At 48.2% G+C, this 140,023-nt stretch overlaps 10 protein-coding genes and 1 pseudogene across 17 annotated transcripts in view; 6 read left to right on the plus strand and 5 right to left on the minus strand.

Annotated features, from left to right (window-relative positions):
* The window catches only part of furinb (furin (paired basic amino acid cleaving enzyme) b), a 94,043-nt gene extending 92,243 nt beyond the window's left edge, over nt 1-1,800 (plus strand). Inside the window, exon 16 of the mRNA XM_056598770.1 lies at nt 1-1,800. This exon is cut by the window's left edge and continues 134 nt beyond it. Within this exon, the coding sequence (XP_056454745.1) occupies nt 1-672 (672 nt within the window). The 3' untranslated portion in view covers nt 673-1,800.
* Nucleotides 1,801-5,666: 3,866 nt separating this feature from the next.
* Nucleotides 5,667-40,735, minus strand: man2a2 (mannosidase, alpha, class 2A, member 2). Of its 7 annotated transcripts, none has more exons than XM_056599484.1 (23): nt 40,529-40,735; nt 35,749-35,929; nt 34,776-35,033; nt 34,179-34,323; nt 32,956-33,127; nt 31,388-31,515; nt 30,975-31,148; nt 29,199-29,385; nt 25,545-25,722; nt 24,359-24,561; nt 23,397-23,579; nt 21,666-21,780; nt 20,795-20,865; nt 19,158-19,323; nt 17,969-18,205; nt 16,414-16,536; nt 15,549-15,663; nt 14,534-14,667; nt 13,630-13,771; nt 12,551-12,684; nt 8,357-8,551; nt 6,668-6,781; nt 5,667-5,835 (listed from the first exon to the last, which is right to left on the minus strand). In XM_056599484.1, the coding sequence occupies exons 2-23, from the start codon at nt 35,878-35,880 to the stop codon at nt 5,683-5,685; spliced, it is 3,459 nt and encodes a 1,152-aa protein (XP_056455459.1). In that variant the 5' UTR covers nt 35,881-35,929; nt 40,529-40,735; the 3' UTR covers nt 5,667-5,682. The 7 variants fall into 7 exon arrangements, with proteins under 7 accessions (XP_056455459.1, XP_056455457.1, XP_056455458.1 ...); XM_056599482.1 differs by having other exon boundaries at nt 40,477-40,735; XM_056599483.1 differs by having other exon boundaries at nt 35,749-35,932; nt 40,477-40,735.
* Nucleotides 40,736-42,571: 1,836 nt separating this feature from the next.
* On the plus strand, nt 42,572-53,389 carry unc45a (unc-45 myosin chaperone A). Its single transcript, XM_056599273.1, has 19 exons — nt 42,572-42,734; nt 42,943-43,135; nt 43,862-44,037; nt 44,145-44,234; nt 44,494-44,661; nt 45,135-45,303; nt 45,683-45,853; nt 46,467-46,638; nt 47,116-47,416; nt 47,679-47,773; nt 48,484-48,625; nt 49,278-49,418; nt 49,926-50,053; nt 50,597-50,663; nt 50,758-50,871; nt 50,958-51,073; nt 51,469-51,586; nt 51,898-52,053; nt 52,425-53,389. Exons 1-19 carry the CDS (start codon nt 42,711-42,713, stop codon nt 52,713-52,715), a joined length of 2,832 nt encoding a protein of 943 aa, XP_056455248.1. The 5' UTR covers nt 42,572-42,710; the 3' UTR covers nt 52,716-53,389.
* A 26-nt stretch (nt 53,390-53,415) lies between these two features.
* LOC130389472 (RCC1 domain-containing protein 1-like) lies at nt 53,416-58,694 on the plus strand. The gene is made up of 8 exons (XM_056599276.1): nt 53,416-53,701; nt 54,116-54,316; nt 54,814-54,979; nt 55,537-55,658; nt 55,988-56,089; nt 56,580-56,750; nt 57,276-57,305; nt 57,417-58,694. The coding sequence occupies exons 1-8, from the start codon at nt 53,482-53,484 to the stop codon at nt 57,572-57,574; spliced, it is 1,170 nt and encodes a 389-aa protein (XP_056455251.1). The 5' UTR covers nt 53,416-53,481; the 3' UTR covers nt 57,575-58,694.
* On the minus strand, nt 57,305-60,385 carry LOC130389476 (calcium and integrin-binding protein 1-like). Its single transcript, XM_056599279.1, has 7 exons — nt 60,209-60,385; nt 59,933-59,967; nt 59,660-59,759; nt 59,009-59,159; nt 58,576-58,694; nt 58,088-58,176; nt 57,305-57,986 (listed from the first exon to the last, which is right to left on the minus strand). The coding sequence occupies exons 1-7, from the start codon at nt 60,257-60,259 to the stop codon at nt 57,965-57,967; spliced, it is 567 nt and encodes a 188-aa protein (XP_056455254.1). The 5' UTR covers nt 60,260-60,385; the 3' UTR covers nt 57,305-57,964.
* A 656-nt stretch (nt 60,386-61,041) lies between these two features.
* On the plus strand, nt 61,042-88,595 carry si:dkeyp-19e1.3 (USP6 N-terminal-like protein). 2 transcript variants are annotated; one of them, XM_056599274.1, is made up of 15 exons: nt 61,044-61,147; nt 61,325-61,585; nt 73,210-73,283; nt 73,577-73,656; nt 74,732-74,771; nt 74,874-74,954; nt 75,625-75,732; nt 76,073-76,182; nt 78,759-78,807; nt 80,708-80,828; nt 81,259-81,353; nt 81,793-81,858; nt 82,242-82,341; nt 83,424-83,576; nt 84,422-88,595. In XM_056599274.1, exons 3-15 carry the CDS (start codon nt 73,218-73,220, stop codon nt 85,852-85,854), a joined length of 2,502 nt encoding a protein of 833 aa, XP_056455249.1. In that variant the 5' UTR covers nt 61,044-61,147; nt 61,325-61,585; nt 73,210-73,217; the 3' UTR covers nt 85,855-88,595. The 2 variants fall into 2 exon arrangements, with proteins under 2 accessions (XP_056455250.1, XP_056455249.1); XM_056599275.1 differs by lacking the exon at nt 61,325-61,585 and having other exon boundaries at nt 61,042-61,147.
* On the minus strand, nt 87,496-90,543 carry LOC130389477 (ubiquitin-conjugating enzyme E2 variant 3-like). Its single transcript, XM_056599280.1, has 4 exons — nt 90,530-90,543; nt 89,653-89,749; nt 88,651-88,774; nt 87,496-88,471 (listed from the first exon to the last, which is right to left on the minus strand). Exons 2-4 carry the CDS (start codon nt 89,739-89,741, stop codon nt 88,307-88,309), a joined length of 378 nt encoding a protein of 125 aa, XP_056455255.1. The 5' UTR covers nt 89,742-89,749; nt 90,530-90,543; the 3' UTR covers nt 87,496-88,306.
* Nucleotides 90,544-90,638: 95 nt separating this feature from the next.
* On the minus strand, nt 90,639-94,409 carry LOC130389473 (ubiquitin-conjugating enzyme E2 variant 3-like). The gene is made up of 9 exons (XM_056599277.1): nt 94,228-94,409; nt 93,445-93,529; nt 93,288-93,353; nt 92,888-93,051; nt 91,998-92,133; nt 91,420-91,514; nt 91,202-91,307; nt 90,873-91,043; nt 90,639-90,690 (listed from the first exon to the last, which is right to left on the minus strand). The coding sequence occupies exons 1-9, from the start codon at nt 94,267-94,269 to the stop codon at nt 90,665-90,667; spliced, it is 891 nt and encodes a 296-aa protein (XP_056455252.1). The 5' UTR covers nt 94,270-94,409; the 3' UTR covers nt 90,639-90,664.
* A 95-nt stretch (nt 94,410-94,504) lies between these two features.
* spty2d1 (SPT2 chromatin protein domain containing 1) lies at nt 94,505-99,895 on the minus strand. Its single transcript, XM_056598771.1, has 6 exons — nt 99,521-99,895; nt 98,823-98,940; nt 96,990-98,717; nt 96,149-96,308; nt 95,967-96,044; nt 94,505-95,718 (listed from the first exon to the last, which is right to left on the minus strand). The coding sequence occupies exons 1-6, from the start codon at nt 99,578-99,580 to the stop codon at nt 95,631-95,633; spliced, it is 2,232 nt and encodes a 743-aa protein (XP_056454746.1). The 5' UTR covers nt 99,581-99,895; the 3' UTR covers nt 94,505-95,630.
* Nucleotides 99,896-101,026: 1,131 nt separating this feature from the next.
* Nucleotides 101,027-109,696, plus strand: tmem86a (transmembrane protein 86A). The gene is made up of 3 exons (XM_056599278.1): nt 101,027-101,146; nt 107,440-107,704; nt 108,419-109,696. The coding sequence occupies exons 1-3, from the start codon at nt 101,126-101,128 to the stop codon at nt 108,871-108,873; spliced, it is 741 nt and encodes a 246-aa protein (XP_056455253.1). The 5' UTR covers nt 101,027-101,125; the 3' UTR covers nt 108,874-109,696.
* Nucleotides 109,697-130,111: 20,415 nt separating this feature from the next.
* LOC130389056 (E3 ubiquitin-protein ligase TRIM39-like) lies at nt 130,112-133,153 on the plus strand (annotated as a pseudogene).
* The last annotated feature ends 6,870 nt before the right edge of the window (nt 133,154-140,023 follow it).

A 140,023-nucleotide genomic window follows, 5' to 3' on the forward strand; every position in this document is an offset into this window, starting at 1 on the left:
CCCTGCCACGCCGCCTGCCTCACCTGCTCCGGCCCGGGCCTGTCCGCCTGCCTGTCCTGCCCGGCCCGCAGCCACCTGCTGTTCACCTCCTGCCTGCGCCAGAGCCTGGTGCAGCGCAAGTCCCCGCCCCCGCCCGTCGACACTGCCGCCGCCGCCACCGCCGCCGCCGCCGCCGGTCTCCGCGGCAACGACGGAGCCTGGCAGGAAGTGGAGAGCTCGGCGGGCAGGGAGGAAGATGCCGGCGGGGGCGATGGAGGCCGAGGAGGGGAACAGCCGTCGTTGGGACGTCCCGGGTCGGGGTCGACATCGACGACAATGTCGACGACGACGACGACTACAACGGCAACGTCCTCCCGGCTGGTGGTCCTGTCGGCCGTGCTGGGCACTGCCTTGCTCGTGTTGGGCTGCCTGGGACTCGTCCTGCTGCTGCTGCAGACGCGGGCGGCGGGGGGGCCCAACGGCGGCGGTCTGCGGACGGCGGAGGCTCCGGGCGGCGGCCGGCTTGGGCTGAGGCTCGGCTGCGACAGGAAGACCAGGGTCTGCTACCGGGGGATCCCCACCGTGTGGGGGGACAAGGACGGCGGCATCGCGGGCCCCTGGGAGGGGGAGTCGGACGGGGAGGAGGACCATAGCGAGAGGACGGCGTTCATCCGGACGCAGAGCTCCGTCTAGGGCTGGTGGGAGACCATTGCTGATGGAAGAGCTTGAAGCAAGGAGGGGATTCGCCCCGGTTGGTCACTGATAGTGGATCCTCAAATCACACGGCCGGATGTGCGCCGCACGAAAGGGACAGTATGCGAAGAGTTAACCGAAGTTTAGCTCAAACGCGCGGACGCGAGCTGGACAGAGAGCCGTCCCGGCAGCCGCGGATGCGTACGAATCAAAGTCAGAGGCGCTCACGGCGTTCCTAGCAGGACTAGTGCCCTCCCTGCGCGCTACGAGCTACGAGCTAGCTCGAACCCACAGAGCCGAACCTTCCTGTTCCTTTAGTCGCATTATTCATCATGATTTTTTTTTTTTTCAGAGATTACCCTTAACTGTGTGTTGGTTATTTTGCAAAAAAAAACTGCATAGATTTGAAAATGTCAGCGAAAAAAAACGTTGTGTTCTCAGTGTTTTTGTACTTCGACTTCTGCATTTGCATCCGATATGCGGCTCCCATCCCGGGGGTTATCGCGGCGTCGCCTGCGGAGGCCCTTCTGCCCGCTGAATGTACCAAATCAATCCCTCAAAACAACATCCAGCGCACCGCAGAGATGAATTGGCAATCGCACCTCGGTAAGAGCCACTTAACCAGCTGCGAGATACAAGGCACCGTTGATTGGTTTATTGCGGAAAAGTGCTGCAAGTGCTAAGCGTGTTTAGTGAGCCTCTTCTCTGTTGCTCCGACGGAGAACGTTTTTCACTCTTTTTTGTAAGGACGGGAAGACTGATCCCGCCGCCCAACCCCGAGACGTGACCTTCTCTGACATTTTTCTCTATCGCTGGGAAAAGGAACTTCTGCTCTCTCCCTCCTCCACGCCATAAAGGCTGTGGTATCGATTGGTTTCTGGGTCTTCTCCAAGAGCATCGCTTCATCAGGGAAAATAAGCAAGCTTGTCCGCGCGTTTCAAATAACCCGGCCCGGCCTGCTGCTGTTCCCGGAGAGTCGTAGTGGGCAGTCTGCTGCCACTGGAGGACTGGATTCACGCCTTGGTGAATCAGTGTGAACCACTTGGATTAACGACGTTTCCTATTGTGGTTTATTTTCTACACGTTTTTTTATTTATTTATTTATTTGACTTGGTAACGGTTTATATTGTGCAGGAAATAAAAGCTGTGGAAAAAAAAAAGTGACGGTACGTGTTTGAGTGCAAGCAGGCGCGAGTGTGTGTGGGGGGGGGGAGAGAGGCAGAGAGTGAAAATGCGAGAGAGAGAGAGAGAGAGAGAGAGAGAGACTGGGAGGGAGACAGAGAGAGTGATAGAGTGGGATTGAGAGAGTGACAGTGAGAGTGAGAGGGAGAGACTTCCTCACTCGGTAAGTCTGCATAATTGCAAGTCTGCTAGTATTCCCCCCAGGATGTGAAGCGTACTGCATTCCACCGCTCCGTCTCCTCCCCTCTGTCTGTAACTCCTCCCCTGTCTGTAACTCCTCCCTTCTGTGTGTAACTCCTCCCTTCTGTCTGTAACTACGGGGCAGAGATCCTCCCCTCTGTCTGTAACTGCAGAGCACTCTCCTCCCGTCAATCTGTAACTCCTCCCCTCTGTCTGTAACTCCTCCCCTGTCTATAGCTCCTCCCTTCTGTCTGTAACTTCAGGCAGATTGCTGCCGAGCAAGGATGGATTAACATGAACATGGGCCCTGGACCCAAACCAGCCATGGACCCCTACCAACATGCAAATACATGCACTAGCACATCGAATTTGGTTGCATATTATAACTAATGCAACACACATAATAATGCAGCGCGCAGCCAGGAGAGAGAGAGAGAAAGAGAGAGAGAGCGCCGAGACCATTCACGTGCGTTTCCCCCGGCCTTTAAACGGCACTATGATATGACGCCGCCATAATTTATAGGTACAATTAATCTAAAACGGGGAAAGGGGTTGTATTCAATGCCTGCAGTGAAACAACTCTCTCTGTGTGTGTGTGTGTGTGTGTGTGTGTGTGTGTGTGTGTGTGTGTGTGTGTGTGTGTGTGTGTGTGTGTGTGTGTGTGTGTGTGTGTGTGTGTGTGTGTGTGTGTATGTATGTGTGTGTGTGTGTGTAAGTATCGAGTTGGTGAGTCATAATTAGTTCTGGCAGAAAGATTTTCCACTTAATCTGGTGGCCATGAAATGCTTCACACCGTGCATAGTAAACAGGTAGAGCTTGCGTGTGTGTGTGTGCGTCAGTTTATTCTATGAGGTGGTCCAATGCACCCTAATGTGGACGAAACACACCCAAATTAAGGTTACTGTATCAATTATTAATATGTTAAGGGTCCTCATCACAGGCCAGTCCCAGACAATGCTTTATGTAACTAAATATATATATTAATAAATAATAAATATAAATTCATGATGAGATGACGCAGGCAAAGGTCGTACGCTGTGGTCCTGATGCGACCCGAGTACATGTGACGTCACAAGCCAGCGAGCCTGCTTTTTATGTGTTTTCCACGAGGTGGCCACGCCCTCCGCTTCACCCCGCCATTCTCTGCACTGTATCCGGGTTGTAACCCACACAAGAGGCTTGTGTTGCCTTTTGCCATCTGCTCGCCCGCTCCATCACTGGCCACCCCCCGGAGTGGTGGTCAACCTCAACATGTATTTTCCTGTTTGAAGGGAACCTTGGTTCTGTGTTGGTTAGAAACCATTTTACAGTGTGTTGAACTGGAAGGCCGCTCAAGTGTGTGTGGTGTAGCAAGAACTCTTCGTCAGGCGGTTTAACTCCTCATATCGGTGTGTTATGAAGATCAGCCGCCCTCCACGGAGCTGAAGGAGTCCGGACCATGGACATGGACCGGACGCGCAAGTTCATCGCACAGAAAACACAACGTCCTCGCCATCCCTTTGTCCCGCTCACACTGACTCAATGGCGCCCCCTACAGTCCGCTCCGAGTTCACATCAGCCTGGGATGGATCTTATGTTCGCATACGCTTTAAAAATGTCAAACGGGATCAAAGTAAATGAAATAGAAAACAGGGAGTGGAGACACAAGTATTGTTCAGTAGATCTTTTATTCATATCCCAATCCCTTATGTTCAATTATTCCTTTATTTCCACTGATAGTCAAGAGAGAAAATAAATATCAAGGAGTTCAGTCTTTCACAGTCCAACCCAACTAACAGCGCTACACCGAAGATTTCACATAAAAACAAGATGTACACACTCCCGTCCCGACACACACATACACACACGGACATCAGAAACAGGGGAATCCAGCAAAAAGTCAAATTTCACAAAATGTTTGCAATATCGACACTGCGGTTGATGAGAGGCCAGGCGATAAAGTGCTAAGCGTGGAATGGTGTGGGTGAAAGAACGATTTGGCTGATGCATAGCACGGATCTGGAATGAGAGAGTGAATGAGTGAGTGAAGTACTGTTGTGGGTGTGTTAACCCAACGTTCCTCCCATTAGGTGTGTGGGCAGCTCTGCCACAGTGACGCGGTGCTAGACAGACGCACTGGGACTTGGGGAGGTGTGTGTGTGTGTGTGCCTGTATGTGTGTGTGAGTCTATGTGTCTGTGTGTCTTCAGTAAACTGTTGCTAAGGCCTTAGAGGCTAATGCTGCTGTGAAGGCTACAAATGGACTGTAAAGAGGAGCGGCCGCTTAGCAACGACCGCCATGAGAACTGTACTACCGTGGACCGTAAAAACACACGTTAAAACATTAATACCACCTGGCGGCTTGCTCCATGGGGGCCGACCGTGGCGTGGAATAGACTCAGGGTCCGGCTAGCTTTAGCAGGACTGCTGCTACGTCTGACTAAAACCAATGGCACATGTTTGGGTCTGGTCCAGTGAAGGGACAGCCTAACTGAGAGTGATCGGTTCCTAATACATACCCTACTCCCCTCCCGGTGTGGAGAAACAGACTCCCTCCCTCCGCTACACACATGCACACGGACGTACATGGAAACACTGGAGAGAAACAAAGACACACGGTCCCGGGAGCGGTCGTCGTCTCTTCCTTGGTTGTTATACTGCGGTACGGTACGTTGGGCCGGCTCTCGTTTGCACAAACACACAGATGGCCTCAGAGAAAATTAAAATTACAGCTCGTAAAAAACAAAACAAAGGACAGTGATTCATCGCAAGACTCCTGAGACCAGGGGGGGGGGGGGGGGGAATCAAATGAAAACCAGAGGACAGAAACAAGAAACAGAGAGAGCGGGGATAAACCACGGAGCTTTGGACCCAGGGGCTCGAAGAGTGAACACACATTCACACAGTCATACATTCATACAATCATTTGTTTGTTTTGGAAAGAAAAAAAGAGAAAACGATTCACAGATTTTAGAACCGGACGCCGTGTGTGCCCGTGACTTCCTCGTCACGGAACGTGAATTGGTCGGGGGACGAGAGATGATGAAGAAAGAAGGAGAGGGAGCGATGTGATTGCACTCTGCAGTGGAGTCTCCCGAAGCTGTATGTACATTCAGTAGTTAAGTCTGGGGATTAACAAGTCAACGCGTCGGTTCAAGTCCTGCCCACGAAGGTCTGAAGGGCACCCCCTCCCCTGCTGGGAACCATCGCAGTGAAACAATAACCCACAATTATCCAAGAAGATGTCAACACTTCCGCCCGCTTTAGTCTTTTACTCCTCCACAATTGGCTGCATATTCCAAACGGGTTTGGCCGCTTCGCAAGGGAGGGCGGAGCAAACAGTGATCCACTTCCTGTCGCCCGGCCTCTAATTGGTCCAGGGGGGGGGTCCAGTAAGAACTAGCTCCACTCCAGGGGCTTTAGTTCTAGGGAAGTTCTGCTCGTGCTCCTAAACAGAGGACCCCGAAACATCACCACCACCGTCGCCGCCACCTCCACCACAACCCCTAGACCCCCAGCATCTTAAAATATGTCCACCAGGGGGGGCCCCCCCGAGGCCAGGAGCCTGCGTGTGCAGTCTGGGCGGCGGGGGCTGTTATTGCGTGCCGTGGAGGACGGAGGAGGGCGGCGGCGGTGAGGGGAGGGGGGGGGGAGGGGCCGGGGGCGGTCCTTAGCGCAGCTTGAGCTTGAAGGCGGAGAGCTCCATGGGGTTCAGGCTGACGCTGGAGTCGTTGGCCAGGGGGGGGGCGCTGTGCATCAGGGTCAGGGACACGGGCTGCAGCAGCTGGAGGTCCAGGCCCCGCAGCAGGCCCGACACGCCCAGCTGGAGGGGGGAGGGGAGAGGGCCGATCGCCGATTAGTATGACAAGGCTGAGGCTTTACTGTAATGGGATGCTTATTCACTGTATATACTTACACAGTATGCATACACAGGGAGACAACAGAGTGACACACACAGAGAGTGACACACAGAGAGAGAGAGAGAGACAGAGACAGAGACAGAGACAGAGGAGTGACAGAGACAACAGAGTGACAGAGAGTGAGAGCAAGAGCGTGAGCGAGAGAGACACAGAGTGACAGAGAGAGAGACAGAGACAGAGACAGAGAGAGAGAGGAGTGACAGAGACAACAGAGTGACAGAGAGTGAGAGCAAGAGCGTGAGCGAGAGAGACACAGAGTGACAGAGAGAGAGAGAGAGAGAGCGAGAGCGAGAGAGAGAGACAGAGTCTCAGAGAGAGAGACAAAAGCACAGAGAGAGACAGAGATACATAAGGACATGGAGAGAAACAGAAAGAGAGACAGCGAAACACAGAGATAGAGAGAGAAACTCAAGAGAGAGACAGAGAGAGAAACAGAGAAACACATAGAGAGAGACAGAAAAAACACATGACCGAGAGTCGGAGAGAGACCGAGAGAGGGAAAGAGACAGAGTGAGATTTACATTCCAGAGGTATTTTATTCACTTCCCTCGTCTAGAGAGGGGGAGAGAAAAGAGAGAAAAGAGAGAAAAGAGCGAAACGAGAGAAAAGAGAGAAACGAGTTCCCATGAAATCAGCAGCTCAGGGTGGAAGCAAGCAAGCATGGTGAACACATTTGCTCCCAGTCGGCAGTGGGGGAATAAATCCAAGTGTTCTCCGAGGACTGTGTGTACGGACCTGTCCCTGCGTGGTGGAGCAGTTGAAGCCCAGAGACGGACTCTCCAGGCTGCAGTCCATCCCTTTACGGTGCAGGATCATGGCTGTGTAGGGAGACGGGGAGTTGGGGTCCTCCTGCACACACACACACACACACACACACACACACACACACACACACACACACACACACACACACACACACACACACACACACACACACACACACACACACACACACACACACACACACACACACACACACGATATGAGAGTGAAACTATTGCTTCCTCAGCGTAGCGGTCAACCACCTGCGTTTGGCTGGTGACCCCCGTGTGTGGGGCTCAGAGACCTCTGGGCCCCCCCACCAGCGCCCCGGTGAAGCTACGACACGCACGGCGGCACGATAACGAAATTATTCTTAGTGTGCCGGTGTGGCTGCGAGTCATTAGGCCCACTGTTGATGTACAAAGGGGCCAATTTAGATAGTTTATCAAAAGAACGTTTCAAAGAACGTTTCAGAGAATAGCGATGCCTCAGAAGTAATCTCCCGTGACGGATTGTGCTTATCGGGGGCCCCCACATGTGGTTCCCCCTCCCAGGTCAGGCGCCGCCGCCGCTGCCCAGTGATCCTCAAAGGGTGGGGTGGGGGGGGGGGGGGGGGGGGGGGGGGGGGGGGGGGGGGGGGGGGGGGGGGGGAGGGGGGAGGCATGAGCTAATGCGATGGGGGCAGATGAATTAAAAAGGGACCGAAGAAAGGGAGTTGCAGGGTATGTTTCCTGAGGAGGAACAGTAAACAGAGTGCTGCTGAGTGCCATACAGGCCGCTCCGAGAGGCCGTGACACGTGGAGGAGATCACCACTTCAGACAGGAGAGGGCGGGGAGCGGGGAATTCATTTTAACGACCTGATGAATAAAGATGGTAGGTCCTTTTGCCGCATTTCTTCAACAATCGTGTTAATCACGTTCAGACCGTAGTCGTTCCTCCTCATCAGAGACACAGCGTTCTCACATCCTCACATGAAAGGCTGTGTGTGCGATTGATTTTTAAACAGGGGAGTGGGGGGGGGGCTCCAGGAAAAGAGGGTCAATGAATCAAAGTGTTGGTTAGCGCGGTGCATGACAGACAGGTGTGGGTGTTCTGCTTCGGCACCGCAGTGATGGAACGAGCACCCGGCCAATGGACCGCAGAGACGCTCACCAGCTTTACGCAAAAGACCCTCACAGTCCCCCCCGCCACCCCCTACACCCCTCTTACGCACGTATTGCATGTTGTACGACCTTGCACTTAAAAATACTACTTAGCATTGTGTAGCGTCTTATCCTAGCTACCTTTGTTATATACAGGGAATGGGTTAACCTAGTGATTATAATTAGTGCTTGGTACTTGGTTCTATGAACATCCGTACTTCTCGGACAGCGATATATTGTTGTTCCTCTTTCTTCGGACAAATGTAGTTATTGTAAGTCGCTTTGGATAAAAGCGTCTGCTGAACGTAAATGTAGATGTAGATGTACATGTAATGGACTGTGGTCTGATCTAAGGTCTGGTCTATGGTCTGGTCTAAGGTCAGTTCTCGTCTATGGTCTGGTCTAAGGTCAGGACTATGGTCTATGATCTGGTCTAAGGTCTGATCCAAGTTGCTCTGGATGAAAGCGTCCTAAAAAGTAAATGTAAAGGTAAAGGTAAAGGCGTGAGGGCAGTCCTACCTGGCTGACGACGCTGCGCAGGTTGACCAGGTGGAAGTCGCAGGGCAGCGGCTCCCTGAGCGGGCAGAAGGTCTGCAACTGCGGCACGCCACGCTTCTTGGGCAGCACGGGCAGCGCCAGCACCTCGTGGTTCAGGACCGCGCCCGTCAGGTGGCCCAGCAGCGACGGGAAGGCCGGCGCGCCGCTGTCCGTCATCTGGCGGCCGGGCAGGAAGGGGAGGGGTTTAGTTCAGGAGCGAAAACCAGTGCTAATGAGCATTAATGAGCGTTAACGAGCGTTAACGAGCATCAACAAGCATTAACTAGGGTCAACCAGCATTTACTAGCGTCAACGAGCGTCAAAAAACGTTAACCAGTACGTTAACCAGCAAAGGACCGTTCTACATCTGTAAACGAGCGCTAACGGATGCTTACGAGCGCTACATAGCGTTAACTATCTCTAACGAGCGTTCTACGTCAGTAAATAAGTCAGTTTAAGAGTTAAACAAGCCCATACACACATCAAGCCATCTGAAACTTTTACAGCTATGAGTGTAGCTACAACCCTGGCCACTAGAGGGTGCTAATGGGAAGACTTAACCAGTGCGGCTTTAACCAGCATCAGTTGGGAGCTTCCAGTCCATAGTGTTTTGCACATATCTTTTTATCCGAATTTGCACAACTCCTCTTACTGTGTGCACAGATACACTGCATAGACGTTTTTTTGCATATCCCTTGTTTTATCCTTTTTTTATCCCTTTCTTTATGACAGCACCAGACCGCGGTACTTTCTGCTGTGCTGTGACGCTCGGAATATCCCGGCTGGCATTAATAAAGTTCTACTTTATCTGTTGAATCCCGACTTAAGTACTTCATTCGCTTTGACTTTAACTTCTAAACAAGGTGTATGAGCTGCTCCAGAACGCATTGGAAACACCGTAAAGCTGGGGAGGCTTCGGGCTTCGATTACCTCTAGTGGGGGGAGACTGGGGGAGAATGGGGGAGGCTGGGGGTGGCGATGAGGCCGAGCTACTAGGGGGGGGGGGGGACACACTTACTTAGGAACGGGGTGCCGTGATGGAGCGTGTTGTCACGGTACAGTAGAGCACTTTCAATAACACTACATCATCCCTTAATGAACAAAGCAGTGCGAGGCGGCCGTATATCAGCAGCGTCCCCAGTACATAGAGGAGGCAGACGTACGGCGAGGAGGTGTTTCCGTCGACCTGACAAACGACGCCGTTTGTCATCGCACCGTGAGGTGGGACTATTAAAAAGGGGGGGGGGGGGGGGGGGGGTACTAGGATGTCTGGCTGGAGGGCTGAGGGGGGGAGAGGCCTGGAGACTGGGTGGGAGAAGGGGAGGATAGCACCAACGCTACTAGCGAGCTAGTGGCCTACTAGTGGCATCTTCTCGGTTGCCGCGACAACGTTACCTCTGAAGCCCCGCCCCTCCTCAAGGCCAGAGGGAGGAGCGAGCGAAACATGGCGACCAGTTTGGCGAGCAGACGGCTCTGGGGTCAATGGCGCAGAGGAGAAAAACAGAGAAAGAAAAAGAGAGAGAGAGAGAAAGAGAAAGAGAAAGAGAAAGAGAAAGAGAGAGAGAGAGAGAGAGAGAGAAAAAAAGGACAAAAAAAGGAGGGTAGAGAGTAGAGAGTAGAGAGAGAGAGAGAGAGTAGAGAGAGGGGGGAGAAGGGAGAGACAGATGGCGAAGTCGGTGAGGAGAACAGAGAACAGCCACAAACGGGTCATTGAGGAAAGGCGGGCTCCGTGGAGAGAGAGAGAAACCGGGAGCTTTCTCCCCCTGTTAAGCAGGTCCGTTATCGTCTGGTGGTGAGGGGTGGGGGCGGCACCGGGGGCTAAGGGTGCGTCAGCAGGTTGTCTCGGAAACCCACTGACTCATCACAGTCTGCGGTCGGATCGACCGGTCAACCCACCTCGGAGTCTGATCTCTTGCGTACGAAAGGTTAACTCGTAAAACTGTGACGATAATTCTTTAGCCTATGACGATTTTATATAGTGCCCTGGCGTGTGTTGTGTTGTGCGCTGATTTACCACACAGGCCACCACGGCCCAATTGGATTGTGAAACGATTTAATTCAGTCTTGATTGGCATTTTAGTGCGATACAATACGTGTATCTTCCCTGCGACGCAGTGATTGAGCGCATTGCAACAATAAGGGCATTGTGCCGGTAAATCTCCTGTCAGAGGTCACGAAAACACAAACGCTATTTAATATCGGTGAACAAATATGAGGCGACAGCCAGCTCTACGGTTCCTCTGTCAGTCATGCAGGGCTGCTCTGAATACATGAATACAGCCGCTGCCTGATGGATAATCGGCCCCCGAGCAGCAGCCGATACGCTGGCTTTGTTCAGAGCTCAGGAGCCCGCGGTTTAGAGCCTCTGCTGACGTCAGCGCAGCGGCACAAAGCACGTTGGAAATGACACGACGTGTGAGCTACGTGGGCGCCACGTCACGGGTGGTGAGCTGAGTCACACACACACATAGAACCACTACATGTAAACCAGGTCACATGACCCTAGGGTCGGTGTGTAGGGAAACACAAGCAAAGAAAGAAAATCAGACAAAAACACACAGACCAACGTCACATGACACAGTTTTTCTGTGACAACGCTGCACCCGATGCAGTGTTGTCTCCTAAGGCTGATATCACTAATTCTGTCCACCACTTTAACACACATTGCTACATCGCTTTGGATGAGATAGATCCTAGTACGAATTGCTCCCCCCTTCAATTTGGCCCTTGGTTTAATGAAAAAATTCCTTATGTCCGGGGTAAATGTCGGTGGCAGAGTGACTGTGTAACTCCATCACACTCCATGTTCACCGCCTCCACCACACAGAGCTTATAACTGAGTCTAACAACACAGTGCAGGTCACCAGGGCTTCTTACTCAGCTAACCTAATTACCTCCGGCAAACGCAACACCAAAGTCCTGTTTGCACACCAATAACCAGTCTGTCGCTCCTTCACCTCCTGACATGCCAGCCTTTTGAAATAAGCATCGCGGTCACTCTCTCTCTCTTTCTCTGTGGAAAGGTTTTGAGATGGCATGGCAGAAGAATCATTAACTATGTTCCCTTCTCTGCTTATCCATCTGTTTTGGGCAGTTTCTCTCCCATCTCCCTGCACCTCCTCGTTGATGTGTGCGTCAGGAACCGTTCCGAATGCCCTGCTGGGAAGGGTTACTGACTTTCCTGCTTTAAAAACGTTTGTGGGCGTATTGCTCAAATCCTGGTCTCCATTTTTAATAGCTCCATGCAATGCAGCTGTGTCCCGTATTATTTTAAACATGCCAGTTACTCAGCTCACTTTGAAGCAAACCAACCATGATCATCACTTCCGAAACACTAGAAGGCCTATTTTCTAAGTTGCCTTCAATCTTACAAAGATTTAAGAAAACGGTTGTGCGACAGCCCACTGACAGTCGACTGCACACAACATTGTAGATCAATTCCAATCTGGTTTCCGTCAGAAGCGTTCCACGGAAACAGTGCTGCTCTGAGCCTCCCATGACATAATGATGTCTACTGATGTGCTGAAGGCTCTGCTTTTGGTGCTGCTGGAACTCAGCGCATCTTCTGACACTGCAGATCCCCAGCAGCAGAACCCTGACTGAAGGTCTGGTGGGTTGATGGATCGGGGCGTGGCCCTAGACAGGTTCTTTCTGGATCGCTTGATCCCTACGTGTCTGGAAGTGCTGCTTTCTCCTGTGGTGTGCCTCAGGGTTCCGTTTTAGGTCCTCTTTCATTTGCTTAGTTTGTTCTCTCCGTAGGTCGTTTTGTTGATACATAAAAAAGGTATCTTGTATCACGGTTATCAGTGGTGGATCCTGAACCCTTCTGCAAGGCTGGGTCCAGCATGACAACTCGCATCACAACCATCTTAGCCTCATTACATTTTGTAAAGTGCAGGGGGTGTTTTGTGAGTGTAGGGATGTGTGTGTGTGTGTAGGGGTGTGTGTGTGTGTGTGTGTGTGTGTGTGTGTGTGTGTGTGTGTGTGTGTGTGTGTGTGTGTGTGTGTGTGTGTGTGTGTGTGTGTGTGTGTGTGTGTGTGTGTGTGAGCATAGGTGGGTGAGTGAGAGGGTAGGGTTGTGTGTGGGTGCATGAGTCTGTGACTGTAAGGCTGTGTGTGTGTGTGTGACTGTGAGGTTGTGTGTATATGTGAGTGTAGATGTGTTTGCGTTCTCACAGCGTTGCCGGTGTCTCTGCGCTCCAGCAGCAGGCGGAAGCGGTTGACGGTCTTCTTGTTGTCCTTCAGGCCCTGGCCCAGACCACGGTTATCGTCCTGCATCAGCCGGCGGTCCAGGATCACCTCCAGCTGGCCTGGGGCGCACATACAGACGCACGTATGTTAATACAAATGTAAAAATACACATACACACACAGAAATTATCTATATCTATCTATCTATCTATCTATCCATCTATCTATATGCTAAAACACAAAGATATTCAAAAACACACACATAAATAAGCACACACACATCCGTAGCCTAAGCATAATGAAACAAGACCCTGCTTTCTGCATGCATTCAAACCAAATGGAGCCATTATGCCTTTGAATTTAAATATATAAATCTCACAGCCATCAGCCTCCTGGAGGGTATGTTTAGGGACACACACTTCTACCTCAGGAATAAGGCTATTCAATTAAATAGACAAAATACATGACTCAATAAACAGCAAATGATTCACTTGGTCTTGAAGCGCTGCTGGTTCTATTGTCAACAAATGAGGTATTGTTGAAACGTCCTTGGTCAGGCTAGACAGGGAGATAACTGCTCCTAGCGTCTTGTTTATGACCGCTTAAGTGTATGTGTGGCCGCGTTATTCTACATGTCAATGTGTGTGTGTGTGTCTGTCTGTCTGTTTTGTGTGTGAGTGCACATTATGCTACATTTCCTTGCGTGTGCGTTTGTACATGTGCGTTTGTGTGGTGTGGTGTGGTGTGGTGTGTGTGCAATGTGCATGGTCCTACATTTCCTTGCGTGTGTGTGTGTGTGTGTGTCCCCGTGTGTGTGTGTGTGTCCCCGTGTGTGTGTCCCCGTGTGTGTGTGTGTGTGTGTGTGTGTGTGTGTGTGTGTGTGTGTGTGTGTGTGTGTGTGTGTGTGTGTGTGTGTGTGTGTGTGTGTGTGTGTGTGTGAGAGCCTGTGTGCTAAGTGCAGAAGCAGACATGCTGTCAGCACATCCTGCGGCCCATACATTAACCCCATGGGGTCAGCCCCCCCGTTCCCCATCACTAAACCCCTGTGGAGGCGGGGCCACTGACCACTCTCCAGGCTGGCCACGCCCAGGGCCTGGGCCGAGTGCAGGCTGAGGCGGTGCTGGCTGTCCTGGATCAGGGCCTGGCTCGGCATGGGGTAGAAGTTAGCCTGCAGCGGCAGCTTCAGGAACTGCCGGCGCGCCTGCATCTACGGACCAGGAACGACGTAACAAAGTCAGTGGGGCGCACAACGCAAACACAGGGTGGATGGGAGAGTCAGGGGCACCACACAACACAAAGTCAGGGGAACGACTCAACGCAAAGTCAGGGGTACGCACAACACAAAATAGGGTGGATGGGAAAGTCAGGGATCGCACACAACAGAAAGTCGGGGAAACAACAACACAAACACAGGATGGATGGGAAGGTCAGAAGGAACAACACAACACAGGGTGGGTGTGAGGGTCAGGGGAACAACACAACACTGGGTGGATGGGAAGGTCAGAAGAACGCGCACAGCACAAAGTCAGGGCCATAACACAACACAGGGAGGATGGGGAAGTCAGGAAGACGTTAAGATTGCGTTGTTTAGATTGAGCAGGCGCTTTAACCCACAGCGACCTACATGAGGGCTAATTACTAATTCATCCTGATCCTGATCCCGATACGATTACACCCTCGCAGACTATCTTCCAGCGGGCGATTATGAGGGTTAGGGCGAATGTATGTCACGACGTCAGATCAGCCGTTCATATCCTGCGTTGAGTGACACGGTAAACAGCTTGCCATTTACGTTGAGTCATTTACCTTCGGCACGCTTTCGTCCCCGGTGATTTACAAACGAGGCCGTGAACCCTCTGAGCGTACAATCCAAAACGGCGCAGCTACACAAAAGTGCGAAGCGCCGCGGCACTGCGTTTAAAAAACAGCCGATCGGAAGGGCGAACCGGGATGTTCGTGAGCGACTGACCTGGAAGCCGTTGAGGTCGGTGTGGAAGACGTCTCCGCTCTGGATGTCCGTCACCAGGCGCATGGCCAGCTCCTTGTTGGTCTGGTCCCGGATGTCCACCGCCGTGCTGAGCTCCACGGAGAGCCCGTCCACGCCTGGAGGGACCAAGGCAAACCCACGTTTAATACGTGGGTAAATGTACTGCATCCAATGGGGACGACACTAAACCCGAAAACCTCGCTGCCCGCGGTAGAAGAGGATACGGGACGAGGTGCCTGGGGCCAGTGGGGCGTGCTCACTTCTCATGTTAAAACCCAGGTTTCACATCTTTTTGTCATCCGTTATAGGTGATATGTGGAAGCAAAACTCTTGAGTTTAATTTCTGTGTTTCGAGAGCCCCTCATGGCGTTCAGCAGGCGAAAAGAAGGCGGTGTACAGCAGGCGGTGTTAAGCAGGCGGTGTTAAGCAGGCGGTGTAAAGCAGGCGGCTTAAAGCAGGCGGTGTAAAGCAGGCGGTGTTAAGCAGGCGGTGTAAAGCAGGCGGTGTAAAGCAGGCGGTGTTGGTGGATACTTTGAGGAGCAGGTCACGACGCACGGAGTGCACAATCAGGGTTTCACTTGGAAAAAGCGACGGAAATGTTTGGGAGAGAGCAGCACAGATAGACGTGATGGAAAGACATAATCAAATATTTGATTGGAGAGTTTCAGAGGGTTAAATAATTAATTCATGCAATCAAACTACCCACTGCTCCATCTGCTGCCCGTGACCGCGCCAAGTTCGGCCTCACGGAGGCTGCGTGCGTGTGTGCGTGTGCATGTGTGCTTGTGTGTGTGTGTCTCTGTGAGTGAGTGAGTGAGTGCGAGCAAGAGCAAGCAAGTGTGTCTGTGTGTCTGTGTGTGTGTGTGTGTGTGTGTGTGTGTGTGTGAGTGAGTGAGTGGGTAAGTAAGCGAGAGCGAGTGAGTGTGCGAGCGTGCGAGTCTGTCTGTGCGTGCATGCGCTTGCGTGTCTGCGTTGGCGTTGCTGTGCGTGGTCTTACCGGGCACGTTGTGGATACGGACTGTCTGCTGGAAGTGCTGGAAGTGGGACACCACCTCGGAGAAGAGGGGTCCCTCTTCCACCCGGACCACCGGAGGCTCCTTCTGGACGTAGGGCTGGGGGCGGAGAGGAGAGGAGAGAGAGAAGTCTTACTGTTCATAAAGAAGCTCCTGGTTCACCTGTAAGACGTCACCTGAATAATGTAGGCCAGGCACAGCTTTATCTCTCTTCTGTTTACCAGATGTCGGCTTCCAGCCGCTCTCAATGTCATGGTGATCAAGCTCTTTTGAATATGAGAAAGAGAGAAAAGAGAGAAAGAGAGAAAGACCGAAAGAGAAAGAGAGACAGAGAGAGGGAGGCAAGAGATTGAGTGAGAGAGCAAGAGAGAAATATAGAGTGAGACAGAACTCAGAGAGAGAAAGAGATATGTAGACAGAGACAGAGACAGAGACAGAGACAAAGTTGAGACAGCAAGATATAGAAAGAGACAGGCAGCACAGAGAGAAAGAGAGAGGACGATCAATAGAGACAGAGTGAGACACATGGAGAACAGAGAAACGAGAGAGAGAGGGGTCAAGAGCACAGAAGTGAGCGCTATATGGCGGGGGCGCTCGGAACACAGACACCCCGTCAATACCGGGCCACTGCAATCCACTCCTGCCGCTGCCGCTGCTGAGCCCAGGCACACTCTATTGCGTCTTCCTTTCATTACCTTCTTTCTTTCATTCAATCAATGAGATTAAACAACAGACAGCTCTCTCTCCCCGGGGGGCCCTCCCAACAGTGCAAACTGCTGTTAACCAAGGCTGCAGTGAGCATCGATAGCAAACTAACGAGATGGGACGAGACACCAAACATAAGCACACCTTTGCTGTGCCGTCGGGCAGGAAGAGGTAGGCCCCGCTCTTGTCCTTGGAGGGCCGTGTGCCGTACACCAGGAAGTGCATCTGGACCTTCACTTCCTGTGGGTCGTCCTTCAGGCGGATGCTCTGCGTGGGTAAAACACACGGGGAAGGAGGATGGAGAGAGATACTGAGTCAATGGTTAACATACATTTATACAGCACTTTTCTAACCAGTGGCCACTCAAAGTTCTTTACAATATTGCAACAGTCACCCATTCATACACACATTCACACACATTCACACACCGATGGCGGAGTCAGCCATGCAAGGCGACAGCCAGCCAACTTTTTGGTCTACTTTACAAATGAAAATACAAACTACGTGAAATGTATTTGCACATTTTCAGTAAAATTAAAAAGATGTAGCCAGTAGTGAAAAAAAGAATGTTCATAACCTTTTGCTTTAGGACAATGCATTCTTAAACTTTTATACGGATTGGCAGAGTATTACAATATTCATATCAAGCCACGACACTACGGCATACGAAAGGCAATCAGTCGAAGCCATCAGCAGAGACAGCCGACAGGAGGTCATTAGCCAAATCAAGTGATACAACATCGACACAAGGCCACTGTGGGACTATCAGCCTTAGCTCGTCATAAATGGAAGATCATTCATTTGGGTCTGTCACCGTTTCCATTTAGCGTGCTACTCAACAACCCTCTCACGTTATCAACCGTATCGGCCCCAAAAGATTGACTTGTGGTTCGTTATTCCCCTCACACAATCTGGGTCGATCCAGCCCTCGGGTGATCGGCAGGAAATTACGCAACAAGATGAAACCTGGAGAGCTCAGAGCAGCCAACTCAATGTCTGCGAATAATTTCGTTAGTTTTGATTTAGTTTTTTGACAGAAAGTTTTTGGAGTGTGCCAGAATGAGACAGACCCCTAAAAGGTGAGGCAGCAGGCGGGAAGAGAGGGATGAAACAGGCTTGCGGTAGCAACAGAAGCAGCAGGCACTGCCATGTCATCTCTGATCAAACAGCCCAGAAGGGCCTTCTGGGAAATCAAGCTGCGGTGGTTTCACTTCTTAAAGAAGACTTCAAGCAGAGATCAAAGTGGAGCTTACAAGCTTCCTATGCAATATGGATCCACAGAGAAGAGCGCGCAGCCGACGTCCGTTTGCATTGTTTTCATCTATTAGTCGATCTTAACTATTTATATCGTTCTATTTACTGTAAGGCAACTTCAGGTGCCTCCTGAACAGTGGCAAACAAATACTGTTTTTTAATTATTGATGCAGCAGATGAAGCTAATGTAACTAATGTAGCTAATGTATCTAATTTAACTAATACAGCTAATGTAACTTTTATTTCTAACGCAACTAATATCGCTCATACAGCCAATATAGCTAATGGAACTTATACAGCTTATCTAGCTATTGCAGCTAATGTAATGAATACAGCTTATGTAGCTAATGCAGCGTATGTAACTAATGCAGTTAATGTAGCTAATGTAGCATATACAGCTAATGTAGCTGATAAAGCTGTAGCTAACAGAGCTAGCGGGTCATACCTCCAGGAGGCCGGTGGTCCCAGAGAAGCCCAGCGTGAGGGACTGGGTGGTGATGAAGAAGGGCTGGGGGTCGGCCTGCTGGGAGCGGACGGGCAGCGGGTCCACGGCCCGGGCGCTGACCCCGGCCCCCGGCAGGCGGAGCAGGGTGTCGGAGCGCAGCGTCATGGGCGAGTCCGCCATGTTGTACAGGTGGAACACGGCCAGGCCCAGGGCGGGAAGACGGGCCATGAAGGTGGCCTGCGGACCACAGAGCAGGGCTTACATTGGATTCATCATCATCATCATCTTTGTATTGTTATTTTATTCTTTTTTTAAAGTAACAAAATGCTTCATGGGCATAACAACTGCATAAGTAAGAGGTAATACATACGTATAAAAAACTATAACTAAAATAATTGTCTTAGCCTTAAGAGATTTGAAAAGTTTGTTTGTTCCGAAATGGCTGTATGGGTTTAAGAGTTGTTCCATTATAGACTGTGCCAGTTCATATTGTCAAATTCATAATAGGCTATTGCAGCTTCGTCTCCCCCTCACAAAATGAAAAACACAGCCCAAAATATATATATAAAGCCCCTTGGTTATGTCAATATTGTGTATGGAGCCGCAGAATCGATCGCTGGCCAAGAAAAGTAGAGAGCATAATAACACTGGAATCTGTTTACACTTCTCACTATTTGGCACCTATTGCCCTCATACCCATCCCCTGGAATAGGCTGCTTCGCTGCTCCTTCTCAAAGTTTGTTCCCGTGAAATTCAGGAGAGTTTCCCTTGCCCTTCAGCAGGTCTATAACCTGGTCTGTGAGACCCTGTGTGACTGTAACTGGGATTAAGGAATATACTATAAGGACTATAATGGCGGCATATGGCTCAGGAGGTAGAGAGGGTTAGCTGCTAACCGGAAGGTTGCAAGTACAATCCCCAGGTCCTCAACGGTGGTGTGTGAATGTGTGAATGAATGTGTAAATGAATGGGTGAATGTGAGGCAGTATTGTAAAGCGCTTTGAGTGGCCACTGGCTAGAAAACCGCTCTATAGATGCCTTCCATTTACTAACACACCTGACTCGACTAGAATACGGTACGAAAAATACGATTTTTGAAACTCTCAATCATTCAAACATAACTCGTACAGCCCCCTTCACACACGCCACCCCAGCCCTGCGCTGGACGGCCCGCCCGCCCCAGTCTCACCTTGAAGACCTCGGAGCTCATCTGGATGGGCGACGCCCACTGGGCGCTGACCTGCACGGGGAGTGTCTGCCCGTCCTCCGTGAGCACGCGCACGTGGGCGGTGTTCACCAGCACGCTGACGGCACACAGCCGCTCCTGCTCCACGGGGTTGTACAACACCAGGTACCTGTGGTGGGGGGGGGGGGGGGGGGGGGGTGACGGGTTAACTCTTCAGCCCCGGTCTTCTGGAGACATCTCGCCAGCTCGTGGCGAGGTCTGGCTCCCCTCCCGTACAACATGATATCTGCCCGGTTACTACATAAACTGACCAATCACAACCGTCTATCTGATACGAGTAGGGATGAATACGATGACGTTGCAGGGGAGTGCTTCATTTATAAAAAATAAATATATATACACACACACACACACACACACACATATATACATATATATATATATATACATATACACATATATATATATATATACATATACATATACATACATATACATATACATACATATATACACATACATACACATATATATATATATACACATATATACACATATATACATATATATACACATATATACATACATACACATATATACACATATATACATACATACACACACCCACACACACACACACACACACACACACACACACACACACACACACACACACACACACACACACACACACACACACACACACACACACACACACACATACACATACATACATACATACATACATACATACATACATACATATATATATATATATATATATAATAATTATTTTCATTTTCTTGCCCCTTTTAATTGATACTGTTTGTACGGTTTGCCCTGTTAGTTCTATTTGTCCTGACTATAACATTTACTTTTTACATTTATTTTATCTTTCCTCAGCATTACTTCACACTAGTTTATATTGTATTGTATTGTATTATAGCTTGTATCTCTTCCTTCACTGCTGCTGTGCTATAACACAAGAAATCCCCCTCTGGGGATTAATAAAGTATTATCTATCTATCCATCTATTTTTTCAACAACAACAACAAAGTTGTCTGCTGCTGCTGTAGAACGATCTGTTTATTTTGCTATGTCTGCTTATCTGTTTAAAAAAAATGTGTTGCCCAGTGCTGCATCACCCATTATGTTGCTGATTGGTTGCAGGTCTATCGTATTTTGTCCAGAGGTATTTTGGTCTGCGCCCGTTGGAAATCGAAAATGAACAGAGAGGTTCAATACTGAATGCAGCTTACATTTCGTCTGGCAATGCCAGGCTAAGTAATAAGTCTCATATGATCTTCAACCTAGTCATCTACGCCATATTGTGTCCATATTCTAATAACACATATTGTGTTATTAGAATACGACAAACATTAAGAGAAGACAAGTGTAAGAAGGTTAAAGTCTCTGGAGTTGGTGGTCGTTTTAGCAGCAGTCCTTGTTTGTAGCAGTATTGGCATTCATAGAAGCATTAGAAATACGTAGCTATTGTTGTCTTTCTATGTAGTCACGTTAGTGCTATCTTGTAGTAGTCCTTATGGTAGTCGTAATAGTTATTCAGAAACTAAGTTAAAACTGTACACAATAGTTTCCAAGCACCGAGTACCACCAGCGGTGGGTGGAGCTGTGGGTACCTGGGTCCAGTGGAGTCCAGCTCGATGAGGGTCTTCTGGGGGAGAGAGTCCTGGGTGGCGCGCCGGTCGTCCTGCAGACAGACGCAGTGTTAAACACAATACGACTTTCAATGTGTCAAACACAATACGACTTTCAATGTGTTAAACACAATACGACTTTCAATGTGTTAAACACAATACGACTTTCAATGTGTTAAACACAATACGACTTTCAATGTGTTAAACACAATACGACTTTCAATGTGTTAAACACAATACGACTTTCAATGTGTTAAACACAATACGACTTTCAATCTGTCAAACACAATAGGACTCTCAATGTGTCAAACACAATACGACACGTCTTTCAATGTGACCCCTGCCTTAAACCCCTCACTAACAGCGCTGGACACGGTGGGCAGGAGCAGCGAAGCGGTCGGGTAACAAGGGCCCAGGCATCAAGGACCCAGGCATCAAGGGCCCAGGCATCAAGGGACCGGGCACCATGGGCCCAGTGATCAAGGGCAAGGGAACCAAGGGCCCGGGGATCAAGGACCCAGGCATCAAGGGCCCTGGCCTCAAGGGGGCCAAGGGCAGCAATGTGCCAGGAGGGAGAGCTAACCCAACATGTATGTCATGTGGCTTGAGAGGTAACCGGGCCAACACGTAAATAAACCCAGGTGAAACCGGGCAGAGCATCCTCACTCAAAGGGCACAAGCTGGGTGTGCAAGCACCCAGGCCCAGCCTGCCTTGCAGCACGACCGCCCTGGTTTTTCTCGTACAAAATAAGAAAATAAAACTCATCCGAGATAGCCGGTAGTGCTAGAACCTGAGTGCAGCGACCATCTCTCACACACTTTCCTGTTTCCCTGAGTAGGTAGCGGGCCTCACCGTCTCCAGGAAGGGCTCCGTCTGGTAGAAGCGATAAAACTCCTTGTTCTTCATCACCAGGAAGTGCGCGGCATTGATAATCACGTGCTTCAGACCGATGAGAGATCGCAGGAGCCTGCAGGGGGAGGAAAAGAGAAAGAGAGAGAGAGAGAGAGAGAGAGAGAGAGAGAGAGAGAGAGAGAGAGAGAGAGAGAGAGAGAGAGAGAGAGAGAGAGAGAGAGAGAGAGAGAGAGAGAGAGAGAGAGAGAGAGAGAGAGAGAGAGAGAGAGAGAGGGGGGGGGGGGGGGGGGGGGAGGGACAGTGAGAGCGAGAGTAATGTTAAACCGCTCATTACCTCCTGGACATTTGCACATCGCTGATTGGAAAGGCACAGCTGGACTTTTTGTTTTTCTGGGATTGTTTTTTTTTGGAAGCACTGTTCACTTTAGATTATTCCGTGTAATGGCATGATATTCATCATTCAGAATTTCAATTTTGTCCACAGACATCACAAGGTCAACATATGTATACGTCTTTTACCGTCTGTGATTTTTACCAAGATGGTTACCTTATCCTGGCCATCATCTGATTGTAGCCTTATTCTTTCCCTGTATTCACATTTACATATGTATGTTATATATAATATGATTATTATATGTATATAAATGTAGCCATACGAGTGACTCACTGAGAGAGAGAGAGAGAGAGAGAGAGAGAGAGAGAGAGAGAGAGAGAGAGAGAGAGAGAGAGAGAGAGAGAGAGAGAGAGAGAGAGAGAGAGAGAGAGAGAGAGAGAGAGAGAGAGAGAGAGAGAGAGAGTCAGGAGCAGCACCCAGCTCCTCTTCTCTTTCACACTTTATCCCTTGCCCATGGGCACTAACATCAATCCGTCTCCCCAACCAGAACAAACCAGCCCCCGTCCTCTCCCGCCTCGCCCTCCCCACACCAGCCCCTTCTCTTCCCAGCCTCGCTTTCTTCCCCTCCAGCCCCTGTATAGCTATGCATGCATTTCATATATATGCATAGTACCTCATCGATATACATGCTGCATAGCGACTGTACATGTCATGTACTGTCCTAAAAATGTGCACATCACTTCATACATGTGCATATTTATCCATGACTCTTTTTTTTTTTGGTGGAGATGCATTGAAATGTATCTCTGACCTGGAGCTGAGGCAATGTGAGGTTAGAGCAGTCGAAACAGCAACTATCCTGACCATGCTAAGGGGATCAAGACAAGAACCTACTACTTACTACCCTGAGGTACTTGGCATCGTGCAGCGTCTCATCCTAGCTGTCTTTGTTGTATACAGGGAATGGTTTAACCCAACGATTGTTGGTGCTTGGCACTCTTTTCTATGAACAACCTTACTGCACCCACAGCGATATATTGTTTTTTCTATTTCTTTGGCAAACGTACTTATTGTAAGTCGCTTTGGAGAAATGCCTCTTCTAAAGGGGCGGCATGTGGCTCAGGAGGTAGAGCGGGTTGGCTGGTAACTAGAAGGTTGCTAGTTCAATCCCCGGCTTCTCCTAGCGAGAGAGTCAAGGTGTCCCTTAGCGAGACACCTCGCCCATTCTGCTCCCGTCGCCTTGCGTGGCTGACACCGCCGTCGGTGTGTGAATGTGTGGTGCATGAATGGGTGAATGTGAGGCAGTATTGCAAAGCGCTCTGAGTGGCCACTGGTTAAGAACAGCGCAGCCTGATTGCAGTCCATGCAACGCCCTGAATGTAAACATAGAGCGTCACCTGGCGCCGTAGTCCACCACCACGTTCTCCTTGGCCGTGCCGGTGATGGCGTCGTGGTGCTGGAACAGGGCCACGGTGCGCCGGGCGTCCACCAGCAGGGCGTAGTCCGCCACCGGGTAGCGGCCCTCCATGGCCGCGTGGCGGGCGTGGCCCAGCGCCAGGCTGTACAGGATCTCCGCACCCCTGGATGTAAGAGGTCAGAGGTCAGAGACAACGTTCAGGCCCCGGGTCACGTGAAGGTGACCCCCCCCCCCCCTTTGGTGCCCAGTTTTCTCCTGTTTAGGGTAAGCATCGGGTATTGCGCCGACCTAGGCTACACTTTTCCCTGCACTCCCCCCCCCCCCCCCCACCTCCCTCCCCCCAAACACACCGCTGCCAGTCGGTCCTGTCAACAGCACCGACATTACGGGAACGTGATAATGGCTCATCTCGCTGCGACTCGTGTCATTAAACAGGCCGGCCTGCTAATCACAGGGCCGATATAGTGTCTGGTCGCTGTGTTGGACAGGAGCCCGGCTGGCCCTGCAAACACGTCTGCAAACATGTCAATTCCTATTAAGTCTGAGCCTTCCCCGCTCTGCTGCGGAGGGGATGCGGTGCCATTAAATGCTCTTTCCATCACTGCACCACCTCGGGCTGCAATTAATTATTATTTGTGGATTAAACTGTGATGGGTATTTGTTTTGTTATACTCGAACGTCATACATAATGGCATACAGTTATTAAAGTTATTAAGCCTCAAGGGATGTTGAACTTTTGTCTGTTTGGCATCCAAAGAAAATTGCGCTCTATTAAAATGATAATAACGACAAGAGGCGGAACATCTCCAACCGGAGTCACTGATTGGCCCACCACCGGGCGGTCATCAGCATCATTGGCTGGAAAGAACAGCTTGTACAACGCCATTGGCCACAACCGTGCTAGCACCGAAAGACAAGGCGGTGTGCCGCCGTGGTCCCAACCTGAGGTGAGACTCCAGCACGCGGTCCAGGCTCTTGTAGAAGGGCCTGGAGGTGAAGTAGCCCGTCCAGTAGTGGTCCTCACGGTCGGCGTAGGCGAAGAAGTCTCCGCTGAGCACCGGGAAGTCTGCGGGCCGCGCCCCCTGGGCCACTCCCCCGGCCTTGTACACTGCTGAGAAGTACTCCGACAGGGTCCCGAACTGGGCCTGGTGGGAGGGGGAGACCCAGAATATATGAGGGAAGGAGTGAGTGGGTGGGTGAGTGAGTGAGTGAGTGAGTGAGTGAGTGAGTGAGTGAGTGAGTGAGTGAGTGAGTGAGTGAGTGAGTGAGTGAGTGAGTGAGTGAGTGAGTGAGTGAGTGAGTGAGTGAGTGAGTGAGTGAGTGAGTGAGACCAAAAAAGACAGAGAGAAAGAGAGACACAGACAGACAGAGAGAGAGAGAGGGAGCGAGAGAGAGAGAGAGGTTAGAGTAAGAAGGAGTGAAGAAAGAGGGAAAAGCGAGACAAACAAAGAGTATGATTGTTTAACCTTTCCCATCAGAAGACGTTGTGCCTCCCTCTTTACTCAAGATGGAGATTCATTGAAATAAAAGAGGTTGTGACGCCATTAAGCTAACACGACAGGTGGGCTTGACTTATGGCCCTGATACAGTACAGAGAGTGCATTACACAGTGTTTGTTTAGAAGCACAGAGCATTTAACCTTCTCCTTTCTCCTCCACATTCCCTGATCTGCTTGAGTGATATCTCACATAAGCCAACAAAAGCATATTCACTCCTACGCGAAGAGGACACGCCATCTTACTCGATCAAATAAAGAGGGTCCTTTATTAATCCTAGACAGTGAGACTCGTGGGAACTGAAACGAGTCCATCATGATGCGGCTGCACCCCATCCAGAGCCCTAGAAGCGCTCAGCGTGGACAACGAGAAGGGAGGGAACTTGAATGGTAGTCAACTATCCAAAGACGAGAAAGTGAAAAACTCATTTTGGACCCCGAATAAAGACAGAAATCCAGCAATTTACCTTTACAGTCATTTTGTATTCATAGTTAAGACACATATTGTGATGCATCGAGGATTGTATACAAACACATTGCTTTTCGCCGAATCGCTGTATCACGATATTATCGCAATGGTGGGCCATGTATCGTATCATGAGGTACCCTGTGATTCCCAGTCCTATTCATTACCTTGACGTGCATCTGGGGGTGGGCGTTCATGTGGTCGAAGAGGCGCTGGTAGTTGGAGAACTGCTGGTCCCATTCCAGAGCCATGTCGTAGCGGAAATCATCGCCCAGGGGAACCAGGAGCACTTTGCTGCGGAACAGCTTGGACTTCTTGCGGTACTGGTCCAGCAGTAGGTTTGCTCTGTGTGGGTTGGACAGGAGGGGGGGGAAGAAAGAGAGAAAGAAAGAGAGAGAGAGGGAGAAAGAGAAAGAGAAAGAGAAAGAGAAAGAGAAAGAGAAAGAGAAAGAGAAAGAGAAAGAGAGAAGTTACCAGGCGGCAGTGCTTTTAGCTCAAAGGCTTACATTTACATTTAGGGAATTCAGCAGACGCTTTCATCCAAAGCGACTTACAACTTACAAAAGTACATTTGTCAGAAGAAAGAGAAACCATACATCGCTGTCGCTACCGTAAGGGCGTTCATAGAAACAAGTGCCAAGCACAAACAATCGCTAGGTTAATTAAGTGCCAGGACGCATCACGTACATTTAGTGCGAGGAAGTGCGTACATTAAGTGCCAGGCCGTACCACATACAATAAGTGCGTAAATTATGTGCGAGGACGTACCACATAAAAAAGGTGCGCACATTAAGTGCCAGGACGTACCACATACAATAAGTGGGTACATTAAGTGCCAGGACGTACCACATACAATAAGTGGGTACGTTAAGTGCCAGGACGTACCACACACAAAAAGTGGGTACATTAAGTGCCAGTACGTACCACATACAAAAAGTGGGTACATTAAGTGCCAGTACGTACCAGATACAAAAAGTGGGTACATTAAGTGCCAGGACGTACCACATACAATAAGTGGGTACATTAAGTGCCTGCCACGCCATGGAGGGTGACCTCCGATGGGAGACGGACTCAAATGAACCGTGGGGAGAGAAGGAAATTCGCGCACTCCGTACTCGTTATGTGGTTATCTGAATCAACTTAGAACATGACAACTGGGTCACCGTGGGAATGTGCAAGCCCCCCCTCAGAGGGAAAGTGAGTAATAGCAGAACAAACACTGCATCTCCTCTAGGGCCATCTGGGTACATGGCAAGCACGCAGGCAGGCACAGACACAGGCAGATACACACACACACACACATTTCTCATCCAGCAGTCCTACTAAGTTTTAGCAGAACTTCTGATCCAGCAGTCCTATTGTGTTACAGCTGAACTTCTAATCCAGCAGTCCATCTATGTTACAGCAGAACCTCTGATCCAGCTGCAGTCCCACTATGTTACAGCAGAACCTCTGATCCAGCTGCAGTCCCACTATGTAACAGCAGAACCTCTGATCCAGCTGCAGTCCCACTATGTTACAGCAGAACCTCTGATCCAGCTGCAGTCCCTCTATGTTACAGCAGAACCTCTGATCCAGCTGCAGTCCCACTATGTTACAGCAGAACCTCTGATCCAGCAGTCCTACTGTGTTACAGCAGAACCTCTGATCCAGCTGCAGTCCCACTATGTTACAGCAGAACCTCTGATCCAGCTGCAGTCCCACTATGTTACAGCAGAACCTCTGATCCAGCTGCAGTCCCACTATGTTACAGCAGAACCTCTGATCCAGCTGCAGTCCCACTATGTTACAGCAGAACCTCTGATCCAGCTGCAGTCCCACTATGTTACAGCAGAACCTCTGATCCAGCTGCAGTCCCACTATGTTACAGCAGAACCTCTGATCCAGCTGCAGTCCCACTATGTTACAGCAGAACCTCTGATCCAGCAGTCCTACTGTGTTACAGCAGAACTCTTGATCAAGCAGTCCTGCTATGTAACAGCAGAACTACTGATCTGATACTGATGTTAGAAGCACTTCATGGGGGAGACAGCAGAGTCTGGGCTTCCTCCAAAATAAAAATAAAACCTGCACATCAATAAACCCTGCAGAAAAAGCAACAGTCACCTTAATAAAACATGGTCAACATTCACCACCTAACACTCTCATAGTGAATACAATTTGGACTCAAATCTCCAATAGTTTGGCAGCTTCCTGCTCCTCCACAGCAGATGCAATAGCTCATTGCTGTACCTAACAACAGTCTGTGAATCTTTTCAGGTCAAGATTGACTTTAAATACTTTCGTACCGAGAGGATTCCTGGCAGCTCGCACATGTTTTTGTATCAGCCCATCTGGTAGGAAGCGGGCCTCGAGCGAAAACACATTCAGCAGAAAGTGAGGAAAGTTTTGCTTCCTGGTATCTGGGGGGCCCCGATGTGTTCATTTTGTTTTGGTCCCCTGCTGTTCCTCTAACTGTAACAGCATGATGTGTGCACTGGCAGACCCCTCCGACTCAAGAGTATCCACACGCTTCAAACCATTCGTCCAACACAACACGTTGGACGAGAAGAACTTCAGTCATTCATCGGTCGGAACAACTCCAGCTAAGTGTTGATCCTTTGTCCTTGATGAAGTACTCGGGGACTTGAGACTCCCCTTCGCCACATTCAACCGTTCTTTTGGTGTTTAGCTCTCCCGCATTAATATTGTATTACTTTTGCAGAGGAAAATACTTTTCATTCAAGGGATTCATCCATTGTGTTAAAAGGTCAAGTTTGCCACTGCAGGCAATCAGACGAAACGACGGGCGGGAGACAGCTAGGTAAAATGCATTAGTAATGGTTTCGCAATATTGTGAAGTTTCCGCGAATAGTACTTCAACCGAAGCATGCGTAAGTGCTATGTGTGTATGTGTGTATGTGTGTATGTGTGTGTGTGTGTGTGTGTGTGTGTGTGTGTGTGTGTGTGTGTGTGTGTGTGTGTGTGTGTGTGTGTGTGTGTGTGTGTGTGTGCGTGTGCGTGTGTAGCCACAGACAATATTTAGCATAAATACGTAAATAAATACAAACACACACTAGGTCCACCTAGTGCATTGACAACATTACACATCTAACATGTCTTACATGAAGGAAATGCTGCAAGATCACTACAAATATTTGCCTACTCCTGATATATCTTTTAACCACGGGGGCTCACTCAGTCAGACTTCTTCAATATTGTGGGTTCACATTAAGTTTCACTCTGCCGTTGTTTCTTCATACCCGTTGAAAGACAACAATCTTAACTAGGGGGAGGAACTCTCTCTCTATGATGAACAAGAAGCACTGTGCTGCCATTTGGATTTACATTTAGCAGACGCTTTTATCCAAAACAACTTACAATAAGTCTTCTTTGTCAGAAGAAAGAGAAACAATATATCGCTGTCGGTGCAGTAGGGATGTTCATAGAACCAAGTGCCAAGCACTAACCACTTCCCTGTAGACAACAAGATAGCAAGGATAAAGTTCTACACAATGCCAAGTACTATCTAACTTTCACACACACACACACACACACACACACACACACACACACACACACACACACACACACACACACACACACACACACACACACACACACACACACACACACACACACACACACACACACACACACACCCCCTGTCAATAGAAATTTAGTTTTTTCGACAATGTGAATTCCGCGCCCATATTTGGAAGTCAATGACTGCCCAGCCGAGGCCAGGCTGATATTTATTACGCAACACAAGTATGGACGTCGTCAGGACGGTCTCCCAACAAGGCTACGGCGCAAACGGCCCCAACAGAAGCCCTGCTCACCTCTCCTCTACGTTGGCCTCCACCACGGCCTTGGGGGGCACCTTCCAGGGGCAGTTGACCCGGCCCCCCGGTAGCCTCTTGAAGTCGAATTGGCAGCACACCTTCGGGTCGGGCCCACAGGTATGGGGCACGTCGTAGCTGTAGAAGGGCATCATGTGGCAGAAGATGTCAGAGTCCGACGATTTGTCTGCGGGGTGGGAGAGAAGAAGAAAGTGGAAAAATAAATAGATGAATGTACAAGTGAAAGGTTTTTGTGGCTTCGGAGAATCAGCTCGACTTGAAATTCGTCGTTACGGGGTAATCGGGGAGATAAGAAGCGGGAAGAAAAATTCAAGCCATGTAGTTGGAAACTTAAGTACGCAATGGATAGTCAACAGAATGCATTGGTACTCCCATGCCTTAGGGGGCGCTCTACGGCACCTGTTAAGTGTAACTTATACAATTTTCCTGTAATAAATCAGAGTTAAAATGAATATCAATGTCTCAACCTTCTTGTGTCACGCCGTTGCTAAGTTATCCTTGCTAAGTTATCCTATCCGTCTGAAGCGCTGCATGTCCTTCGACATGTCCGTTCTTTCTAGAAGGACTCTAAGGGGCTAGGCTGGTTCTGCGTCGGCCAAAACGCACCGCGTTGCAGAAGGGAATGACTCACCATTAGGAAGGTGGAGAGCAATCGACACCCAATACCTTGACCAGTAAACAATTAACCCCAGCAAGCGGCATAATGAGTCGTTTTAACACCCCCCCCCCCTTAAGATTTATTCCATGTTTGTACAACTGAGTTTTGCAATTTGGCTCTCACACAGTTAGGTCGGGACACCTGGATTTAAGAGAAACAAAGTAAGAAAAATGTAACTTATTTTCAAATTACTTATTAACTTTTTAACTTGAGGTCAATGTTTGTGTATCATGTTTGTTATACTATTCTGTTATGCAATTTGGCTCTCACACAGTTCAGTCAGAGACCATGGATTTAAACAGACAAAATATGATGCACGAAAATGTGACTTATTTTAGAATTACTTATTACGTTTTTAACTCAAGGTCAAAAGCAAGAACCGATTCTCCGTTTCCATACAATTGTGGGTGAAGCAACACGACAGCTCACTTGCTCCCGTCACCCTGATGCTCAGGGAGAAGGGGACCGATGAAACACTGATATCTCCCTGGTAAAAAGGCCATCCGTGATGATGACACGGAGTGACACCGGCTTTCAGAGGTAAAGTAGTTCTAATGACAGCGATGAGGAAGTAGATGTCGGAGTGGGGTTTGAACAGCAGTTTATGACCGGGGTAATCGTGGCAGCTGAGGAGTGATATGGCTTCAGCGCTCCCTGGAGCAGTCTGAGTGTAGGAGCCCCCGCATTTAATTAAAAGGGGGGCTGTGACAGGAGGCAGAACAGGATGAACAGACAGGATCTGCGCCGGGCATCCGTCACTATTTAGTGTGTCACCGGGTTTATCATTTTACAACGGCACTATGAATATTAGCACACTAAATCTCCCACTTGGTGCTTCGTATTCGGTGCGACAAAGCAAGTGTTACTGAACTGGGACTGGGAAAAGTGTTCCCAGGGAGGTTGGCATGAATGCCCTCAACAATACATGCTTGGAGATGAGCGAACGCCTCTCACCCCCTATCCACGGCCCTTCTTGTCAACTTATCGTTGCTGGGCTGCAGCGTTTAACCTTCGGGCTAGGCTTAGGGCCAGGGCTGTGTTGTGTGGGGTAAGGGTTAGGGTTAGGGTTGGGGAGCCAGCCTCAGGGAGCCACTCACCCCAGGACTGCCTCCACATGAACTCCAGGCTACGCGTTGAAGCAAAGTGTTTCTTGATGGAGTAATGGACCCTCTGGATCAGCATGCTGGTCAGGTTGGCCTTCTTCAGCAGGTAGGCCATGGTAGCGCTGTGGCCGAAGGGGTCGATGGCCCACCCTGACTGGGGTTTCACACCTAGGTCGCAATGTAAGGTAAAACGTACACAAACTGAGAACATGCATTTCCTTACAGCTGCTACTCAAGGCGCATGACTCAGGAAGGGATACATTCAGATCACAACGAAACACAATCATAATATTACACGGAAAAGCTGAATTGCACAGCACAGGCTGATGAATGTATAGCTACAGGGAGTGGCGTGGGAAAATGATTGCGCCGCAGCGATATAGAAAAGCCGTACGCGAGGGCCATACCCAGATTGGTCTCCAGCCACTGGTGTCCTTCGATGAGCTGGTCTAGCATGGCAAAGTAATGCGCGTTTGCCTCGTCTGTCATCACCCATCCGCCAGTAACGATCTCCAGCTGGCCCGACTTCACCAGTCTGTCGGAGGAACATTTGGACAACAAGGTGGCAACTCAATTTTCAAGTCATTATGTTTGATTAGCCCTTAATCAGTTATAATCACAGTCTCAAATGGCTGCACGGGCCGCATTTCAGGACGCCCCGGCCCTCAGTATGTCAAGAGAATATAATCCCCTAATTAACTGGAAAAGGGTGTGGTGGCCATTGAGGCCCGTGTTAAGGAGATGACCTATTCTAGGAACATCCCTGGGTTCTTAAGTCCATCTACAGATACTTAAGGCAGAAAGAAAAGCAGCTTACTTGCCACTACTACGCGTTGTCTGCACTAATTCAGGATAACGTCACAAAGCTTCGGAAAATACAACAACAAATGTGAAGCATTTTTAAAAAACTTCTACAAATTTATGTTCACTTCCATCATTCCCTAGCAGCTTTGGAAACAAAGCACTTTCCCTCGCAACTATAGGAAAATCATATCATTATTAACACAAATAATAATGATAAATACAAATAAGATGGCAACAACACAGACACTAATTTGTGTGGAGAGACGAAAGAGGAAGACACCGAATCGGTTTGTATGGTTTATCTGTGGGCCATTTGGATATGGAAAGCAGAGGAGTGTAAGAGAATCATGGTAGTGGGAGGAATAGAGATGTTCTGTTAAAATTTTTTTCCTTCCCGATACTGATTCCTATTCCGGAACTTGAATGTCGGCCGATACCGAGTATATACCGATACAGCATCTAGCATTGTAACTGTTAATAGCACTTTTCGGTTTTCATACGATGCCGCCAATGTAGTCGGTTCACGGTGACACGGTGTCCAAAAAACAATAATAATCTGAACTAGATAATTTACATTTCAGAATATATAATTAGAATAATACATTTGAATTCTTCTAGTTAAGAGTGAGCATCCATGTTTTTCCAACTTGGCTCTAACGCACGTAGGGAGGATACCGTTTTCCATTCCGCCTTTCCACCTCCGACTGTCAGCGAACGCAGCATAATGCCTCATGCCCACTGCACCGTCAGTCAAAGGACTCAGAAGGCGTGGCTGACGGATGGGGGAGGTTTCCAGGGTCGTCAGAGCCCGAGTAGTGTCACAGTGCCTACATTTGCATACGTGATCTGATTGGATGACGGATCCGTCGCTGCCGAAAAAGTTGCAATTTTTTCAACTTTTTGACGGAGCCTTCAGCGCACGGATCCACAATGCATTGCGCGTCCGTCCCCATTCAAAGTCAACACAGGCGATGTTCCCTGCCTGTGTAGAAAATGAGCTAGTCACGTGATGGTATCGGATCGGCGCATAGACTTGCGTACTCGCTGATTCCCTGATACTGCATTTTAGGCAGTATCATAGGAATTTCCGACTGGTATCGGTATCGGTATCAATAGCAGTATCGGAAACCACTCAGAAACAAGACTAGCGTTGGACGCTGCTGGGACCTACTTGTGTGTGGCCTCCCTCTTCTGCTTGTCCGCGCCCTCCCACCACTTGGAGAAGTAGGAGATCTCCGACCAGATGAACCTCCGGCGGGGGTCTTCGCCAAGTTTCAGCACCATGTTGTTCAGGATGTGCTGCGTCTGCTCCAGGAAGTACTTGTCAAACGTCTTGATCCATCCTGTCACATGGACACAAAAGGGTGGGCTTTGATTGGCTGTTGATGGTGCGCACCGTTTCTTTTGCACTTTACTACCGACTGCGTATAACTAAATGTACTGTAGATTGACACGTGTCAATCTACAAAAAATAAATGCATAACGTAGAGGACAGACACACATTTTGTCTCGCTTATGTGAGACTGGATTTTACAAACAGGAGCAGAAGTCAAAGTCAACATGATACACTTCAATAAAAGTTATTACAATGGAATAGAAAAAGAGAATGTTACAACACCATCCTGTGTGTGTGCCTACAGCTGACATACGGACTTTCATTTCAGAGTCTAAGGCAGTTCAATAGACCCTAGGAAGACACTGATGCAAACCAGAATGAACCCATCGGGAGCGTCTTCGGCACCAGAGGAGATGTCTCCTACTCTTCTCTGGTCATTTCCTTAACTCAACTTTGCAAGGACTGGTATGACCTATCGCCGTGGGTTATTTTTTGGTTACTATTTCAGGGAATCCCTAGTATGTCCTATCATTTTGGTTGGTTTCCCTGTCCTTTGTTAATATAAGGGTTCATTAGTTCATTAGTAAATTGGATATGGGTTGTATGTTGTTTATATCCTGGGATGGGGGCAGCTAGAATATCCAGGGCTGTTGTCTCAGCAATGTTGGTTTATATTGTGCCATAACCCCTTAGAGTGTCATTACAGGACAAAAAAGAGGTCATACGCCTTCCTCAACTCTGATGTTTTGAAATATCATGTAACTAAACTTAAATGTGCAATAGGACAGCTGTCCAATAATCCCTGTTATTATGGACTCAAGTGATAATTCCATGGCATCGATCAATTGCATCATCCACTTCGACATTAAGTTTTCACATCTGTTTGTAACTCCTGGAGGGAAACAACACGCAGGGATTGATGGAAATGTACGGCTAGAATACGAAAAGAAAAATCAGCCGTACTACGTATGTTTTGCATGCTTGTGACCCATATCAGAGCCTTCCAGTTGAACCTGGAGCCCTCCCCGTGGTGGGTACGAGCGACCGGGAGAACTCACCGGGGTCGTTATGCGAGTGGGGGACGACAAACACCTGCAGAGGCTCCTTGTCCCACTCTTCCGGTTCGTACGTGATGTCGAAGCCCTGCTTCCACACGCCGCCGTCGGGGTTGTCGAACTTCAGCAGGGAGTACACATCCAGCATCTGAAAGGGAAACACACGTCATTCACGGTGCAGAGCACACCTTGCACAACTGGTTGCACATGCATGACTCTGTATGTGACTTGGGAGGCCTGGAGTTGAACTTCTCCCCATAAGTGTGTGGTCGGGGTTGTATTTAAAGAAAACAGCCGTTCAACATGAAGAAACAAAATACAATTACATACCAACACTATTTATCATTAGAAAGAGAAACAATATATATCGCTGTTTGTACAGTAAGGATGTTCATAGAAACAAGTAGAAAGCACTAACAATCGCTATGATAACCCTTCCCCGTACACAACAAAGACAGCTTGGATAAGAGTTTGACAGGAGGGTGATACGCCCTCCATGTGTGCACCTGACCTTTGATACTGCTCTTGAAAAGAGTCTGCAGATAGCCCTGACCGCAACCCCGATTTTGTTCCATTTCGGACACGCGGACACTCACTCACCTGGAGGTCACTCTGTCCGTGGTTGTCCACGGCGACCTGGCAGTCCTGGGACTTGACGGCGACGAAGGAGGGCCGTCCGTCGAAGGGCAGCACCCAGGAGCCGTTGGCACTGCGGAAGGGCAGGTGGCCGCTGGGCGACACGGCGCCCGTATCCGTGAGCTCCATCACAGAGTCTTTTATGTGGCTGATGATCTGGTGGTTCTCCTCCAGCAGCTGCTCCAGCTGTTCAATCCGGTTCTGCAGCACAGAGATCTGACTCTGGAGTAGCAAAAAATACACCCCCATGTTATATATATAGACATTGTGTTACACATTTAGAGACGTAGGCGATGAATACAGATCCACGTTTCCCTACTGCGGTGCGTTTAAGTAGCGTGATGTATTTAATAATAAAAGCCTTTAAAACCCATGAAATTATCAAGACTATAATGCGTGCTTTCACTGATGAAAAAATGCAACTCTTGCAGAGTCACGAAAGTCTTAATATTTCAGCACAGTCTAATGGAAAAACTGAACTAAATAACACTGCAGTGTCTACTCAGTTAATTTCCATAATGATGGCTTACTAAAGCAGTACAATGCCTCAGAGGCTACAGTGGGAAATAAGTGGGCGCTATTTAAGGAAACATGATTTATTCAAAAATATGAAATCAACAACTAAGGCCAGGAGTGTTTTGCTTTGATGCAAACCGAAGGAAATCGTTCACGTCCTCCTACTTGTGGTGTAGTTTGTGTAACCACTGGAAGGTTCACGGTTGTGCCTTATTGGATGCATCTACTTGTATACCCTTCCACTGTCCAGGTATTAAAATAACCTTATTGTTCACAGCTCAAGATCGGCCGTTATAGTCTCTACCACACACAACCCGAGAAGTAAAAAAAAAAAGAAGGTAAAACCAAAAAAGTGCTTTAAAAATAGCATCCCATTAGGTATCGATGACATTACAGAGACAGCAGCACCAGATGCACTTACTCTGGGGAAGTTTCCTCCATTTTGTCGCCTCGCGGGGTCATGTTGGACCCTGTCCAGCATGAGGTAGAGCGAGAAGACCGCCACGCAGAATATGGCGCCGCCGCACACGGTCACCTGTTTCCTCAGCTTCATCTTGTACCCCCAGACGACGTCACGACGCGTATGACCTGGTCCACAGCCGCTGCTTACAGGACACCACGCGGGGAAGGAAACACAAGCAGAATTCAGCACAGGGAGGCAGAAAAACCCAGAACGTCTCTCTCCTTCTCTCTCTCTCTCTGAACACATGAACCACTGTTACCAACAGTTTGGTGGCTCATCCGTATTGCCCCCGGCTTTCTCCCCCGAGATCTGAGGGAACGGCACAGCAGACTTGTAGCGGTAGTGGCAGCAAGACGGGATGGATGGCATTAGGAAATTAGGCGTTTGGTTGAAAGAGGTTCCACCTTTTAGAGTGCAGGATGGGGGGCAGGGAGGGTGGGGCTTAAACAGGGAGCCTACTGTCTGATTAGAATGGTGGGCATGGTTGTGAGTCCATCTGAGCTCCTCTACTCTGCTTTGAATCCCAGAAGAGCGTCTTATCTTCTAGTGCAGCTGTAACCGACTCTTGCTCACTTCCAGGCAGTGTGGAGAGAGGGAGAGCCGGCGTGTTTCTTTCGCTCCCTATAAAAGTTGCCTCAAGGCCACCCAGTTGTCTGGATGAAAAGGCCTTTTTGTGTCAGTAGAGACATGCAAAGAATCAGCAGTTGGAAGTTTCTCTTTGCCTTGGCTTTGATTGCAAAAGATAAAGATAGTGGGCAAGTAGGTAAATGTAATTACTGCCCACTGTTGTATGGAATTATTAGGGGTCCGAGCAGCGAAGCTGCTTGGTCCCCTATTGTTTCTGTAACGTTTTCTTTTTTTTCAAATTCTGTAAAAGTCATACTGCAGCCTATACCGTAAGTCGAAAACTCTTGAATTTTTCAGGTATGGTTACCAATAACCCCCACTACCAATGAACCCAAATTGTGGTACTGCACCCAAATGTGGCACTATTGTAAAATATCATGAATTAGGCTTATTTCTCCTCACCAGATTGAACTGGACTCAAAATTCTTTCCGAATATTAATCTTTAGAATCAGATGCATTTATAAAACCCTGTAAACCCATGCCGTAAAATTTTTTACTTTTCCCACAATTCCATATTAAAGCTAAACATGATAAAAAGATTCACAGGCTACAAAAATAATCAAAAATTTACCAAAATCGCCACATAAAATCTTTAGACCAAGCCCCACAAAAATCCTTGAACAGAATTTGTTTTATTTAGTTCCATTTGAGAAATATTGGCCATTAAAGTTAGCCCATTTTCCTTATATGACCATTTTGTTATTGTATAAAAAAAAAAACATAAAACTATTATTAGGTGGATACCAATACCCCCCACTACCCATAAACCCAAATTGTGGTACTGCACCCAAAGGTTGCGCTATTTAAAAAAATATGAACTAGCCTTCCTCCTTACTAGATTGACCTGGACTCAAAATTCTTTCATCATATTAATCTCTAAAATCAGATGAATCTTTTTTACCATGGTCTTCTGCTCTAAAATGTTTTACTTTTCCCAAAATTTCATAGAAAAGCCAAATGTCCGTCCACAGTCTCAACCCATTTGGCCTATTTGACAATATTGTTATTGTATAACTACCATACGGCTATCATTAGGTGGATACCATTAACAGTGCAAATTATCAGATCTCTACTCTTTTAAGAAAGCCCTTAATTCTCTTGTGAAATGTGTGCTTGGAGATTTCTTGATGTTGTGTGCTTATCAATCGACATTTTCATGATGTGAATGAGGCTTCATGCAGTTCAGGAACGGTACTGGTGATCATTAGGTTGAGAGTTGGAATCCTGATTAGAGCATTATGAACAAGCTGAACACGACATTCTTGTCATTGCCACTCATTTAAGAAACACAACATTGAACAGCACCTGAAAATCATCAGGCAATCAACATTCCGGCTCATTAGTTTCCAAGAATCGGACTGCCAAGACACAGTATGGCATTAAGGGGAACTTCTTCATGAACCATTTTTCCTTCATAATTAGGGTTAACCCTAACCCTATTTATATTTCTTCCGTTAAGTGTTCTTGACTACAAATGTTTAATTTTCCAAGAATTTCAAAGATTTTTCAGGTATATGCTTTGAAGAAAGCCCTTAATTCAATTGAGAAATGTGTGCTTTGAGTTTTCTGGATGTTGTGTGCTTATCAATAGACATTTTGACCATGTGAATGAGGCTGCAGTTCAGGTTTAAGTGGAACATCTTTCCTTAAATATGACAATTATATGTTATATTTATACATCTTCCATAAGTGTTTATTGCTTTTAATTTTGCTCGGACCCCGTTAATCACCTCTTGTGGTTATATTTTAACATTGTTTGCATGCCGTGGTGTAATGTAACAATATGACCTTATAATACAGGCATTGATGTACTAATACTAATAAACAATATATCTATTAAATATTGCACATTAATAATAAATAATACACACTATATGTGATATACCTTATATATATAATATACAGTGCATATTATAAGCAAGTACTTTTAATAGCAAGCATTGTCTGTACTCATAATTCACTGAACAAGTGAGGGTCGTTTCAGGCCAGGGGTCATTGCCAGGAGCGACGGTAGAGTGAATGAACGCTTGCCATGTACTTCTTTATTCGACGTGTCCTAAACAGACACACACGACCCCGCCCACAACACCCTACCCAGGGACTGCTGCTACTTCACTCTGTAACAACCAGACTGCGCCCTTTGGGACCGGATTCTCCCACATCTCTGGAACAGGTGTTTCCCCTTCTCTCACTCCCTCTCTCCAAGTAAAGCCTGCATAATCTTAATCTGATCCATGTTCTGCAGGCGGCCGTGTAAGCTTCACAAAGTAAAATCGCTTCAGTTGAAACCACACATGGATAACAACAATGTGCAAGGTGTCCAAAAAAACAGTCATCAACCACTTTCAACTGCTTTTCAACATCCAGAAAACAGGAACTGAGTTGTTATGGACAGTGGATAGGTAAATATGAAAACATGCATGTCAGCTCATCTGACAAACCCCGGACGAGCAACTGTGTCTGGATCGTTTGCATCCAAAGCAACACAAAGTACGGTAGACTATTCAACTATTGAGTAACGCTTTCCCAACGAGTTACACATCATTGCACCCTCACCCTAAAGAGGGTAAACTAGTGGAGACCATAGGATAAGAAACATGCAACCCAACACGTATCCGTGATTGTGACAGCTGCTTGGATCCTCCAACACAAATCACAGTATCACCCGACTTGGACACAGACCTCGGACCCAGACTCTCAGATGCAGACCTCGGGACCCAGACTCTCAGACACAGACCTCGGAGGAAAGACCTAGGAGGACAGACCTAGGAGGACAGACCTAGGAGACAGTCCTGTCAGCTGTGGACCAGACCCAGCTACGTGGAGCTACCTCCCCTCCCACCCATCACAACTTAGTGGTCCTGCTACCGGGATCAACACGTCCACCCCTCCCAGGAGCTGGTCCACACACATACGATCCTGCTCAAGTCCTCCACCCTTGAACACACTATCCGGCAGACTGACGTGACGGACAGCCGCGTAAAACATGTTCAAGAACGCAACCAATGTCAACATTAGCATTCTGGTAGCAGCCACCACAACTTTAGCTACGTGGCTAGCTGCCCCGTACACCTTACCTTAGCACACTTTCATCTGGGATCGCTCGTTTTGTCCTGTGGTTATCCGATTGTGTGCATCGGGATCAGGGTGTGTTGGTCCCAGGTAGGAGGGGAGATACACGGGTAAAGCTACGCCATTTCAGCCCAATGGCAGATCAGCAAATGAATTAAAGATAGAGAGAGAGCCGAGGCGCTAGCTAGGGCTGAGGAGGAGGACTGAACAGCAAAGCCTTGTGGGAGCGGACGAGTCGGTGTGTGATTAGACTTAGGCTTCGAGAGGAACGGGCCATTTGGTGTTATACCGGTCTACTGCCACGCAACGTCCGGTCTTTTACTTCCTGGGAGCTGGGTACGCCAGTTGAAAGTCCAGGGAGTAAGTAAGTAAGAGAAATTAGAATATTACAAGAATTAGCAGAAGAAAAACATCAAGGAAAATAAATAGAGAATATTTGAAGTATTAAAACATATAAAATATAACATATAAATACTGGACGAAGCAATATCCAAAACCTGTCACGGAAATGGTTATCAGACTACCGGAAGTTGGTCACTGTCGCCTCTCACCGCTAAACCCGCGTAATTTAAAGTCCCGCCCATAACGCTCATTTAAAGCATCCCGTCCCACGCATTCTACTGTGGCATATAACGCTTGTGAACGAGGTTAGATTACAACAGAGAGAACCAAACCAAACACTGTAGTCCACTTGATTATTAACAAGAAGTCTACAGTGTACTGCAAGTATGTGACCACCACATACTGTAAGTCATTGAATTTCCAGAGTTTAGAAATTCCTTTAGATTCGATTAGGTTTGCATTGTCTTTGCCTGATAAACCACAAAGAAACTTAGTTCTGCATAATTCATCCATTTAGCAGCATGAAATAAGAATAAATGTCCAATATAATGAATAGTCCTCTCCAATTAACCAATTAACCAGACAGTTATGTCACTTGCACTAGCAACAGTTATATATTATAGATTGGGCTATCAACTGCTTGCCTTTGCTGTGTGCCTCGGTGGAGCAACAGAACCAGACTGAACAACAGTGCACCTGGATGCTCTCGGTGGTGAAGCGGTAGAAGCTGATCAGCTGTTATTAAGGGGAGCCTGTTGCGCCTCAGGGTCCTCAGATAAGAGAGGCGGCTGCCGGCTGTGCTTGACCAGGCGGGAGGTGTTCAAGCCCCAGGTCAAGTCCTCAGATGTATCGGACTCCCAGGAAGTTGAATCTGGTAACCCGCTGAACCTCCTCCTCCTCCCCATGGATCCAAAGTCCAGTGCAGTGGGTTTATTTGTTGTTTTCCCTGAAGTCGATAAGGATTTCTTTATTTTTTTGTTTGGGTTAAAGTCCAAGTCGTGTTTCCTGCGCCATGCAGACAGCGACTGAACCTCTGATCGCTCTAGGCTGTTAGGTTATTATTCAATATCAGACCCGCTATGCTCATGTTGTCTGCAGATTCGTGTTGGAGCTGCGGGGGGGGGAGTGCAGTCGTTAGGGTAAAAGGGAGTAGAGGAGGGGACTGAGGACACTGCCTTGTGGGATGCCAGTGCGGAGGTCTCCTGACGTAGGTTTTAGGCATCTCTAGGTAGGGGAGAGCGGTGGAGCTCTGACGTGATGGTGTCGTATATAGTTCTGTTGGCCTTGAAGGCAAACTAGTGTTGGTCGTGGTCCGAGGTGATGCAGGCCAACACCCGTCTCTTAAAGAATTATATTTCATAGCCAGGCTTATTCCTTTATAAGTCTTTCTTTGCCTGCATGGCTGTATGGCTTTGGTGATTCTGTGTCCTAATATTCTGCTGATTGGGTCTACCTGTCATTTATGGATTATGTAAGAGTTATGCGGATGCCATTGTCTTGGTTTATTGAAAAAGCAAAAGCGTATAATAATTATGTAATGTGAAATGGGCTACATAAATTAAATTTAAATATATATATATTCATTTATTTACATATATCGTCTGTTATAATTATTTTTATAATTATTACTACCACCTTTTTCTCATTATTATATGATATATATAATTATACAATTCACAATATTGGAGTTATTATTGAGGTTATCAAACAATACCACTAATTGGTGACAATAAGAGGTAATAGGACTGCACTTCACTCTTCTGAGTGAGGTCTCAGCTGCCATGCAGGACTGACAGAGGGGAACAGGATGGTCCGGACTCCTGGTCCCTCAGGGGCTTGGTAACCCAGACACTAAACAAACGTGAACAATGGCCACCTGAAACCAGACGTCAACGAATCCACATTCCTTCAAGAAATGCGATCCCTTTTACTGTGTAGTACTTTCCCAAAGAGTCATTTCTTTGACTCAGGAGAGCCGTTGGTGTGTGTGTGTGCGTGTGTGTGTGTGTGCAGGGCCGGCGATCGGCATAGGCGAGCTAGGCGACCGCCTAGGGCGACAAATGCGTTGGGGGCGCCCTCTGGTGGCGCCCTTAATTAAAAAATATATCAATTAAAATATACGACGCGAACGGAGAAGCGAGGGGGCGCGGGAGCAATTGTCAGGGCGGCCCGAAACCGTCAGCGTAGCACCCCCCCCCCCCCCCCCCCCCGCTCGCAAGACCTGTCCAGGGCGCAAGTTGATTCCGAGTCGCCTAGGGCTCCGAAACGGCCAGCGCCGGCCCTGTGTGTGTGTGTGTGTGTGTGTGTGTGTGTGTGTGTGTGTGTGTGTGTGTGTGTGTGTGTGTGTGTGTGTGTGTGTGTGTGAGTGTGTGTGTTTTCACTCTGTCCTTGGATTCAACTGAACAAGAAATATTTAGCCATCCGTCTATCCAAACATATTAATAAAGAATGTTGAAAAAACCATTATTATGTTGCATACTTATTGAACTGCAAGAATACATGTTGCATTTTACACAGAGACACGTGAAAAGGTGTGTGTGTGTGTGTGTGTGTGTGTGTGTGTGTGTGTGTGTGTGTGTGTGTGTGTGTGTGTGTGTGTTTGCCTGTGTGCGTGTGTGTTCATACGTGCGTGTGTGCGTGTTTGTGTGTGTGTGTGTGTGCGCGCACCACCTATAGCGTGTGCGCATCGTTCAAGCCTTTTACGGTAATGATGAGGGAGGATGTGGGCGTGGTTGCCTTCAAACGTCATCACCGTGCTCCAAGCAACCAGGAACTGGTGTTGTGATAAGAAGTTTTTCCCTCACGTAATCTTTAAATAACACTAAAAACGCACTGTTGCTTCTTTAGCCCGTTTTATATTTCGTTGATCGAATTAAAAATGAGCAACAAAGAGAAGGAGAAGGTAAGGAGAACACACAAAAGCATGCTATGTGAGGCAAGCCACTGCATACCATAGATGGAGTGGATCTATGGGTTTAGACCAGCGATCAGATCTCCTTAAATATACAAGATGCTGCTAATGAATAAATGGGATTCAGCACGATTGACGATGATTTCCTTTAAATTATCAAATCTCCGCATGGACATCTTTCCCTGTTAACGTTACCCAGGACCCTGCGACCCTGAAGGATGAGGGGAACACCCTTTTCAAGGCTGGGGACATGAAGGGTGCTGCCTGTTGTTACAGCAAGGCGATAAAGCTCAGCGATTGCAAGGCTGAAAGGGCTGTTCTGTATCGCAACCGCTCTGCATGCTACCTCAAACTCAAGGAGTACACCAAGGCAGAGGCTGATGCTTCTAAAGGTTGGTCTGACAAAAAAGTAACACTTTCCTAAAAAATTTGGATCTTATTAATAATTTTTAAAAAAAATTGGTAAAATTATCTTCAGAATCAGAGCATTCAACCAACTCTCTCATAGCAGGAGTACCCACACACCTGTCTTTTTAAGTCCACACATACAAGACCAAATGTACATCCACATCAATGCATATGGGTTGATGCTGATTCATAAGCTATAGATACCTGAATTCATGAAAAGATATTGTGTATATACAAACAAATATTAGTTTGCACAGTGATATATCTGGCAAAATCTATTTTGGTTAAAACACAAAATTGTTAAATGTTTAGATGACCAGAATGGTCCAACCTAAGTATTGGGACCGTATGGGAGAGCAGCCTTGCTTTACTGTGTCATCTCATTTCCATTACCGTTACATTCAGGGCATTTTGCAGACACTTTCATCCAAAGCGACTTACAATAAGTACATTTTTCAGAAGAAAGAGAAACAACAATATATCGTTTTCAGAACAGTAAGGATGTTTATAGAACCAAGTGCCAGGCAAGCACTAACAATCGCTAGGTTAACCCCTAAGTACTATTTGTATGTGCAAGGACGTACCAAATACAATAAGTGCGTAAGAGGGCTGGGAGGGTGGACGCGATGGGTAAGGGGGGAGGCTATGCAGAGTCTAGGTGATCTCTGAACAAGTCAGTCATGAGTCTTCCTCCTCCTCCTCCTCCTCAGCCCTGGACACAGACCCTGGTGACGTCAAGGCCCGGTTCCGGAGGGCCCAGGCCTGCCAGAAGCTGGGTCAGCTGAACCAAGCCTTCGAGGACTCCCAGAAGTGTGCCCAACTGGAGCCCAAGAACAGAGCTTTCCAAGACCTGCTGCGAGAGCTGGGTGCGCAGATCCAGCAGAAGGTGCGGAGGTGTTTCTCAGAGCAGTGAGCGGTGAAGGAGGAGGAGGAGGAGGAGATCTTGCAGGAGCTAACACTCGTTGTGGGGGGGGGGTCCTCATCTCTGTGTAGGCCAAGCAGATGAACTCCACGGACGCACGCGTGCAGCAGATGTTCTCCCTCCTCTTGGATGCGTCGGCGACCGACTCGGACCGACAGAAAGTAAGAGTTTAGTGTTTAGCATTTCCCTTCCCGACCATTAACCAACGTAGTTTAACCCCGTATTGTTGTGAGGTTCTTTGCCTATGTAGTAAATGAGCTAGTCTGGTGATGGTTTCGGTTTGGCGCATAGAGTTATACCACTCCCAATATTGGAGGAATTTCCGATACTTGAATCGGTATCGGAACACCTCTAGTTGAGGAAGCTATTTCACGGCCATTAATGACTCGAACAAAACCAATGACCCTGGGAACCGTCTAGGCGGCCCAGAACCTGGTGGTGCTGTCGCGGGAGGACGCCGGCGCCGAGCAGATCTTCCGTAACGACGGCGTGAAGCTGATCCAGAGGCTGCTGGAGTCCAAGCTGGAGGACATCCTGCTGTCGGCGCTCCGCACGCTGGTGGGCCTGTGCACGGGACACCAGTCCAGGGTGAGTCGTCTGCGTGTGTGCGGGTCGTTGCGTGGCGCCACAGTGTCTTCGACGAAAGGTCTGGGAAGACTGGGATGGAAATGGTAGAGGAGTGGGCGGAAGGTCACTCGGGTGGTTAGAGCGTGTTGGCTGGAAACCGGAAGGTTGCTAGTTCGATCTAGCATTCATACAGCGCTTTCCTAACCAGTGACCACTCAAAGCGCTTTAGAGTGTTGCCTAACATTCACCAATTCGTGCACACGTTCACACACCGACGGACGGTGACAACCATGCAAGGCAAAGCCAGCTCGTCGGGAGCAGTTAAGGTTAGGGGTCTTGCTCAGGGACACCTCGACATTAAGCTAGGAGAAGCCAGGGATCGACCTATCAACCTTCCGGTTACCAGCAAACCCGCTCTACCTCCTGAGCTACTTGCCGCCCAGATACAGTACAGAGCATCAACGAAAGGTCTCGCTGTCCCTCGCTCCTCCCAGACCATGGCCATCGTGAACGAGCTGGGCATGCAGCAGCTCTGTGGCGTCATGGGAACGGGGGCGTCTGCCGTCTCGCTGGCCGCCTGCCACCTGCTGCAGGTGATGTTCGAGGCTCTGACCCAGGACATGAGGAAGGACTTCAGAGGCAAGGACGAGGCCATGCTAGCTGGTGAGACCGGAGTCACATTAAATTGTCACATTCTCGTTCACATTCATTCAGTCTTTCTGAATATCTGATTAACATGGTGGTTCTCAATTTAGAACTTTTTATCGAAAACATACAACAATTATGTAAATCAATTAATATAATATATAGGAGCTGCATACATTTACATTAAGGGCTTTTAGCAGACGCTTTTATCCAAAACGACTTACAATAGGTGCATAAGTACATGGTTTTTGCATGTGAGAACTAAGAGATTGTTACACGTACGTTGGGTAGGGAAGGTTCCATAGTCCAACTCAAAGCCCTCCCCGCCCGTCCAGATGGGGGAGGAGCTGAAGGGTTCTATGGCTGCTGATTGATGGATGAGTGTTGGTGTTCTCAGAGCCGTCCAGAGAACTGCGTTCCATGCTACGCCACCTGCTGGATATGCTGCCCGCCACCGCCGTGTCCGGACCGGGCCGGGACAGCGCCATCAACCTCCTGGTGAAACAAGTACCGCGCAAATGCCAGAAGAACCCCGATAACTCGGTCACACTGTGGGTGATCGACCAGGGTACGACCCCCCCCCCCTTGCATACCTCCTGGAGGAAACACCAGACGCAGGCTTTAACTCAATGTCTTGTTGTTGTTTCTTTATATGAGTGTACAAAGTGACATTGCACATTGTTGATTGTTGATATTGAGTTGTGACAAATAAGTGTTGTGACTTCTACTCGCATTAGAGCACGAGTAGAAGTCATTAAGGGCCATCAAATGGCCTCCTCAACCAATATATAAGTGCAAAAAATACATACAGATACAATATTATATACACAGACAAAGTCTTGAGTCTCAAGTCCCAAGTGGCACGCACGTTAGGATTAGGGTTAAACAACGTTAGGAACTTCCTTTGCATGTTCCGAGGATTACGGTACATAAAGACATGTGACCCGGCATACAATTTAGAGACAACAGACGAGTAATAGACAACAGAGAGACGATAAGACAAATGATAATAGACATGCCAAGTCTGAAATATCCAGTACAATGGTCCGCTGAAAGTTGTCTGACTTTAAAGATGCATTCACGGCTGCATTCGTTTCAACCTATCCAAGGGATTCCTTCTTTAGCGGAATCACTAGTCTCCTTCTCACCGAGGGGTCTCGGGTGCTGGTCTGTCTCTGCAGGGCTGAAACAGATCCTGGAGGTGGCGGGGACGGTACCCGAGCTCGACCACGGCCCTGCGCTCACGGAGAACACCAACATGAGCTGCTCGGTGCTGCTGAGCAAGCTGTACGACGACCTGAAGAGCGACAAGGAGCGGGAGAACTTCAGCAAGCTCTGCGAGGATTACGTCCAGTGAGTTGGGAGACTGATGAATAGGGGTGGGACAAAATATCGATCCGGCGATATATCGTCACCCTTCGTCGTGCGATATGAGAATCGATACACTAGCGCCAACTATGGATATTTTTAGTATTTATTTTAAATGTCCTATATTTTTATTTTACCCTAACTGCTCCCTACGAGCTGGCTGTCGCCTTACATGTTTGGCCCCGCCGTCTGTGTGTGAATGTGTGAGTCGCTTTGGATAGAGGCTAAATGCCGTAAATGTAAATCTTTTGGAAAATTATATTTGTATAGCCCTTATTCGCAGGTACAGTCTCAAAGGGCTTAACAGGCCATATGTTGATGAAACCCCCCTGACCCTAGCCCCCATGAGGGCAAGAGAAAACAACTACTATTAATTAGCAAGGAAGAAATCTTGAGGAGGTACGTAGAGTGGGGGACCCCTGCGCTAGGGATGTGCAATGATTTTTTTTCCTTTCCGATCAGGCAGCACTTCAACCGGCCGGACTTGGAGAGCAAGCTGCGGGCGATCCAGAGTGCCTCCACCCTGCTGCAGGGGCCCAGCGACACGGGGAACCAGGCCCTGGAGGTCCCGGGCATGATGGACGCCGTCATCGCCCTGTGCGCCTCCAAGGACGTGAGCCACCAGCAGGTGGCGGTGGAGGCGCTCATCCACGCTTCGGGGAAGGCCAAGAGGGCGTCGTTCATCACGCCCAACGGGGTGGCGCTGCTCAAGGACCTCTACAAGAACAGCGAGAACGACCGCATACGCGTCAGGGCGCTGGTGGTACGTACGGAAACAACAGCAGTGTTAAGGTTAAGTCTGTGATCAAGCCCCGCCCATTTTTTTATCTGAGTTTTAACAGTTTATTTATCTTTATATTTATTCACATTAAGCAGACACGTTTTAGCTAATTTGCTATAGGTGAAGGGGTTGCAATGCACTGAGTCGAATCGATAAATTTAATCTTTACTTATTTACTTTAATAATTATAATGAGGAATCATTTATATGATTCATCATGACTTATTTAAATGGTTTCCATGCAGGGTCTGTGCAAGCTGGGCTCTGCTGGAGGGACAGACTTCAGCATGAAGCAGTTTGCAGAGGGGTCCACGGTCAAGCTCGCCAAGCAGTGCAGGAAGTAGGTCATCATGACCCAGTTTGGGTCTTTATTTGTATTCCCTACGCATCCACATTTGTACTCCTCCTATTGTGTGTGTGTGTGTGTGTATTGTGACTACGATGATGCAGCAAATACTGTCAATAATGTCTAGAGAGAAGGATAGAGATATTTAATTTCCAATTCAGGAATAAGATTGACTAACTCACTCCTATACCGACCATAACATCATTATATAATATATTTTTCATCCACATTTCTATTCTTTCCGTGCGTATCAACATATTTTCAATTAACTAAATCAATAAAGTACTCCCTTATCTTATTATATCATGTATATTAAAAAGACGCGAGTCCAGGGATTTTAAGGGTACCATCCCTCTCTCTCTCCCTGGTGGTTGTGTAACAACTCCCTTCTCTCTCTCCCAGGTGGTTGTGTAACAACTCCCTTCTGACTGTCTCTCTCTCCGGGGAGGTTGTGTAACGACTCCCTTCTCTCTCTCTCAGGTGGTTGTGTAACGACTCCCTTCTCTCTCTCAGGTGGTTGTGTAACGACTCCCTTCTCTCTCTCTCAGGTGGTTGTGTAACGACTCCCTTCTCTCTCTCAGGTGGTTGTGTAACGACTCCCTTCTGACTGTCTCTCTCCCAGGTGGTTTTGTAACGACTCCCTTCTGACTGTCTCTCTCCCAGGTGGTTGTGTAACGACTCCCTTCTGACTGTCTCTCTCCCAGGTGGTTGTGTAACGACGCCCTCCCGGCGACGTCCCGCCGCTGGTCCGTGGAAGGCCTGGCGTACCTCACCTTCGACGCAGACGTGAAGGAGGACCTCGTTGGAGACCGGAACGCTCTGCGGGCCATGTTCGAACTCGCTAAGGTCAGACACCGTTTCGTACTTTAATGCACCTTTTTATTCATTCACATTTTTATTCATTCTATTCACATTCAATTTAGGGAATTATTGCAGGCGGCATTTTGCACTTTGGTTAAATTGCAAGAGCTTGTTAACAGTATTTGATTGAGTTGAGTGGTACTTGAGTGACATGCGTTCGCAACGTTTATTTGGAGAACAAATCTGGTTTCAATATGGAGCGTAGGAAAGAATTTATTGAAGAATCTAATTTGTTTTTCATTCATTCATTCATTCATTCATTCATTCATTCATTCATTCATTCATAAACAGTCACTGTCTATGAACACTTTGGCTTTATTGTCTGAAGTTTAACCTTACCATCTGCTAGTAATGCAGTATTGTAAATTGTCATAATACTGTACTAATGTACTTTTATACTGTACGTTATACTGTGCCTACTTTCCATTTCACTGTAAACTTGTATGATTCTGACAAATACAACTCTTGAATCTTGAATTTAATAATAAGGCTTTGTTTGATTCATATTTTGCATTGATGTATTATATATTTAATGAAAACATATATTCCTTTTCCTCCTGTGGGATGCATAATACATCACCATATGATCCACCGTCGTGTCTGATAACTCTCCCCCCTCCCGCTCCTGCTCCTGCAGTCTGAGGACAAGACGGTGCTGTTCGCCGTGGGCTCCACACTGGTGAACTGCACCAACAGCTACGACGTGGAGAAGCCCGACCCGCAGATGTTGGAGCTGGCAAAATATGCAAAGCAGCACGTGCCCGAAGAGCACCCCAAGGTGCTCATTTAAAAACTATCCCGACCCCTCCTGCTTATAGATAGCATAGTCTTTGTCTTATATTCAGAGTTCATCCCTAGACCCTGCATAGCCTTAAACCCTTACCCCTTACCCTTACCCTAACCCTTACCCCACACCCCTATTCTGCACTTATTGTATGTTGTACGTCCTGGCACTTAATGTTCTCACTTATCGTATGTTGTACATCCTTGCACTTAAAAAAAGTACCAAGCATACCTAGCATCCTATCCTAGCTATCTTTGTTGTATACGGGGAATGAGTTAACCCAGCAATTGTTACAGCTTGAAACTTGGTTCTATCTTCTATGAACATCTTTACTGTAGCGATATTGTTGTTTCACCTTCTTCTGACAAATGTACTTATTGTAAGTCTCTGGATAAAGCTAAATTCCCTAGATGTAGTCTTCGTTTCCTGAAGTTCCACTAAAACACAGTCTCCTTGACTCTAACGTACTGCTGTTATGATGCTCCGTGTCGCCCGTGTCAGGACGAAGCCTCGTACGTAGAGAAGAGGCTGGGGAAGCTTCTAGAGGCCGGCGTGGTGTCTGCCCTGGTGTGCATGGTGAGGCACGAGAGCCCCGCACTCACCGAGTCCTGCCGGGAGTGCGTCGCGAGGTAGGCCCCACCTCTCTCCCCCTCCGAGAACAGGGCCATAACCAACAATGGGTTCAGTGTTGCTTCGCTCGCTTATCTTCTCATTGAGCTTCAGGGTCGTTTATTAAAGAAGATGTAATAAATAACGCCAAAATAATACCTCACTGTCAAAGCCTGGAAATGGATGGCTGTGTCTGTGCCAAGCAAAATAAACCCAGTGTGATAGAGTATTTCCTCTGGATCAAACACAACATTTTCCTGAAGCTGCAAACAAAACAGAATTTGGTGTTTTTTCCTGATAACGACTAAAGCAAACATCACAGTGATCCATCGATCACTGCTTGGTCTGTCAAGCGAGGAACTGACTCATCGTTTCAGCACAACTTGAGTGTTCTTTCTCTATGCAACCGAGTTCCACAGAACATCTTGTCTCAGAACATTCCTTCTCAGGAGAACTGTTCTCAGAACATCTTGTCTCAGAGCAACCCTTCTCGGGGTCATCTGTTCTCAGAACATCTTGTCTCGTCTAGGGACCACTCTCCTAACCGTCCCTTCTCACTTCAGGGCCTTCCTTGCGTTGGTGGATCGTCAGCAGGACCGAGGGGCTGTGGTGGCCCAGGGCGGAGGAAAGGTAGGGCTGACCCCGGGGCTGCATTGTACTGCCCGGGTGATAACCCTGAGACCGAACCGTAACGTATCGTCTCTGACCCCTCGCTGCTCCGCAGGCCCTGATACCGCTGGCGTCTGACAACACGGTGGTAGGAAAGGTCAAATCGGCACAAGCTCTGGCCAAGATCACCATCACATCCAACCCTGAGATCGCCTTCCCCGGAGAACGGGTAAGGACAAGACCTAATTGATCTCTCTCGCTCTCTCTCTCTCTCAATATTACAGTATAATACAACGATGTCTGTCTCTTCTTTAGATCTACGAGGTGGTCCGGCCCCTCATCAGCCTGCTGAGTTTGGAGTGCACCCTGCTGCAGAACTTTGAAGCTCTCATGGCGCTCACCAACCTGGCTGGCATCAGCGAGCGTCTCAGGTCAGCCACTAGGGGGAGCTCTTCGCTTACAGGACGGCAAGATGCCTGCATGTACCCGCAGCTGCAAGCGTGCGGTAGTATGTGAAAGGAGGAACAAAAATTGTGTCCTTTTTCACTTCCTCTTGATTTTTTTTAAGACATCTGCGTCGATTGAGCATTTTTGGTTTGCTTTAAATACTCCCACATCAACATTTACATCAACATTTACAGGGTGCTAAAATGTCCGATACCCTTTGCAGGTCAATAATAAAATGTTTTCATAATGAATTACTCATAATTACATTTATATTGTGAAATATAAGTGACCTTGCATACCAATTTTATTCTCCAGGACCACAGCAATAGAGGCGGCCATGCCATTACCATAAATAATAGAATAGTGTTGTGTTTTCCAGACAGAAAATGATCCAGGAGAAGGCTGTGCCCAAAATGGAGGGCTACATGTTTGAGGAGCATGAGCTGGTCCGTGCAGCCGCCACCGAGTGCATGTGTAACATGGTCCTCAGCACAGAGGTAAACACAACCTGTGTGTGTGTGTGTGTGTGTGTGTGTGTGTGTGTGTGTGTGTGTGTGTGTGTGTGTGTGTGTGTGTGTGTGTGTGTGTGTGTGTGTGTGTGTGTGTGTGTGTGTGTGTGTGTGTGGTGTGTGTGCCAAAGGTTGGCATCACAGCTCATGTCTCCTAAATGATCTGTTTGTGTTTCCTCACTTGCTGTGGATCTCACCCACCCTGTGTGTGTGTGTGTGTGTGTGTGTGTGTGTGTGTGTGTGTGTGTGTGTGTGTGTGTGTGTGTGTGTGTGTGTGTGTGTGTGTGTGTGCTCCTCAGGTGCAGCAGCTCTACCTGGCGACGGGGAACGACCGGCTGAAGCTGCTGGTGCTCTACAGTGGCGAGGAGGACGAGAGGCTGAGGCGTGCCGCCGCCGGGACCCTCGCCATGCTCACTGCCGAGCAGCCGGAGCTCTGCGCCCGCGTCCCCGCCACGGTGAGCGCATCACCTCCCGGTCCGACAGGAAGTGACCACTAGCCCCGCCCCCAATGTGGCCTGAGAGGCAGGGGCTTAGGGAGATTATGGAAATTAGAAAAATGCATTGGAAGGAAGTCGAGCCCGTTTTATTGGTGAAGCCCTCGGAAGGCCGTCGCAGTGATTAAAGGGCTTCATAATTCAACACACTTGACTTGCGTCCGGTGCCACACTGTTTGCACAACCCTTCACTCTGGCAAAGAAACAGTCTACTTTTTTAATTATCAATGATAATTGTTAAGCGCATTGTGTGGCCACTGTTTAGAAAAGCGCTGTATAAATGCAGTCCATTTAACATTTACCTTTCCGCCGTCTTGCCCCCCCCCCCTCAGACCACCCACTGGCTGGAGATCCTGCAGGCGCTGCTCCTCAGCGAGGTGGGCGACCTCCGCCACCGCGGCGTGGTCATCGCCCGCAACCTGATGACGGCCGAGCGGAGCCTGGCCGAGACGCTGATGGAGAGCGAGGCCCTGGAGATCCTCTCCGTGCTGGCCAAGGGGGGCGGCGACGGCACACCGGACCCCATCGCCAAGACGGCGCAGAGCTGCCTGGACAAGGCCATAGAGTACGGCATCATCCAGAGCAGCGGGGAGGCCGGGGCGGCCCGCATCGTAGAGGAGTGAGGGGTGTGTGTGTGTGTGTGTGTGTGTGTGTGTGTGTGTGTGTGTGTGTGTGTGTGTGTGTGTGTGTGTGTGTGTGTGTGTGTGTGTGTGTGTGTGTGTGTGTGTGTGTGTGTGTGTGTGTGTGTGTGTGTGTGTGTGTGGCAAAGATATGCTTTGTACCACATATTCTAACACGTGTGTGTCATCATTTAGAAATTGGCTTTTATTAGAAGCAGCCTGATGTGTCTTACACTACCTGCGATGTACTCTTACATTGTCGTCACCAAGAATGTTGGGATGGAAAAGTATACAAGTCTGGATGTTTTTATAATTATGTTCGCTATTTCATTCCAGAGAAAAAAATGTTGCTGGTTATTTCATTCCGTTGTACTTTAATCGATGTGCAACCAATTTTCACACACTTTCCTTTTTCAATGAACTCCTTCATCGGTTGCATTTATTTTTTGTATTGGAGCGCACAACCATTTCACTGCAGGTGTGTTTCTAACACAATATGACTGAAGATGTTTTTTCTATCTCTGCTGGGACATTCCTTTTATGTTGTAGTAGTCACCTTTTTTTATCAACTTTTAAAGTGCACATATATATAATGTATGATATTTAATTTCTATGATACCATACCAAAATTGATAATAAAATGACGTCCATGTCACATGACACTGTTCCTTCAATTTCAACGCATGCGCAGTGTGCAGCTATCGCCAGCGTTAGCAATGAGGTTCAACTTTCAAACACTCATGAGTATCCCAGTTGGCGCATTGTTTCAATGAACTGGTTCGGATTCGGCTTTAATGCTTTCGGGCAAATATCGGACCGCGGGAAACCATCACAAGGCGACGATGATGAACAAAGTTACACGTGTTTGACGCCGATACGTCTGAACCACCTGGGTGGCCGCGAGGAGGGAGCTGAGTGTCAACAGGGGCGCGTGGGGACAGATCAGCTGAGCGCGTGCTGGAGCCGCACGGCCTCGCTATGTTTACAAGGTGAGACTATGACGTCACATGACAGTTCACATGACTACATCTTCATGTATTTTCATAATCTATCAAATTACTACATGTGTTGTCATGTTATATAACATGATCCATTCATCTATATATGTTGTCATGTTATGTCACTTGACTACATCTACATATGTTGTCATGTTATGTCACATGACACACATCTACATGTGTTGTCATGTTATGTCACTTGACGACTACATCTTAATTTGCTGTCATGTTTTATCACCCGACAATGACGTGTGGTCACATGAAAAATACATGTACATGTGTCCTAATAATAGCACGTAGTTTGAATCTTTAGTTTGCATGCCCATTCTAGGAATCATACGGTTATACTTTTAATATTCTAAAGATATCCGAGTACTGACTTGGCTATTTCCCTCTCCATCGTAGACCAGGGTCGTGTGTTCTTATCGGGCTTCGGAGCCGACGAGAATGGAAGTCACATGAGTGCAAGCCTGGGCTGCCAGGACGCTTTGCTCGGGGAGCGATACCTCACCCTGGGGTTTAGAGACAGAGTGGAGTGCTGGGACGTCCAGCGCCGCGACCCGGCCCCGGCATGGAGCATGGAATCCCCGCCCGAGGAGGAAGCTGGTAATACTGTGTGTGGTTGTGGATGTGGATGTGGAGGATAGATGGTTGTAGCAGCCTCACCTGGCCCGAGTCAGACTGCATGGTTGTGACTCTGGGGCTGGATGAGGCTCCACACCTGTTGTGCATTGAGTAATCAGTATGCCCAGGTGAAACAAGCCATCACTACACACACACTCAGGGAGATCTCCTGCATCATCAGGCCATGGATCATTATCAGCAAACCTTAAAATAAACCGGCTTCAACACCACCACCCAGTGTGCTTTGTCTGGAGGAGCCCAGCAAAATCCACCTAGGTGGTTTTGCTCCATGCTGCCATACAGGAGATCTTCTTGACTGTGTGTAGTGGTGGCTGGTCCAACCTGTGTCCACTGATTCACTTAAACCAGCCACCATCAACACACAACCACAGCATCACTCATCCCATTTCAAACAAGACCAACGCCAATATTTCCTCGGAATCCTTGTGGATCTTTACCTTGTTTGTCACGTATTTCAGGGGCCTCCCGCCGGCTGCCGCTAGTCCCGGGGGGCTATATAGCCTCCAAACCGCCATTCTACCGGCCCCTGTCGCCCCAGTTGAAGGCTGTGAGCTTGGCCCTTGGGGCGGAGCATGCCATCCTTCTCAGCGGCTGTGGAACCGTGTATACCTGGGGAATAGGAAGGTATAGACACCTGTATCACAGCATAAAATGTCCTCCTTTTCCTTGAAATACAAGCTGTGTGTTGTATTGTTACACAGGTGTTTACGATTCAAAACGAAATGCACTGGAATGAATGTAGTTAAAGGGGGGGCCTTATGCCACAAGGTGTGTGTGTGATTTGCCGTGAGAGTCTGTTTGAACATCGTCTTTTCCTGTGTTTTGTGACATCGCTAGTGGGCGTGTCCAGCTAGATGTACGCTGGATAGATCCGTCTACCAGCCTACCAAGTAGACTGCAAATGTTGCTCATCTATCCATCATACGTCTAGGAACACACATACACAGGAAACGGCCTTTAATGGCTGATCACACTCAAAACTGTTTGCATAGTATCACCCCTTAAAAAATCACTTAACATATTTAATGTTTAATGAATATGTCTATTGTCTAGTTAAGTTGTATGTTATTATGAGTTATGTGTTGCTACCATGAGCTGATCTCCCAGAGGCCTGGCTGTGCGGTCATTACACCTCTGGATCAGACGTTATATTCCAAGTTTGTGTGACTGTTTATCACCAGCCACGGTCAGTTGGGCCACTCTGGATTGACCCCTGAGAAGGAGCCCAGGCCGGTGGAGGCCCTTTGGGGGGTCCCCATCGACTCTGTGTCTACAGGAGGCTGGCACTCTGCCTGTGTTAGTGGTGAGTCCTTAAAGGGTTAAGGTTTGTGGATACTCTGCACTCTGACCGTGGGCGTGTTAAAGGGGGGATGTTTTGCCAGGTGTGAGTGTGATTATTCATTACAAGCGGATTGCTTTCAGCCTAACTTGTGGGTGACTTTTGATAAAACAGTCATTTACATAAATGTAAATAAAAGCTTTACTGTTGACCGATTTACTACAATAAATATAAATACATACTAATAAAGAAATCCCAGGATGAGGTCTGTCATTTGCCTCTACACCGTTTGGCCACGGAATCTGTATTAGTATCGTTTTCTAAGCTAAGTTTTCTTATCGCTTACTTCACAGCTGGGGGCGACCTGTATGTCTGGGGCTGGAATGAGTCCGGCCAGCTCGGACTTCCTTCTCTAGCTATGCGAACAAGCCAAGAGCAGAAGAGGTTTAAAGGAAGTAAGTATTTCTTGGCAACTCATTCACCTTGACAGATATATTACTGTTACACCACCGCTGTGCTTGTGTACAAATGTCAGGTGGGGAATGGCGTTCTTTCATATGACAAATTTGCTGTCATATTATCGAAGTAAATGGTAAATGGACTGCATTTATGTAGCGCTTTTCTAACCAGTGGCCACTCAAAGCGCTTTACAATATTGCCCAACATTCACACACCGCTAGTTACACAGCAGTCAGGGTGAGGTGACTTGCTCAGGGACACCTCGACACTAAGAGGAGCCAGGAATCGAACCAGCAACCTTCTAGTTACCAGAACAACCCACTCTACCTCCTGAGCCACAGGCACCCCGAAGTCTGTTGCAATCTTTTTGCATGCAAGATTATTATTGGTTGATAGATGAGATGTCAGCGTGGCATGGATGATTTCAAACACGCGCTCAAATGAGTTTTCAGGGTGAAAGGATAATTTTCCCTCTTTATCCACCAGCTGCATCGTGCCAAGAGGCCGGCCCAGTGACCAGAGGAGAGGAGCAGAAGGAAGGGGAAAGCCAGGACGTGTTTATATCCATTCAGGCCTTCCCGGCCTTGCTGGACATCACTGAGTCATGTGACGTCGCCAAGGTCAGCTGTGGCTCGCGACACACCGCTGCGGTGACAAGTAAGACTTCTCTCTCTGTTCACAAACAGATTAACCCATGTTTTTAGTCATTGCACAATGTATAGTCTGCCTGTATCGGCACATTATGCGATCCTCTGCCAAATCCTAACCATCCCTGGTAGGAGATATGCTTCTTTGTGCATTCATTTACATTCCGGGCACTTAGCAGACGCTTTATCAAAAGCGACCTGAAGTAAGTACATTTGTCAGAAGACAGAGAAACAACAATCTATCGCTGTCAGTACAGTAAGGATGTTCATAGAAATAAGTGCCAAGCACTAACAATTGTTAGGTTAACCCATTCCCTGTTTACAACAAAGATAGCTAGGATTATAGTCTTTCTCGCGGTTTGTTCCCTGATATGAAGGGAGTTTTTGACCATGTCCCGTAATGGGACGTGGTACAATGTGGCCTGTAAAGTCATTTGATAGCAACTCTGATTCAGGGCTACACAAAAGAAATTGACTTGACGATACAAATACAATAGCCTTGATGTTGACGTCACATTTCCATTCAACATTTCAGCGACTGGTGATCTCTACACTTGGGGATGGGGTAAGAGTAAAACAATTCTCAAAATAGACGACATTTTTTAAATGGATGTAGGCTGAGTTTTACATTGTACTATGTTTTTTGTTTTTTTTCTGTTTCTCCGTCTGTTTTCAGGCGAGTACGGCCAGCTAGGTCACGGGACAGCATCGAGCTCAGACGAGCCTCATTGCGTGGACTTCTTCAGGCAGGAGGGCTTCAGGGTGGTTGATGTTGTCTGCGGGCCTTGGAACACTTTTGCCATGGCAACCAAGGAGGAAGTGGCGCATTGTTAAAATCACACACCTGTGGATTCTCCTTGGTGATAACAGACAATGGACCTCGAACTTTGGACCTCCAAGAATTGCATCAGCTGAAAATATCCTGTTTGTCAATTAAATACAAGGTTTACTTTTATAATTCAGTCGGCTTTCTCATGTAAAACTAGACGCATCCACATTGTTTAGGGAACTTTAATACACAAGTTTATTATTAGTTTGATAAGTAACGGTTAAAAATAGTACGATAAAAAAGATCTTTGCATTGCACAACATTGTACAGTAAAAAAATCACAGAAAAATAAATTAAGTATTTGCATGTTTAAAAACTGCCTAACATTATCGAAAAGGAACAAGTATAGAATTAGAATCACACAGTAGATCTGTTTCCAAAGCTCTTTCACATCTTCACAGCACAATCTTGAAAGAACTGTGGATACAAAAACGGATTATGAATCAGCATCAGGGGCAGCTAAGGAGGAACGGTATTGATGAGTAATATAAAGCATTGGGATGATAATGACATTTCACCTGACAAAATCTGGCGATCTGGAAATAACATGCTGGAACTCGGAGAGGTTCACCGTGCCGTCCTTGTCGATGTCAGACTCCTCCAGGATCTATGAAGTACGCAAAACCTCTAAACCACGGCTGCAGCAACACAATCGACCACCACACGAGTTGCTTGAATTATTCAGAGCACTTAGCAGAAGCTTTTATCCAAAGTAACTAACATTAAGTATATTTTTCAGAAGAAATAAAAAAAACAAATCGCTGTCGGTACAGTAAGGATGTTCATAGAACCCACTGCCAAGCACTAACAATCGCTAGGTTAACCCATTCCCTATACGCAACAAAGATAGCTTGGGTGAGATGCTACATAATGATGTGTGTGATTTTTATGTGCCGGGACGTACAACAAACAATAAGTAGGTACATTAAGTGCCAGGACGTAAAGAAGTGTGTAAAACGGATCACCTGGTTAATGAGCTTGGTAGTTTGAGCCTCAATTAACTCACATTGCTAATGAGCTGCTTCATCTCGTCCGGGGTGAGCCGGGTTTCGTCTGTCTCCCCGGTGAGGCAGTTCACCAGCTTCTCCAGGTCGTTTTCGTCCAGAGTGCCGTCATCGTCAAAATCTGACCAACAAACAAACCCACACAAATCATAGTTGTGAGTCATTCCGATACCGATACCAGTATCGGAAATTCCTCTGATTCTGCCTAAAATATATTATATAATAAAATGATTTATACAGTAAGTGAACAGACTATACATTGCTGTCTTCGAAAGAGAACCCTTCAATATAACAAGTGCTATTAGTAGTTACAATGCCAGATGCTGCATCTATATACTTGGTATCGGACGATACTCAAGAATCCGAATCAGTATCGGGAATGAAAGAATGGTATGGGAACATCTCTAACTTTCATAGCACCGATGAGATATTTACCAAAGATCCGGAAGGCGTAGTGGGACTTGATCTCCAGGGTGGCCGAGTCGCTGAAGGCACTCAGAAGGTCCAGGAAGTCCTCAAAGGTCAGACCGTCCCTTGACTCCGACGTCGAGAACACACGGACTATCCTCTCTCGGAAAGGGTTGGACTACGGTAGTGGATTGGAAACAAGTCCAAGGGTCAGTGGGACTCTACGAGAAACGCCAGAGAACTTCCTCTACGGTGACCGGAGTAGAACACCAACCTGGTTCATTAGTGTCAACTACCAGACATTTAACAAGCTAAGGGTCTGTTTGTGGAAGCATCTGAACACTATCTCTCATTAGTGATAATAACATGAAGTACAGTGTTTAGTTGGGCATTAGAATTAATAACATGAAGTACTTGGTCCACAGTGTTTTTAGTTAGGTTGCCGTATTTGGAAGCATCTGAACATTATCTCTCATTAGGGAATTTAACGTGAAGTATAGTGTTTAGTTGTGTCTTAGTATTAATAACATGAAATATTTGGTCCACTGTGTGTTTAGTTGGTTCTGTTGTGGAAGCATCTGAGCATTATCTCTCATTAGCATTAATAAAGTACAGTGTTTAGTTGTGTATGAGCATGAATAACATGAAGTACAGTGTAGCGTGTTGAGTTGGGTTTACCTTGAGTTCGGGCAGCGTGAGGATGGCCTCTGTCGGAGCCCTGGGGTCTGGAAGGTTTTTATCCTCTCTGGACAGCAGTTCAGTGAACCGCTTATGGGCACTAAATAAAAACAATAATTAGATGTCTTTAGTATAACGTTTATTCTCATGTCTTATTGACGCTATGTTTATCCATTCCTTACAACAATCGCATTGTAAGTGTGTATCAGGTGACAGGTCATTTAAGTGTGTGGCTGATATGAAAGTTGAGAGGACAGTCAGCGGGTCACTCACAGAAGAATCTCCTGCTTGGTCAGAAACGTCAACTCCTAGAAACGGAGAGAAACATTTCCATGAGGGACAACCCCTTGTTTTACAGCGCATTGGCTTCAATCAACCTACGAATGATCGAAACAACTTCACAACCACGCCGTAATATCAGTCGCAATGACGATAGACCACAACTCAAACCCAGACTATCGATGGGTTTCCTTAACTTTTAACAACTCATCCAGGGAACCATCGCCCCGAGAACCTTACGCCAGGGAGCGGCTCTTGAACGTTACTCACTTGGTACTCCGACAGCAGATCCTTCCCGAGGTGGCTGGCTGTGGCTCCCATGTTGGTGGATGTGATCGCAGAAGGCGATCTGTCTGTAATCAACTTGTAGCACCGACAGCTGGATCACCTTCTCTGAGTAATGCTGGCCGCTGACCCTCTCCTCTCTCTCTCTCTCTCTCTCTCTCCACTTCCTGGATCCGCGGCCCAGCATTTGCATGGCAGCGCCTCCAGTCCCCACCCACAGGTGACAACAACCCCCAACAGTTTTGCGCAATGGGATAAAGTTGCTAATGGATATTAGTTTTAATAGTAATACATTCAAGAAACTTTTTGGACTATTTGTGTGAAGTTGCATTCATATTTTTGGTTCTCCAGCAGTGTTTCTGTGGTCCTCATGCATAGTGGTTGGAGTGTGTTGTATGCCATCACCCGACATTTAGCGTCATTTAGTGTTTCTCACCGTTAAGTGCAAACGGTGAGAAATAGTGGATGGTGGATGCAGTGGCTGGTCGAAGAGTGTATCGCCCCTTTTATAAGGTTATGTGGGCATGTAGGCCATGGCCGCGGGGAGACAGAAATGCTGCTTATCCTGCAGTGTCTAATAAACGAATTTACAGAAATGAACAAAAAACATCACTGAAAATAGAATGCATCCGCGGCCCAGCAGGGGCATTCTATGCATTCTATGAAAAATGTCAAACTGACATTTTTCATTTCCATTTAATATTATATACAAACATCGAATGTTCCTCTTATTTAGTCCTTCTCTGTGTTTCGAGGCTACCGACAGGGGGCGCACAAACCTCGCATTTCTGTCCCCAAATTACATTACAAGTTCCTGTCGGGTGAGGTGACACTGACAACACCATCTAATTGCACGTAAGGAAGTGTTTCCTTCTACGGTTTGATGGGATTAGAAAACTTGGGCTCTTCCAGGAGCACCACTAGGTGAGAGACAGACGTGTATGTTCAATTCCGATAAGAGTTCCGTTTTTCATAATGTAATTGATTGTAACCTTTGTATTGGGTTAGTCCAGAGCTCCGTCAGACCCCAACACGTGTTTAACTTTCTGTTTGTGTCCTCCATTCTGTTTTGCGCCACACTTTTACGCATCCAATACAAAGTCAAAGGTGCCGCGTCGCGCTGCGGAATAAAACGCATCCGGTGGTGCCGCGCGCGTCACTACGCGGCGGCGCGCTGTACTGCAGACAGCTGCTGCCGTCCGGGGATCGTCTCACTCAAACCCATCTCGGAAGCGAGAGAGGAAGCTTAGGACGCTAGGTGGTCCGGTCTTCAAGTACTAGAGAAGCCGTCGAAGAAATGATGAGAGGATAGTGGATTTGGATTCTGCTCCTACAGCGCAGAGGAAAAGTGGACCCTGAAAGGTACCGTACATATCTTGTCTCTGCCTGCAGACCCGCAGCGTGTCAGCGCTGTGATGCCGTTCAGAGCGTATATTTGTTATCCCAGCCGCGTCCTCGTTTGTGTTCTTCACTTAAGCCGCACTGTAACTCAACCAAGGACTTTCTCTTAGTGATGAGCGCCGGTGTCTAGTTGTATAGTCGCTGTGATAAGCATGAAGAACATTCCCAGTGTTTTGAAGAGCCAACCTTGTGACAGGACGTTTCTCAGAAAACCATGTACGAGTGAAAACGGTGTACTCATGATCGATGGAGATAGTCTTTCCATGTCGTGCAGTGTGTTATTGATTTCCTGGGGTTATTTTCATTTTGTGTTTGTAGCCTGTGTCGGGGAGTGTGTTTCCTAAATGGGACGTTTTGCATATATGCATTTAATTCAGATGAGTAAGTAGAAATTAAAAAGCCAGTGGTCTCTCACACACACACACACACACACACACACACACACACACACACACACACACACACACACACACACACACTGTATATCCACTGTACAGATATTCAAATGTAGGCCAGCACCAGCAACTGGTCAGCAAATAATTTCATGCCATGCTGGTCTCCCTGCTTGGTGCTAATTGGCCGTCTTCCATTGGCTCTCTTGTTATCCCTGCAGGGGGAGGGGGGCGTGGGGGTCTCCGGTTGTGTCTGGCTCCACAGACTGAGGGAAAACAGTGATTTCTGACAGGATCCAGCTTTAATCAGCCTCTGGTCGTGGTCCATTGTTCTACAGCTGTGCTTGCTTTTCCTCAAAATGAACATCAATTGTATTTGTGTGTCCCTCTATTCAAGCGGCCGTCTCAAAGGGCTGAGCAGGACACATTATACGTTTGCATTTACATTTAGGGGATTTTGCCGAAGCTTTTATCCAAAGCGACTTACAACCATTCATGCACAAATTCACACGCCAACGGCAGAGTCAACCACGCAGGGTGACAGCCAGCTCGTCGGGAGCAGTTGAGGTGTCTTTCTCAGGGACACCTCGACACTCCTTTTAAGTCAACCTGCCGCTAGACCCATGAAGAGAAGGGAAAAACGTGTGTGTTTGTATGGGAGAAAGTCTACCACCAGCCAGGTAGTCGTTGCATGCTCTTACAGCTTAACCAGAGCCGGTGCTAAAATTAGAACTGCATGCGCCCCATCTCGTACCAGTGAAATGAAATGGGGTATCAGTATCGGAGAAGCTCTCTGATACAGAATCTGATATGGTTAGGTCAAACATGCCGTATTTTTGCCAAAGAAGCATAGTAAAGGTCTTCTAAAGGGGAGCATGGTAAAGGTCTTCTAAAGGAGAGTATAGGAGCAGGGTAAAGGTCTTCTTAAGGGGAGTGTAGGTCAGGAGCATGGTATCACCCGTGTGTTAACACTAACTCAGTATGACTCAAACCCACCAGTGGCCGTCTACACTGTGAAGGTGTTTGCTTGGATCTGTAAATATGGAGCCCAGCCAGAGGCCTCAGAACCAGGCTGTGAGGAGCTGGTGCTTGGCATTTGTAACGGTGCATGTATGAACATGGAGAAACGAAGTGCCCCTCGTCGTTACAATTAGCTAGAATCTCTAGTCTGAGGTATGAGTTCTACGTTTTGGTAATCGCTTTATCACTTCCTTAAAAAGCTCTTGTAGGAAGTGATAAAGACGTGGGACAGAGTTGTGTGTTCATTCATGCGACAGCCTGTGACCGGTCACACCTGTAGTCTAGCATTTCCTTCTTCATTTACTTAATTTACACTTATCCCGCCAAAAATGTATTCACTTTGCCTCCCAAAATATTCATAGCAAGTGGGCTTCGAAGGCCTGTACAAGTTAGCTTTGTCTTCATCCAACTTCTGCAAAAGATATTTTTTTGTAACTTCATGCCCACAAAAAGTACAGAATATAGCGTCTGTCTGGAAAGACGTGCCTTGAGTAAAGATTGATTAGGCACATGCATGTCAGCGTTAAGATTTAAAAAAGCCAACCAAAATGCCGCCTCGGTTTGGCTTAGTTTTAGTTGCATTCAATGTTTTTTGAAAAGCATAAATGGTCTTTTGTCCGCCTGAAAGACTTCCCTGCGATGGGTGTCACAAAGCAGCAGATAGTGAGGCCATGCAAAACTGAAAGACGGCAAAGTCTTTGACTTATTGTGCAGCCATCACACATATTTATAGCATTCACTTAAAGAGGTACAACCAAAACAAACCGAATTGTAAAACTGTTAATGGAAAGATTTAGAGCTTGCCGTTATCATTATCAATTGATAATGTCTCCAAGGGCAGGCAGTCGGAACAAGAGCACATGTGCTATTGTTTTGACACACACACACACACACACACACACACACACACACACACACACACACACACACACACACACACACACACACACACACACACACACACACACACACACACACACACACACATACCGTAATTGGCGGATCATGTTTTTGTGGTAAAGGTAGCAGTTTCTGCGTACATGGAAAACTCGCCTTTCCTCTTTTGGAACGGAATGCTTCCATTCACACCACACTGGCGTTGCCATTATAGTCATCCTTTTGTTATTTCCATTTTGCTACAAGCTTCCATTCACAAATCACCACTATGCGTTACATTCCCCTATGCTGTTACTACATGTGTGACCGGGGCTCTGGATGCTTGGCTTGGGGTGCCTTGGTTGAAATCCCAACCGAAGTGCAGCTCAGTGGGACTGCTGCTGCAGCTGCAGGATATCTGTTTGTTTTGTTTTGTTTTCTTAGCAAAAGGGCAGTCGGGCATTAAACTTCCTTGTGGATCAGCCCGGTCTGTTCCCCACGATCTGTCAGTGGAACAGTGAGCCGTAGCTCACTGGTGTAATGGACTAATGGCATGTTTGTGGTTTCTAGTTTTTCTGCATTAGGCTGGATGTTAGCGGCTTGTTAGTGGATCTTACCCCGAACAACATTGCCAAGTGTGTCAAAGTCGAATGAGTCACAGCGAATCATTTTACCCCCCTCTCCCTCCATCTTGTCTGCACACTGTGTTTTGTAGCAAACAGGATTTGAGCGTTTTGGTTTTGGACAGACAAACGACTATTTCAACAATCCCTAGAATACCTTTGAAGTGTTACAGAACATGGTTGTTGTCCCTTCTCTTTTGAAAGATCCCAGGCTATAGTGGAGTGCGAGGGGGGGGGGGGCTTCCTATTTTGTATCCCAATATTAAAGCTTATTTAAGGCAAATGTTGAGACCCCAGCCAGAGTAAGGTCAATTTCTTTAGTATCCAACTGATAAAATCCCACCCCTCTCTTCAGGCTAACCACCAAAGCATGTGACTAGTTCACTAGCTTCAACTTTCTGTTTTTGTCCTAAACGCATTCCGTTTTGCGCCACACTTTTACGTAAACAATACAAAGTCAATGGTGACGCGTCGCGCTGCGGAAAAAAACGCATCCGGTGGTGCCGCAAACGTTGCCTGAGTTGCCTAAACTATAGTGTTAAACTATAGAATGTAGAATATACCTTATTCTGCATTCTATGCCCTTTCTCTCACTGTCCCAAAAGCTGGGACACACACACACACACACACACACACACACACACACACACACACACACACACACACACACACACACACACACACACACACACACACAGAGAGAGAGTGGCTGCAGTCGCCAGTGTCTGCAGCATTGTGTTTTCTTTGTTATGTTTAGACATGTTTTTCCTTCTTTAAAGGTGGCGAGGCGGGCAGTGGGAACGTGGATGTTGGGTTCTCAGGCTGGGTCAGATGGGAGGAAGAGGGCCGGTGGGAGGGGGTCTCCCAGAAGGCATGACCTCCTCTACTTGTCTCCATCTTGTTATTTCCTATTTTTAAAGTCGGTGGAGAGGAGTCGATGGGACGCTGAACACAGTGGCACAGTCGCCAGCACTGGAAAATGATACGGGAGCGTGGACGCCCTTAGGGACAGAGCTATTCTCAGTCCCTCTGTTTTCCATGTGTTCTGCTTTAGCGTGGCTCCTCTCCCGTGTGGCCGTTTCCCACTACTCAACACAGACTTTTACATTAAGGGCATTTAGCAGACGCTTTTATGCCAAGCGACTCACAATAAGTACATTTGTCAGCAGAAGGAGAAACAACAATATACCGCTGTCGGTACAGTAAGGATGCTCAAAGAACAAAGTGCCAAGCACTAACAATCACTAGGTTAACCCATTCTCCTTATAAAACAAAGATAGCTTGGGTTAGACGCTACACAATGCTAAGTACTATTTTTAAGTGTAAGGACGTACAACATACAATTAGTGTGTAGGAGGGGTGGGGGTAAGGGCGGAGGCTATGCAGCGTCTAGGTGAACATACTACACTACAGATAAGAGGAATACAAGGAAAGGCAGGACCAGGACCGAAATCGGACTCATGAGAATTCTTCACAACACTTTATAAACCCTGTCAAAGCCGACGGGTCATTATTGTTGTTGGATTGAGGACGTCACGTTGGGCTCTGGTTCCTTCTGTTGGCAGAAGGAATTGAACAATTAATCTGGATATCAATAGCTGCATTAATGGACTGTGAAATAATGGTTTCTGGCAGATGCGCTTGCTTGCTTCCTGGGCCCAGTCCCAAAGTGGGCCCTGAGGACTAATGACTAAGGACTCAAGGACTTAATTGATCTCAGATGCTAAGTGAGTAAGTGTGTGAGAGCACATGGCCTCAGATAGGTATATATTGTGACAGCATTTCACAAGAGCACATGTTACCTTGACAACTTTTAATGACAAAGATGTTGCTGGCAATATCCGGTTTGGGAATTCTCATTTTGACGCTTTTTTGTTTATTTGTAAATGGAATGAAAACGATCGGCTATAGCAATTTAATGATAATTAGAAAATATTTTTTTTACTTTTGAATACTTCAGTATAAAGGATGTGTTGCAAAATGTAGGTGATTATTGGCCTACATATACTAATCATAATTCAGAACGGGCTACATTTGGCTGAATTATTATAAAAGGTATAAGTAGTAATATGAAGAGCCGTTTGGGAGCCAAAAGAGCAGGCTCTTGTTGGTGAGCTGATCCAAATGATCCGCCTCACTAAAAAAAGGCCAAAATTCCCATCTGGTGGTCGCGCATTGACTGTAGCGTCGTTTTGTTGTTTACCTTCCTAATTTTGCGAGAAAGCGCATCAAAGTCTGTGAGTCCGGACACTGGGATTGGGCCCTGGTGTCGTGATCTTAAAGGACCCCTGACCTTTCAAACATCTTGGCTGAGAAGAACCCAGTGTCCTGGTAGACCTACTGATGCCTGATCGACATGTCGAGGGCCAGATTATAGATCGGCATTCTCTATGCCAGAACAATAAATGGCTGGTTTGTTTTGAAGGCCATATATAGAAATGTGAATTCCAGTCTACATTTGAGCCCGTACTTAACCAGTGGGGCAACCCGTCTCTTCCTATACGGCCCCATCCTGGTTCCATGCTTTTCTGTTTGAAGAATGGGATGACTGTCGCACATCTCCGACCGGCCTTCCTGGATTTCCTGCCCCCTTGATTTGTTTCCCCCAACCATGCCTTTGTTTCACTTCACAGGATGGTACATGAGGATAGGAATAAAGTTTGGTCCGACGTAGAACTGAACTGAGGTCTGCAGGGTTTGTATCTGTTCTGAATGTGGAACTGAGCCGTAGACAGAAGCTGCTCTACACTCCACATACGTGTGGCTGTGTTATCTGTGGTCCTTTTTAGATCGCTGGTGATGAACTCCAGATCTCGTTTTGACAGCCCTAACCTGCTCTCATATCGGACTATTGCCTACACAATATCGGAAGTCAACCTCCCTTCCATGGCCATGTCTGACAGCTTTATTTGAATTTTTCAAATTTGTCTTCTTCTGTCCTCTTTATCTCTGTCTGTAACCCTCTGTCTCATTCTCTTCTATTTGTAGTTCCATTTGACTTTTCCACTGTTTCAAGACATTTGAACAACCGAGGGCCGGCTGCTATTTCCGTCCTTCTCTATTATTTGCATGATTTTGATTGGATGGTCTTTCCCCCTCAGTACATCCTTGCTCTTAACAGTCAAACCTTCTAAAGATATCAAATCATTCTAGAGACTCCATTCAAAGGAATTCAGATCAGATTAAGATGCATAGGAATGCGATGTATGTCTTGGGATGGAATGTGGTGGATGCAGACTGCAGACTGCAGAGCTGATCATCACACTTCACATGCCGATGTGTTAGGGAGACCAATGGGTGTTTTCACACTTCGTTTCAAGCTTATGAAGCTGGTTTGCAGTAAGCATATTCTTTGCAGCATTTCTATATTAAGGTTGAAACTGAAACATGATCTTCAATCAGCTGATTATTGGTGGAATAAAGAAAGGTTTTATATTTGTGTCTTAAATGCGTGGCCATGGGTAACCAGTTCATCCTATGATCTTGACTTAAATCCTTAAGTCAAGATCATACCATAACCTTCAGTTTATCTGTTGCCTCTTCCTGCCCACTTTCATTATCAATCTACCCAAATCCCGTGTTTAAATCAGCTTCTTGGATTAGGATTAACTAAAGTCTGAAGGAGTGGAAATCAGGGCACATGGGTGGGAAAGTCAAAAGTCTGATATTCTTCACGCATTACAGTGAACTAAGGCATAGCTGCAGATTTGTCTTTTTTAATACAATTACTGGATAATAGTTCTTAATTGAAGGTTGTTAATGTGTTGCCTGCAGCCATGGTTGTACTTTTCATTATTGGTTAAGGTTGGCTTGAGAATAGGAAATTATGTGTTGCGTCCTGCAAGCAGCTGAACTGAGAGAAGCTGTGAATCAAAGCGGCTTCAAATTGTCGTACTTCACTCACATCTCTACCAAAGGGATGGCTTCATCTGCTTAATGGCGTTTGGAACATCTTGATATGGGAGGGATTTCCAAACATGTTTTTGTGCACAGGGATACAGATGTGACTCTTTGCTCCTGCTCTCTCCTCGAGAGGTGTGAATGTATGTTAATGAACTCCTACATACTAGGTTCGAATTTTACAACACAACTTTAAAATCAAAGAATAACGTCATCATTCCTATCTGTGGATATTACATTAATCTCAGTTAAAATGAATAAGTTTTGACTGACTTCTTGGAAGCGGCATCTAATCCCAACGTCTACGTTTCGTAACCACAACACAGCGCCATGTGCTCGTCCCTCTCTGTATGGCTCAGTCGTCGTCTGGATCAGCGCTTTTACAGCGTTGGACACCGACCAGTTTCCACTCGCCTTGTTCTCTCAGGTGGGATGTATTTTAGGAGATGTGTGCCTCTGCCCACTCGGCCCGGGACGTTAATACAGTTGTCTTCCTCCTCCTCCTCTTCCTCCACCCTGTTTTTGCAGCTTTAACCACGTGCCTCACTGTCTGCGTGGACCCCACATTAAACACATTAAACCAGCCATCCAAGGCTTCTCTGAATAGACATGGCGGGGGAACCTCCGTGAAGGCAGGGGACTGGTTCTGCTGCTGACTCGCGTACAATGGGCGGCATGTGGCTCAGGAGGAGGGGGGTTGGCTGGTAACCGGAAGGTTGAAGTGCGATCCCCGGCTCCTACGAGCCGAGTCTCGAGGTGTCCCTGAACAAGACCCCCCACCCTGACTGCTCCCAACGAGCTGGCTGTCGCCGTGCGTGGGTGACTCCGCCGTCGGGGTGTGAATGTGTGCATGAATGGATGTATGTTAGGCAATATCATAAAGTGCTTTGAGTGGCAACTGGTTAGAAAAGCGCTGTCTAAATGCAGTCTATTAACCACAAGACGGTTGTAAAGAGCGCTGTGTTCATGAGCCAACTGCTATGTTTTCCCTACTTCACTGAACATGCTTAGTCTGAGGCCGCTCAGCCTTTGACACCAGCGCTCTGACTCATTGTTTGGGAGGAAGTGGGGAGCTCCTGAGACCAACCGAGCTTCCCGCTCAGGATGGGGCTACCCGTAGTTTGACCTGGCGGACCGGGGAGTCCAAACGAGCTCCCCCGTCGCAGCGCGCCACCATGTTTATAAAGAGTTTATTTTATTTGTCTTTGCACAAGTACAAGATACACAAAATTTGATCTTGGCACTTAACCATCACTAGCCGCACTAGAGCTTTTAACCATCGCTAGCAGCACTGGGAGCAGTGGGCAGCCACAGTGCAGTGCCTGGGGACCAACTCCAGGGCTACTGCCTAGGTCAAGGGCAACGGCAGGAGTATTTACCTAACACTGATTTATTTTGGTGTAGGAGGAAACTGCAGCACCCGGAGGAAACTGGGGTGAAGTTGAACACTGGGAGAACATACAAGCTCCACACAAAACCACTTGTTTTGCTGTACTAAAACATTGCCGATCATGATGTCAAATATTATGTGCATTTTCTGCTGTAGGATCAGTAGCTAGGTGGCACTAGGTGACTGGTGCCACTCGGTTCACCACAGGAAGCGGTGGACTGGGTTCTTCCGAGCGAGGCCGTGTCGACCTTTTCAGCCTCAGCACGCAGCACAGTGATTAAAAATGTCTCTCAGCCCCTAATCCTGAAGCTAAATGAGGCAAAGTGTCTCACTCATACAAAGAAAGTCCTTGAAGTCAGGCCCGCTTGTCTGGACGGATCCCTCTGAGACCGTCGACGGCTCTGAGTCTGGGGTTGGGCAAAGTCATCTAGATTCTAGATTAATAATTCTATAAATCTTGATCACAGCTGGATCCTAGAAATATTTATAGAATCATTCATCTAGCATCTAGAATATGGATGAATGATTCTATCAATCATGATCTAGCTAGATTCTCTAAAGATTAATATCATCATTTGTCTAAAATCTAGATGAATGATTCTATAAATCCTGATCCTATCTAGATTCTAGAAAGATGTATACAATAATTCAGCTAGAAACTAGATGAAAGATTCTAGAAAGACTTATCAATCAATCATCTAGAATTTAGATGAATGATCCCAGGAATCTTGATCTGACCTAGATTCTAAAAAGAGTACTGACATGTTTTTTCTAGATAGTTTCCTTTATTCAAACTTTTTTCCCATCCTTGAAGGCCATTTCATCTGAAAACCCCCCAAAAAACACATCATGTGTACGCCACAGGCAACGCAGCTCCGTGGTGAAAGACACAGGCATTCAGATCATTCTGCTGAGGCGGCCGACTGTTACCCAAAATAGTGTGAGCAGAAAACAACAGAGAAAGGGGAAGTCGAGGGGAGTCAAAGGGCAGAGGAAAACAGCCGAGTGGACGCGCTTGTTCCCAGTCGGTCTCAGAGACCACCTGTCAGAGAGGAGACGCTCCAGCTGCTCTTTGGAGTGAACAGACACAACTGCTCCCTGGGAATGATGACTTTACTTTACTTTGTTAAAGAAGGGCCGTGTGCGTTTCTCCCCAATGCTCGGTTATCTTCACCGGGCAAATGTTGAAGTCGACAGTGCAGTTTGTATCGTCGTACCCTGTATGTGCTTGTAGGTCAGGATACACAGAGAAGGGGTTTTATTTTATATATCATTGTTACACTTTCTACCCATGCAGATAAAAGGCTTAAAATAACCAGCTGAACCTCTGAAAGTGTGTCGGCTTGCGGTTACTACCGGGTCAGGACAGACCATTCCAGGCCGGTATCGCCACACACCTGTTGGTCAGGAATGGCAGCAATGCCTGGGCGGTGCATTTGGGGCATGGACGGCCACACGTGTGGACAAATGTTAATGAAAGCACCCTTTGTTGTGGTCCTATGTGAGGTCACCCCCACCCCCCCCCTCCCCATAGTACTGCTACATCAGTGGGGCACTCACTCACTCACAGAGGACCCAGTCTAGGAGACCATTGGCCTAATTACCTCCAACTGTAAGACCCTGGTTTGAATCTTTAACAGGTCAGAACTTTCCCCCGTACTATGTTTGGGATCATGATTGGTGTGTGTTATAACAAAGACCGTGTGTGTGTGTGTGTGTGTGTGTGTGTGTGTGTGTGTGTGTGTGTGTGTGTGTGTGTGTGTGTGTGTGTGTTAGGGCTTCTTTCTCAGGGGGACTGTGGACACTGGGCTTGGAACCCAGAACCTGTCAGCTGACAGTCAAACACCCCAACCACTAGATACATATCAGTTATGCTGTAATTTCACACGCAAGTAGTGGGCATGCCACAAGTCGATTGGTTGAGGGCCAGACATAGCATACTGTTTGACATTGATATTTACCATATCAGACCATAGGCTAGAGTCTAGCATCATTGTTTTGAAAACCGTTAAGAAGCCTTAGGTTTCAAGTCATGGGTGAGGACATTGCCTGAGATCTTTGGCGACAAGCAGTGGAAACTATCCATATTTGGTACAATAAGACCTTCTTAAAATATGTAACTTGCAGACGCACTAGCCACTGAGATCCTAAGTGAACAAAGAAAACTGTATTTTCGTTGATAAGGAACGGTAGACTGGTCTTTTTGCATCCTACCACAGTGCGCCACCTATAGGCCATGAGTTGACCTACACGTTAATCACTTGGCCAGAGCTTCTCAAACAGGCGGTCATGGCTGCCGCTTGAGCAGAAGAGTGTTTTGAGATGCTTATCTGACAATTAGGGAGGAGGGGGTGGGCAATGAGGCATGGCAAGCTCTCTGCTCTGAAACTTCTGCTGTGGCAATAGGTTGAGTGAGCATGTTCTCTGTGGCTGACTAGACCGCCGGACTGGAGGGGTGTGGGTGTGTGACGGGGCCTTCTGAAGAGGAAGGAGGGGGCGGGGGGAGGGTCGCCGATGACTGCCTTTTCCTGTGGGATTTTTTTCTGGTTATGATGTCATGCTAGGCGACACACACGCAAGAAGCAGCTGCGTATGTAAACAGTTGCTGAGAGACTCATGTACACACGTATCCACATCTGATTGACTGATTAAGTGAGTGTCCCGAGTGTGAACTGTGCACATCAGCACTTTGACTTGAAGTATGTTTGTATCTACACACTCCCCTCACGCTGAAAACCTGGTGTACAGTTTATTACCAAGAGTGGGTTGTGTTAGTTTGGCTCTTTCGTGTAATTTCGCTCTCGCTTTCCTGTCTGAGGATGTGAAGGACAGTTTGCTAGAGTAAAGAAACATTTACATTACCCAAACTCAAACTAAACAATCTTGTGGCTGCCATCGACCTATCTACCTTCATTTCGTGGAACTCATGACTTCTGCATCAAGGAATTATTCCAAAGCCAATCTAGCTTTTATCTGCCATTGAGTCCTACCACAAAGATTGACATAGTAGGAGGTTTGACCAGTCTTGATGAGGGTTAAATGTAGCTTTTTATAGTATTGTGAGTCAGTTGGTTTTCCTTTTTCTTTTGCTTAATAATTATGAGTGTAACTTTTGAGAGCGGCATGTGGCTCAGGATTTAGAGCGGGTTGGTTGGTATCCGGGAGGATGCAAGTTAGATCCCCAACTTCTCCTGGCTGTGTGTCCAGGTGTCCCTGAGCGAGGCGCCTCACCCTAACTGCTCTTGACGAGTTGGCTGTCGCATTGCGTGGCAGACACCGCCGTCGGTGTGTGAATGTGTGCATGACTGGGTGATTATGAAGTCATCACAATACGTCGTCTTGATCTGATGGTGTGATTGATCCGTGTCATTCCTTTTCCACCAGCGTCTGACATGAAGAAGGACATTGAGACGTTGATAGCAGAGGAACGTGCTGAGATCATCACCAAATATGACAAGGTTTGTTCCTGGAAGGACACCTCATCACCCAGGGTTAGAATATGCTATCTGTTGTCGCAGAAAAAGACGCCTCCAAAGATGTGTTGAATTGATTTGTGGGGTAAAGTCCCTTTTGGGGAGATGGAAGTCTTTGTTTTCACAATGTTTTATACAAGTTCATGGCAGTATAATTATCTGGTCCTGGCGCCTAGGCCTAGCGGCAGAAAAGCCTATCCTAATCACCAATATTTCCATTTTCTTTATTTTTTATAGTGAAATATATATATAAATAGGATGTTTGTTATTGTGTTCAGGGCAGGGAGGAGGGCGTGGACCCCTGGGAGGATGCAGACTACAAGGTCTACAAAGTCACCGACCGCTTCGGCTTCATGCAGTAAGTCTGACCTGAGCTCCAGCACTAAGACTCTGAGCAGAGTCTGACCTGAGCTCCAGCACCAAGACTCTGAGCAGAGTCTGACCTGAGCTCCAGCTCTAAGACTCTGAGCAGAGTCTGACCTGAGCTCCAGCACCAAGACTCTGAGCAGAGTCTGACCTGAGCTCCAGCACTAAGACTCTGAGCAGAGTCTGACCTGAGCTCCAGCACCAAGACTCTGAGCAGAGTCTGACCTGAGCTCCAGCCCTAAGACTCTGAGCAGTGTCTGACCTGAGCTCCAGCCCTAAGACTCAGAGCAGTGTCTGACCTGAGCTCCAGCACTAAGACTCACAGCAGAGTCTGACCTGAGCTCCAGCACTAAGACTCTGAGCAGAGTCTGACCTGAGCTCCAGCCCTAAGACTCAGAGCAGTGTCTGACCTGAGCTCCAGCCCTAAGACTCTGAGCAGAGTCTGACCTGAGCTCCAGCCCTAAGACTCAGAGCAGTGTCAGACCTGAGCTCCAGCACCAACACTCCCAGGAGACTCTGAGCAGACCCAGAGTGGCAGCTGTCAACGTTCCAGATGGTCTTTTTGCATGGCCATCAACATGTTATTTGGTTTTTATAACCTTTATTGGCATTTACCATAATACAGGGCAGAAAACTGAGAAACCTATCAGAAAACTAAAACAAACAAAGTCAAAACACAGGACAAATAAGAAAGTGGGCATAGTGAAAGAAAATAATGAATTACAACCTATTTTGGATGTTGTTGCTGGTCAGGCTCAGCCATGCGTTGAGTTGCATCCCTTGTTATGATCGTTTGTGTTTGTTTTGTGCTAATCTACTGCCCTTTTGACCTGCCCATCCATGGGCACAATAAATGGTTTATCTAAATGTATTTCCACCTGGATATAGAAGGATGAATAAAATTAATTCATGAACAATCCTGAAGCGATAGTACATCATGTATTCATTCAGAGGGATTTTATTACGTTCAGTGGGCGATACCTTAAACATAACATAGTATTTCATATGAATCAAACCTGGATCTAATTCTAATGCTGTGAATGTGGTTATTCGGCTCTCCTTCCCAGTGAGGAGGAACTGCCCAGACCCAGTGCCATGGAGGAGAAGGTACCCACGCTAATTTAATTTCTTTCACTCTATCTGTATCTCACCTCAGTTACAAATCTGTTTATTTGAAGAATAACTTTTGAATCCTTATCTAAATTCTAGCAAAACCAACTGGAGGCGGAGCGTGCAGAGAAGTGGGTGAAGATGGGGAAGAAGTGGGACAAGTACAGACACAGCGATAAGGTGTGTGTGATGAATGAACCCTGATGAGAACACGCTGACTCTTACTCCCACACGCTGCAAAACAAACCCTCTGTTTTAGACACTACGGGCTACGCCTGGTCCATTCCGTCTATGATAATAATAAACGATATGCATTTCGAGACACAGAACCTGAGAATTAATATACAGTTAAAGGAAATCCTTTACACCAGTCTGTCATGGCCCCCTATAAGTGTTAACGGTGTAGTTGTACATGTTCCATTCAGGCCAAATGCATGCAGTACATCCATTTACATTTGACATTCAGGGCCTTTAGCAGACGCTTTTAACCAAAGCGACTTACAATAAGAACATTTGTCAGAAGAAAGAGAAATGACAATATATTGCTGTCAGTACAGTAAGGTTGTGTGTGCCAAGCTCTTACAAGCAATAGGTTAACCCATTCCCCGCATGTAACAAAGATAGCTAGGATTAGAACAACCTACATTTCTGCATTCTATCAGAGACGTGTGAACTTGATGAAAAATCAATGCCACCGAAAACGCACTCGATGTCTATTTCTTTATTTCTGTTCCCCATTCCCCTCCAGTCGATCTATTTTGTCATGTATGCGACGTGCGTGCGTGTGTGTGTTGCACACTTAAATCCGTTTTGAGAACGTGTCTGACGGAGCTGCTTGTGTTGGGGTCAGATGGCGAAGCGAGTCTACAAGGGCATCCCTCTGAAGCTCAGGAGCCGCGCCTGGGCTCTGCTGCTGGACCTGGACCGCGTCAAGCAGGACAACCCCGGGAAGTACGAGGTACGCACCAGCCACAGGCCCTGCTGGTCACCACCGCCCTGCAAGGTTGACTCCACAGTCGGTGTGTGAATGTGTGCATGAATGAGTGAATATAAGGCCATATTGTAAAGCGCTTTGAGTGGCCACTGGTTAAAAAAGCGCGAAATAAATGCAGTCCGTTGACCATTAATTTACTGATAATCCTGAAATTGAAAAACCCTTAATCTGAAAAACGTACTGGAGTTAAAGTCAAACTACGGTAAATACTATTGCTTGGGATTGGATATGAAATGCAGAAAAAATAAATACACATAAAGTAGACTTTTTTTATTTGTTTTCTCCCTACCCCCTCGTTTTCCAGAAAATGAAGCTGCAGGCACGGAGCTTCTCCACTGAGATCAAGCAGATTGACCTGGACGTCAACAGAACCTTCCGGAACCACATCATGTTCCGGGAGCGCTTCGGGGTCATGTAAGAGCCAATGCCGTACCGCCGAACCCCCCCCCCTCTTCCTCCGAACCCCGCTACCCCTACCTAGGCTAGTAGGGCCTTGAAAGAGAGGCCGGCCCACTAGACTGTGGACGCCACTGGTCCAGCTCACTGAGAGTGTTCCCTGGCTCGTTGACTACGGTTTATTTAACGAGCAGACCGCTATTAGGAAATGGCAGAGTGTGACAGTTCCTATTTAAAATAGAGACATGCCATGTCTCTGTGAGGTGCATTTTCCCTCCCAGTGGGTTTCATTGGAAGTGGATTAACTGTTTTAGAGGAAGGATAAAACGTAGAGGAAACACCTGTCTGGTCTGAAGGCTGCGTACGTGGAGGTGGCTGTTGGGGAGGGAGGGAGGAAGGGGGAGAGATGGAGGGAGGGATGGTGGGAGCATTGTGGTGTAGTTATCATGAGTCGAGGACATGTCAGATGTCTCTGCCTCAACAAAAACGTCATTCTCATGAAAGTTGAGCTGGCCGCCGACGCCTTTATCCGAAGGCTGAGAAGAATCAACAAGAATCATCAAGGGTTATTTTTGGATTGGTGGTAGCGCAAATCAAAGCGCTTTCTGAATCTACCAACATTTTCTATATTCCTTAAGTTCCACAAATATAGTACAGCTCAACGAAGTGTGTTCTACGCTACCAATGTTGACAATCCCACATCAGCATAAGGATACAAGCAGGCTGAGGAGATGTTCGCTAAGGAGGAGGGTCTTCAGGTGTGTGTGTGTGTGTGTGTGTGTGTGTGTGTGTGTGTGTGTGTGTGTGTGTGTGTGTGTGTGTGTGTGTGTGTGTGTGTGTGTGTGTGAGCTCACTACAAATGTATAGCAAAAGAGGTGCCAGAGCTGGGTGACAAGAGGCCAACAAACAGGAGGAAACGCACCTTGATACACTGCACGAGAACGCATGCACACAGATACCGTCGAAATGGGAGTTGTTGCCTTTCAAAGGTTTACTCAACTTCCTGTTCAGCAAGCCGCAGCAGCCTCCCCGGAAACAGCCTTCACGCACAGAACGTTTAAGAAGTTCAGCACAACACAGCAACACAGTGTCACTGGCCACAGCAAAACTGCCAACAAATAATGACCTTCCTCTTTTAACAATAATTCTTAAAGAAAATTAATGGTACAGCTTCTAACCTAAGCTTTTACGAAGGCATGTTTATTTGCACTAGCGCTGCACTCGCTATGTTTATGAAATTAACATTATTTTATTTATGCAAGTAAAAATAGGCCAATCATTTGCGGCTTACAGTATACACAATATTTGGTCGCATTGGTTTCAGATTATGATAAAAGTAATATGGTAGTTTTGATTCGCTGCACGTCGGGCAAAACAAGCTGATTTGATAACCTGTGAAGAACCTAATCATTGAAAATGGGACTTAAATAATCACTTGTTGCAGCCCCTTTGGCCACAAATCCAATTCCAAGGCTCTCTGAGCGATGGAGTTCTATTTTGCCGGGGACCTTAATTGGTTCTCCAGGTGTGAATCTCATGAATATAAACACACATAAAGCTGCTCCTTCCTGCTCCCCGTCCCCGAAACAGAGACCTATTTAAGGCCAGCTTCCTGCCTCTGTCTGCGTTTGCAGCACATCTGTGGGCTAGCCTAGAGGGTGGATGGGCTGTGATCAGCATCTGTATGGTGTCCAGTCACTCTACAGCTAAACACTCTGGACACAAACACAATCACTCTACCGTGGAACACTCTTGACAAAAGCGCGCACACACACACACACACACACACACACACACACACACACACACACACACACACACACACACACACACACACACACACACACTATACAGTAAAACACTTTAGGGACACACACACTCTACAGCTGGACACACAACAGCAAAATACTCTTGGGACACACACACACTACAGCAAAACACTTTGGGGGGACACACAAACACACACACAAACTCGCACTACAGCAAAACATTCTGGGGACACACACCCAATCCCCTGGGGAGTTCAGATGCTTAGCGCTAACTGAAACCGACACTAACAACCCTGATTGTCTGGTCTGTTTGCTTGCTGGATGCTTGTCAGTGCATGCAAATATGCATTTCAATGCGCTCTCACACACATACACACACAGCCTTTCAACATACCAGGTTAACATGGTACTTAACTGCTGCACCAGGCTTCTCTCTTTGAGGAGTGATGGTGTGTGAGGATATGAAGCCCTACAGCATTACACCCGCCCTGATCAATACTGGAGGAAGCTCTTCTGTGATGGGCTAAACATTCAGAGTGGGCAGACCAATCGGAGGAAAGGAACAATGTTGTGAAAGCCAGCATTTGTTCAGAGTACACAGGATGTGAACTGGTGGCCATTGTGCATAATCCCATTGTGTAAAAGTTGACACTATAGTGGGAGAATGTGTTTCAACTGACTGGGAAGCCATTGATATAAGGACCAGTTCATATCCCCTGGTGTGGTTGTTTAATGTTTGAAACGGCAGTGGTCGGAAATAGTTTGATTCCGGTTTATAGAAAGTTTGAAATAATGTAGACTCTTCTTTCTTAATTTTCTCTGCAGGCAGCAGGCCCTGTTTCATGTCCTTGCAGCCTACTCTGTCTACAACACGGTGAGTGGGTGTGAAGGTGTGTGTGTGTGTGTGTGTGTCCCCCCCTTGTGTGCGTCTGTGATACATAATCGTCATCAGTGTTGGTTCCTCCTGGGCTGAATAATGGATTGAGGAGCAGGACACTCTGAGCACCTCCGGTTCCCTTCGGTCCCGCCCTGCCGCCCTGGTCAGATGTTTTATTCATGCGTGGTGGAGCCCAGGCACACAGAGGCGTGGGGGCCAGGCACACAGAGGCGTGGGGGGCCAGGCACACAGAGGCGTGGGGGCCAGGCACGTCCAGCCCCGTTGTAACGCTCCATGTCGTGACACGGCCCCCACTGATCACAGATAGACTGGAGCCCAGGTCGCTGATGTCCCCCCGCCCTACCGCTCTGTATTAGCCCTCTGGTCAGCAGGCGGCTTCCTATAGGCTACCCTCAGGTATTAAAGGTACTGTAGTACTAGCAGGTACTACTGTACTATAGAACTACAGGCTACCCTACATGACCATGCCTTTAGTATCTGTAGTACTACAGTGCCGTTTGTTCAATCAGTTTGCAGAATGACTGAGGAATGTGGTTTTGTCGGCTATGAATTGTGCCGTGCGGCTGGTTGTGAACATCAGGCGAAACATCACACAGGATGTCGAACAAAGTGCACCGACTGGTGAACGCCGGTATGGGCTGTCCCGTTCCACGCTGGGTGCTGCCGTAGAGTCCCTATGCCCTATGGGTGGGGGACGGGGCTGGAGCAGCCATGACATCATCCACCACCAACGCGGTATTGATTTGGTATCGCTGTCGCTAGCGCTTGAATCAAGTCCCCTGCCGACCATCAGGGCTTTAATGTGTAGCAGGCTAGTGATCTGATGCTGTAATGTCATCTGTTTTGACACTCATTTCATTTTCAAATGCTACATAAATACTAGAATGGCTCTGGTTCCTAAACAGTCAATTATTATTGATGATAATGGAGAAAGAATTGGCTGTTAACAGCCTTTACTATTAACATTGTATCTCGCCGTGAGTGGTTGATAATCGTGTGAGAATTGTCTGAACGGAATAGATGTAATATAATTGATGGAGTTAAATTACTGTCATTAGATCTCGGGTCCCTTAAGTGGTCCGATCCCATCAGAGGTGTGTGTGTGTGTGTGTGTGTGTGTGTGTGTGTGTGTGTGTGTGTGTGTGTGTGTGTGTGTGTGTGTGTGTGTGTGTGTGTGTGTGTGTGTGTGTGTGTGTGTGTGTGAGCCTGTGTGTGTGTGTGTGTGTGAGCCTGTGTGTGTGTGCGTGTGTGCGTGTGAGTGAGCTTGTGGGTGTTTGAGTGAGCTTCTGTGGTGGTGTGTGTGAGCCTGTGTGTGCGTGTGATGCCCGTGTTCCTGTGGGGCGGGGGAAGGAGGAGGCGGTCCGTGTGCGGTTGTACTCCGACCAGCTCCTCTCCCGGGCTCCGTGGGTAAGTGGGTCAGCGGGAGGGATGGAGGAGGAGAGCGTGTTTATCCTTTACACTGTAAGGGAAAGAATCTGGAGAATGTTTGGCTTAGCCTCCCTGTAACCTCGTTAATACTATCCCTCTGCTGCCATGTAGGGCTGTTTGGGAGCTCTGCCCGGTAGCACAATAAACAACTGCTTATCGGAACAGATATTAGCCACAAGACGGGCTCATAATAAGTGGGAAAATTATAAAAAACTGCAGTAACCCAAATTCCACTTGAGAAGGGCGTTATTTGGCCCTGATGGATGGATGAATAATATCATTGGGGGGATAAATATCAGGACAGTAAGTTCAGTGGAGGTACTGATGGTACCGCCACCCTCCTCATTTCAGAGCCCATCAGACATGCATGTGTTGGCCCCCTCATGAATAATTGTGTGTGTGTGGTTGCTCCATGCTAACCTGTCTGCGGCGGTGGTTCCTCCCCCAGGAGGTGAGCTACTGCCAGGGGATGAGCCAGGTGGCCGCCATCCTCCTCATGTTCCTCAACGAGGAGGAGGCCTTCTGGGCCCTCTCTCAGCTGCTCACCAACACCAAGCACGCCATGCACGGTAAGCCTACCGCACCTAGCATGTAGCACGATGTAGCCTGCTGCATGTAGCATGCAGCCTGTAGCAGGCTAAGTCTACCTAATGCAGCATGTATCGCATGTCTCCCTCTCTCACCCTGTCTCTCTCACCCTGTCTCTCTCACCCTATCTCTCGCCCTCTCGCTGTCTCTCGCCCTCTCGCTCTCTCACCCTCCCTCTCTCTCTCCCCCTCTCTCTCTCGCCCTCTCGCTCTCTCTCGACCTCTATCGCCCTCTCTGTCTCTCGCCCTCTCTCCCTCCCTCCACTGATCGGCGAGTAATGGTTTGCTCAGAGTGTACATGTGTCACTGGAGAAATATTTACTCCATTGTATTCCTTGCATGTGAGAAACGCAGGCTAGGACTCCTACCTGTGAATCTGAGGGCTGTTCAAACTGAATCTCGTCCTCCGCAGGGTTCTTCATCCCCGGGTTCCCCAAACTGCAGCGCTTCCAGAGCCACCACGACCTCATCCTGTCCAAGATGCTGCCCAGGCTGAAGAAACACCTGGTGAGCCCCGTTCTACCTTATATACCGATGATGAGGTCATGACGTGAGGTCATGATGGGAGCACCGTCATAGCTTTAATTACGATGATGAGGTCATGATGATGAGGTCATGATGGGAGCATCGTCATAGCTTTAATGACAATGATGATGTCATGTAGATGATGTCATGATGAGGCTGCCCAGGCTGATGAAACACCTGCAGAGCAGCCATCATAGTGTCCATAACGGTGATGATGCTGATGATAATGATGAAATGATGATGTGGCCCAGGCAGAAGAAACACCTGGTTATCATCACCATCATGATGATGATGATGATGATGTAAAACCAATGATTTTATTAGTGCATTACCGTCCTCCAGATTCTGCTGGGGTTGACGGAGCATTACGGTCTTATGTTATGTCTGATACCCCTGGCTGAGCCCTCTCCTCCAACCACAGGACAAGGAGCAGATGATGACTGGGATCTACACCACCAAGTGGTTCCTCCAGTGCTTCATCGACAGGGTGAGTTTCTGTTGATTTACCGACAATATATATCGCTGTACAGTATATATCTATCCATCTATCGCTCGGTACAGCAAGGATGTTCAGAGAAGTGCCACACACCAACAATTGCTAGGTTAGCCCATTCCCCTCATACAACAAAGATAGCAAGGATAAGTACTATTTTTAAGTGCGTGGACGTAAATTATACAATAAGTGCATAAGGGGCTAGTGAGGGGGTTAGGGGGGTGGCTATGCAGATTCTAGGTGAACTTTGGGCAAGTGAGTCTTGAGTCTTTTGCGGAAGCTGGTAAGCGACTGGTCCGATGCGAGACTGTATGCAGTGGTCCGGTTCTTGCACAAAGACAATCCGGTTTGATGTGACTGACTCTCTGCTCGCCCAGACCCCGTTCACCCTCACCCTGCGGCTGTGGGACGTCTACATGCTGGAGGGGGAGAAGGTCCTCAGTGCCTTCGCCTACACCGCCCTCAAGCTGCACAAGAGTGAGTAGGGCCCCCTTATTACACCACCACCACGTCTACTCCACCTTCAATCAGCTGGCCGTAGGGCCCCCCTATTACACCACGTCTACTCCACCTTCAGTCAGCTGGCCGCGGACGCCTTTATCCGAAGGCTGAGAAGAATCAACGCATGCGGTCAAATATTTGGAGACAAAATGTCTAGTGCTGCACAAACCTTGTGTTTAAATGAAGGGTTATTTTTGGATTGGTGGTAGCGCAAAACAAAGTGCTTTCTGAATCTCCCAACATTTTCTATATTCCTTAAGTTCCACAAATATAGTACAGCTCAACGAAGTGTGTTCTATGCTACCAATGTTGACAATCCAACATTAGCATAAGGATACAAGCAGGCTGAGGAGATGGTGGGGTCTTCGTGTGTGTGTGTGTGTGTGTGTGTGTGTGTGTGTGTGTGTGTGTGTGTGTGTGTGTGTGTGTGTGTGTGTGTGTGTGTGTGTGTGTGTGTGTGTGTGTGTGTGTGTGTGTGTGTGTGTGTGTGTGTGTGTGTGTGGTGTGATGGCTGGTTTAACTTGTGTGCCCTGGTGAGGGTAGACCAATCATCCTGCCTCGTGAGGCTGCTTCAACCAGCCGTCATCCACACACACTCCACACTGGCACACAGTCGTGTCCTGGAGACAGGGGTGGATTCTGTGGAGCGTAGAGAGCCCGGCTGCTCGTTCCACAAGACTGATGACATCACATCTCCCGGTCTGCCCCCCTCTCCCTCACCCCCACCTCAGTGCGATGCCTCTCGGTCGGCCGACTCCTTAGCGGAAAGCTTACATAATGCAAAGGGCCGGTTGCCGTGCAGAAATATAGAGGATGAGCACGCTCACTTTCCATTGGCTGCACGCATCACGGGCCGCGTCTCCATTGGTTGATTGATCTCACAAAAAAAAAACGAATTACACATATTATAACCGTTAGAGGTGTAACAAGATCTTTTGGCGTTCATTGACTCTAGGACTCATGTTTCTCACGCCCCCGGCGGTCGTTTCCTTGTTGATGCCTTCGCTCCTCCCATCTCGTCTTTGATTGGCTGTGTGTTCCCTCTTGTGTCCAATCAGAGCGGCTGCTGAAGCTGCAGCTGGAGGACCTCCGGGAGTTCATCCAGGAGGATCTGGGCGTGTCCTTCTATCTGCCCGACGACACGGTGGTGGAGCAGCTGCACGCCTCCATGGAGGAGCTCCGCAGCAAGAAGCTGGACCTCCCGCCTCCAGGTCGGTCCCTGACCCCTGACCCCTGACCCGGTACCGTCTGACTCGGGCCGGAGAGCACCATTCGATAGAAATCACTTGACCTTCGCCCCGAGAGAAAGCAGAGGGCGGCATGTGTCTCAGGGGGTAGAGCGGGTTGGCTGGTAACCGAAAGGTCGCTAGTTTGATCCCCGACTCCTCCGAGTGTCGAGGTGTCCCTGAGCAAGACGCCTCACCCTGACTGACTGCTGCTGACGAGCTGGCAGTCGCCTTGCGTGGTTGACACCGCCGTCGCTGTGTATGGGTGAATGTGAGGCAGTGTTATAAAGCGTTTTACTTTTGAGTGGCCACTGGATGGAAAAGCGCTGTATAAATGTAGTCCATTAAGCATTCCCAGGCCTACAGAGGAAAACATTTTCTTCAGGCATCAGGTACTTCATTCAATTCAGCGGTGAATGAGAGTTTGTCTGATAAATGGTCAAAAGCAGAGCATTTAGGTACATGTTTTTAAGGAGCAGGTAGGGGTTGGGGACAGCTTGCTGTAGGATGCCGACAGGTTGGCCTGTGTACGTTGGCCATCGAACCCAGTGCCTTTTTGGACCGATTTTGGACCTTGTGCTTCCTGTAGTTTCTTTCTTGTGCTTCCTGTAGTTTCCTTCTTGTGCTCCTGTAGTTTCCTTCCTGTCGTTTCCTTCTTGTGCTTCCTGTAGTTTCCTTCCTGTCGTTTCCTTCTTGTGTTTCCTGTCGTTTCCTTCTTGTGTTTCCTGTCCTTTCCTTCTTGTGCTCCTGTAGTTTCCTTCCTGTTGTTTCCCTCTTGTGTTTCCTGTCGTTTCCTTCTCATCAACCCCTCCTCTTTCCCCCTTTTTCAGCCAAATCAGAAGAGCTGCCCAAACAGCCCCTGGGCCTGGAGAGACCGGTGCTCCTGCTGCCCCTACAGCCGGACCCCTCCACCCAGGACCCCCACCACCACAGCGAGCCCCCCAGCACCGTCAACCACGACCAGAAGCCTCCTCCTGGGAGGCCTCCAGAGTCCAACGGCCCCCCTCCTGGGCCCTTCCCCCCAGTCCTGCCCTCCCCAGACTCGGTCGTCGTTCACAAGCCGGTCCCTGACCCTTGGCCGGCCTCGGGGCCCTCCGGACCCCCTCCCATCCCAGCCAAGACCGGCGTGGCTAGACCCGGGCCGGGGGGGCCGGCGGCGTGCGACGTGAAGGCGGGGAGGAGGAGGAAAGACGGCCGGCCCGGAGGCCCCCCCGGCGCGGGGCAGGAGGAACCGGGGGACTGGCCGCCTCCCCCTTCGTACCAGGCTCCTCCTCCTCCTCCTGAGGCCCTCGCCTTGCTTGAGGAGGATCTCCCGGAGCTTCCCCCTCCCCCGATGTGCTATGAGGAGCTCCACCCCCAGACCCCCGTGGCGGCCCCTCCCCCGGCGGCGGCCCCTCCCCCTCCGTCGTTCCCGGCGCATTTGCGCCGGCCCACGCCGCCCTCCACCCTGAACCTGGGGCGGGCGGGTGAGCTCGCCCCCCCGCGGGCCCCGCTCCCCCTCTTCTCCCCGGCGTTCCCGCCCTCATCCTCGTCCCGACTGGCGGCGCCGCCGCCGTCGTCGTCCAAGCCCACCATGTTCCCGGTGTCCCTGTGCGTGCCGGCCCCGCCGGGGGCCCGCCGGCCCTCCAACGCCTCCCAGTACGACAACCTGACGGACGGCGAGGACGAGGAGCGCGGCCTGGAGAGGCTCCTGGGGGCCACGCCCCCGCAGGGCCCCGCCCTGAGCTCCACGCCGGAGGAGGAGGGGCTTGCGTCGTCGTACGGCCGGCCCCCTCGGCTCGGCCCGGACGGGAGCCGCCCATCCGACCCCGCAACGTACCCCCGCCCGCCCCCTCCGGCCGCCGTTTCCCCCCCCTCCCCTCCGTCGTCGTCGTGGTCGAGCCTGCTCCCGCCCTCCCCCTGCGCCCTCCCCTTCCTGCCCCAGGAGCCGGCGTATGACGGACAGGACAGCTGGGTGGAGCACGCCGTGTTCCCGCCCCCCCCCCCCTGCTTCGCCGACCGCCCCTCCCCCCCGCACCAGCTCAGCTGCCACAGACTGTCGGACGCCCAGCGGGACGCCGCCGCCGCCGCCTCGTCGTCGTTGACGACGACATCCAGGGGCCCCAGGGGCCACTCGGTGTTCCCGGCGCCCCTGCTCTACACGGGGCACGCTCGGCCCCCGGCCCAGGGGCCCGTGGTGCTGGGGCTCGGGGTCCGGTCCAGCCCAGACTTTAACAGGATGCACGCAGAGGGACAGCAGCTTCCCAAACCAGTGACCTTCTGAGTCGGCTCTCGGACCGGCCGTGAACGTTGGGTTTGTTCTCTGAAGCATCAAGCTTTACAGAGTCGGTCGCTTCTTGTACAAAGAACATTGTTAATTCGGGAACAGATAAGGGCTCAAGTACGGCCAGTATTTTTCTTTTTATTCATTTTGTGTTGAATAACGTGTTTCTTTTCACTTGGTTCGTACCTCGTTGTTTGGTTCTTCCATCGTCTCCTAAGGGCAGTTAGACTTTTTGTACATTCTTTCACTTGAACTTTAAATTGTATTTAAAACCGTTGTCTCTTTGTTACCCAATGCCTCAGGAATACAGACGCACACGCAACATTGGCTTGTCCCTGCTGGTTAATGTGTTCAACCCAATGTGGTTTTCATTACACTGGAACCAGGAAATCCTATGCCAGCCCTAGTCAGTATTCAGCCAATACCCTCAATTATCTGTTCTCTTTTTTTATTTTGGTAACAACAAAGTGTCTTAACATGGAGAACGAGTAGCACGCCTTAACTCGAGGGCTTCGGAGTATCTTCGCCCTGGCTCAGTTCCTGGGCCTGCAGCTAGGGCATCGACTGAAGTCGTGTTTGAGTTGTATAACGGAGCTAGTTCACAACAGCAATTCACCACTCCTCATCTGCAAAGGGACGTTTGGTGACCCTTAACACAGATCAACACGTCTAACTGCTGAATCAAACGACAGAGCGAGAGGCACAAAGTGTTCACATCTAGTCTTAAAAAACGTGCGACATCAGACAGGATATCCTGGGTGTTCGCTGCTGCAGCTCTGTCGCAACAGATCGAAGAGACGGAAAGTGGACCCATGTTTTATAACCGTGGCGGTTTCTTCTTCAGTGCGTCCACCTTGTCCTGCTTGTTTATTTATATCATACCTTCAGAATTGTATACAACAGCCTCCATGCTACTCTTCAGGACATATCGCGGCGTAGATTATGATATTTTGTGTTGTCGATTTAGGGCAAGCCTATGCAGGGGTAAGAATAGGACTACACTGAGGACTGGGTGAACACAGGTCAAATTTGGATGTAGTCATTACCACTTCGCCCAAACCCTAGTGTAGTGTGTCCTTTCAATGTACAGAACCGTAGTGCCATCTAGTGGGGAAAGAGGCACAAGTCAAAGAGATGGGGAGAACGTTAGGGTGGCACTGACGATTATGTAACACTAAAACTGAACAGTTGGGCAGATAACTGGGATTCAGAAAGTTTGTTCGGACCTATGCATTTGGTTATCCTTTTAAAGGGAATGTTTAAATGAAGTGCTGTTTTGAAACAGACACTCGCACACCATTTCTGTGCTCATTAAATGCACACGGCAGGAATATAAATAGGACATATATATTGTATATACACGTGGTACTTGGTGCTGTACATGGAGCCATGGAGACTGTTCATTTCAAAAACTGTCATTTAAACCGTTTCAGTTCATATAAGCAATCACAACAAGCAAAGTTTTACTGAGAAATGGAAGTTCAGCCATGACATGTAATTTGTTCTGTTCATTGAATTGCTTCTCCTGTACATCAGCTTTGCTTGACTTTTCACTCACACCAAAACCTTCGATCCAATCAGTCGATTCAACTGCAGTTAATTAAAAGCACTGTTTTAGAGTGATGTTGATGTGTGATTTGGGCCAGATGAGCAAGTTTGGTTTAAGGCTGCTTTAAACTGTGTTTTGGGCCCAAACGTGCAAAGATGTTCAATGAACTTTATTTTAAAAAAGAACAACTTTATTGGCTGCGTTTTCTTCCCATCCCACAAAAGCACAACGGTAAAGTCTCACGTTTATTGCACTTAATTAGTATTATATACTATACACCACTTCCACCTTTTGTCATGGACAAATATATAGTTGGGATATATGAGAAAAGGCACCTCAACATTAGTGTATCTTTACATTTTCTGGGAGATATCCTTTTCATGAGGTATGCATTTACCTAAGCCTCTAACGGACCTGTCTGGTAAAAGTGCAAAAGGTCAAAGGTCGTCAAGGTATTTCTCTTTGGTAAAATATTGAGTTTTGTTAAACATTTTTCTACATCCATTTTGTCTGCATTATTCTTCATGAATGAGATGACAATGGAAAAAATACATAATTTAGGAAAAAGACAGCATTCGCATTATTTACCCGTGTTTAAAAAAAAACATTTGTTATATCACAACTTCATGGACTGCATCTTTGTTAGTGTTTGGCGGGCACAGGAAACCCAACACGTCTTCTTCAACCCAGTTTGGTGAAACACACCAACCAGGAACATGCTGGCTTGGGTCTCGCTTGGTAGAGTTGCACCGTGTTTAGTTAGGATCTGGCTAGGGGTTGGTGCTTGCTGCTAGCGGTTGGTGCCAGCTGCTAGCGGTTGGTGCTAGCTGCTAGCGGTTGGTGCTAACTGCTAGCCGCTAGGGTTGGGACAGCGGTCATAGCAGCGGAGTCCTGGAGCAGCGGTCATAGCCTCAGCTTGGTCATAAGGTCGGAGAGGGAGGTGACGCTGGTCTCGAGCGCAGAGCGGTCCTCCTGGCCCAGGGTGGTCTCGGCCAGACGCATTGATCCGTTTGCACCCAGCAGGCAGGGCAGGCTGAGGAAGACCTCTGACACCACCCCGCCCCAGCCCTGCAGAGAACAGAACACACACACACACACACACACACACTTCAGTTAAACCCTCCTCCTGGCTGCTCCCTGTCGTTAATTAGTGTGGGGGTTAATTGGGTAATTGGTTGTGTCATTGATTTGATTAAAGGGGCAGATAGAGGCTCGGCGTCTCTCCATAATGGATGGTGCTGCTCTACCTGGGCCAGGGTGGAGATGGAGTGGACCTTGTGGCGGCCCGTCAGGACGGTGTGGGTGATGTCGGCGAGGGACAGACCCACGGACCACGACCGCTGGCCTCGGTTCTTTGTCATGTCCAGCGCCCTGAGTAAGGGAGTGCACAGCAAGTATCAATAATATATTCCATCTCTGTCCCTTTGTTCACCGGAGGAAGGCCCGAGGCATGATGTCTGCCTTTCACAATGAATGAGTAATCTCATCGGATTCTCAATTCTGAGATTTACATTCAATGTCTAAATTATACTAAATTGACTTGGACCCAGCAGTCCTGCTATGGTACAGCATAACCTCTGATCCGGCAGTCCTGTGTTACAGCAGAACCTCTGATCCAGCTGCAGTCCCACTATGTTACAGCAGAACCTCTGATCCAGCAGTCTTACTGTGTTACAGCAGAACCTCTGATCCAGCAGTCCTTGATTGAATGAAGCTTTCAAAAGGGAATTCAGTGTTTCTTCGGTGGCCATTCTACACACGTTGATTTGAAACCTCGCAAACCCCCACGCTACCCCCCTTAACACAGTTCAGTACTGCTGGCAGAGTTTTAGTTTGACAGTTACACCCCTACAGATGCCCGTCTCAAGCGACATGATTGATGGAATCAAACATGAAGCGAGAGAATGTGAAACACCCAGTTCAGCCAGATTTAAGATTGGCTCACTCTCAGACTTTAGATACTCTTATCTAAAATCTAAAGTAGATATTTATCCTAATTCTTTATTTTGAGACATGTTCTGACCCTGGAATTGCATAGAGATTATTCTGTTTTTCAAATAACAGAATAATGAATTTTCTTTTAAAAATTTCGTAGAGTTTAATTTAGAAAGAAACTAAATTGTTTACGTCCGCTTTAAATAACTTGAAATCTTGTTTTCCTCACCTAGCGAGTGAGGAACATGCATTATATAACATATGGTACAAAAAATGTACTGAAAGTTGTAATGTGACGATGTGTTATTCCCTACCTCTCCAGCAGGGGTTTACTGGCGCTGGAGCTCGGAGCGATCTGCACCCTCTGGCTGGCCTGGCTGGAACTGGTCCCAACGTTACTCATGACCGCCACTGCAGCAACACACAGACATACTCATGTGTTCACAAAGGCGTGAACGCACGAGTCATGGCATTCCGTGACTCTAACAAGGTAAAGTCTTTCCTAGCAGAGAAGCAGCTTGCACAACGGGTTGGGCAAACACATAGAAACAATATGCAGTGTGTATTTATAACACAAACAATACAAAGGAGGCCGGATGGGACAGTGAGGCGTAAAATGCCGTTATGATAACAACAACAACAACAACAACAACAACAACTTTATAATGACGTGGGTTCTTCTGCTTGGGTTTCGCTTACCACATGGCAGGAAAAACACACAAAACACTAAAGAAGCGACAGATGCTTTGTTGCTTTGTCCATTGATAACAATTTCACAATAAGAGCCCTTATCTTCTCTGTAGTTTGCTTTGGGCGGGGCCTCACACGGCTGACCTGCAGCCTTTGCCTGGCAAAGATACTCTGATCCACAGCCTCCTCTGAGCTGTAGTGAGACCGCAGGGCCCAACCGGCTCAGACTGCGTTTAAACGGTTTAAAGATTCACTTTATTGAATCTGAATACCACCCAATCAAATGTAAGTCACAATGTGTAACAGTAAAATTAGCTTGAAGCTTAAAATAACCTGGACACACATATACATGTAGTTAAGCTGAATGATAGTTATTTTAAAATTGTTATCAATAAAATAACATCCTATAACTAGTATATTCCTCAACTCCAAAAAAGCTGGCCAGCCCATAACTCGGGCTCTAGCGGTGAGGAGAAGCAGCCTTTGACGGCAGGCGTTTACCCTTTCCACCCGTCTGCTCTAGAGGATCAGGCGCTTGTGTCGTTTGAGTTGATGTCCAGCGCCTGGCAGAAGGCGCTCTGGCAGGTTGCCACCCCGCCCGATCACGTGCGTGCGCGTGCGTCAGGCCGCTCTGCCTCAGGCCACGTGGGTCATGATGTCGACTGTGGAGGGGGGGGGGGGGGGGGGGGGCGGAGGAGGTTTAAACTGAAACCCTGATTTGTTGTTGTGTGTGTGTGTGTGTGGGCTCCCTAGGTGTGGGCGTGTGAATGTGTGTGTGTTTATGAGTGAGTGAGTGTGTGTGTGTGAGTGAATGTACATGAGTGAGTGTGTATGTACTATGTACCTGGGTGGGAGGCGATGAGCATCACTGCGTGGGGGCTGTGGCGGGCCAGCGCGGGGATGATCCCGCGGTACATGTCAACGTTGGTCTGCACCACGCCCTCGTACGACTGCTCGTTGCTCCACGCGTTGGCCGTCACCACGACGACCGCGGACCCTGCTGATGCTGACAGATCTGACAGGAGAGAGGCAGTTAAAAAAAAAAGACGTACTAACAGATTAAAAGGAAACTGGTACAGCTTGGTGAAACACGACAGACGCCCCCATTCCACACGGCCCTATTGGGGCGGACAACGAGATGGATGAAGAGATGGCCGCAGAGGGCTTCAGTACCTTTGGACACCTCCACCTTGGGCAGTCTGAAGATCTCAAGGTCGCCGCTTCCACCCTTGGTTGAGCTCTCCGCCACATCGATGAAAACCAGTTTGTCCACCATGCCCTGAAGCGTGAAACCGAGAGAAGGAAACGCGAATAAATACCCTCTGGTAACTTGGCTGGATGATGGATGATGGATGTACGAGACGGGGGGGGGGGGGGGGGGGAAGACGCACCTTGGCCAAGATGCTCATCACGGTAGCCATTCCCAAGTCCCCTCCCCCTATGACGGACACTTTGTGGTGGGGTTGGTCGTGGTGCCGTACTCCTCCTGGTAAACAAAGAGGGATTTGTTAACCGTGATCCTCCACCGCGCTCGCTCCATCCACCACGTCCCCCAGTTCAGACTCGCCCCCGCCCCATCCGAGCATCCCAGCTTCCACAAAGGACTCAAGACTCATTTGTTCAGAGTTCCCCCCCCTCTTAATTGTATGTGGAACGTCCTGGCATTAAATGTACGCATTTATTGTATGTTGTACATCCTTGCACTTAAAAATAGTACTTAGCATTGTGTAGCATCTTATCCTAGCTGTCTTGGTTGTATACAGGGAATGGGTAATAATTGTAAGTGCTTGGCCCTTGGTTCGATGAACATCCTTACTGTACCGAAAGAGACATATTGTTGTTTCTCCTTCTTCTGACAAATCTACTTGTTGTAAGATGCTTTGGATATAAGCATCTGCTAAAAGCCCTAAATGTAAATGTAAATTATGCCATTGAGAACCCGACTGGCTTCAACGGAAAAGGGGCTCACCTTCTTTCTGGAGCCTTGAGATGGACGCCAGCAGCTTGTGGGGGTCCTCCTCTCCGCTGGCCTTCGACGACAGCGGCGCCTCCTGCTGGAACTTGGTGCTCATCTCCTTCAGAAGAGCCACCACGTTGGTCTTGGGCTGTGTCAGGAAATCAGACAAACAAGAGGCGGCCCACATGAATACTGTAACGTGCAATATTGTAGAATTGTTGCTGCGATGTGGATAACTCCAATATGAATCAATCATTGTAATATTCGCCTTATACAATGACGTCAATCTAACAGTCGAGTCAGTTTACTTATTTATTATCCCGTTTTGTTATTGTAGCTGCTTTTTTACATTATATCTAGCTTTTGTATAGAGTCCTCTCTTACATCCCCTTTGATGGCTGTAACATTACTACCTTCCCCGGTTGTGGGATTAATAAATAATTATCTTATCTTATTTTACACACTGCCTGGAAAACCTCCAGAAAGACTCTGAGTGGGATTTCCCTCATCATGTCATATGCATAAGTCAATAAGGAACAGTTTCAATAATGTAGCATAGCGGATATTCAAGCCGCTTAGTCACGTATGCATAATACATCGTTTTAATAATGTAGCACATACTCAATGTCCACCTCAACTGCCCATAATGCTTCAATTTGTGTTTTGCGTACTTAACATTATCGCTACTCTTCTTGTGTCCATATATTTATATATTTTGTATGGATTGTTATTTATTACCATTCATTGTAGTTTTCTAATCTAGTTCATCTCTAATCTAGTTCATCTTTTTTTTTTGCTCCAGCAGACTCATTTTAATGTTATTTTGATTGTTTTACTGCTTCTTCCTGTAATTTCCTGTCCGTGACTAAGCCAGCACCAGGTTGTCTATGTGGCCCACGTACGTGGTCCCAGTTGTGTAGCATGGGCAGGTAGATGCGTCCCCGGGCGTCCACGTGCCGGCCCTCCCTGATCACCATGGCGGGGGTGGGCCGCAGCAGGCAGATGGGAGGCGTGAAGGGGAAGGAGTCCAGCAGCCACAGCAGGATCGGGAAGTTGTACGATTGCCCTGCATGTCGAGGGAACAGACTCGATAACAGTCCCAGATTCACAAAGACGGCATGTGGCTCAGGAGGTAGAGCGGATTGGCTGTTAAACGGAAGGTAGCTAGCTCGATCCTTAGTTGATAAAGGAACGCAGAGAGAGGGATCGCTCCTTCCAGGGATGGTTAGGAGTGCAACGGGTACTGTGGTGGACAGTCATAAGGTCTGATAGGCCAGGTGTGTGTGTTTGAGTCAGCTTTACCGTCATATGTTACTGGAAGGTTTCCTATCAGCTTCAGGAGATCTTTCTGAGTGCCGTCAGTAAAAGCTGAAAAGGTGTAGATATACCGTTATGGAAGAGTGTTGGGCATGATCTCACTTCAAATGATTAAGGCTCACACAGTAAACACTTTACTTACTGTAGGTGCCGTTCAATAGTTGCATATCAGGGTACACACGATGGATTTTCTCTAACTCCTCTATTGCAACATCATGGAATTTATACTGATGAACACAAAGAAATACAAGAAGGGGTTGAGTATTGTCTGAAGCGATAAACAGCCTCCTGTCATGGAGGAATATAACCATCTGGTCTGTCAGTCGGCTACGAAAAAGTTTTAAATCCCATTTATTGATGGCCTCAAACATTTCTAAGTTATATTAATACAAAACCAGGCTATTCCGATGACTAAATTAAAGATAAACATGCACAAACCTATGTGATCAGAATAATGATTTAGACCTAATTATTGGTATACATCAATAAACATGATCTAAAATCTGAATTTAAATTATAACCCTCCTCCTAAACGCTAGTTTATTAAAAAATATATTTTTACTTAAAAGTAGTCTCAAGGTTAATTCTGGCAGACTAATTGGGTGTCGTATAAATAGGCAAGTATAGCCAACTTCATGCGGATCTGAAGCTGGTTCTACCGGTTCACATTACCGGCTGATGCGGAGCCGGGTCTTCTGTTGCCAGATTGGGTGGGAAATCTGACCAAATCTGGCAACACTGTCTCTAGGCTTATGGTAAGCGGGTTTGAAACAATCTGAACATTAACTAAACGACCAGAAGCACACACAGGAAGGCCTGCAAACGTTTGCAGTAGATATGAAAATGAGGGGAGGATTTCAATCGGGTTCGTTTCCACCTCTAATTGAAGGCGTTCGCTCCTAAAAGCCGGAGTAAAGTGACTCACCCTGGAGAGGATCCGCTGTTTCTTCTCCGAGTTGATGTCCATCTCTTAAAAACCTTAAACAACCTGGTGATTTCAGTGTGTACGAGGTAAACAACGGGCACAGCGTTTACTTCACCGTCCGAGTCAAACAATAACTTCCGCAAACTTTGCGAATTAAAGGGGCGTGTCCTCCGTGGCTGACAGATGACGTAGCACGTCATCAAGCCATATAAGGAGTGATTGAATCAGGGGAAGCCCCGATTCCAGAGCAATAGAGAATGTTAACTATCACTCTGCCTTATCCTATTGATGCAGCATGTTGGTGACAATTGAAATCCTAGGTTGATCTCCATTTTGTTTTTGGGTGCGTTTGTTTCCAACAGATTTTTTTCATTGTTTTTGCATTTTCAGCTAGTCTTATACAGTTATGTCTTACTTTGGTCTTTATACTTTTTAATTCTGTCACTATTTTTTCTTGTGAAGCACTTTCTAACGGTTGGTTTTAACAATGCTTTATAAAAAAGTGCTATAGAAATAAAGCTCGACTTACTTACAATTCTTCAGCTCAGGCCTAGAATACAAATCTGGAGTTTAGTCTTCATATTATTAACTAAATACCGTTCTCGAGCAGCGCAATTTTAGGGTAAAATAATAACCCTGAATCTCAATATGTAATAATATAGATATATATTATAAATGTATCTGAATATGCATATTAAATGGCTTGATATAACAACTCTCCAAAATTTCCGGTCACACAACAATAGCTTTTGTTGCTCGGGCTAAGCCTCCAACATAATACGAGAAATTAATGAACAACAATCAAATAAAAGCCAGAAGCGTGAATCATTTCTGTCAACCACTTTTAAAATGGAAATGCAAACCACAATGTGGAAATCTTATCTCGAGGATTAAATTAAATCGATAAAACGTAACAATGCAACCTTTCTGGGTGGCGTCCGCAAGTCTGCTCCGTAGTGGAATTTGTTGAACATTTCACATCATCATGTCTGATCTTTCTATTATTATTTTTTTTACAAAAAGTGTTTTTACATCAAATTACACTTATAGTGCCGTATTTACAGTCCTGTCCTGTTCCAATGTCCTTCGACGCAGCCCCCATCGTTAAGACCTCTGACTTGAAGGGAAAATAAATAGAACAAGGCAACAGAGAGAAACATGGTGACTACAGAGAGGTCCTGTGTAACGCTTGCACTGAATTCCGTCTTCCAGCTCAGATTCAAATGTAAAGACCCTCATCCTCTGAGGAGTAAACATAAACAAAGACAGAGGGCGGGGGGGGGGGGGGCAAAGTCCAACAGTTGAGGGGATCGTCAGCGTGCATGACTGTGAGTATGTGTGTGTATGTGTGTGTGTGTGTGTGTGTATGTGTGTAGGGGGGGCAGTTCATGGCAGTAAGGGCATCACAGCTTTTTCCTCTTGGCGTGTCTCTTGATCTCATCTTCTTCTCGCTTCTCCTCCTCCAGATCTTCCTGGACGGCCATTCTCAAACTAGCGGATCACACAAACAAACAGTCAGTCTAGAGAAACAAACAGTTGGTCTACAAACAGACGTCATACTTTGAAAAGGACCGACGAATGCATTCTGACAATGCATTTTCATTGGTATAATCTAGAACATGGACAACCTAGATATATCTAGAGCAGGTTTCACAACCTTATATGCATCCCGTTCCTCACACGGCTCAAGTCACCCTTCATCGACAATAAACCAGAGATGTCATCCTTCACATTATTACCTCCTGGCTTCCTCCTTCTGCATGTCTTTCCAGCTGCTCTCCATGAACTGCAAGGCGTAGTCGCTCTCCTCCTTGTATCTGGGGTTTGGGGGGGGGGAGCGGAACCAGACAGCTGGTGATCAGACCGGCAGCTGCAGACCCTCGTAAACATCAAGGCGCCGGCAGGAGCGGTAGGTACTTACTTGGAGCGGTCGTAACCGAAGATCTCCCTGATGTGCTTGGAGACTTCCTCCTGCTCGTTGTCCCCGTTGTCGATGAAGTCGTCCATCTCCGAGTCGTACTCGTCTTCCTCATCCTCGTACTTCCTCTTGTAGGCCGACGTGATTGGTGGCAGCGTCGGCGCTGTGAGGGGGGAAAAAGGCGCTTGTTTTAACCCGATCTGAAGATAGCTGTGCTGAATGTAAACGCTGTGCTGTCACAAGTTAACGTTCAGGGAACAACGCAGTTTGAAATGACAACCGGCTTACTGTATGTCGCTTTGGATAAAAGCCAAATGCTAGATACAACATGACTAAATGTCAATACAGTGTCAATATTGAACAACAAAATGAATGTTCGTAATGAATTCACGAGGCCACCGTTAACAAATCGATGAGGGCCAAGGCTACATTTACATTTAGGGAATTTAGCAGACACTTTTATCTAAAGCGACTTACAATAAGTACATTTGTCTGAAGAAAGAGGAACATTATATCACTGTCGATACAGAAAGGATGTTCATAGAACCAAGTGCCAAGCACTCACAATCGCTAGGTTAACCCATTCCCCGTATACAACAAAGATATCTAGAATAATACGCTGCAGAATGAAATTACTGTGTTTAAGTGTCAGGATGTACAACATCCAATAAGTGCGTATGAGGGTTGCTGGGGCTACAACACGATACTGAAGTTTATTCTGCGTAAACACCCAACCGATTAACCTAAAAACATACCATATTTCAGAAACCGGCACTTCACACTTGATCCACAATTAAAAAAAAAAAACACATGGCATAAGAATGTCCCTTAACAGTCTCCATACCTGAGGGTCTTGCCATGGACCCATAGGGCACGGCCGCTGGTCTTCCTGCCATCCCGGGCCTCTGTGGCATGCCTGGGCGGGGCGGTCCGCCCGGTCTTGGAGGTCCGCCCGGTCTCGGAGGTCCACCCGGTCTCGGAGGTCCACCCGGTCTCGCCGGTCTAGCTCCGCTCACGGAAATGGTTTCGGAGACAACGGTACACTTGGGTCTCCCGGGACCCGATGCCGGGTTGAGTCCGGGTCGGCCCGGGGCCTGCCCCGCGGCCCCCGCTCGGCCCGGTGCATTCCCGGGTCTAGCCCCGCCTTGAGATGGACCCTGGTGACCGCTTCCTCCAGGCCGGGCTTGAGCCCCACCCCCCGTCCTGCCACCCTGCGGTAATCCACCAGTCCGTCCCCCCTGGGGTACCCCCCCAGTCCTACCCCCCTCGGGGACACCCCCAGTCCTGCCCCCTTGGGGGACCCCCCCCGGCCTCCCTTGAGGAACCCCCCCGGGCCTCCCCGGAGGGCCTCCCCCAGGTCTGGGTGGGCCGCCAGGCGAAGGCCTCGCGGCTCCACTGTTTGGTCTGCCCATGGAGCTCGCTCCAGGTCTAACGGACTCCCCCTTTCGTACCTTATTGTCCATACTGGGAGGGGCTCCCTTCAGCGAGCCCCCCTGGCCTGGCCTGGCCGGCCCAGAGGCCTGAGGCTGAGGTCTCGGGCCGGGTGGCCGTGAAGAAGAGGGACTGGGTCCCGGTCGTCCTTGAGGTAAGGAGGAGTTACCCTTCCTGGAGCTAAGGTCACTTGCGGTGCTGGGTCTGTGGCCGGGCAGGGGCCTGGGGGCCGGCTTGCTCTGAGCAGAAGGTGGTCCCCTGGTGGGGGCTTTGTTGGTTAAGGCACCTGAAGGATTAGACAAACTGGTCTTGGGTCTGTCGCGGTCGCTTTGCGAGCTCTTGGGTCTGTCTCTGTCTCGCTCCTTGAGAGACGTCTTGGAAGAGGAACCATGGTCCCTGGCGTCCGTCGGTATCGATCTCGAACTCTTACCAGACGCGTTGGAGACCCCCGACTTCTCTGAAGAGCTCTTCGCCGGCTTCCCGTTTCGATGCTCCTTCTCCGGAGCCCCTTTCCTAGAGGAGCTGGAGCCGGGCTGTGGCCTGCTCTCCCTGTCCCTCTCCGGCCTGCTCTCCCTGTCCCTCTCCGGCCTCGACGAGTCTCTGGAGCCCTTGTCCAGCCTCTTAACCTTACGCTCCAGTGCCAACTCCCTGATCTCATCTGCCGTGCGCAGCCTTCCCTCGTTCTTCACCGCTTTGGCTTTAACCTCAACCGGCTCAAACTGCTTCTTCTCAGCCAGCTTCAGCAGGTCTGCAAACGCCAAGGGGGCTGCCGAAGGCTTGGGTGGGCCGGCGGGTTTCTTGGCTGACGCCTTGACCCCACTACCACCACCACCACCACCACTACTACTACTACTACCGTGGTCTCTCCGCATCGGCCTCTCGGGCTCCTCCTCGGGCTCCGAGTCTGACGGGTCGTATTCGTAGTTGTCCTCGTCCGTGGGGTCGTAGCAGTTCACCATGGGCTTCTCGTCCGAGCTGTCCCCCTTGGACCTCCTCTTCTTGGGCTCCTCCACTATGGGGACGCCGTTGTACCCCCTGAAGTTGTCCTTGGTTCGGGAGGCCATGGCGCGCGCCTTGCGGTCCGACTTCAGCTCCACCCGCTTGGCCGTCAGGACCTCCTTCTCTTTCCTCATGATTAACTCTGGAGAGGGTAGCATGTATAGTGTGGTCAAAACAAGGATGACTCACATCGTTGTAGTGTACTAGGAAGAAGAGGAAGCAGATGATGTGGCGCTCTGTTGAGTACCTTTCTTTTTATCGTTGATCTGTTTCTTCTTCAGGAAGGCCTGCACCGCGGTGGAGTTCACTCCCTTCACCTTGGGGTCCTTCTTGGGAGGACCGGTCTGGAGGCTGTATCTCTTCTTCTGAGGGATTGAAGACGGGACAATTTCATGAAAAGCGGACTATTGAATGATTTTCCGCCATACCGTGCATATGTCCACGTCAAATCAGATTGGAAACATTGTCAACCCTGATAATGATTGATTTTAACCATGAAAAACAAATAGACAATGCACTTAAATGTGATTTATCCTTGGTGCCTCCAAAACCAACTATAATTAGACCACTGCCATGATAAGACTTCTACCGTTGTGCAATCTTCACCCAGCATTGTAGAGGGAGGGGTGTGTGTGTGTGTGTGTGTGTGTGTGTGTGTGTGTGTGTGTGTGTGTGTGTGTGTGTATTTTGGGAAGAGATAAGTAGACAGTCATTGTGTTTTCTTCTATGTTCAATGATGATGTGTGTGTTTGACGTCTTGATTCACACCTTACGTTACCCTGTACAGATAAAGCGAAGCATTTCAAGCTCAACAAGACCTGCCGACTACGGTGAGCGGTCTGACTCACGAACACGTCGTTTAGTTCAAAAGTACTGAACATGGATGTCATTCGACATAAGTTATCTCTTATCCCTTAGATATGTTCTGGGCTTTCCTGTACTCACCTGCAAACTGCTGAGACCCTGGTTTTGGGAAGCAATCGACAATATATTATCGAAGTCCATGATTGCTCAGGCGAAGGCAGTGAGCTCCTGGATCTCACAGAACTTGACGTTGAAACAGTCGGCTAGCTGATAGCTTAGCCTAGAGACGACCCGTCAATACTCGGCCTCGGGAGACAAACAAAGCTCCACTATGGTGATGTGATCGACAGATTAGGGCTAAAGGATAACACATTTAGTTATTTAAGCCCCTTGAATGGCTTGCGTGTTTGATTATCCAGAATTACAGTGCCGATCGGCTATTAAATAAGGACTCAGCATCGGGCTGAGGGTTTTATCTGGGATACGCTGTGGACATGGTCGGATTCATGACCCGGACTGGAGTACACCTGGGACCGAACTCCAGGCTTTGGATAACCCAATAAATGGCTTCCAAATATTTAAAAGACGTTTAAGAAAGTGCGTTAGGTACTTGAATTGGTAAAGTTGTATTAAGGGGAGGGGACTTAACCGATCATCAGAATAATATACGCAATAATCCATGTAGTCCCACCAGTATTCAGTCCGGTCCGTTCAGTCGTTCCACTCCGGGTTCCACAGCTTGAGATGCGTGGCGTTAATATGTGACGTTTTCCGGTGTGGTTTTTTTTCTTCGTTTACAAACGCTTTAAACTTTCCCCCGCATAGGTTTTATATAACTAAACACGTATTTTTTTTATGTTATATGTGATCTATAGTTATGCTCTCATATAATATAACATATTTAAAATGTATAAACTGTTATAAAGCTCGTTTACTTTTATTGTATCTTTTGTCTGGACGTTATCATATATATTTTAAGTGTATTCACATTGATATTTGTTACATGTTGAATGTTTCAGGATGACTGAAATCCAAAAACGTTTCGTCCCTGAATTACTTCTGCTTGTTGTTCCCTAATGCGCACATGACTGTACTTTTCTAGATGGACGGTGCTGCACATTATACAACATAATCAGTGGTACACCTTCTCAACCACCAAATGGCGCTGTTTGACCTCTAGTATTAAACATAATCCGTGGTACACCTTCTCCATCACCAGATGGCGCTGTTTAACCTCCAGTATCCTCAGGAGGCGGACATTCTTAATAAAGTTCTTATGATTCGTGTCAATCCTCCAGACACTTGGCTAAAGTCTTGCTATTAATAGCGTTAATTATATTTATTATTAATATCTGATATATATATTTTTGTTGCATTCGCCAGCCTGTGTGCCTTTTCTGATCGAATACCAACTTTGACTATTTTTGGCATCGTCTTCATTTATTTTATCTAATATTTATATATTATACAAATATCTTCAAGGGGGGGGCAAAACCTGCAACGCAGGACAACGTAAACACGAGTCACGTCGAGCACTATGGGCGTTCCGGTATCCAGCCCCGCCTCACTCATTTAAATATAATCTCTGATTGGTCAGATATCACCGCCTCGCCCACATTTCTTCCCATTTGTTGTTGTACCGAAGAACAAAAACAATCCGCACACACACTGAGGCTGGATGTAAAAACGAAAGACTGCCACATCCTCCAAGTATTCATTCGTGTCAGTCCCAACCTCAGGTTAAAGATGGTTTCTCCAGTGACGGTGGTGAGTAGCCTGCGCACTCTACCGCTGTGAAGCTGTGATTTTCACCATAAACAACACATGGGTTAAGGGGGGGGGGGGGTCCAATGGTCTAATTCCAATGTGTCTTTACCAGTTTTCTCAATCGAAGTCTTATGTGCCTGTTCTGTATGTACCTGTTTTGTCATTATCTGGCGCTGTCTTGGATGTCAGTGCTTCTTGTGTGTTCAGGGGAAAGAATCCCCATCAATGTTTTTCTAAAAGCAGATGACAGTTTCACATCCTATCTCAGCATTATACTTGATCATCTTGATAAGCCACAATAGCCCCGCTACAACAAAGCCAGGTCGTTCTCTCATCCCCTGGGTACCATGGTCCGTACCGAGACGCTTCGACCGCAGCCGGACAAAAAAAAGGGTCACGTGACTCGTGCATCCATCCATGCGTTCTTGTGCAGCGGATGCGCCAGGAAACCTCCTGGCGGTGTTCTTTATTATCCTCCGTCGCGATTGTACTTTTCTATACAATATGATGCCTACACGCGTAGCCCTGCTGTGATGCATCAGTTTGCATGCACCGGCGCCAGGTATTAGTCCTCCTGTGTGTGTCCACTCAGGGGCGGCCCCAGCACATTTGGCGCTCTAGGCGAGCTTCACTCCTGGCGCTCCCCCCCCCCTCCGCAAATTTTTTTTTTTTTTTAAAAAAATGTTTGTTAATTCCCCACGAAAACTGAATTGCAACCTTGAAAAACTGTTTTGCCCTGTAACTGCATTTCTTTCACATAAACACAACAACGATCGCAACGATGAACAAACATTAATTCAAGAATAAAATCCACGGAGGAAAAAATTGCGCCCCGGATGGCTTTTGCCTCTTCATTTTCTTGATTTCGTTCTTGAAAACACTCTAACCAAACGCCTTATAGTACTAGCATGTTCTGACGAAACCAAGGAGGTAGGTTCCCCTTCCGTTTTCGATTTTTGGCTCATTTTACCCTAATGTTAGATTTATTTTTTTTATGTCAAAATATTGGTTGGAGATATAGAAGGGGCGCAAAAATATGCGCCGGGAGGGAAAAAAAATATAATTGTGTTTTTTCTTTATTTATTTTTAATTTATTTATTTATTTTATTTTATTTTTTTCGGGCGCATTATTATGCGCTCCCCCTCTAGATGGCGCTCTAGGCGGCCGCCTAACCCGCCTGTAGGGAAGGCCGCCCAGTCCACATAATTATTCCACGGTGTGTCGAATGATTCGACACACTGTCCTCATCCTCTCGCTTTGATTGATTGACGGTGTTTGTATCCTATTGCCCTAGTATTGATGGGTTTGATGGTGTTACTTGCCCTGAGCCATACTCTGTATGGACTGGAGAGATGGACCGGTCTTCTGAGGAGGCTAGTTTTGTTATCTAGGTGACAGACCATTTGAGGCTGTTAAGTAATGATGGGCCGGGGAGATTGTGAGACCAGCCCAACAATGTTGAAAGCGATGTTACATTAGGAATTATGATAGTGTGTTAACTTTGACTTCTCACAAGTTTACCGACTTCTTTTTTTACACTAAAGTAATGTATGCATGTAGTGTCCACGTATTCAGGATCTAATTCATGAGGATACGTTTGTGGTATTCCTCCATGTGTGGACATGATGCCAGCAGTGTTGGTACAAAGACTGATAGGCATAAGATACGCATCGCACACACACAGTGTTCACTAGGGGTGGGAATCTCTTGGCACCTCACGATTTGATTCTATTCCGTTTATGAGGTCAACGATTCGTTTATAAAACTATTATTCTCGATGCATCTCGATGCAACAATTTTTTTATATATTTCCATTTCCATCCATGCGTGCATCCATGCGTCATTTTCAAAAATATATATACATCTGAGTTTGCTACTCAGAGTTTGCTAAGCACTTCCTACATTTGTGACGATCATTAAAGACATCAACAGATTAATTAACGTATCTAATATTTTATTAGAGAAAAAGATTTTGTCACAAATATGACTTTCTATGAACAATGCAATAATCAATGCAGCTTGCATTACAACACAATATGGAAGTATGTTTCAGTTTTCTTTTTCTTTCTAATCTTTCTTTTCTATGTCATTAACGATAAAGCTGCTCTTGAATTAGAAGGAGTTCTTGTGTCTGGCTGTGAGTTTGCGTGCATGCTATGCGTAGGCTGAATCGCAATGTGTCAAGACAAATCAGATTGGATACACACTGAAGATAAATTAAATAATTTTAAAATGACTAAAACTATCCTACTCTGGCGAACAGAATGTTGCAGCAGGCGAACAAATTATTTTTTAATTCCGATTATTCATTTATCTGCATCGAGACGAAATCGTTCTAGAGAGAATCGCGATGTATCGAAGAATCGATTATTTTTCTCACCCCTAGTGTTCACCCACTCAGAATTTGAAACCTTAATAGGGTTCATCTTTTTTTAAACTTGTGCCAACAGTCTGTAGGTTATTGCCTTTCCTTTTTAATGTCGGAATCACAGGGTATTACAGTGTATCATTACAGTCTAGCATCATGTGGAGTGTGAGAGGATATATCATGAGTTGAAAAAAATGTAAATTTGATCCAGCATCTTGATATGAATCTTCTTGGAAAACGTGTCTCTGTACACAAGTTTAGCCAACATGAACATCTTTTTGGAAAGCTGGTGTTTAACCTTGTAGGCCTACTGTTTCTCATGTCATGGTTATAATGGGCTAAATAAGTTATTAAGAAGAGTAGAGATGAGGAATGAATGCAGAAGCACTGTCCCTATCCATCCACGTTATTAACCATCATTATATTCTTTATTACGAGTGTAGCAGAGCTACGGTCACAACAGTGTCTGTAGTTAGTGAAACCACTGTTTGTGAAACTGCTCCTGTACACCTGAAAAAACATTCAACAAATGGCGTCTAAACAAGAGATGTTTACTTCCGCCCTAGGGAGGCGGCCAGGGAGAGGATTAAATGTTTTTTTTACTTTCCTATATCATATTTCTATCACTCCGCTCAATGCTAACATGCGACCGACCTTGGACCAAACACATGCTTCAGCTGGAGCTGTAGTTGGCTTGAGGGCCGCTGTGTGAGTCAGCCTCCCTGTGGTCCCATCGCTCCCCCCTTATCCCTGGGACCCAACAACTGGTGTGGTCCTCCTGGCTTCCATAATGGCCTTCGGGCTACTGAGGTTCAATAGAGTTAAATAGAATTAGACTGCATTTATTCAGCGCTTTTCTAACCAGTGGCCACTCAAAGCGCTTTACAATATTGCCCAACATTCACACATTCATGCACACATTCACACGCTGAACTCATCAGGAGCCGGGGATCGAACTAGCAACCTTCCGGTTACCAGCCAACCCGCTCTATCTCTTGAGCCACATGCCGCCCCACATAGCCTGCAGTTCACATGTTGATAAGCTCACTTTCCAAGGTGCTTTTGCCTCACTTGTTTTCTCTTGCATGTACTCTTTGATACAGAATGGTGATAAGCCACATGAATGCCAGTGCGGGCTTGTCATGAAATTGAAAGCACTTTGTAACTTCAAAGTGTTTTGAGTGGCTGCTGGCTAGAACAGTGCGATGTCACTGTAGTCCTTTTGGTATTTTGAGTCAGGGCAAGGTAGGCCGTCCCTGAGACCCGGCGACTGCTCGGCCGTCATTGTCAGGGGGCCGGCACCTTAGCGGGAAACAGAGCACCTCATGGACGCTTCAGGTGGAGCAACATGAAGGCTGACCAGTAGGTCACCACCACTGTGTCCCCATGAACCCTAATTGTATTAATGTGCTCTGGTCCGTTTAACAGACACGTCTATCACATGCTCTTTTATTATTTTGATTTTATTTGTTATATGATGCTCAAGGTAGCAGACAAAGCAAATAACAACAAAATAAGAGACGAACAAATACAGACATTTGACAGACACGTCTGTCAAATGTCCGTATTTGTTCCTTTCTTATTTCGTTGTTATTTGCTCTGTCCGTGATCCTGAGTGACAGCTAGAAAAAGAATGAGGGTGAATGTTTGCTCCAATGAACACATGAAAAACAGTGTAGACCCCCTGCAGGCCGCCCCCTGTTCCTACCTGAACCCTCATTGTGTCGACGTGACGCAAACAAAACAAGCACTGGGGAAGGGAAACGCCACTTCACAAACACAAACATGCACCTCTTGAACCCGCAAAGGCCGTGGGGGGCATCTCTCTCTCTCTCTCTCTCTCCCTCCCTCCCTCCCTCCCTCCCTCCCCTCCCCTCTTCACTTCATTCCTCTCTCTCAATTCAATACAAAATAGCTTTATTTTTAGATAAGTATGTACATGGCCAGAACAGTTGAAGAAGTAAACAAGGAATTGAAGAAGCAGTGGTACTGTTTGTGCTAGGAAAGTAACTACCCCCCCCCCCTCCACCATGTCTAGAAAGACCACTGGTCTCATGCAGGCTGAAAGGTCAGAGTCAGACAGCGTTTCGTTGCCAAGTAAACGCTGCCTTAAGCAATTTGCTGAGGTGTATCGATGCATAAAATACAATACAGGACAAATATATGAAAAATAAAAATATATAGAACCTGCTGTTAGATGTACAAAATATAGCGTGCAGGAGTGCAGAAGTAATAAATGACCTTATATGAGTCAGGTTGTGGGTTGAGTGTACGAAATGCTAAATCATGAACAGAAGCAGCAGGGTCTGCGGCTTTATGAATCAGATCTCTGAGACAAAGTAGGGGCTGTGTCTTGTAGTGGGCGAAAGAGCTGAATGGTTTTACATCAGTGATGTGTGGGCAGTGGGCACTGTACATGCAGGCCACCTGGAGCAGAACTTGGGCGATATGTGAGGATATGAACCTGTCCGGGAGTTCTGCAATAGCCAGTCTGGACACACTCACACCACCACACCTCCACACCATTCACACATAACGCGCACACACACATGCACAAACACACACTCATACACACAAATACTCATTCACTCACCCAGTCAGTCAGTCAGTCAGTCAGTTAAACAGTCATTCAGTCAGTCGGTCAGTCAGTCAGTGACAATCACACACTCATTCACTCACCCAGTCAGTCAGTCAGTCAGTCAGTCAGTCAGTCAGTCAGTCAGTCAGTCAGTCAGTCAGTCAGTCAGTCAGTCAGTCAGTCAGTCAGTCAGTACCTCACTCACTCCCTCACTCACCCTCAAACCTCCACCATGCATCCACATGCGCGGAAGTCACCCACAAACAAGGAACGACCCAAAGATCTGGAAACCCTGAGAGCCAGCACTGTGTTGTATCTCAGCCAGCCCCGCCCCCCCCCCCTCCTAGAGGCCCCATCTGGGCCGTCCAGATGGGCCTCCGAGGTTATTTGGACAGAAAGAGATAGTGAGTTGGACACAGTAGGTGGAGGAGGAAACCGGAGACCTCATTACCCAGGAAAAACACACCCGATCTACACAAGATACGGGACTCATTTCTCCACAGGACAAACAGATCTCCGGTGATGGGAGGCAGAGGGGAGGTCATGGGAGGAGGGCAGGATGAACAGCGAGAGTTAGAGTGGAGAAACACACTCAATATAGGAGGAGATACCACACTGAGGCATGCTATCTGTTTGTTCTTGCCTTTAACAATACAGAACGATATATACAGAGTAGATGAATGATGTAGAATACAATGGGGAACCACAGATATGCAACGATAGTATATTCCACACGATTTACGAGTTCAGACAGAAAAATAAAGTTTGCGTAAAAAGTTAAAGGAAGCAAGTGTGAGCACTTATTGTATATTGTACGTCCCGGCACTTAAAAATAGTACTTAGCATTGTGTAGCATCTTATCCTAGCTATCTCTGTTGTATACAGGGAATGGGTTAACCTAGCAATTGTTAGTGTTGTTGTTTCTATGAACATCCTTACTGTACTGAATGCGTTTTAGAAGTCGCTTTGGATAAATGCGTCTGCTAAAAGCCCTCAATATAAATGTAGATGTAAGTGTTGATCACTCTGTCCGGAGAGATGGCTTGAAATTCAAAACCGGGGAACTGGTTTTGAGACACACACACACACACATCTCACTTACTCATTCACTCACCAGTCAGTCACCCACTCATTCACTCACCCATTCAGTCATTCAGCCATTCAGTCACTCATTCACTCACCCAGTTGGTCAGTCAGTTAGTCACTCAGTCACTCATTCACTCACCAAGTCAGTCAGTCAGTCAGTCAGTCAGTCAGTCAGTCAGTCAGTCAGTCAGTCAGTCAGTCACTCACACTCACTTCAACCTCCACTATACAACTATGTGGCCCTCTTGGCTCCTCTGCAGGTGAAGAGCGAGGGCCCCAAGCTGGTGCCCTTCTTCAAGGCCACCTGCGTGTACTTCGTGCTGTGGCTGCCCTCCTCCAGCCCCTCCTGGTTCAGCGCCCTCATCAAGTGTCTGCCCATCTTCTGCCTCTGGGTCTTCCTCCTGGCCCACGGGTTCAGCTTCCTGCGGGCGAACTCCAACGCCCGTAAGATCCTGGCCGGCCTCATCTTCTCCTCCCTCGGCGACGCGTTCCTCATCTGGCAGGAGCAGGGCTACTTCAGCCACGGTGAGGGTTCGACTCGTCCGGAAATGAACTGCCGTTCATCGCTTACTTTATGCTAGTGACTTTACTTTAAAAAGTTACTTTAAAAAAGTTACTTCACTCTGCAGTAAATTCAGATGTTGTGTTAAAACAGTCCTCATCAAACAATTACTGTGATGTTTCGTGTCGTTTTTACACGACCCAAAGCACCATCCGGGTGCGTGTTATCCATGCTGTGTGACCATGAGCTTCCGGCCCCCGGCATGTGGCTCAGGAGGAAGAGCGGGTGGGCTGGTAACCGAAAGGCTGCTAGGTCGGCCTGACGGCCTCCTAGATGAGTGTCGAGGTGTCTGACGCCTCACCCTAACTGCTCTCGAAGAGCTGGCTGTCGCCTCGCATGGTTGTCAACGCCGTCGGTGTGTGAATGTATTCATGAATGGCTGAATAATAGGCAATATTGTAAAGTGACTTACATTTGCATTTACATGATTAATACACAATGATTAATACACACATTCACACACCGAAGACGGAGTCAACCATGTTGGGAGCAGTTGGGGTGAGGTGTCTCGCTCAAGGACACTTTGACACTCAGGAGGAGCCGGGGATCGAACTAGCAACCTTCCGGTTACCAGTCAACCCGCTCTACCTCCTGAGCTGAGCCGAGCCCGGCCTTGAGTGGCCGCCGGTTAGAACAGCGCGGTATAAAGGCAGTCCGTTTTACCATTTACCTCGCAGGCCTTCTGATGTTCGCCATCACCCACATCCTCTACTCCGCGGCCTTCGGCATGCGGCCGCTGAACCCGGCGGCGGGCCTTCTGACCGGTGGCGTGTCGGCCGTGTCCTACGCCCTGTTGTACCCCTACCTGTCCGGGCCCTTCACCTACCTGGTGGCCGTCTACGTCGCCCTCATCGGCTTCATGGGCTGGCGGGCCATCGCGGGCGTGCGGCTCACCGACGACCTGTGGACGTGGACCCGGCTGTCGGCGTGCCTGGGCGCGGTGCTCTTCATGGCGTCCGACCTCACCATCGCCGTCAACAAGTTCTGCTTCCCCGTGCCGCACTCGCGCGCCATCATCATGGCCACCTACTACGCCGCGCAGATGCTGATCGCCCTGTCCGCCGTGGAGTGCCAGGACGCCGCCAACGCCGCCACAGCCGCACAGGTGGTCCTGGAGAAGAAGAGGATGTGAAAGGTATCGTGTAGTTCCCGTGGCAACAAGACGGAGATGGATAAAGCCCAGCCCGACCCCCCCCCCCCTCACCGACTCAGCCACCTTTTCAGCCCAGTGTTGGGCGTCAGGCTCGGCACCCTGGCAAAAACCCCCCCGAATCCCTCGAAGCGTTTTGCCCCTTTGTTTTTTTACCATGGCAACCGTGTCCATCACAACAGAGCAGACCTCTTCGCCTAGACAACGGTACTGTCCTCATGGTCACAAACCTGGTTACCATGGAGATACGGTAGCCATGGTCACCTGCTTTGAACCGGCAGTACACCAGACATTTGTATCTGTGTTGCGTCAAAAACAGTCAGTGTGTGTGTGTGTGTGTGTGTGTGTGTGTGTGTGTGTGTGTGTGTGTGTGTGTGTGTGTGTGTGTGTGTGTGTGTGTGTGTGTGTGTGTGTGTGTGTGTGTGTGTGTGTGTGTGTGTTTATGAGCACAGAGCATCAGTTTCCCCCTAATCACCCCCATTGCGGTTTAGTTATCTCTTAACGTTACACAGCCAAATTGTGCAATCTCACTTTTTGTGCTTCCCCTCCATGCTCCCACAGTATTCGCTGTGTCACGCTACACGTCACTCCCTACATCACCTTATTAACCAGGTCTCCACACTGGTTGTCTGGCAGTGTTGTCCCTCTTGAGAACTGAACAAGGCTGCTGCTCGAGAGGAACTCCATCACCACAGCCTGTCTCTGCCATCGACGAGTCTCTCCGTTCCCCTTGACGACAACCGCATTGACGCCATGCTGTTCTCAAGGCCCTGTGTGTAAGGAGGAGGAGGTTGTTGAGGGGAAGGACGGGGAGGAGGAGGAGGAGGAGGAGGAGGAGGAGGAGAAGGTGGGGGAGGAGGAGGAAGGAAGAGAAAAAGGAAAAACGGAAAACAGGAAGAATAAGAAAGCATTGCAGAAGCTGAAACCACAGCATTCTTCCACACAGAGCTGTCGTATGTTCAGACTGTCCCCCTTCTCTGTGAGAAATCATTTTCCATTTATGGACTTTGTGTGCCGATATCCCACAATGCACAGCGGTGCAGTGTTGTAAAAGGCAGTTTATTTTTTGCTATTTGATCAATGCCGAAAGAGAAACTCGGCAGACGACTTCTGTTGATAGGAAATGTTGAAAGATGTTCTCTATTCTCAGCCCAATCAGGAAGTGGAACGGCCGAAGTGTACATGCTGATTGGTCACTTGGTGCTGAGCCACCAAAAAAGGCCGTAAGCGTTGAGGGGTGGAAATTGCAGAAATCATGTGTTCATGTGCTCATCGATTGTGGTCGGGTCTTTAAAGCTACACCTACGCGCACACACGCACGCACACACACACACACACACACACACACACACACACACACACACACACACACACACACACACACACACACACACACACACACACACACACACACACACACACACACACACACACACACACACACACACACATACAATCTTACAAACCTGCAAAGCACCTTGACTTTTAAAAGGTTGCTTTGACAGAAACATTATTACACACACCCCCACACACACACACACACACAAATGAAAACAAACTTGTTTTTAATCCTACAAAGCACCTCGTCTTTTAAAAGGTTGCTTGGATTGAGACTTTATCACACACGCACACACACACACACACACACATTTCTACATACACTGTCCTGGGACACCATGACCTTTAAGGGCTGCAACATGGTGATCAGAGCAGTGTTGTGGAAGCCAGGCAGCAGAAACTGGTTTCATGTTAACACAGACTTGTACTCTCCCCCACTCTTCTCCGGAGAGACGCCGTCTGCACTGGAGCTGTGATGACCTTGTGTTCTGTCTGTTGCACGTGTTTGGGTTTCAGAGCATTTCTTTGAGGAAGTGAAACAAGTGGGACATCATGATCAGCAGTCCATCCTAGCAACACGGTTGCTGTGAACGATCGCTGAACCAACTCTGTACAATCCTGTATCTATAACTCTGCCCTGCTGAACAATCTCATGGTACATCTCATGTACAGTACACATTTTGGTAAAAAAAACATTGTTTATTTACTTATTAATACTCACCTATACCATACCTATCAAAGGGACTTACGCTAATATTCAGTGGCACAATGTACTTATGAATACGTATTACTTATTATTATCGATAGCACTGTTGATAACTGATGCTGTGGTGTCTTTGGCCCCGCTGGGAGGAATACTTTAACAGTTTGAGTTGTGTTTGTAATTCTAGGTCATTGACCTGAGGTGCTGTCTGCAGTGCTCTCACACACGGCGTGTTCAAACAGGAACTTCATTCTGCCGGTGAAGCAGAAACTGCGGCATTTTGCAGTGTGGCGGGTCAACCTCTTCGATCCGTAAGGAAGTCCCGTTGCCAAAGGGTCTGTTTTATCAAAATGACTCCTTTTCGTGTCTTGTTTATCATCTGCTTGTACATATCAGCAGAAACTTCAGGCTCAGTCGGTCCAGACTTATGTTGCTGTGTTCTGTGTTCTGCCTGCAGACAGACAGACAGTGTCTGGCGTGAAGGCAAGGCAGCTTTGTCTGGGTGTAATCAGCCGCTGCTGAGGAATCTCCTCGGAACAGACGCTTACATTTGTCAGGAGAAAGAGAAACAACAGTATGTCGCTGTCGGTACAGCAAGGATGTTCATAGGACCCAGTGTCAAGCACTTATAATCATTAGGTTAACCCATTCCCCGTATACGATAGATAGGACAAGATGCTACCCAATGCTAAGTATTATTTTTAAAGCCAAGGACGTACACCATATAATAAGTGCGTACATTAAGTGCCAGGACGCACAACATACAATAAGTGCATATATGTGTGCTATGATGTATTTAGAGGGAGGAAACAGACGCAACGATCGATTAACGGAACTGCAATCGTACTCATCCTTGGGGCGTGGGTTGTTTATGTAAGCACCGCATTCCTGGTCCCAAATATTACATAAAAAACACTTTGCTCCTTCGCTGGTATCCTGCTGCAGGAGGACAGGAGCCCTATAAGGACTCTTTCCTGAAGCCCCCGTCCAGATCTTTGATGATGTCACTGGACTTCCGGACAGCGTTCCATCTTTGGTCCGACGTGGGGCCGTTTCGTCTCCGTCGGTTCTTCCGACGGTTCGGTCAAGAATGATCAATTGATTTAGACCAATGATGTGCATTTAAAGCTAGCACTAGATCGGCTCGATCTAGTCTAGGAATCCTCTCTGTATGAATTATATATAGATTTGATATTCTACATCGACACAAACATTGCCCTGGGAGCCTCTCTCTCTCTCTCTCTCTCTCTCTCTCTCTCTCTCTCTCTCTCTCTCTCTCTCTCTCTCTCTCTCTCTCTCTCTCTCTCTCTCTCTCTCTCTCTCTCTCTCTCTCTCTCTCTCTCTCTCTCTCTCTCTCTCCTCTCTCTCTCTCTCTCTCTCTCTCTCTCTCTCTCTCTCTCTCTCTGTCCGGTCAGCCCGGGTGTTTAGGAGTCAGCCAGAGCAAGCAGCCCAGGTTGTGATGTGTGTGTGTGTGTGTGTGTGTGTGTGTGTGTGTGTGTGTGTGTGTGTGTGTGTTGGGGGGGACGGGGGTTGGAAAAAAAGGGCCTGTGGTTTCATTTAATCCACGGCACAGTTTTGTCTTTTTTTCTGGTTTGGTTTTTCCTGAACCTTTCCCGACATTCTGTTTATATCCCCTTGCTGTGTGCTTATTAACTCGAGGTTGACCTCTGCTTGCTTGTTTCCAGGGGGCTAAAATTAGGACGGGCCGGACATTCTTTATTTTTTACTGCGTTTTAGATTTGAAAAGCCAATCCCCTGATGTCAACCCACATGCACATTGACTTCACAGGGCGTGGCTGGTTCAGTCTCGCTCACCAGGTGTTCTAGGTCCTTACAGTCCGTTACCTGTTAACTACGGCACTTTTTCAGTAGACTTAAGCCAGTCAGTACATGCTCTTTTTAAAATTTTAAAACACACACTCTTGTATGCATTTATAACGAACCACCTTTTTCATTTTCATATATATCCTGAGGAGAGGAGAGATGTCTGCAGGCATGCTCTCGCATTGTGCTGCGTGTCTTCACCGTTGAAGGCTGAGAGAAACGCTGGGGAATGTATTGAACGAGTGTTTTTAGCTTCACGTTGATGGAATCCTTTCATTTCTGAAGTCATAGAATGTATGCGGACAATGCTATCTCTAGATCTTTTAGTGATCTTTAGAGTCTCTTTCCTCAGGCGTGCTCCTGAAATGCATTGATTTCCTGTCACGATGGGCGCCCAAAAATTCTTAAAAGCTCTTCTGAACAAATGAATAAATGCTGGATTTCGATTGAATCTTGTTATCATCTTGCCTTGTCCTTAACTTTTCAATTTAGTGCTCTGGTTTTCACCCATGAATGTAGAGGTCAGACTCTTTCCCTTAGTGAACTTACTACGAATGTGAATCAATGGAAAATAAATGCAAATGCAATGCAACTTCCCCAGTGTGTCTCCTGCTCCATTTTGTACTCCAATTCCTTAAACCACAACAATCCTGAATGTAAATTACTTCCGACGAGGCATTCCTCGACAATCACAATTCAATTTGTTGCTGTGTGGAGGCGATTAAACCGTGCCTTATTTCCTCTGAGAAATCAGTGATATTGTCTTTGTGCTGAGGCTGCGGTGAGGCTGTGGTGAGGCTGTAGTGAGCCCTGGTAGAGCAGAGAGAGGCTGTAGTGAGGCTGTAGTGAGGCTGTAGCGAGGCTGTAGGTAGGCTGTGGTGAGGCTGTAGTGAGGCTGTGGTGAGGCTGTAGTGAGCCCTGGTAGAGCAGAGAGAGGCTGTAGTGAGGCTGTAGTGAGCCCTGGTAGAGCAGAGAGAGGCTGTAGTGAGGCTGTAGTGAGCCCTGGTAGAGCAGAGAGAGGCTGTAGTGAGGCTGTAGTGAGCCCTGGTAGAGCAGAGAGAGGCTGTAGTGAGGCTGTAGTGAGCCCTGGTAGAGCAGAGAGAGGCTGTAGTGAGGCTGTAGTGAGGCTGTAGTGAGGCTGCAGTGAGGCTGCAGTGAGGCTGTAGTGAGCCCTGGTAGAGCAGAGAGAGGCTGTAGTGAGGCTGTAGTGAGGCTGCAGTGAGGCTGTGGTGAGGCTGTGGTGAGGCTGTAGTGAGGCTGTAGTGAGCACTGCAGAGCCTCAAAGGGCAGGGCTGAGTGCTGTGGAAGCCCGTGGCTGTCCGTCGTGCTCCGCCGCTGGGGCAGAGAGCCCTGAGAACAGCCTCCTGCAGCGCTGGGAACACATCCAACCTTCTGCTGCTATTCCTGTCCTGCTTCCTGCCCTGGCCTCGTGTCTGCTTGGCTCTAGTGCACGCATTCACTTTCACACACACACATTTACTGCTATGCACATGCACATACCCACACATACACATGCTTTATAACCCTCAAACCTACAGACACACACACACACACACACACACACACACACACACACACTCCCTAACTCCACTCCTGCACAAACTTGCACTTTTACTATCCACCTGCATGAACACACACATACATACACAATCAATAATTTGCATACACATACACACGCACACATGCTATTTAACTCTCAAACCTACACACACACACTCATTAACTTCCACTTTACGCACCCTTGCACTTTAACTCATCTCCACCATCAAAGACACACAGACACACATAGATACAAACACACACACGTTAATTGTATCTCCTATTCACACACACACACACACACACACACACACACACACACACACACACACACACACACACACACACACACACACACACACACACACACACACACACACACACACACACACACACACGCTCTGCCAGTCCTGTCCCAATGCGTTTCATTCATTGGAAGCCAAGTGTGAGCCCTCAAAGGTCCTCTCTTTCACACTGAGATGAACTGATCAGCGCTCTATACAAGGACAAAGGAAGGAAGGAAGGAAGGAAGGAAGGAAGGAAGGAAGGAAGGAAGGAAGGAAGGAAGGAAGGAAGGAAGGAAGGAAGGATGTGGAGCAGACAATCCTAAACGGAAGTGATCTCATGAAATTATGCAAGCTCCAAACCAGGTGGTGAAAGACAGACAGAAGAACGTCATAGAGATTGGCACACATATATTGACAGACAGATGATCTGATCCGAGTGATCATAAAAGGAAATAGGCTGTGATTAATTTGGTTAGTCACTTATAATGACAGTGAGCGATACCCTACAGAATGACTCACACCTTCCCGCTATCTCCCATTCTGTACTCCATAAGCAGCTTCAGAAACAACTCTGACCCCTGGTGTTCAGCTTCTGTTACCACACACAAAAAAATCACTGCATTTAGAAATTTGGTCGTTTATTTACAAATAAACTATATGCTATAAAAAAAAAATCGATTTTCGTATTATGGAATTAATGTGCATGGATCAGTATGTAGTTCTTCACCAGTGTATGTAGTTCAAAAGTGAATCGCAACACAAACATCTTTACGTCTAAAAGAGGAGGGCTCCTTTACTGAGGTCCCTTTGTGATCCTGTTCTCACCTCGACTCCGTATTTAAACCACGCTCTGTCCACCTTCTCGTCGTCCAGGGCAATGCAGAGCTCAGCAGGGGCGCCCGTGGGACACAAAACATCTGACATGTCGCTCTTCACTGCGAAGAAGCGCTCTGCAGAGCAACGCAGCGATCAATAAACATGCTGATGGATATCTGCACAGCCAACCTCGGGTCATGTTCGATCGATGTCTGCACGAGAAAGGTCACATAGTGATGCACTGAGGCTGTCATTCAATTATTTACTTCCAATTTGAGATAGATGGATCTATAGATATATAGAGAGACAGACAGACAGACAGACAGACAGGGATAAGATTCAGACAAATACAAAGATACACACACAGAAATTGACAGAAAGATGCATAGACACAGAGGGATGCACACACATAGATACACAGACATACACAGATACACACAGACACATACACAGACAGATACAAAAACAGATAAACAGACACACATACACAAATACACAGACAGATTCAAAAACAGACACATATAAACACATACCGTTAGGATTAACAAATGTATGCACAAAGATGTGCATGCAGGGACACACATAAATCCACACGCACACGCACACACGACTGCGTATGCGTGTGTGTGTTTGCTATGTTCCTTCTTTCCTCACCGTTTCGCGGTGGCTCTTACGGCCTACGAGGAGGGTTCTGGTGGCCCTCAGGTCTCCCACGCTGATGTCGTAGCCCCCCGCGTCCCTGGCCTTCACGTCTCTGATCTACAGTGTGTAGGTCAGCCCGTCCTCCGAGAGGGACGGCTCCAACTCCTCGTCTTTCCTCACCCGACACCTGCTGCGTCACAAACAAACCAAGGCTTGAGGGACCCCTCGGTTTATTCAACAGGACATCTTGGATGGAGGTGAAGGCTGGGTTTCACACCTCATGAAAGCATGCAACCTGTGTGCTAGGTCGAAGTCCTTAAAAGGAAATAAACCCCTTTTTATGTGTCATTTGTCGTATTAATCTCAATAAACTGGATCTGTTGCGATGTGCCGAAAATATTTGGTATATTTGAGTCAAAAGGTGACAACATGAATGGAGACTGCACCAGTACAACGTGCATCCGTTGATGTTATTCCAGATAATGATGAAACGTAGCTCCTGACACTGAACTTGTGAATCCCAGCTGTGACTGAGTCCTCGTTTTGGCATTCTATTCGTTTGTACATGCCCAGACTATTCAATTAAGATAAGAATAGTACTTAACTAATCCCAGAGGGGTTATTTGGCATCAGCGGGGATAACAACCTGAATCTTTCTTCCATTGCTCTGCCTGGTTTAAAACCCTAAAGTGTTTGGTTCAAATGGTTCAAACACCATCCAGACAGGAGGTGTTTCAGACTTCTGAGAGACGCTCACTTCAAGAATGACAGTCTGGCGCTCTGTCACTCTGATGGGCTGGAAGTCTGACAGGAGGTTCAGAGGCTTGTCTGCCTGGGAGAGAGAGGGAGAGGGAGATACAGAGAGGTAGAGACAGGGAGGGAGGGAGGGAGGAAGACACAAAGACACATTTAGAGGGAGTGACGGAGTGTGGGAGGGATGAGTGAGGGAGGGAGTGAGGGAGTGTGGGAGGGAGTGAGTGAGGGAACGAAGGAGGGAGGGAGGAGAGGTAAAGGGAGAGATGGAGACACCCAGAAGGCGGAAGGAGTGAGAGAGAGGAAGAGAGGGAGCGATGAGGGAGAGGGAGGGAGGGAGGGAGAGTGCGCGATGGAGGGAGATAGAGTGTGAGAAAATTAGGGTTAGAGATCGGCACATCTTGAGAGACGGTAGGCCTGCTTCTCAGCCACCGCCTACGTTCACCCGTCAATCATGACATGTCCCTTGGTCGATATCGCGTTCCCAACACCACCCTGCTACACACAACCCCTCAACATGAGGGGGTGTTAGAAGATGTCCCTCTCAGGGTGGTCCTCCCCCCTCCAGCAGGGCTGAGGGGGGAGAGAACAGGGAGGCATGGATCCGAGGGGGAGGTGCAACACAGACACACACACACGCACACACACACACACACACACACACACACACACACACACACACACACACACGTGCGCACAATTGCCTGTGAATTAGAAAATGTATGAACAAAGATGTGCATGCAGGGACGCACATAAATCTCCATGCATGCAGGCAGACACACATACACATACACACACACACGCACACACATACACACACACAAATACGCACACACACGCACCAACACTAACAAATGCAAAAACAAAACCAATACACATGTGGCAACATTCCAATATGCACAGGCACACACACACACACACACACACACACACACACACACACTGTGGTGACCCGGCTCAAGGAACAAGAGTCTCGGATTCTCAAACTGCCAACAAGGCACGTTTATTAAGGCCAAACAACGGAAAAAGGGGAATCACCCGTCAATGCAAACTATAACAAACTAAAGAGTCTGGGCTCCGTGAGCCACTGGGGACGCTGTGGTTGTGTCTCACGCGCTGTCCCGGTATCCAGGTGAGGTATTCCTTCCGTGGTCTCCTGTGGTCTTCTCTAGACCGGGTCCCGGGGCAAAGGTCCATCCGGGTAGGGACTCTCGCTCCGCTCTCTGCTCCCACATGGGTCACGTACCTCCTGTCTCAGACTACCTCTCAGCTTCTCTTTTATAGCCCTCACCTGGGTCTGATTGGCCTGGTACACAGGTGTCTCCTGTTGGCGTTGAGTGGGACCTTCTCAAAGCGACCCTTGGCGCCCTCTGGGGGAAAAGGGTGGTAGACAGCACGTATTACCTGCCCTCTGGGCTTCCAGGCCTGCCGTGTCGGGGCCGGGTTGCCACACTCCTCCCCCCTTAGATGTAGCCCCGGGGCACCTCTGACTGCCCAGAGGCATGCGTCCCGACGGGACAGGGCATCAGCATTGGCGTGCTCCCGCCCTGGTCGGTGGTCCACTTTGAAGCGGTAGTCCTGTAGGGCCAGGAACCACCTTGTCACCCTGGCGTTTGTATCCTTGGCGGCGGCCATCCACTTGAGCGGGGCATGGTCCGTCACCAGGGTGAACTCCCGGCCCAGAAGGTAGTACCGCAGCTTGTCTATGGCCCACTTGATGGCCAGGGCCTCCTTCTCCACGGTGGAGTAGTTCCTTTCATTCGGGAGGAGTTTCCTGCTAATGTATGTCACTGGGTGCTCCTCCGCGTCCCGGACCTGCGAGAGGACCGCTCCGAGGCCCACCTCTGAGGCGTCGGAGTGGACTATAAGGGGCAGAGTAAAATCAGGCGTTAATAGTATTGGCTCGGAGCATAGGGCCCGTTTAAGGAGACTGAATGCTCCCTCTGCTGCCTCCGACCAGGTAACGCGGTCCGGCAGGGCCTTCCGGGTCAGGTCATGTAGGGGGCTTGCCAGGGTGGCGAAACTGGGAATGAACCTTTGATAGTACCCTACCAGACCGAGGAAGGACTTGACTTGCTTCTTGGAGGTGGGGCGGGGCCAATCCAGGATGGCCTTCACCTTGGCCTCCTGCGGTCGGACGTTCCCGCGACCGACTCTGTAGCCCAGGTATGAGGCCTCCTCCAAGCCCAGACGGCACTTGGCGGGGTTGGCGGTGAGACCCGCCCTCCTCAGCTCCCCCAGGACCGCTCTTAGGTGTCTCAGGTGGATGTCCCAGCTGGCGCTATGGATGATGATGTCATCAATGTACGCGGCGGCGTAGGCCTGGTGTGACCGCAGGAGACGGTCCATCATGCGCTGGAACGTTGCCGGAGCTCCATGCACCCCGAAGGGGAGCACCGTGTACTGGTATAGTCCTCCGGGGGTCGCGAACGCCGTTTTCTCCCGGGCGGTCTTGCTGAGGGGGACCTGCCAATATCCCTTGGTAAGGTCGAGGGTGGTGAGGTACCGAGCGGGCCCGAGCCGCTCGATGAGTTCGTCAACCCGGGGCATTGGGTACGCGTCGAACTCCGAGACCTCGTTCAGCCTCCTAAAGTCATTGCAGAATCGAAATGATCCATCTGGCTTCGGGACCAGGACGATTGGGCTGGACCAGGCGCTGTGTGACTCCTCGATCACCCGGAGCTGGAGCATTCTCTTGACCTCCTCCCGTATGGCGACCCGACGGGCCTCTGGGACCCGGTAGGGGGGTACGCGTACCGTGACGCCTGCCTCTGTCCGGATGTCGTGTTGAGCGACCGTTGTTCTCCCGGGAAGCTCGGAGAACACGTCCTGGTGTTGCAACACCACGTCATTGAGGTCTTGTTTCTGGCTGGGGCTGAGGTCCTCGCCCATCGGGACCTCCGGTACGCCTTGCCGGGCGACGAGGGCCACGGGGACCGGCACCGGTGGGGTTGTCCCGGCCTTCCACTGCTTCAAGAGGTTGACATGATACAGCTGGGTGGGCTTGCGCCTCCCCGGCTGCCGCACCCGGTAGTTCACCTCCCCCACGCGGTCGATCACCTCATACGGTCCCTGCCACTTGGCCAGGAACTTGCATTCGGCAGTAGGGATGAGAACCAGGACCCACTCCCCCGGCTGGAAGAGACGCAGCTGGGCCCCGCGGTTGTAGGTCCGCGCCTGGGCCTGCTGTGCCTGGTGCAAATGCTCCCGTACTATGGGCCAGACCTGCGCCATTCTCTCCCGTACCTGCTCGACATGGTCCACTAGGGTACGATGGGGGGAGGGTTGGCTCTCCCAGGCTTCTTTAGCCAGATCTAGTAGTCCCCTTGGCCGCCGTCCGTACAGTAGTTCAAAGGGGGAAAACCCTGTCGAGGCCTGGGGTACCTCTCTCACCGCGAAGAGGACGTGAGGGAGGAGCTGGTCCCAGTTCTTTCCGTCTCTCTCCATGGTCTTCTTCAGCATGTGCTTTAAGGTTTTGTTGAACCTTTCCACCAGCCCGTCCGTCTGGGGGTGGTACACTGAAGTCCTCAGCTGCTTCACCTGCAGGAGACTGAGAAGCGCTTTTAGCACACGCGACATAAAACATGACCCTTGGTCTGTTAAAATCTCCCGTGCTATCCCCACCCGACTAAAAAGCAACATTAGCTCCCGGGCTACGGCCTTAGCGGTGGCGGCGCGGAGGGGTAGGGCTTCCGGGTACCGGGTGGCATAGTCAACCATGACTAATATGTATCGGTGTCCCCGGCTGGTCTTGGGGAGAGGGCCCACAATGTCTAGGGCCAGTCGGTCAAAGGGTACCTCAATGATAGGCATCGGTATCAGCGGACTCCGGATCGAGGGTCTCGGGGCCGTCCGCTGGCACTCCGGGCACGCCTGGCAGTACTCCGTAACGTCCTTCTTTATCCCGGGCCAGTAGAACCGGTCTAGGATCCGTTCCCTAGTCTTGTCCATGCCTAAGTGTGCCCCTAGGACGTGTGTGTGGGCCATGAAGAGGACTTTACTGGTGTACGGGCGAGGCACCACCAACTGCTCTACTACTACTCCCGCCCTCTCGGTTACCCTATACAGTAGGCCTGACCTGGTGCAGAAGTGCGGGTACGGTAGGGTACTCACCGAGTCCCTGGCGCGACCGTCATGGGCGACAACGTGGCTCCAGGCGTTTTTCAGGGGGTCATCCTGCAGTTGAGCGGTGGCGAAATGTCCGGGACGGTCCGACCCCCTCCCGGTTGGGGGGAAGTCCGAGAGCTCCGTGAGGGGGGAACTCTCCGTCTCTCCTAACCCGGCAGGTCGCTCCGACGCTGTCAGGGTGTCGGGGGTCCCCGGCGGGTCCAGGCGATGAGTCTCGCCGGGTGGGCGGGCTGGTGTGCCTGGTGGTGTTGGGCCGTCTCTTCCGGTGCCGTCTCCCTCTCCAGATGTCTCAGCTGGGGAGGAGTGTGGTGCCCGGGCTCCGTAGGCGTGACGAACTGGTTGTCGGTGTCGCCTCGGCTGCAGTCGGGGCGGTCGGGGTCCTGGCTCCGCGTTCCAGAGCCGGTGGAAGATGGGGCAGTCTCTCCCGATCAATAGGGGCACCGGGAGATTGGGTACGACCCCGGCCCTTACGGTGAAGGCCCCTCGGGGGGTCCGCACGACCACATGGCACGTGTCATAGGTGCGGGTGTCCCCATGAACACAGGTGACCTCCATCGGTTCCCCCGTCCTTCCGCCGGCTAGGTCGGGCCGGATGAGGGTGACGACACTCCCCGTGTCGATGAGGGCCTGAGTGTCCTTATCGCCCACCCGAGCCGGGAGGTTCGGGGCTCCGGCCTCCTGATGCGCCCAACAGGTGGTGAGTAGACACGGTCCTCGCCGGTCCCTACGGGTGTCGATCGGCCGGGGCTGTGGCCGGGTGGCACTGTTTAGCTGTCGGGCCACCTGCCAGTTCTCGAGCTGGCGGGTCAGCTCGTCCACCGTGGTCGGATGGTTGGTGGCGATGGTTCTCTGGGCTTCCGGCGGTAGCTGGCGGATGGTGTTGTCCAGTAACACCCGGTCGAGAGCGTTGGGACCATCCTCTCCCGCGAGCCATCTCCTGATGAGCCGCGCGTGCTGGGCGATCTGGGACCTCACGGCGCCCTTGGGGTCGAAGCGCCAGTCGTGGAACCGTTGGGCCCTGGCCGCCAGGCTATGTCCATAGTACGCCAGTACCGCCTGCTTGAGGGTCTGGTACTCACTCGCCTGTTCTGGGGTCAGGTCCTGGCTCGCCTGCTGTGCGGGTCCCGTGAGGAAGGGGGCCACGATGTGTGCCCACTGGTCCTCCGGCCATCTTTCTCTCCGAGCCGTCCTCTCGAAGACCTCCAAGTAGGCCTCGACATCGTCCTCTGGTCCTAACTTGGTTAGCCGGCTGGTGGGCGCTGAGATCGGAGAGACGTCCGGGGAGCGCATTTCCAGCCGTATGACGGCCTGCCGGAGGAGGGCCCTTTCCTCGACGGCGTCTCGCAGGAGGGCGGCCGCAGCTGCGGCCCCGTCTGGGTTCTGCATTCGGGGCGGGTGGTCCCGAAAAAAATAGCAGGAAAAACTGTTGCGTGGTCGGATTGTCTGCCTTCTCCACCATATGTGGTGACCCGGCTCAAGGAACAAGAGTCTCGGATTCTCAAACTGCCAACAAGGCACGTTTATTAAGGCCAAACAACGGAAAAAGGGGAATCACCCGTCAATGCAAACTATAACAAACTAAAGAGTCTGGGCTCCGTGAGCCACTGGGGACGCTGTGGTTGTGTCTCACGCGCTGTCCCGGTATCCAGGTGAGGTATTCCTTCCGTGGTCTCCTGTGGTCTTCTCTAGACCGGGTCCCGGGGCAAAGGTCCATCCGGGTAGGGACTCTCGCTCCGCTCTCTGCTCCCACATGGGTCACGTACCTCCTGTCTCAGACTACCTCTCAGCTTCTCTTTTATAGCCCTCACCTGGGTCTGATTGGCCTGGTACACAGGTGTCTCCTGTTGGCGTTGAGTGGGACCTTCTCAAAGCGACCCTTGGCGCCCTCTGGGGGAAAAGGGTGGTAGACAGCACGTATTACCTGCCCTCTGGGCTTCCAGGCCTGCCGTGTCGGGGCCGGGTTGCCACAACACACACACACACACACACACACACACACACACACACACACACACACACACACACACACACACACACACACACACACACACACACACACACACAGTGCATGTTGGCATTGGGGTCCTTCAGCTCAAGGATGGTTTCATACCCAGTGTTGGAGCCCACTCTACCCCTGAGGTTCTCCAAGGCCTGCAGAACACGGACCATTTGTGGAGAGACCTCAGTGGCCAGTACTGCAGCCTCACTGCCAGAAGGTTAGGGACCGTTCTGGAAGGGGTCTAGGAGTGTGTGTTCACCTCGTGTTCACGTAGGAGTCTTATGGGTCTGTCTGTCTGCCTGTCTGCCTGCCTGCCTGTCTTTCTGTCTGTCTACCTGCCTGTTTGCCTTGCTGTCTGTCTGCCTGCCTGTCTGTCTGCCTGCCAGTCTGTCTGTCTGACAGTGTGTCTGTCATGGGCATGTGTAATATATATAGGCCTGTATTAATGGGAAAAATAATTGTTTTGCAAAGTAATTCAAACATTTGACAGAATGTTCTGGGTCTGCATTATTTTATAACAAGGAGTCGGGGGAAATCAGCTTTTCTATTTCAATTCCGCGGTCACTCTGTCAGTGATCAGGACAAGTGTGGCTTTAAAAGCTCCTATAGTCACTCACCGTTTATTTAACATCCTCTTAAAGGCACCCAGTGCAACTTTCGAGGCTTAAAAATAAACATTCAATTTCTAGTCTTTTTTACACATAGTAAGTTTCAATAACTCCATACCATTACATACCGACATTCAAGCAGCAAAAATGAGACGTCGTTGTGTGGTGAGAACTGATAGAAAATCGATAACAACAACAATGCCGCCATTTTCTTTATTTTTTGTAACCTACAATAAATAAAGCAGGCTTCCAGTCAATGGAAAAATGGCTTCTCCCCACCGGCGATTGTTGTTGTTTACGATTTTCTATCAGTTCTCACCACACAGCGACGTCTCATCTTTGCTCCTTGAATGTCGATATGTAATGGTGCGAACACACCAAGCGCGTACCTCGCGTACCATGTACGCGCGTAACGCACCTAAAATGTTGCTTGACCATTTTGTGTCAAAAATGGTCAGATACGCGCGTACGCATACGCGCGTAGATGAGACCGCCCAAACCCCCCCCCCCCCCCCCCAGCCTGTGGCTGCGCTGGATTTAGGAGTCCGAGGTAGGAAACCCAAACGCCGTCGCGTTTGGGTGATAGAGTTTAGATCGGATTAGATTAAATAATCTCGGATATAAATAACAATAATCTGGTTAAATAACTTCACATGGTGTGTCTGGTGTGTTTCCAGCATTCGTAGTGTTGATCAGCAGATATATAGTCCGCCAAGACGTTGAGGTTGCTTAGTAACCAGAGACTCTGTCCATGCAAGTGAACGGAGCGTTCCCTCTTCGTCATAACTATCAAACCAAACATCCTTCACATTCACCGAGCGAACATTATGAAAGTAAAATGCACATTTCTCGCTAAAAATGTTTCCATAAAAGCATTTAATGGCGTAACTATGTTACTATTTCCACACAGAATAAAGAAAGATGTCGGCCGTATGCTTCTGTCCAAGCTCACTACTCTCTGCCAGTGACGTCGGGTCAAGCTCAACGCTGATTGGCTATTGCGGCGCGTATGAGCGTAAAAAGTTCGATTTTTTGAACTCCTCGCGTACGCGCGTATATGTACGCGCGTATATGTACGCGCGTATATATACGCGCGTATATATATACGCGCCTCATACGCCCCTAACGCGAGTAAAATGTTGCTTTACGCGTGTACGCGTCTCATACGCGCGTAAACCAATGGTTCCCTATGGAAAAATTGCCAATTTTATACGCGTCGTACGCGAGTAACGCGCTTGGTGTGTTCGCACCTTAATGGTATGGAGTTATTGAAACTTACTACGTGTAAAAAAGACTAGAAATTGAATGTTTATTTTTCATTGAATGTTTACATAAAGTTGCACTGGGTGCCTTTAAAGTCGAGAGATGGATCTAGATAAAAAAAACTGAGCCAAATCAAACCATATCAAAAAAGACTAAATCATACTCGATAGAATTTCTTTGTGTCTTGTATTCTTCAGACTCATCTCAGTGACCACGATGGAGGCAGAGTAGCTGGTGTCTCCACGTTCATTTGGGGGATACCCTTCCCATCAGCATCCTCCATGAACGCACTCTTGATCTATGGATTCATACAATCACAACATCGTCATTCAGACAGCTTTTGCTGAATGGAAGACATTATCCGTTTCATTAATGGTTTGTTTAAGAAAGCTAGGTGGGAGAACAACGGGCGTCTTTTTCAAGTTACCAACCTCTAGTGTCACTTTCATCAATGTGTTCATTCATCTCATCTCATTTTCGTCCGCTTATCCGGGGTCGGGTCGCGGGGGGAGCAGCTCAAGCTGCAATGTGTTCATTGCATAGGAACACAAATGGTTTTCGCTCCGGTTTCTTCAACGTGCAATACTCCTGTCCGACTTTAGGGGGCATTAGAGCGCTGTTACTCCCCGCATTGACGTTTCCCAATCAGCCCTAAACAGAGAAACAGATGGCAAAGGAGAATGTGTGTGTCAGCACCAACAAGTTAATTGCTTTCTAATAGCTAGTTAAGCTTTACTTAAGCTCCCAGGCTGGAACAGAGACGGCATAGAGCCCATCCCAGTGTGGTTGGAGATAAAAGGAACAGTGTGGCTTGCTTTTTTCCCTTTCCCACTCTCCTTCCTCCCATGATGCATGAGTTGGTGTCTAAGTTGACAGTGCTAAGATGGCCGGTGCGAAAAAAAGACTAGTTTAAGCTTCTCTGTCAGGCTTAGAGACAGCGGGCTCCACACATCCATCCAGCTAAAGGCAAAGCCGCGCGCCTCTGCTCTCCATGGATCTGTCGCTATATTCCCAGGGATTTTAAAAGGACGTGGTCATTATAAAGACGAGTCACAGAGCGATAGAAAAGCCAAGGGAATCTGCACCAGCAAGTGAGGTGACGATCCCGGCTAGATTTACACCAAACCTTTGGAGACTTTAAATGGTTTGAGGGTTCACATTTCACTCATCACTTTTTTTCCTAGTATAACATCGAAAGCGTTTAATTCCCCGTTAAGAACGGAAGGTGTGTGTGTGTGCGTGTGAGTGTGTGTATGCGTGTGCACGTGCCTGTGGTCGAACATTGAGGATGTGCTGCTTGGCGAAGACATCGTGGAAGGTCCCTGTCTCCTCGGACAGAGAAGTCATAGTATTCCAACGCTGTTCCCAGTTTCCCCTCCCGGTACCAGGGCAACGGTAGGCCATTATCCCGTCAACACAATGAGAGGAACTGTGTCTTTCTTTTATTCTTTGTACTCAACTTTTCTTTTTGGTATTTTTTTCTGTGTCAAAATGAGTCAAATGTTCCTACGATGTTAGAGATACCCCGCATGTTAAGAGAGACTACACACTCACCTCGTTACAAGGAGAGTCAGATGGAACAGAAATGACTCACAACACCTACCTACTCAACTATTATGCTTTCCCGACCACAATAAATTGATTCATACAAAGAATTTTCTATCATCCAATGTCTATTCTGGCACTTAACTTTCGTAGGCCTCACTAGCGTTCCTTTGTCTGGGTCCTGCTTCTCCTTCCACTCATTGTTCAATTCCGCAAATTCCAGCAAAGCCAAAGTCCTTTAGTGGCATTAAGTTCCTGCAAAAACTTTAGACTAATCACTTCTGTGAGAGAATACATTGCACCAGAATGAATATTCCCTGCGCTATTATCTGTGATTAGCTTCAGCTGGTTACTTGTTCCCCCTGCCCCCTCCAGGCGCGGCCGTGTGCTCATGCTAAACGCCGGATGCTGCTCTGCATTGCGCTGCATTAAGTGGCAGATTGTAATGGAGCTCTTAATCTGGGAGTCACAGGAGTGCACCTCTGCCGGCAGCGGGCGAGTCACCTCTCCACCTGCACTGACGCAGCACACAAACACACATGGATACACACACACATGTACGCACGCACGTAGCAAAGACACACACACACACACACACACACACACACACACACACACACACACACACACACACACACACACACACACTCATACATACAGAAATACATGCATACAGATGTACAGGCATTGACGCCTAGAAACACACACACGCATATATTGTATGCATACGCACACGCACGCACACACACACACACACATATAGACACAAACGCATGCTGTCACAGGCACGCTGTCACTTGCATGCACACAAAGACAGATACATTATAACATGCATGCATATTATGCACACACAAAAACGTACAAACGCATATGCATGCAAACACACTGTCACATGCAGGTATACACACAAATACACGTAAACACAAATACACAATGCTATTCACACAGCACACACACACAAGCAGACACATGCACACACGCATGAACACTCATCCATCATTGCTGTTGTTGTGTGAAGTGCTGTATCTCTTGCAGGATGCAGGATATTGATGAGTCTGGATGTTCTGCTGAAACCTGCCCCACCCAAGGAACAACGCTCACTTGACACATCGCAGAAAACCACTAAATTCTTAATCCGCGACCGGGTTATCCTGGTGTCATCTGCAAGCCAGTCAGCTGGGATTTACAAAATAAAAGCCCTCCTCTCCGACGTTTCGGCAGTGCTTAACCAGCCCAGATGGATATCAAATACTAACTAATGCTAACTAAACTCTTGGAAGGAAACAGCAGCCGGAGCAGAGCAGCAGCCCACCTGTGGTCCTCGAGCAAAGCACGAGCTGCTCCAATCACAACATCCACCTACAACCAGCTCACATCAACCTCCTGGCCCACTGGTACCCAGGGCACTGGTGGTTTCTACGGTTACGGGAGGAGAGCTAGGCAGAGAGGGAGAGTGAGAGAGTGTGAGAGAGAGTGTGAGAGAGAGAGAGTGTGAGAGAGAGAGAGAGAGAGAGAGAGAGAGAGAGAGAGAGAGAGAGAGAGAGAGAGAGAGAGAGAGAAAAAGGGCAAGAGACAAATGAGATATAGAGAGGGAGAGGTGCCCCGGGGAGACCATTTGTCTCACCCTCTTGGGCTGTGATGGGCTGCAGCTTCCCCTGATATCTGGGGCGCTGGGGCCCTGTGGGACGCTGGGCGGATCCAGCACCTGGCTGGAGGAGTCCTCCACTACAGAGCTCGTTCACTGCTGCTGCAACAGCCTGATCAGGAGCAACACAACACAACATCACACATTGATCAGGAGCAATACAACATCACACACTGATCAAGAGCAACACAACACAACATCATGCATTGATCAGGAGCAACACAACGCAACACAACACAACATCACACATTGATCAGGAGCAACACAACACAACATCAGACATTGATCAGGAGCAACACAACACAACATCACACATTGATCAGGAGCAACACAACACAACATCACACATTGATCGGGAGCAACACAACATCACACACTGACCAGGAGCAACACAACACAACATCACACATTGATCGGGAGCAACACAACATCACACACTAACCAGGAGCAACACAACACAACACAACATCACACATTGATCAGGAGCAACACAACATCACACATTGATCCGGAGCAGCAAAGCACAACACTACATCACACACTGATCAGGAGCAACACAACACAACATCACATAACGTCACACACTGATCTGGACCTCCTAGCCTCAAGGGTCGAGGTGTCCCTGAGCAAGATACCTAACCCTAACTGCTCCCGACGAGCTACATGAGAGGGTGAATGTGAGACAATATTATACAGATCTTTGAGTGGCCACTGGTTGGAAAAGCGCTGTATAAATGCAGTCTGTTTACCGTTTACCATTCAAACATCTCATGTCATCAAAGAACAGAGAGGAGCCGACTGCACTGTGGTCCGTACCCTCCGTGGCCCCTGCAGGGCCCCCAGGGAGACCCCGTGCATCGTGGCAGGGGCTGGTGGATACAGCGGCGGAGGAAGAGGAAGAGGAAGAGGAGGAGGATGTGGAGGAAGACATGTGACTCAGGGGCCGGTCCAGGTGCTCCGTCATGCCCCCGGTGGACCGGAGGAGGGCTGTGAGTGGTCCTGGTGGTCCGGGGCTGGATAAATAAATAAAATAAATAGAGACAGTTCAGCTAGAGTGAAAACTAGAATTACACTTTTTTCTAAATCGTTTTCGAACTGCTCTGGCAACGTACGTTTTTATTTTACCGTGCCGGTCCTTCCAGGCCCTTGGATCCCAGCAGGTCTCTATGGTGTCCTGCCCCCTGATGTTGGCCCAGTCTTCAGTCACTCCCGCTGGCTCTTCCTCTACTGACCGGTGGCTTGGTGGACCAGTTCAGTACTCTGGAGACAACAGAATATTTTGAATTATGATTAATAAAGTATGCGTATCATCGAATGGTTACGCTGACAACCGCTCATGGAAAATATATAAAGGCCACGGAGGGTACAGGAAGTCCTGATGGCGGTCCACAGCCCAAACAAATCATAAAAAATGGCACATTTCAAAATCATCAGAGACACCTGGGGACATGTTGAACCAGAAGGCAGAACCATTGAACCAGAAGGCAGAATTTGAATTTTTACTAATTTCTCTCTTATTATTAGGACTTCATTTTCATTAATATCATGCATTTCAATTTCTCCATAGTTATCAAGGACTTAAATATAACTATTGAAGGAATATTTGTATGGGGGGGGGGTACATCATCAATTACTTTGTGAATAAAGTTCTCCACGTCCTGAGCCTGAAGAAACACGTTCTCACATGTTGGTGCTTCTCGCGATCCCCACCATACAATTATAAACAATACAGTAAATCAATCATTTTATAAATCTACGTAAACCTGGTTGCAAGTGTTTGTCGACTCTGACTGAACGTGAACTTGTCGGCCAGGTTCGTCTGCCCTACCCCGATTCCCATTACTCTGCGGTTTTATGAGGTTAAAGTCTGGCACACAGGGAGAGGCTTGTTTTCTAAAAAGACTGGTTACAACAGCCTCAGGCTAAATCCAGTCAAATGTCTTTGTACAGCCCTTAAACAGTTAGTCACAATAAATGACGAATGACAAATCACCACTCAATACCACAAAAAATAAATTCTGCCTCTGTGTCCACTCTTTTAATGGTTGAACATATTTTAATGGTGCAAAGAAGAGTGTGTGTCCGTGGGGGAGGAGACATTTTTTGAGGAGGAGCCAGGTGTTAGGGGAGGACGTCTCGTTCAAGAAACGAAACTTAACATTCATAGAAACCTAAGCAAGCGACGTGGAAGAAATTCTCTCTCGTTCAGGAGAAAAATAAAACGCATTTTGGAACAAATAGTCTGACAGACAGTAACAACAAGGTGAGTAAAACAGACCAAGAGAAGTTAAAACCTCTCTTTCCCGATAAGGAATTAGAAATATGTAATTGCTCAATACATAAACCTTGTCGTCTGTGTCTAGGAATGGCCTCTGCTAACATCTGGTCTGAAGAGAACTTTTCATGTTCAATCTGTCTGGATGTGTTCAACAATCCAGTTAGCACCGCATGTGGACACAACTTTTGCAGAACCTGTATAACAAAGTTCTGGGATGAACAAGTCCAGTACAAATGTCCTGTTTGCAACAAGCTTTTTGACACAAGACCTGATCTACAGATCAATACCTTCTTATCAGAGCTGGCAGCTCAGTTTAGAACGTCCGTACGAGTAAAACAGCAGCCTTGTGTTGAACCAGCAGAAGTTCCCTGTGACGTCTGTACTGGGACCCAGCTGAAGGCCTTGAAGTCCTGCCTAGTGTGTCTTATCTCTTACTGTCAAACCCACCTGGAGCCGCATCAGAGAGTCGCAGGCCTGAAGAAACATCGACTGGTCGAGCCTATGGACCGTTTGGAAGACAGGATGTGTAAGAAACACGACCGACTTCTGGAGCTCTTCTGCCAGACTGAACAGGTGTGTGTGTGTCAGTTCTGCACAGAGACAGACCACAAGTCCCATCCTGTTTTACCTTTAAAGGAGGGATATGAAGTGAAGATGGTCCAGCTGGGGAAGATAGAGGCTGAAGTTCTGCAGATGATCCAGGAGAGAAAACTTAAGATTAAGAAGATCAACGACACAGTAGAAAAGAGCAGCAAAGACGCAGACAGAGAGATAGCCGATGGTGGGCAGGTCTTCACTGCTCTGATAAGCTGTGTTGAAAAGTGCCGGGAAGATTTCAACCAAATGGTTAAAGAGAAACTGAAATCCACAGAGAAACAAGCTGAAGACCTCATCAAAGAGCTGGAGCAGGAAATACAAGATCTGACCAATAGAAGCTCAGAGTTGAAGCCAATCTTACACATGGAAGACCACCTGCACTTCCTCCAAGCCTTCAGATCCCTGAAGGATCCTCGACCCACCAGGGACTGGATGACGGTGGAGGTCCGTCCTCCATCATACTTAGGGACCTTGGGGAGATCCCTTGATCAGCTGGAGGTGACAATGAACATAGAGATGAAGAAGCTGCGGGATGTTGAACTGAAGAGGGTCCAGCAGTATGCACCGATGTGACTCTGGATCCCGATACAGCTCATCCCTTTCTCATCCTGTCTGAGGATGGGAAACAAGTACATAATGGAGATGTAAGGAAGAGACTCCCAGACAACCCTAAGAGATTTTCACTGTATATACATGTTCTCACGAGGCAGAGCTTCTCTTCAGGTAGATCTTACTTTGAGGTCCAGGTTAAAGAAAAGACTAAATGGTATTTAGGAGTGGCCAGAGAGTCCATCAACAGAAAAGCTCAGATCACATCAACCCCTGAGACGGGTTTTTGGACTCTCTACTACAACAGGGGTGTGTTGGCATTTAGAGGTTTACAGAAACCTAGTGTCAGTCTCCCTCGGAGAGCTGAGCTCCAGAAGGTGGGGGTGTTTGTTGATTATGATGAGGGTGTGGTCTCCTACTATGATGTGGAAGCCAGGCTTCATATCTACTCTGTTACTGGCTGCTCCTTTAGTGAGCCTCTCTATCCATTCCTCTGTCCACAAGTACAAGATAGTGGTAAAAACTCTGCCCCTCTGATCATCTCACCTGTCAATCAAACAGACTAGGACCTTAGTTTGATAATATAAAAACCAAACAACCAAAGCAACTGATGTTGTTTCATAATTGGTAATCTCACTATGTTAGATCTGCAATAATGTCGTATTGCGGTAATTTAACAAGGAAAGTTATTTCAGAATATAACCTCTAAACCTATAAAAGTAATTGAATGTAACCCATGATAAAGGGTTGGATTACACTATATTATTTGTCAGTTTTCTCCTGATTATTCATGTTACGAGGACAGGACTAATTTGTACAAAATAATAATTGTAGTTTTTTAACATTTCTATCTATTTTATCTTATGAATAGTGGATGACAAAAAAATACAATGTCCTTACACGTTAGTTTAATTTTTTTTTATTGTGGAGGCCTACCATTATAATATATAACTTAAGTGGAATAGATACATTCCAGTCTAATAGTGTTCAGTAGAAATACTGTTACAAGTGTAATACAAACTTTTTTTTTGATGAAGTTTGTTGCCTTAAACCCTTATTTTGATAATTTTGAGATTGATGGAACGTTTTATATCAGCAAAGAATTGTAAAAGTTGGTAGTTGATGAACCAGTAAAACTTATTCTCCACCAAACAACTCTTCATGTATCGAACACTTTTTTTTATTGTGCAATAAAGATGATATGAATTGAATTGAGGGAGACGGGGGAGGGAGAGAGAGAAAGAAAGAGCTGTGGGGAGAGAACGAGGGGTGAGCGAGAGAGAGGGAGAGGGGGAAGATAGAGTGATAGAGAAAGGGAGAAAGGAGGGATGAGAGAGAAGGAGAGAGAGAGAGAGTATATATACCTACCCTGTAGTATACTGCAATTTCTCCTCATAATAAGTTACTGCATTGCTGAACACTAAAATGCACATACCCCCTGCATAAGAACTGTATCTGTCTATAATGTAGTCTTTTATATCCAACCTTTCATAGCTCAGTGTGGTGCATCAGTAATGTGTATGGAGATGGGTAAAGAATGCTCTACCTTCCAGTCCGGGGAAAGAGTTTGATTCACTCCCTCACAGTGTCCTCATGCTTTCCACTGTGTTGTGCTGATCATAATAGATTTTCCACTGTGCTTCTGCTAGTGATAATCAATATTTAATTTAGTTTTTTTACCTTAGTGTAGCACTTGTTGTTAAATTGTAAAACTGCTTTGCCAATTCCCATTTGTATATTCTATTCCATTAAAGCTCTTTCGATTTACTTGAAATGAATAATTGTATTCGGAGGAGAAAGATAAAAATAGACATACATGGTTATTGAATAGATGGGCGTGAATATTATATCCCAAAAGAAGCCACTTAATTCTTCACCTTCAGTCTTAACTTGTGTGTGTGTGTGTGTGTGTGTGTGTGTGTGTGTATGGACGGAATCCAACTTGAGTGTCCCTCAATCCACCTACCTTTTCATAGCCTTTTAATTCGTCTCAGGATAGATATGCAAAGCTACTGGACCATTTTGGCGTCCACGTACAGATGTATTAGAGAAATTTAATGCATGATACACTTGTGTGCTTTAACTTCTCGGTAACTGTATCACAGACTGAGGCTCAGAGATCCTGCTAATGGAATCCGTTTGGAGTTTGAAGCTACCTCGGTAAATACTTTGACAGCGACTCGACAGTCAAAGAGGACGTTGAATAAATAAGATGAGCGGATAAGGAGAGTAAACGGTAGAATCTTAGTTTTTCCTTCCTTTCTGTTTATCTTTCATCACTCCATCTCGCCACACTCAGACACTCAGACAGAGGACAATGCAGATCACAGAGGGATATATAAATATTATATATATATATATATATGTCCTGTTCAAATAAATTCAATAGTATTCAAACATCCCTGAATCACATTCAAATCTCTGAGGGCTATTCAGACCCACCTAATGTAACATTGTAAAACCCTCTGAAGGGTTTAGCAAACGCTCTAGTCCGAAATGAAGAAACCAAGAGCAGGAACACAGAAGAGGGTTCCGGCTGCTGACTCTATTATCTCCAGCCAGACACCGCACCGCCACACACACTCACCTGTTTCTCCGCAGCGTGTGTCTGCTGTGTGTTGGCTTCTCTTCGGAGACTCAGGGCCTCTGACAGAATGGCTTCAGGGTCAGTCTCTGCTGGAACACGCTGTTCCTCTCGCTCTCTGCTCTCCTCTCCTCCCTCCCCTCTCCTCTCCTCTCCTCTCCTCTCTCTCCTCCCTCTCCTCCCCTCTTCTCTGTCTCTTCTCCTACCTCCCCTGTCCTCCCTCATCTCTCCTCCCTCTCCTCCGTCTCCTCCTCCCCATCCCTGGATCGTTCAGGGGGGAGGAGACGGTGGAACGGTCCTCTCTACCCTAAGGACCGCTGCAGGGCTCCCATCTATGGAGGAATAAGGCTCTGAGAGAAACCGTCTGGGCAGGCTGACCCCGCCCGCTCAGACCCATAGCTCAGCCTAATGTCTCCCACCACAAGGCCCCAGGGAGGCTATCAACCACCAAGGGCCTAACCCTCTTTCGACCCACGAGGGAGGCCTCGCTGATGGACATATCCTAGCAGCTTCCGCCTGTGGTTGATGTCATCCATCACAAACCTTTAGTGTGAATTCTCAGACATTCCCGGCGTTTAAAATCCAACCAAACACACAAAAACAGTTTTGCTTTTGCCAGCAGGTGAAACACAAGTCATCGCAATAGCAGTTTCTGATTGGGTTAGATGTTTGCTAAATGGCCTAATTGGGTACTCATTTGCGCCAATGAAGAACATCGATTGCAATAATTGGTGTAGTGCTGTTAATGAGGTATAGGCTATGAAGGAGAGCTTGCAAACACAGTGACTGTGAGTCTGTCCCCCTTCCTTTATACCTGCTGTCTGTCTGTCTATCTGTGTACTTTTGCTCTACACAGCATTCAACGTGGACATAAACTACTTAAAGGCTGTGTTGGAAGCCTTTGTTTTTGAAACCTCATCGTATTTATATTATATTTCTTTATAGACAGACAGCCACACTGATCATTAAGGCACCCCAAATATATATAAAAATAGAAAAAATATATAATGTTTTTCAAAAGTAAAAACGAACTATTCAATTCAGAGTCCCAATGTTTATGAGTGTAGTGTTGGAACAGAACAGCAGAAACAAACAAGAGGGTGGTGTAGTTTAATTGGAACATGACTCCGGGGTGGATCCATCGCTGTACTTTGTGATCGACCCAAATGACCCCAGGATTACCTTATCATCCTCTTAGACGAGACACGATTCCAATGGCGAGGAGGAGGAGGAGGAGGAGCAGGAGGTGGAGGAGGAGAAGTGGAAGTCCTCGTGTGCTGGACTTGAGACCAGATCATCATTGAACCCTGGCGAGGAACACCACCATTTCCCCCTCAATGGTTCGGATTACGAGTGGCTCCTTCTGTGATCCGCTTTGTGTTACTGGAGAGCGCAGCTGTTTGGGATTGTTCGGGACGAGAGAGAGAGAGAGAGAGAGAGAGAGAGAGAGGGAGAGAGGGAGAGAGGGAGAGAGGGAGAGAGAGAGAGAGAGAGAGAGAGAGAGAGAGAGAGAGAGAGAGATGTGCGGTGCTGGTGCGCTCTAATCCTTGCTGCTCTACACCTGGCTTGCATACTAATGCTACTAAATTGACCCAGATTTCTCTCTCTCCCACTCTCTCTCTCTCTCTCTCTCTCTCTCTCTCTCTCTCTCTCTCTCTCTCTCTCGCTCTCGCTGTCTCTCGCTCTCTCTCTCTCTCTATTTATCCCTCCACAGAGCCAAGACATAATCATCTTTAATGGTGGGTCTTATTTATCTCGATTCGACACATTTCCTTTTTGTCTTTTGTGCTGATACTCCGGCTGACTATGAAAGAGAGAACAAGAGAGGGAGAGGCAGAAAGAGGGTGAGAGAGAGTGAGAGACCGAGCATGAGAGTGAGAAAGAAAGAGAGAGGACAAGAGAGTGAGAGACAGAGCGAGGGGGGACAAAAGAGACGGAAAGAAAGACAGATTGAGAGACAAAGACAGAGTGCGAGAGTGCGAGAGAGTGAGAGAGTGAGAGAGTGAGCTTAGAGATCTCACTCTTTCTACACCTCTGCCGCAGTCCTCCGTCCATATGATATGAGGGTGCAGTATGGGGTACAATATGGGTATGGGGGTACAGTAGGGTATGGGGTGCAGTATGGGGGTGCAGTATGGGGGTGCAGTATGGTGGTGCAGCATGGGTAAGGGGGGCAATATGGGGATAAGGGGGTGCAGTCTGGGGTACAATATGGGTATGGGGGTACAGTAGGGTATGAGGTGCAGTATGGGGGTACAGTAGGGTATGAGGTGCAGTATGGGGGTGCAGTATGGTGGTGCAGCATGGGTAAGGGGGGCAATATGGGGATATGGGGGTGCAGTCTGGGGTACAATATGGGTATGAAGTGGAGTATGGGTATAGGGGGCATTATTGGTATGGGGGTGCATTATGGGGGGGATTGCTGAAGCTCCGTTCCCCGCTCCCTCCGAGCCACGGACAGAAGTCCACTCCAGCGGGCGAACCCTCGCCTTCGGCGCCCAACCTAACACGATGATGTCATGGTTCCACATTAACAGTGCGATCACGCCACCGCTATCCCCACGCGGTCCCTCTAGTAGCTCCCCAAGGAGGGGGCGTGGTCACGAGCCAGGCGGTCTTGGCCCGGGGCTACAGAGCCAGTTGGCGGTGGCCGGTGTGATTTATATCTCTAACCCCGCTTTATATAGACGTGTCACCTGTTGAGATGGCACTGTCACTGAGGAGGGCCGCGGCGGTGGATGGCTGTCAGGACAACGCGGGGAAGGTCAGCGTTATTCTGGGAGGCTTTGAAGGGTGAGCTGCTGTTGTTGCCGCTGCCAGTGGTTATCGGGTGCAGCGCATGCTGCTGCCGGCTTCACTCAGTTCATATGGCAACCGTTACTTTGGGTTACTGAGCTCTGTCTGATCTTTCGAATACTATCTATGTTCGTGTGTGTGTGTGTGTGTGTGTGTGTGTGTGTGTGTGTGTGTGTGTGTGTGTGTGTGTGTGTGTGTGTGTGTGTGTGTGTGTGTGTGTGTGTGTGTGTGTGTGATGTATAGAGTAGGTGACATTTTTGTTCCTTAACTATAAATAGAATGCATTGTTATTGTTCCTCTAAACAGTTTGATCGTTTTTCAGACAGTCACAGATTATGTAACGCACCACTAGGCTAGAGCCAAACATTTCCACCATGAATATTTCTCTCCCATCGTTCGTCCTCCTCCTCCTCCTCCACTCTTCTTCTCTGCTCCTCTCCTCTCCTCTCCTCTCCACTCCTCTCCTCCCCTATCCTCTTCTCTCCAGCCCTCTCCTCTCCCCTCTCCTCCCCTCCCCTCGCTTCCCCTCTCCTTTAGTCTCATCCCCTCTCCTCTCCTCCCCTCTCCTATCCTCCCCTTTCATCCCCTCACCTCCTCTCCCCTCTACTCAGATCTACTCTCTTCTCCTCTCCTCCCCTATTCTCTCCCCACCCCTCTCCCCTCCTCTCTTCCCCTCTCCCCTCCTCTCTTCCCCTCTCCTCTCAACCCCTCTCCCCTCCTCTCATCCCCTTTCCTCTCCTCTTCTCTCTTCCCCTCCCCTCCCCTCTCCTAGCCTGCCCTATCCTCTCGTCCCCTATCCTTTTATCCCAGGAGAAGAAAGAGAGAGAGGAGATGAGAGGCAGGAGAGAGGAGATGAGAGGCAGGAAGGAGATGAGAGGCAGGAAGGAGATGAGAGGCAGGAAGGAGAGGAGAGGCAGGAAGGAGAGGAGAGGAGAGGAGAGGGGATGAGAGGCAGGAAGGAGATGAGAGGCAGGAAGGAGATGAGAGGCAGGAAGGAGAGGAGATGAGAGGCAGGAGAGAGGAGTTGAGAGGGAGGTGGAGGGGTCATCGGGGTGCAGGGCTGGCAGAACTCATCTCTCAGGTAACCGGATGAGAGAGCCCATAATCCTGAGGTGATTTCCCCTCCTATCACTCACCTGAGCCCAACAGCTGCAAGCTGGCAGGGAGGAGGAGGAGGAGGAGCAGGACGAGGAGGAGCAGGAGGAGGAGAAGGGAGAGGAGGAGCAGGATGAGGAGGAACAGAGAGGGAGAAAAAATAAAGACATGCGTGTGATGTTAAGGGTCATGTAGGCCATTTCCCGGAACGACAGACAGACAGACGGGGAGACAGACGGAAGGAGTGTCACTCTGAGATGATGGGGGGAAAGAGGGGAGACAGATAGACAGACAGACAGGTAGATGCAGAATATATGAAGACGAAGAAGCGATACGGTCGTCTCTCACACAGACGCTCTGTGAATAAAGTAAATCCCAGATTACACCGAGAATGTAATCCCAAGAATTCCAGGGATTGTCAAGAAAGCGGCGTTGTGGGTTTATCGTGCCTCCGGACTCTACAGGGATCACCTTATCGCTGGTGAGGATAATGCCGGCCTGGACGGCCGCCCAGAGCTGCTGAGTCAATGTTTACTGAGAACCAATACTCAAAGAGCCCCCCTCTCTTCTCTCTCTCCTCGTTCTCTTCGCACACCCCTCGTACGCCCAGCCCTACCCGACCGTAAAGCAGCGAAAGCGCACTCTGTTGGGGTGCGCTGCTGTGATGGTGACTGGACACCTGCTTAGAGCCGACCGCTGGCAGCCTGCTCACCAGCCTCCTCACCAGCCTGCTCAGGCTCATCGGCCTGCTCACCAGCCTTCTCACCAGCCTGCTCAACAGCCTGTCGACCAGCCAACGCCCATCACCACGGACAATACTCAGTGGCCATTTTTTATCAGAGCATTTCAAATGTTAGCTTGTAATACCTATTTATGTCAACATAGCACCCTCAACCCTCCTCACCGTCCCGTCCCACTCTGATCCACCGCTCTGAGCTCCTCACCGTCCCTTGAAGGGGGGGTCCCCCCACTCTAATCCATCGCTCTGAGTTCCTCACCGTCCCTGGAAGGGGGGGTCCCCCCACTCTGATCCATCGCTCTGAGCTCCTCACCATCCCTTGAAGCGGGGGTCCACCACTCTGATCCACCGCTCTGGGCTCCTCACGTGACTGGAAGGGGGGGTCCCCCCACTCTGATCCACCGCTCTGAGCTCCTCACCGTGCCTTGAAGGGGGGGTCCACCACTCTGATCCATCGCTCTGGGCTCCTCTCAAGATGCCCTCCTCCTTAATGAAGCTGAGGATCTCCAAGCTGGGGTTAGGGATAATATCTGTTCTGCAGATATGGCCGGTAAATCCTGTGAGACCGGGCTTGGATAAGGGCTACAAACACAACTCAACTTATTATCTTTTTTCATTTTTATTATAATTTGTATAATATATAATGGTTGACGTCATATCAATTGCTAAGCACAGTATATATTGAGCACTGTAAGAACGGTTTTATTGGATTCATCCTTTTCTCTTTATTCGTCTAATAACTCCCCGAATCTGTACGGCATATCTGATGTATTTATTTATGCCCGATGCTCGCATGGAAGATTACACGACAATCCATTTAAAACGGAGGATTACGACGGACGCACAGATGGGCTGAAGTACAAAGGAGGTCATATTCATCAGGTCCAGTAATTTCGCCTTTATTTATTATTATTAATCACGTCATATCTGTATGCATGTTTCTGACAGTTGGTTAAACATTTCTCTCCTTTCTACAGATTAACTTTACTCGTCATCAGTTGGTAACCGCACCGTAACGTTTCAGTTATTATGTGATGGGTCTGATGCCTTCTCGCTCAGACCAGCGGGCGGCAGCCAAGGATGCAGAGAGGAGGAGAGAGAGAGATCTCTCTCCCAGCTCCACGCTCTCTCTGCCTTTCCACAGATTACACTTTTACTCACAAAGTCACGAAATAAAGTGCTTCTCTTAGTAACACCATGGCATCATGCAATCTTTATTTATAGGCTATCATATATAAATCCTGTTCTATTTCAACTCTTTAAAAAAAAAAAAAAGCTCCAACGACAGGCTCCGCTTTGTCCGAGACGCAGTTGAAGTGCACATGCTGCACGGCTATTCAACACCGGGGAAAGACCTGCCTTTATATGATTTCAATATCCTCATCATCACAGCAGGAGCAAAGA

This window comes from Gadus chalcogrammus, chromosome 9, assembly GCF_026213295.1.
Source record: "Gadus chalcogrammus isolate NIFS_2021 chromosome 9, NIFS_Gcha_1.0, whole genome shotgun sequence".
NCBI lineage: Eukaryota > Metazoa > Chordata > Actinopteri > Gadiformes > Gadidae > Gadus > Gadus chalcogrammus.

Bases quoted from the DNA above. Each gene is read 5' to 3' on its own strand.
- man2a2 (XM_056599478.1), bottom strand. From the start codon at position 36,159: ATGCCATCCATCCCGTCTTGCTGCCACTACCGCTACAAGTCTGCTGTG. The intron at 31,149-31,387 runs GTATGGCCCTCG...ATTGCGACCTAG, and splicing joins GTGGCTGGAGACCAATCTGG to GTGTGAAACCCCAGTCAGGG. The intron at 15,664-16,413 runs GTGTGCTTATGT...CTCCGCCCCCAG, and splicing joins TGCCCGACGGCACAGCAAAG to CCCTACGTCCAGAAGGAGCC.
- unc45a (XM_056599273.1), top strand. From the start codon at position 42,711: ATGAGCAACAAAGAGAAGGAGAAG. The intron at 44,038-44,144 runs GTGCGGAGGTGT...ATCTCTGTGTAG, and splicing joins GTGCGCAGATCCAGCAGAAG to GCCAAGCAGATGAACTCCAC. The intron at 52,054-52,424 runs GTGAGCGCATCA...CCCCCCCCTCAG, and splicing joins GCGCCCGCGTCCCCGCCACG to ACCACCCACTGGCTGGAGAT.
- LOC130389472 (XM_056599276.1), top strand. From the start codon at position 53,482: ATGAACTGGTTCGGATTCGGCTTTAATGCTTTCGGGCAAATATCGGAC. The intron at 53,702-54,115 runs GTGAGACTATGA...TCTCCATCGTAG, and splicing joins GGCCTCGCTATGTTTACAAG to ACCAGGGTCGTGTGTTCTTA. The intron at 54,317-54,813 runs GTAATACTGTGT...CACGTATTTCAG, and splicing joins CCCGCCCGAGGAGGAAGCTG to GGGCCTCCCGCCGGCTGCCG.
- LOC130389476 (XM_056599279.1), bottom strand. From the start codon at position 60,259: ATGGGAGCCACAGCCAGCCACCTCGGGAAGGATCTGCTGTCGGAGTAC. The intron at 59,160-59,659 runs GTAAACCCAACT...CCACTACCGTAG, and splicing joins TCACGCTGCCCGAACTCAAG to TCCAACCCTTTCCGAGAGAG. The intron at 58,177-58,575 runs GTGAGTTAATTG...CGTACTTCATAG, and splicing joins TGAAGCAGCTCATTAGCAAT to ATCCTGGAGGAGTCTGACAT.
- si:dkeyp-19e1.3 (XM_056599275.1), top strand. From the start codon at position 73,218: ATGAAGAAGGACATTGAGACGTTGATAGCAGAGGAACGTGCTGAGATC. The intron at 74,955-75,624 runs GTGTGTGTGATG...TGTTGGGGTCAG, and splicing joins AGTACAGACACAGCGATAAG to ATGGCGAAGCGAGTCTACAA. The intron at 81,354-81,792 runs GTGAGCCCCGTT...CTCCAACCACAG, and splicing joins CCAGGCTGAAGAAACACCTG to GACAAGGAGCAGATGATGAC.
- LOC130389477 (XM_056599280.1), bottom strand. From the start codon at position 89,741: ATGAGTAACGTTGGGACCAGTTCCAGCCAGGCCAGCCAGAGGGTGCAG. The intron at 88,775-89,652 runs GTAGGGAATAAC...TCCCTTACTCAG, and splicing joins AGTAAACCCCTGCTGGAGAG to GGCGCTGGACATGACAAAGA. The intron at 88,472-88,650 runs GTAGAGCAGCAC...TGTTCTCTGCAG, and splicing joins CCATCTCCACCCTGGCCCAG to GGCTGGGGCGGGGTGGTGTC.
- LOC130389473 (XM_056599277.1), bottom strand. From the start codon at position 94,269: ATGGACATCAACTCGGAGAAGAAACAGCGGATCCTCTCCAGG. The intron at 93,052-93,287 runs GTAAAGCTGACT...CTCGACATGCAG, and splicing joins CCTTCCAGTAACATATGACG to GGCAATCGTACAACTTCCCG. The intron at 92,134-92,887 runs GTACGTGGGCCA...TTCCTGACACAG, and splicing joins TGCTACACAACTGGGACCAC to CCCAAGACCAACGTGGTGGC.
- spty2d1 (XM_056598771.1), bottom strand. From the start codon at position 99,580: ATGGACTTCGATAATATATTGTCGATTGCTTCCCAAAACCAGGGTCTC. The intron at 96,309-96,989 runs GTATGGAGACTG...CCCCCCTCACAG, and splicing joins GTCCATGGCAAGACCCTCAG to CGCCGACGCTGCCACCAATC. The intron at 95,719-95,966 runs GTAATAATGTGA...GTGATCCGCTAG, and splicing joins CAGAAGGAGGAAGCCAGGAG to TTTGAGAATGGCCGTCCAGG.
- tmem86a (XM_056599278.1), top strand. From the start codon at position 101,126: ATGGTTTCTCCAGTGACGGTG. The intron at 101,147-107,439 runs GTGAGTAGCCTG...GCTCCTCTGCAG, and splicing joins TGGTTTCTCCAGTGACGGTG to GTGAAGAGCGAGGGCCCCAA. The intron at 107,705-108,418 runs GTGAGGGTTCGA...TTTACCTCGCAG, and splicing joins GCAGGGCTACTTCAGCCACG to GCCTTCTGATGTTCGCCATC.